The 144,179-nt window shown below is 42.8% G+C and overlaps 5 protein-coding genes across 13 annotated transcripts; 4 read left to right on the top strand and 1 right to left on the bottom strand.

Annotated features, from left to right (window-relative positions):
• Positions 1–6,429: 6,429 nt before the first annotated feature.
• tbxta (T-box transcription factor Ta) lies at positions 6,430–9,116 on the bottom strand. The gene is made up of 8 exons (XM_035183277.2): positions 8,932–9,116; positions 8,286–8,550; positions 7,799–7,933; positions 7,644–7,705; positions 7,480–7,541; positions 7,157–7,330; positions 6,936–7,059; positions 6,430–6,688 (listed from the first exon to the last, which is right to left on the bottom strand). Exons 1-8 carry the CDS (start codon positions 9,114–9,116, stop codon positions 6,430–6,432), a joined length of 1,266 nt encoding a protein of 421 aa, XP_035039168.1.
• Positions 9,117–37,842: 28,726 nt separating this feature from the next.
• Positions 37,843–106,920, top strand: arid1ab (AT rich interactive domain 1Ab (SWI-like)). 5 transcript variants are annotated; one of them, XM_035183126.2, is made up of 20 exons: positions 37,843–37,969; positions 72,541–72,762; positions 75,251–76,015; positions 77,595–77,711; positions 92,971–93,211; positions 94,024–94,113; positions 94,528–94,698; positions 95,455–95,755; positions 96,314–96,459; positions 96,593–96,690; positions 96,784–96,993; positions 97,102–97,306; positions 99,832–99,964; positions 100,381–100,556; positions 100,645–100,774; positions 100,899–101,018; positions 101,186–101,282; positions 101,506–102,325; positions 103,347–103,477; positions 103,570–106,920. In XM_035183126.2, the coding sequence occupies exons 2-20, from the start codon at positions 72,553–72,555 to the stop codon at positions 105,490–105,492; spliced, it is 6,084 nt and encodes a 2,027-aa protein (XP_035039017.2). In that variant the 5' UTR covers positions 37,843–37,969; positions 72,541–72,552; the 3' UTR covers positions 105,493–106,920. The 5 variants fall into 5 exon arrangements, with proteins under 5 accessions (XP_035039017.2, XP_035039013.2, XP_035039014.2 ...); XM_035183122.2 differs by lacking the exon at positions 37,843–37,969 and adding an exon at positions 51,573–52,877; XM_035183125.2 differs by lacking the exon at positions 37,843–37,969 and adding an exon at positions 51,575–51,854.
• A 2,849-nt stretch (positions 106,921–109,769) lies between these two features.
• On the top strand, positions 109,770–122,335 carry LOC118124917 (gastrula zinc finger protein XlCGF8.2DB). 5 transcript variants are annotated; one of them, XR_004698783.2, is made up of 5 exons: positions 109,774–110,351; positions 114,788–115,179; positions 118,866–119,028; positions 119,189–119,532; positions 121,025–122,335. XR_004698783.2 is itself a non-coding variant. In XM_035183129.2 (4 exons), the coding sequence occupies exons 1-4, from the start codon at positions 110,066–110,068 to the stop codon at positions 119,479–119,481; spliced, it is 1,134 nt and encodes a 377-aa protein (XP_035039020.1). In that variant the 5' UTR covers positions 109,774–110,065; the 3' UTR covers positions 119,482–119,780. The 5 variants fall into 5 exon arrangements, 3 of the variants coding, with proteins under 3 accessions (XP_035039019.1, XP_035039020.1, XP_035039021.1); XR_004698782.2 differs by lacking the exon at positions 121,025–122,335 and adding an exon at positions 119,668–119,780; XM_035183129.2 differs by lacking the exon at positions 121,025–122,335 and having other exon boundaries at positions 119,189–119,780.
• A 5,767-nt stretch (positions 122,336–128,102) lies between these two features.
• On the top strand, positions 128,103–138,538 carry tmem222b (transmembrane protein 222b). Its single transcript, XM_035183133.2, has 6 exons — positions 128,103–128,291; positions 130,019–130,103; positions 131,744–131,775; positions 131,871–131,967; positions 132,054–132,184; positions 135,324–138,538. Exons 1-6 carry the CDS (start codon positions 128,167–128,169, stop codon positions 135,409–135,411), a joined length of 558 nt encoding a protein of 185 aa, XP_035039024.1. The 5' UTR covers positions 128,103–128,166; the 3' UTR covers positions 135,412–138,538.
• A 146-nt stretch (positions 138,539–138,684) lies between these two features.
• Positions 138,685–143,847, top strand: tpbga (trophoblast glycoprotein a). The gene is made up of 2 exons (XM_035183131.2): positions 138,685–140,434; positions 140,725–143,847. The coding sequence occupies exons 1-2, from the start codon at positions 140,157–140,159 to the stop codon at positions 141,572–141,574; spliced, it is 1,128 nt and encodes a 375-aa protein (XP_035039022.2). The 5' UTR covers positions 138,685–140,156; the 3' UTR covers positions 141,575–143,847.
• Positions 143,848–144,179: the final 332 nt, after the last annotated feature.

Below are 144,179 nucleotides of genomic sequence, written 5' to 3'. Positions count from 1 at the left end.
CTAAATGCTTCTCTATTCACCAGACAGGGCTCATTTTGTCCGTGTGCTATGTGTTGCAGGGCAGAGAGCTTAGGTTCAATGCTAAAAAACTAAATCATTGAGCTGAAAAACACTAAAATGCTCAAGAGTTCTACAAACACTCTGTAACCCAATAGGTCCCTGCAACGCATTTGATTTAGGTTGGTTTTAGGCAGTTTTTTTTTCTTCTTGTTTTTAGTTTTGGCTTTGAGTCTGATTTGGGTTTTTATTTGATTTAAAATGTCTCTGTGGCCGTGTCAAATTTTATCGACTTGCAGTTTCTCCACGTGGCCCACTAGTTTAAAGTCTGCAGAAACTCCAGAGGAGCCAATGTGAGAATACAGCAGCGGGGGGGGTGGAGGACGTTTCTTACACGCAACAGATGCAAAAATGAAAATAACAAAAATAATGCAGACATATACGGAAGACACAGACGAATATGTGATGAGAGTTTGTGGTGATAGGAGCCGAATGCCAGTGTCGATGTGCTGCAAACAAAAACATGCGATATCTGCAGCGGAACTAAAACGTTACGTCCTTCCTCTGTCTGCTGCACCACCCCTCAGACAGAGTTTATGTCTGAAAATGGCTTATGTGTGTCATGTATTGCTCTTAATACACAATGATTAGTGAAGTAAAGCAATAGTGTTGCTGATGTATTGCATTAGGTGGCATGTTTACTGTCAGTTATCGATCACGTCTCACACACTTGGTAGCACCAGTGGCTTCTGTCGAGTCCAGCCTTAACAACGTGGGTACAGGCTTGGGTTTGGTCTCAGGGTTGAGGAACTCTTGTCTATATATGAGGCTAGAGCTGCCTCTAAGTCAGAGCAACTTACACTACTACTAATATTAATAGTCACATTCAGTTAAAGGAGATATCTACTACGCCATGAGGTTACCCCATATTTTCCCAACAACATACCAAAAGATGTGTTGGTATAAGAGTAGAAATGTTAGCTCGAGCAGGAGAGGTGAGACCAGAGGCCTGACGGGACTGCGGTTGTGTGGGGCGGCTGTGTGACTGTGCGGGGCTCGAGGGCACAGAGGAGGCAGAGTCTGCTCAGCTGAGAGCAATGTCTCACCAAGGTACCAGAATTTCTTCATTAACGAAGGCACACAGACATCAGAGAGAAGGGGTTGGGGTTTAGGGGCGGACGAGGGGGCGGTCTGCAAACACACCTCCCCGCCACAGCGCTGACTCGCTGTTCCAGACTTGACGACTTGTTTTTTGGCTGTAGCCCCTCATAAATCACCTGCAAGGCCTCGTGCAATGTGACTCACCATCATAATTGTGGCGTTTGCCGAGGTCATTTCATCCCGTCTCTCTTCTTCCATAAAGCCGCTCGGTGGCTTCTTCCTGGAAGTGGAGGAGGGATACGTGAGGGACACCAGGACTGGGAAAGGACAGGAGGTTGGCATCTTCTTCATATGACAGATTTAGACTTTCACGGTGCCTCATGTCTATATTTCGTTTCTTTCGGTCAGCAATTGATATTCTAAGTTAATAAACTGTACTTCTGCCACTTAAACACACATAAAACAATGGCTTCAACTAAAACTAATAACTTCCACCACAATCAGACAACACTGTCCCAGCTCAACATCTGCATCTGTTCTTTCGCCTCCTCCGTCCTCCACACCTGGGTGCTGGGCACACTCTGTAAAGCGTATTTGGAGCACACACTTCCAGGGGTGGAGAGGGGGCCGATGTGCAAAGTCAAACTGCAATTGCCAATTAGTGAAGGCCAACACAGGCTGCAGGCTGGGGTGTACAGAGCAGATCAGCCATCTTGGACGACAAAGGCTTCAGTCAGCTCGGGGGTCCTCAGATCAACACACACAAACACAAACACACACCTACACCATAACCGGGAGGGCAGAGATGACCCTGAGCCCAGCGGGGAACTGTTTACCGCTCCGGACTGAGCAAAGAGCATCAGCAAACATCCTCCTCCGCAAGCCTGGACAACTGCTCATAAACAAAATGAAGTCATCAAACTCCAGTCCTACGAACAACAGCTAAAGTGCCACAGAATGACAGTGGCTGTACTGTACTGAGACTGAAGACCTGGCTTCATATGATTCACATGAAGAGGCTGATATCAAAATAAAGTCACGTTTTGATAGTCTAGTGAAAATTAAGGATGAATGAATATCAAATATATCACATATGACAAATAAATAAGTAAAACATATTCAATCAGTTGGATTAGAAACTCAGTAATGTTGCATCTATCCATGTTGTTCAGATTATCTGAGGTTGGGTTGACGTAGTACTGTTTGTATACATATGTAAATGTACTATTAATAGCTTGGATTGTTTAATGGTTTAATTATTAGGATCTCCATTAACTGTAGCTAGTCTTCCTTTGGCCCACCTTAAAACATACATTAAACATTTAACAAATTTGAAACCGTACAATGGGACACCAAAAAATTTGACATCATACAATAATAGTACAACAAAAAGTATTACTAATGATAATAAAGACTGACAAAAACACAAAGGCAATCACATTAGAGATGAGTTTTTTCTTTTAGAGGTTGAAGGAGACTTTTGGAAACCAGGCAGAAAATCCTCTGTACAAACCAGATCGCTTCATACTGTATAAACTAGTTTGTGGACTAGTTAACTCCAGCTGATCAGCACTGACTTGACATGTCATATGTCCATAACAAGAAAACGCCATTTATTTCTTTTTTTGGGACACGAATTCTGTTATGTTTTTTTCTGTATATACCAGTTTGCATGAATAACAAAAGCCTTGCCTTTAATCTATCATTCACTGTTAGTCGTTTACCACAGAAAATGTCCGCGGCTAGCTGGTAAACACTGGAGCATTTAGCAGCTAATGAGCCAGATATATTTGTTATTTGTCAGAAACACACGATTTATAAAAGATGCAACTACTGTGACTCTGTATCTGCTGGAAAAGCTGTTCCAAACATTGCTGGAAAAAGCAACTTTTTGCCAACACATATGTCATAACAGTTGAATAAGTTGATAATATGTCAACACTGAACTTTCTGCTTGTTCTTCTGTCCCCAAGTGGCCAAAAACTATTCAAAAATCAACTTTACAAATCCCTAATATAGTTACTTATCAGACATATCAATAGTGATTTCCTTTCACTGTATTACATAATTACTAATTATTACTTCTTAATAATAACAGTTGTGGGAAGTAGGCAAGGACATTGACCTAAACCCTGTTGTACCATTTACAGATCCAGCAGTCACAAGGTTATCATTCATTCATTGAGTCGATTGACTGTGTTGAGCGTCCAGAAGGCAGCTGGTGGCTGGGTATAAATTCTGCAGCGGAAAGTATGTTTTTGTTTACAGCACATCAACACCGGCAACGGCATCAACCCCTATTGTCAACTCTCAAACCTTTTCTTCCCAAATTGACATCTTCATTTGCGTCACCACATTTTCATCCTGAGATATTTGTATTATTTTTATTTTCCAGTTTTGCAACTGTTATAACTGTCATAAACACACCACGTCATGAGAGCAGCTTGTGAGATCGTAGCATACTTTACTTTTACTTAATCTTTATCACTTTTTTGTTGAAAACAACTTCTCTGTGCTGCGGAAGGTTACACAATTTGAGCAGAGAGATTGAACCAAATCGGTAAAGTTTTTGAGCTGCAAAACCAAAACAATCAGCTAAAAGGGGCTAAATTACTCCAGAGAGCTGAGGGCAACTGAAACTTAGACGATATTTCTTTGCAGATTTGTGACTTCAATCTACCAATCCAACAATACCCACAGTAATTTGATCAACTATTATATACCATCTGAATATCATCCTCGTTTCTGTATCACAGCAGTTTATATGTCATTTCTGCACTTTGAACACAGACGCCCACTGTGTTTTATTCAAGCAGACAGAGATGAATTCCTCAATTTGGAGAAGCAGTAAAGTGGAGGGTTTGGGAGATGCCATCGTTTCATGAGGGGACCTTTGCTCTGCTTGGCCCCGCCAGCTGCAGTTCACATTGCTGCTTCATTACTATTTGCCTGTGGCCCCCTGACCCGGCAGCCTTCATTTGCACCTCGGTGAGGACCACTCCATCACTTTTCAGGGGGGTTTCAACCTCCGAGGGCCTGACACACACATCTCACCACTGACATCATGAGCGCACGGCCAAGCCACAGGTATGAGTTGGGGATAGAGCTGAATCCACCTCAAGGCTTTTATACTTTAGATATTATTTTTACTATTTATACCCTTTTTTTTAAATGCAGCTCGATTAGTCGAAGAAGTGACAAATACATGTATCTCCAACATAGTGCTTTAAACCTAATGAGAAGTTTGATGCATTTTGTGTATCATGGACTTTTACATCAATGTGTAACATAGTAAGTTTGGATAAACACTAGAGATTGTCCATGTACATCTTAACAAATCAGCAGTCTTCAATATAAAGCTGTGAATGCTGTGATTTGGCTCAGTTATGATAAACAAACTCATTTCCCATTTGAAACTAAAATCAGTAATTTTTTCTGAATAATCTAAAACTTTTTTTATCATTTGATTTTTTTTCTTTACAATGTCCTTTCGTTTTGTCTAATGTAGCCAAATCGGTTTGGCTTTATAATTATACATATTATGATATTGCTATAAATAATAAAACACAGAATTAATCATTGTCATAAACATTGTTATTGTTCTAATTATGTTATCGAAACTATAAGGTAAAACACAGTTTGTTTTAAAAGACCAATAAGGTTGTTAAACTGAGCTAAGTCTGAATTGTATCCACTAGAAACAGAGCCAATAATTCACAGCTGACTTTGGCAAATGCCAGTATTAATACACATGTTTTATTTAATATAGTATTCATTATATAGTATTATACCTATTCAGGTCCTTAGACTTTCCTCACATGCAGATCTGAATGTGTTAGCCGTATGTCGCACCATAATGCAGATTGTAACAAAAGGGTGCCAGTGATGGAAAAGTACCCCATGGATTTCTTAAACTGGACACTTCCCCGCCACCTTGTCATTTCAGTTACACGCCAAAGTCAACGCATTCACTTAGAGTAGCTGTGCGGACGCCGTTATTTAAAGAATCTCATATCGCAAGAGCCAAAAATTGGATGGTTGAGGTTTGGATGCACGAGGGAAAAGTGAGAACGACAACGAACCCGTGGGTCTCAACAGGGTCCTATTACATTTTTAACCTCATATCTGATATTTGTCTTATTAGTTAAACTACCTAACCCTTGTTTGACCTTTGACCTTATAGGTGATCGGACTTAACAATGTACCTAATGTGTTCTATGCTTGACTTTGTCGATGTTTGTGTCTCTCTGTCCTAAAAGCTTTGTTTCTACTGATTGTTGCACTTAAAGCTGAGAAACTATTGCTGGAGGTAAAATCACTGCACAAGATACCCAATCCCCACAGAACAGGACAAACCAAAACCAGTTTGAGAAAACAAACATATTTAATTTATTATTAAACAACATAAATAAAACTCACAGTGAGTTCAAATACAAATACATAGTTTATGTACATGTGTTCGTGCAGGGGGAGTCTTTTTGTCCGACAGAAACCCTGCAAGGATACAGAAGGCACGTGTGACTCTCAGTCCAATCTTGGAACATTTGTATTGCAGCAGGAGGAAGGCACAGTTAAAATGAATCGTAACTTAGGAATTAAAAGAGGGACGTGAGGGGCTGTGTTGGCCTGCAGCTATTTAGATTTTTGTTAAATAATGTCTTGTAAAAGAAAGAGGGGCATATTATATAAGATTCTTCTGCTGCTCCTTTTCATTCAAGATTTGAGATTTTGTGTTTGCACATAAATCGTTTTGCTCGATGAATGAATATGAATATATATACAAAACTTCCAACATTAACATGGAAAACACTGGACGTTAATTTATTCTATATACACACATATACACATTTATGTTAGCGGAACAATTTTATATGTTTAACATTTATAATCACAGAAATAGTGTCAGTGATATTTTTGATATTGGGGAGGTTGTGTGAAGGCGCAAGAGTAAAAAAAAGTGTAATGAACATGTTATAAATGTGGAATAAGCATGTTGGGAATTACTAAGCGCAAAGAAAGGGTTCTGACCATGCAGCTATTGTTGGGCTTATTATTTTACTTGAATATTGTCCCACGTGGAAGTAGATGATTGTCAAGTTCTGTCTTTGCACATCAACATAGACTCCAGCTTAACTTTGTATATATTTTAAATAGAGGCTCTGGAATGAATAATCTATGCTTTTCCACAAACAGGAGCCAAACATGTCCTTGTAGGTCTTATAACGTTTCCACGTCTTCTCCAGGACCCGGATTTATGTCTTTAGTCCTGCCCCTCAAGCCTCAGGCCTTCAGAGATGAGTGCCACGCCTTCAGAGTTGAATTCTGCGCAGCTCAGTAGCTCTGAGCTACTGGCGCCCAAGACGCGGTCAGCCTGGCAATGGAGCTCTCGAACTGGGCCTCCCCGACGCCGCCGTCACTCAGGCTGGGATCGTACATGGAAGAAGGCGAGGCGACGGGCAGCGCGGAGGTCAGGCCCGTGTAGGATGAGCCCCTCAGGAACTGGGAGGTCAGACCACCGGGTATGGAGCCTGAGGCCGAGCCTGAAGGGGTGAGGGTGGAGCCAGCCACCGACCATAAACTGGGGTACTGACTGTGGAGGAGAAGAAAGAGGGTTGGTGAAATAGAACATTTTGGTGGCATCACTACGTAATCACAACATGAACCAAGTAATGTTCTAAATATAACATCTGGATTGTAGTGGCCCATGAGGACTGACATCAAACCAGGTTGCAACCATCAATAATGCAGAAATAAAGCTATGAAATTTGATTTAAAGTTGAAGAGATTCCAGCTTAAAATCAAAAGTGTGCCCCTGTTTATAAAGTTGAGAGACTGACCTGGAATTGGATGTGGAGTTAGTGGTGTGGGACAGAGTTCCCATGCCTGTGGAGTTGGGGATCTGAAGAGCAGACCAGCTGTCGTGAGTCGGCAGAGAACCGGAGGTGTTGTCCATATAGTTGTCTGAAAAATAAAAAGAAGCACGAACCATATTACTCAAAACCCCTCCATTTTAACATTAAATATTTAATTTAGTGTTCACAAAATGAGCAGGTCTTACTTGTGCTGGAGGTGCGGTGGGGGTAGTGGCTGGGGTACGGGGCAGACCTGTGGCTCCTCAGGCTGGAGTAGCGCTCGCAGTACGAGCCGGAGGAGTGGGCTGCTGGGCTGCTGAACTGAGGGGGGCTGCTGCTGGGGCAGATGGGACTCTGGCCTGGGAGGAACCAACCTCCAACTGTGGAAAACAGACACAGCAAAGTCAGACAGTGCACTAACCCAATCCTCTAGAGCTCCAGCTGCCCTTCAGCAGCAGATACAGTGTTTAGATTTTCTGAATATTGTCCCTACTTTGGAACTAGATATGGAGAAATAAATGAAACTCACGCTGAGAATATCCAGACTGTTGACTGTCTGCGCTGTGATCGGGGATGTCTTTGTGGTCGCTCCTGCAAACAAACACATAAACATTAGATGCTGTAAACTTAGCCCTGACCAACTTGATAATAAACCTCATATTAAGGTTTTAAATTGATGTTTTAAGGCCGTACCTTTCTTTGGCGTCCAGGAAGGCCTTCGCAAATGGATTGTGCTTTATCTTCAGAGCAGTGATCTGTGGGCAGAATGGGACACCTTGTTAGCCTCTCAGTTCATATCTAAAACAAATCAGCACCAATTAGGTTTAAAGTGCGAGGAGGTGACCGACCTCTTCGTTCTGGTAAGCGGTGACGGCGATGAACTGCGTTTCGGGGAAAGACTGGCTGCTGATCATCTTCTGGACCCCGCCAACCTTCACAATGTGTATCCTTGGCTCATACTTGTGCAGAGAATTCAGCATGATCTATATGGAAACAGGAAATACCATTGAATATTAATATGTGTCACCAAACTTTTTATAATAAGTGAATTAGGTCAAGACATAAGTCCAGGGGTGTCAGATAAAAAAATAAATAATTCTCTTGTTAACCATCTTTCAAACCACTGAATGAATCTACAAATTCTAGAATAAAAGTGAAGGAATTTTAGAAACCTTTGTAAAATGTTTATCTCTCAGATTCATTCATTAAACTGGATAATAACTGATTTTCTTCTCAGCCAGCTTTTAAAGCTTATTTAGGCTGAAAGTGGCCCAACAGAAATAGATGTCATAAAAGCTTTTCACACGACCATGAATAATTCATGCATTTCCTCACCTGTCCGCCTCCATTGAGTTTGTTGGAGAGTTTGACTTTGCTGAAGGAGACTGGCGCTTTCATCCAGTGGGCGCCGAAGTTGGGGGAGTCCGGGTGGATGTAGACGCAGCTGGGGCTCTGGGGCTCGGGTTTACCACCGGGGACCCACTCCCCGTTCACGTACTTCCACCGGTTGTTGTCCGCGGCCACGAAATCCAGCAGCACCGAGTACATGGCGTTTGGGTCCAGGCCGCTGACGCTGGCCCTGAGCACCGGGAACATTCTCCTGGAAAATAAAATAAACGTACCATTTGAGTGGATTTACATTTGAGACCAAGATCATTTTTAATTATAGAATCCATTAGTTTAAAATTAGGAGTTTAGAAGCTTCAGTAAAAAGTCCAGTTACTATTTTCTAAATCCTCCCGAGGCCTCCCAGGCTTCAGGAGCAGCACTTTGACAGCGCATTTACGCGCGTGTGAGTGACTGTTTAATATAAAATTTAATTAATTCTTTATACAACTGAAAATCAGTCATATTTTACAGACTAACTGTTACAACTCATTATATTTCAGTTTTTTTTTTTTTAAACGTGCGTAAAATGCGCCCGTCCTGTGCGTATGGCACAGCAGCGGGGCCTCCTCACAAGGCGCATTGCTGAACGTACCTTCCAGTCTTGGTGACAATCATCTCGTTGGTCAACTCTTTGAACTTGGTCCACAGGTCTGCGTCGTCCAGCGTCAGTTTAATATCCCGCTCGGATGCGTCGCCCTTCTCGCTGCCCTTCTGGAACTCGTTCTCCACGGCGCTGAGGAGATGCTCCAGGCGCTGGTCGGGGTTGGAAGAAGTCATATTTCCAAGAAGAAGAGTTGAGACTAAGATCCAGGACGTTGAGTGCTCAGATACGCTGACTGACTCAGATAACGGCCGGTGACAGAGATGTGCAGGCCCGAGCGAATCACTGCTTCCTAATATCCGAGGCCTCATCCTTTAAGGGCCCCCAGGGACCTCATGGGGATGCGGGGCGTGGTTTGTGCGCGCAGGCACGCACCTCGCCTCTCTGACCGGGTTCAACGTCTCCAAACACCGCCCACACACACAGGCTGAACCTCTCTTTACAATGTCACATTTTTCATTTAAAAGCAACCTTTACCCTTTAAATTGAAATTAATTTCCCTCAATCCAGCACTGCTCGAACCATCTACTTTTTAAACACCTGTTAGAGATGATCTAAGAAATAAATAGTAAGTATAACAGTAAATTCTGCTCCTGTGAAGTTTGGGCATTTATGGTTTAATACCTAAAATGTGTTTGCAGTGTGTTGCATGTGATGGGCCCACACATTCAAAGCTGTGCGCTGAGACAAAAGAAGGGAAGCGAGGGAAGAGATCTGCGGCCTTTGAACTCAGCTGTATATTTGCAAATAGTGCTAATCTTTTGTTGTCTCTAATCCACATGGGAGAGGGCCTGTGTTTACCGAGTATGGGCCATTAGGGCAGACTCTGTGTTCCTGTTGTGCCAGAGTGTGGACAGCCCACAAGTGATGCCCACATTTGCATAATGGGCCTGCATGTCTCACTCCGAGGCTCTAATATTAAGTATTTCATGCTGCCGGAGGCCGAGTGCTCGGCACCGGAGGATTCTGCTGTTCAAATAAAACAATTTGCTAAACTCAGAGTCGCTGCTGAAGAAGAAAATCCACTCGTTGTAATATACTACATGTAGATTAGGATTTTATCAACAAAACACATGATTATTGTAGATGATATGATGCATGGTTGCAGATTAAAGTGGCTGAAAGTATAAAAAAAAAAGGGAAACAACCTGACCAAGACAGACCTAAATAATTAACATTCCTAATACTGATCCATGCATGTAGTTATATAACGTACAATAACGTGTGGCTTGTACTGCACTTTGTACTGTCCTGTGAGAACCAAGCATCATCAAAGTGTCAGCAGAGAAAACACAGCCATTTTATTTTCTCTGACCATAAATAAACATTTCACGTGTGAGGGTATTGAAAAGAAAATCAATATCACAACACTTTGAGATAAATACTTTCATTTCTTTGTTACCATAATTAACATTTTACATTTAGTTAGTGGTCGAGGTATAAGATCTGACACTTCTTTCACCTCTGCCATCTGTGGTTTCATATTTACTCTCTGAAACTTAGACCTAGAAGATTACACACACACTATAATGACATACTTGTGAACAGATTAACTTCTGCTCATTCATCTCCAGCCACCAGCCCCCAAGCCGTCACCTCGCTGCACTTGGGGTTTTATTTATTCAAGCGGCCTCCACTGATCCTGCCACAGGTTTTCGTGTTTTCAGATCCGAGGCCCCGTGTGTGTGTCTGTTTCCCGTCGCCTCTGATTCCACTGTCTGTGATGTACTTGGAATTGAGTGAGGGCTTTGGAGCGCGACTCCACTTTACTACACCACTTCCTCCAGTTCTACAGAGGCCATAAATGTAAAGGGGCTCTCTCACACCTTTCCATCCCGTGTCCATTCAGCACCCTCTTCCTTTTCCCCTGTGGTTTTGTGTGTGTGTGTGTGTATTCTTTTTTTTATTTTGGAGACGGAGAAAAGGAGACAGAGAGTGTTAAAAAAGAAAAATAAAGGTGACTGCATACTGGACATAACCCCCACAGACTTGGCCTGTATGCTCTGATTGCCACTGACACACTCACAGGAAGTTGTGTCATAACTCCAAATTAAGTTGCAGGTCTGTGATCGTGCCTGTTTGGGAAGTCAGGGGTGAGACGTCTGTAGCTGCAGCAACAAAACACTGTCAGGTGTTGCCACGGCGATGCGTATTAAAGCACAGAGCATGCCATCTTCATAGTTTGACTGACGGGCGAAGTCCAAGCCGAGGTAAAGGAGGAGCCTCTTCATCCCACACGGTGAGCGAACGTCTGCTCTGAAATATGAAGTTTGCTTGAAAAGCCACCAAAGGTTTCCCAAAGCTTTTCTCTTCATATACACGCACACACACGCTGCTGCTGCTGCTGCCTGGTGAGCTGAGGGTTAACTGATGCAGGCCTCGTCTCTGGCATCGGCACACACACACCTAGGTGAGAAATATTGCAGAGGTCTGGTGCTTCACAAAGGGACAGTTATAACGATGCATATTTTCCAGAGGACTTCGTGGGACTAAATGAGTAAACACAGGGGGCGGATGAGTCAGGCCCTGGGAAGAACAAAACAGACACACACGCACACACACGCACACTCACAAAGTGATTTTTACATGGTTTATGACATAAGTTGGTAAACGGACAAAACAGCACAGCGGGTCAAGCTCCAAGATTATTGATGTGGACGAAAATAAATGGGAAAGAAGCCTTGGAGGTGAAGTAAAGATTGATTCATGCGTCAGATATTCAAGGTGATGCTGCTCAGCGATGAATCACACGAACACAATGTCAAACATGGAACAGATGAAGGACATTGAAGTGGGCCCTCTGGGAAACTGTCTTGCTTATGATGTTTTCTGATATTTTTATTTATGATCTGGTTCCAATTCACTTTTTAGTTTAATTCTGATATTCAGACGTGTGTGTGTGTGTGTGTGTGTGTGTGTTTCATGTTATGTGAATCTTTAGCTCTTTAACGTGCAGCAGAACACAGCGAGGCTCACTCTTTACTAGATATTCTTCTTAATTTCTAATATTTAAAGTCTTTTAATTGCTCGTGTTATTGTTATATTATGTTTTGTGTAAAATCCTCTTTGATATCGAAAAGGGAAAATACATTTTGTTTTCTTTTCACGACTTGCCTAAAATGGTTAATTCTCCGATTGTTTACTTCAAGTGAGACGATGTTTGCTGAAAAGCTGATCCTGTGGCCACAAGTGGCAGCTGCAGAATTTCTCCTCCTTCCAACATTTTCGAGCTCGTCACTTTTAGAAGGCCTCGTCATCAGGCCACCTGACCGAGCACAAACAGAGCAGCTCCGATGCAGAAATAACAGTCACACAGCAGCAGCCACAGTCTCTGTACTTGGTGTTTTTACAGTCTGTGAATTCAGATCTTTATTGTGAGCAGAAGATTCTGTAAAAGCAGGACCCTGTCTGCTCTTCCTCCTCATCAACAGCTTGCTTTGATGAAGATTCCAAAAGTCCTCCGCTCAAAATGTTATTCAGGTACAATAAGAAATAAGATCAAACCTTATTGATCCCAGCACATGGAAGTTCACTTGTTACAGCAGCAGAGAGTCTGACTGGGGTAGACAAGAAACTAAAAAGCCAAGAGAATAAAATGAAATGATAAAGAAATACAAAATGCATAATATACACATGTCACTACAGATGAAAATATTGTTTGCTGAGAGACGTACTTCAGTAAAGTGCAGTGGCACAGGATGATGGCAAGAGGACGTATACTGTATTTGTGCTTTAGTTCAAATATATGTTATATGTTATGTGATGTATATTACTTATCTGTTATAGGTATTTAGGCAGGTATGGTATTCAATATGAATATTAGTATATGTGCTATGAGCTGTTTACATATGTGTGTGTGTGTTTGTGTGCATAGATAAATGGGTATAAATTCACAATATGATATGAATATACAATTGTATGTTTACAGTACAGTACATATATAGAGTGAATTTCACAATAAATCTGAAATAATATAATATAATGTAATATAATTGGTATTTTTTATACAGTTAATGTTTAAGAGGATACTAATGTGAACAGATTAACTTCTGACTATTTCATAAAAAATAGTGCATACCGGTGAATACATAAATACATTATACTACAGTACAGCACATCAATAAAAGTAGTCATGGTCAATGCTATTTATCTGTTATTATATGTAAAGCTCTGTTTTTTTTATTATGGTTACATTTCATCTTATATTTTGTTATAATTGATGCAATTATTTCATTATATTTTATATAATTATTATATATTGGCCACATTTTTATTAATAAATATCTGGGCTGTCAGATAAAACAATATCTAATATGTACCAAAGCACAAAGTAACATGGACTGGAAATACTACGACTGTGTGTATGTGATCACAGTGGTGTCATGTTGTGCCTTCGACCTTTGCCCAACACATTTGTCATAAAGAGAAATTTACCTTCACTTGTCACATTGTGTTTTAATGTCACTCTGGTACTTTTGAAACGTTGCATTGTGAGCATGTGAAGGCAGAAAGTAGAAGCAGCAAAGTGAAACAACCACTAGCCACCACTTCCTCTTCCATCCCGAAGAAGGCAGACCTGTAAAGACTGGAGAGACTCCCCCCTACAACACACACACACACACATGGCCCTTCCCTGATGTGGATTGAGCCCTGGGCTTCGTCTGTCACTTTTGCGTTTCCACTTCAAGTTCAGGAAATCCAAACTTTCCTCTTCTAATCACCCGTCCCTTTGAAAGGGATAAAAAGAATTAGTGGGGACAGTAATTGCCCCCCTCCTCGGCCCCCTCCTCGGCCCCCTCCTCGGCCCCCGCCGGGCCTCATCTAGGTGCCCTACAGTAGACCTTGGGACCTTTGGCATGCTAATGACAGGAGGCTCAGCTTTGACACCACAGAGACCCAGCCAGGTCTGGCAAAGAAATGCTGCTGAGAGACTTCATAAGGAGAAGAGTTTGATACGTCGGCATCAAGAGTTTATTAAAAAACCATCTGCAAACATAAGCAAACGGCTCAGACCGTGTAACTGTAAATCTGAAGCAAGGTGTCACGTTAATAAAGGAAACACGTTGAGGGTTGTTGTACCAACTTTCAAACATGTAGTTATAATTAAATTAAATTAAAACCACTTTCACTGGCCATTACTGTCACACGATTGCATTTCATGCTCATCACAACACCAGTCTCCTGTATGTCTATAACCTCTTTATGTCTTTATTTCCAAGAAATTAAAAGACATCTAGACATGATTTGAATTTATTTATTAAGTTTTAAGTTTCATCTCAGTACAAGTTGAACATTTTGCTCAAAGAATCTACAGTAAAGGCCCATTTTATACATATTGATAATTGTTAATACTGGGTCTAATGTTGGACAGTTCAGATACAGTTTAAGAGCCCAAATCTAATCCAATAAAGACAATCCAAGCTGTCACTGGGTTCTTATCACCCTTTTCCTCTTAAACAAGCAAAACAGATGCACTGAAAATATTTCAACCTGTTGTTTATCCACATGGGCCGATCTGAAAATTAACTTTTTCCTGAAAAATTTAAGTTTGAGACATTTGAGAAACTACTTAAAATAAATAGCTAATATTGTCGTTACACGGATGAAGTTTCTATTTACTTATTTTCAAAAAGAGGATTTGGAATTTAAGGCAAAAATACATGATCACTGAAAAGGTGATTACAGGTATTTTAACTAAAGTTGTCATAAATATAAAAGTAAAAAGGGAAATGCTCAAGTTCTGCTAAGTTTAATTGTGTTTCATGTTTTATTTTAATGTGTTACGTTCCTTTTGTGTCACATGCTGTATATTTGATTATTATTACATTATTATATGTACTTGCTTCGTCAGGATTTCATTGAGATTTATATAAAGCCGTTGACTGCAGTTCTTAGTGTCTTTCAACGGAAATAAACTCTGATCCTAAATTCACAGGACTTAAAAAGTTCAACAAATGTAGGAAAAGTTGAACATGAGAGGTCTGAGCTGCAGCAATGCTGTTGCAATTGTGCACAAATTACTTGTGTGTGTATGGGATAAATATCATGCCATATTCCAAAACAAACAAAAAGCCTGTGAAAGCTTTTGCATGATTGGAACTAAGTTTTGAAACCGTGCACATTGTTTTGATGGGGTGAAAAAAAAAAAAATTCTGCAAACATTATTTTGCATTTGAGTTTTCCTTCTTCAAAACGACAGCACTCCCTTTGCTGTCAGTTTGTTTTTCAGGGTTGAAGCCTTGTTAGTGGTGATCTGAAAACTGGAGCTAGTACGTTAGAAGAAAAGCATTGAAACTTGCGTTCTTAAAGGGCAAATCTTTATTTTGACACTTTTGCGGACGTACACCTGCAGCTCTGTTGCAGTCTGTTATTTCAGACCCTTTTTTTGGCAGTGTTGCAAAGAACAGTGTATTGCTGTATGCACAATATGATACTGTATTTTCATATTATTATTATTGTTATTATTTATCTTCATATATTTAAATCTGTGTCACCTAACAACTTGAGATTTGAACATACATGCTTTATTTCAGTCCGCTTACAGAATATATTTATGGGCATATATTGGGCCGAACAACTTAGCATATACATTTTTATTTATATAATAATACTGTATATAATATAATAACAATACTGTATTATCTACAGTAGAAAAACATTCTTATTGATGAATAGTTTTCCACACTTTCTTCTCTGCAGGTTGTTTTTGCCTGTTTCCTTGTTGTTTTTGCTTTTTATTTTCCACTGCGTTCGGTGTTGCCTGATGTAAATATGAGCAGCTGAGGTCAGCAGACACCAGTGTGTGAGAAAACACTGTTAAATCTCCTTCGCTGCAGCCTCCAGCTGTGTGCACATGCACCCACCCACCTACCCACACACACACACACACACATATTGACAGTAGACCCTGTGGAGTGAGATCACACTTGGGCCAATCTCCTTCTGACGTGGACAGGGATCGACTCTGGCTGTGCTGGGAAGCCGTGAAAGGCATTAGCAAATATTAGCAGATATTAATCACAGCTTTGGGTTGGATCCCCATGATCACTGGGCCCCGCTGTCTGCTCAGGAAGATTTTTTATAACCTCAGGACTGTCTCCCTCTCTCTCTCTAACCTTGGTCCTGGGTGAGTGAGGTTTTTCTTTTTCAGTGGGAGGCCTGAATGGGCAGGGGGGGGTGGGGGGTGGGGGTTAGGAGGTGGCTGGAGGGGGCAGATCAAAAGGAGTGAGCCCAGTTTCCACTGACAAACACCAAGTGTTAAAGACAGAGGATTAATGATAGGTGCAGCCAGCGACATTATTTACCCAGAGTCAGAGGACGTGTGACTTCAGAGCTCATCACCCTCTTCCTCTGCTGCCACTTCCTCTCTCTATAAATGCACAATTAAAATGAGATGTTCACACAACACGGTGTCGCCCTCTGATGCATGACCAATGAGCCGGCAGCATCTTACATGCTTATCACCTGATGCAGGACTAATAATAGCATCTTGAATACAGTAGCTGGGCCAAAGCATCCTGTATGTACCATGTGTTTTACATAGTAGGAAAGATTTAAAGAAGAAATGAGAGAGAATTAAGGGAGAGTATTAAAGAATTAAATTACAGTTTATGAGCCAACCTCATTTAGATGCTACTGTGAAAACCCCTGCTGAGGCTGAAGTTGGCAACGTTTCTGTCTTAAGCTGTGGTTAAGGCCCCTACAAGTGTCACAGGATAGATCTGTTGGATCACAAGAAGAATCAGGGACAGGAGAGAAGAAAAAAACTAATGTATACTTCACATCTTTAAAAGCAGCGGCCAAACACCGGCTAATGGGAGCTTTATTCCCTAGGGTCCTGTTAAATTCGACCTGTTTGACCCCATTATCACTGTTGCTTATTTACCAGTACAAAAACAAATTAAAAATATTTTTGTCTATTTTAAATAAAGAGAAAAAACATTATATTTGTACTTTTTATTTTATTGTGTGTGTTCTAAACCATCACAGATATTACTTGGTACGAGGTCATTACTGTTACTCCTCTTCATATCAATTCTAGAATGTTTTAAATCATTTACAGTTGTAGTTATGAAATAAAACATTTCATGTTGTGAGTGAGGGTATGTGCCTGCTTGGCACCATCAGAGTTATATGTTATTCATGGTAATAGTGAGTCCGATTTATCACAACATTATGAGACAATCTCATATCTCATATCATCTATATATATGTATTTCCACTTTGTTTTGAACTGTATATAATAAATTCATGCAAATCATCTATATGGAGCTCAATTTTATTGTTAAGGTTGTTAAGACATCTACAATAATTCAGTTAATTTCACTCACCATCTTTTTTCAGAGGCAGTGAATTAATATATTTTAAGGTTACTTAAAGTTTGCCAACTTAATATATGTTTAACTGTTTATGGTTAAGTTTGAAGAATGTCTATAATTAAACAGTTTGTTTTACAGGGGAGATGTTGCTGGTGATTTTTTTTATATTATCTAAATATAATCTTTCTGTTCTGTGAGCACCACATATGAAACTCCATTACCTGTTGTTGCATTTTTCAATCAATTTTCCTTGACAAGCTATTTTGGCTCCCTTTCAGAAATAATCTTCAAGCATACTAACACATATGAGAAAGCATAGCACATGACCATTCACCTGTGTAAACAGGAAGCTGATGGTCTATTTTCATTTGGTTGCTTAGTTGCAGAAAATACTTTGTACGAGGAGCCGCAAAGGTGAAACGTAAGAGCAGGGATTCGTTTCTTAGATTGAAAACAAGGTGGAACTGTTACCGACATTGGAAATGCTTGAGATTATTGCGATTATCCATGTTCATTAGAGCATGACGAATCGAGAAAAGATTTGTTCAGACTTAAGTGAATGTTGGTTTCTTCTTCGTCATCGTTTCCAAAAGTGTCTGTTTTGGCATGTCCACACTAAAAAGCAGCTGCAGCGTTTTAAAGTACAACAGTTTCCAAAAGTCTCATTTCAGGGGCTGAAAAACTCCAGAGATGTGAGGACATCAGGTATGACCGCAGCAGAAGGGATGAGTTTTAAAAGTACAACACATCAGTGTGGAGCAGATGAAACTAAAACTACCTGCACTGTGAGATACCACTAAATGGATTTATATACTGTATCTGTAGTTTGGTGATGTGACCGTTAGACCTGGGAGACCTGTCCACGTCCCACATGTACGATGCTGCTGTTATCAGCTGTTTCTGTATCAGTGGCATCGCTGCCCTGCTGCTTCCTTTCCTACGCGTCAGCCCTGGTTACCAGCAGTTGTACGGCATCACTCATTTCCTGCTCTCTACTGATAGTGTATGAGAGCCCTGGCAGGCAGCTTTACTTCCATGGGTGTGCAGGGGCCCCACAGTGGCAGCCAGCGTCTGCCTGCAGAGACTGGGGTGGGGGGGGGGCCCTGCTGCACCGTAAACTGGAGTTGGGGTGGGGGTTAAACAAAGGGGGCCGGGCTGCTTTTACTGTCTTCCCACGCCAGGCAGCAGCAGCAGCTGACTGGAAAGTGTTACCTGGAATATGGCGAGTGGCCCCTCCACCAGCAGACAGCCAATGTGAATGCAGGCGCAGTGAGCCAGGTGTACAATCAGCAAACAGAGGGGCCACATCAAAGACTCTCATTAAAAGACAATAGCTCCCCTCCTCCTCCTCCTCCTCCTCTCCTCCTCCTCCCTGGTCCCTGCCACCACAACACACAGCTCCTCTGCATCCCCCCTGAGACAAGTACACTGCCCCCTTGTGTCCACTCTAGCACTGAGAGGCTTTGGAGACACTACTCCCCTTTAGCCTGTGGATACAAATGTGAGGCCTGCACCTGCTCAGGTGTAAATGTGTGAAAGACCCTGAGTCAAGACTATCATGGGACCAGGTGATAGTCAGTCTTAACAGTTTAGGTTAAAAACAATCATATTCTATACTTTTTGACAAGAAGACTAATAACTGAACAACACAAAACTATTAAAAACAGGCCTATAATACAGCTGCACTTGGTTGGCACCCTTCATTTTTGTAGTCTATCTGATATAAACCAAGCTTGTGTCAGAAACTTCTCCCTAGAGCATCAAATCTGTATCAATCCACTGCTGAAAATAGTCCCCAATAAAAGTGCTTTTTCCCCTGTTTGAACATTTGTTAACTAGCGTGACACTCAGAAGAACCCATACCTCTGCCAAGTACCCTTACATTCAACCAGGCACCAAATTGCAAACAGTCATGAACAGTTCGAAACAAACAGACGGGTCAAAACATAACCTTCTTGGCAGAGGTCAAATTTACAGTGCCCCACTGCCTTAATTAATTTCTTCCAGACTTATCTTTTATAAAGCTGTACCAGTGATGAAGGTAATGGGTTTCAACCAATTTTCTAAAAACTTGAAATCGTCATCATTTTGCAACCAATGCTACTATTCATCAGGACTTTGATATCCCTCTGCCATTCAAGGCATTCATAATTTTCTGATCATCTTCACACATATCTGGAAATATCTTAGAGGGGATCAATATTGAGCCTGCATCAGTGATTATCAAAGTTGTGACTTTATAATTCAGTGCAGGATTGGAAAAGCAAATTAAACTGTAAAGTATATAGACTGTACAGTACAGTGACTGCAGATACCTCACATAAAAAAAAGTTGATGGGGATAATGCATGAACTTTACTGTACTCACTGAAAACACCACAACTGAACAATATAATGTTAATATCTACTTTATTGTTTTTTCCCTTCCTCATATCACATCACCGGGTGGCATCATATCTATCATAAACTTTTAACTGGCACATTTGAGTCATCAGTGAAACTTGCACAAACATCTCTGTGTCACTCTGAGGATGTGATCAGAACACGTCATCACTTTTCCGTGCAAACATTAGAAAACACACGCACATTTAAAGGTGCCCCCTACAGGCCTGCACTGTGCCATGAGATGTGAGCTGGCCTGGGAAAAGCCTATCTGGACTCCACAGACAGCAGCAGCCTCCAGCTTTGATGGGGAGGCCCCTTTGTAGTTTGCGTGGAGATGGCTTGTTAGTCAGTAAAAGTGAGGGCTAAATGGCTCCCTAACAGGAAGCAGTTTACACGGTGACGCTCAACCTGCCTGTGGCCCTCCATTGTCCCAGGCCCCATGTCCCACTTCATTACCATTTCCATAAGAAAGGAACAGTAATTGCCCCTTTTCTTCTGCTGCCCCTTCATCTTGGAGTGCCTCTTCATTCTTCACCCCCTTTCCCTCTCCATCTATCTGCCCTCTTTATCTGAGACATCCATGCAAACTGGCTGCTCTTGAATATTCCTTTACATTTCATATCATTTCTTAAGTATGACAGAAAGTAGAGTTTTTACGCAGATTATATCAGGGAGTAGAAACCAACAAACTGTTTTCTATTCTCGCTCTTGATCTTTAAAATGAAGCCCATTGGGGTATGAAACAATCAAAAGAAAATGTGGTAAATTAATAATTCTGTGTGTATAAGAAAAACGTACAGCATATAAAAATGTTAAAGTGTCACTCACAGTATCCAAGACGTACAAACCAAGAATCTGAGCAGTCTCTGTATCAGAGGTCCTGAGACTCCCCTGACCTTTGACCCGACCTCAGGGGGACGATATGTGTGCTAAGGTCATTGACTGATCAATACAGAGAAGAAGCTGCCTCACTGAAAAGTAACAACAAAAGGAAACATTGAGACTTTGAAATGCCCATGATGCCCCGGGAGCACAGTTTTCACAATAATGCATTGGATATAGCAAACATATTGATATTTGTTGTATATAATGATATCTTCTATTATATGCTGGCTATATTCAGGGTTAGGTCAGATAATTTTGAAATGTGGTCCGTTACATAGAATTATGTTCAAAGATTCAAAGATCTTTATTGTCATTGTACTCAAGTATCATACTTGTAGGACGCTTCTCTCTTAAGGCAAGATATATATATATATATATATATAGTAAGCCATTTTGCTATGCCTTACTCTGGGATACTTTTCTATATATATATATATATATATAGAAAAGTATCCCAGAGTAAGGCATAGCAAAATGGTGCAAGAATGTTTTTCTCTCAGTAACACTTCCTGAGGGTTGAGTGTTGTGGGTTGTGCGTGCATGTAGCCAGTCCTTGATGTGTGTTTGTCATGTGAACTCCACAGTCAGTCATTAGCTGTACACAGCTAAGTGTAGCTATGGCTAGAAATGCTAGTGCCGCTAATGTTGGTGTAAACTATCTGTATTTGTTCCCATCATAAAAAAAGATGCATTCAGATTATACCAGGATTATATTTGTTATAAACTGCATCAAATAATTTTCAACGGTTATTTATCTTCATAAATATCTGTATATCATGAGCTGCCAACAGAATACTATAATTCATCATGTACCCAAACAAACCAAAGACCTTAAACAAAATTTGTATCATATTGAATTTGAATTAATCTCTATTGAAAATATGAATTAGATTATAAAATCTCATGATTTTGGCCCATGTGTTTTCTCTTTTGAGACGGCCCCTAACTTCAGCTCCTCAGTAAAGCTTCAATATCTGAAAAGGAGGCAGAGATAACACCAGTGGAACATCAGTCAAACGTTGTTCCATACTGCACAGCTAATGTGGTGAAAAGTAATGAAAAGTTATTGAGGATGAGTGTCCCTGAATATGTGAAAATTTAACACCTACAGATTTACATCTGCAGCCTGCATCATGAAGGTGCTGCCTTGGTTACTGGCAGCTCCTTATTTTCATACAGACAAATCATCACCTGGATTCATCTGGTTCTGATGAAAAAATCCAGAATATGATGATTATGAGAAAATATTTATTTAATTTGAGTTCTAAACAGATATATGGATGTCTATTCTTAACCAGTTGGTGGTGAGCGGCGAATATCACTGCATAAATCACAACTTGTGCAAATCCAAGGTATTTATTCATACTCAGAAACACCATTATTCACTCCTAGAGAAGTAGAGTGTTCAACACGTCAGTAACAACTTCCAGTTTTACACACTACATGCTGGCAGCAACATACTGTACCCTAATCAGCAGTGGCATATACAACTACAGAACTGTCCTACGCTGCCAGGAGTGTGTCAGTCTCAAATAGTGACATATCCGGTTTTATTTGTCATGTGCAAGTCGAACAGCAACAACATACAGCTTGTGAAAAAGAGTCTACAAAAAACAAAACCTGTGGACTCTTTGAGCGACCACCTGAACCTCCAGTCACTGCTGAGGAGCCCGGCAGAGAAGCAGTGTTTCCTCCAGCACCTCCCGTGACCCCTTCTGCTCAACCTGCTTCAGGACTCAGTCCTGGATGGTGAGGATCCTTCGTGGGGTACCCAGCAGACACGTAACTCAACCCTACCTGCAGAGCTGGCTGACATGACCCTCAGCCAGGAGGACAACTGAGACTGAGGCTACGTCCATACTGCTGTTTGAAAACGCATCAACTCTGCTACAGACACGTCTTGCGTCCACACAACTTTAAAGTGTAAGAGCCACTGGAACTGAGAAGTTTTGAAACACTGTTGGCCCTGTTTTATTTTTTAAACTCTACAGCACCACTTTAGTCAATGTTTGAGATGTTTGGAAAAGATGACGTAGAACAGAACAGGACAGAATGGATCTCTTAGGACGCAGCCTTCGCTGATTTGCCGGGCTCCATCACACCATCCCCTTCCGGAAGAAAACAACCGGAACTTGCCTCGGCTTCCAGAACCCAACATGGATAATCACCTCCAAATCTTGCTGACCCTATGAATCAGAATCAGAATCAGAATCAGAATTCTTTTTATTGCCAAGTATATTTACATATACAGGAAATTGCCTTGGTGTGGTTGGTGCCTTTGGACATAACAACAAATCGGACATAAAACAACAATATATACAGAAAAAACAATAGGCACGTGCGGTGCTAAGGTGCAGTGATTGGTTCCGGATAGTGCCAACAATATATAAGTTATAAGTTATGTGCGGGGGGGGGCAGAGTCAGTGTGATGCAGGGGGCTTGTTTGTGAGCCCCACTGCCATGGGGAAAAAACTGTTCAGGTGGCGCGAGGTTTTGGTCTTGATGGCCCGGAACCTTTTTCCAGATGGGAGTCTCTGGAATAGGTGGTGGCCGGGATGGGAAGGATCAGCAATGATCTTGCCTGCTCTCTTCCTGGTCCTGGAGTGGAACAGGTGTAGGAGAGCCGGCAGGTCACAGCCGATGACCTTCTCAGCTGACCGAATGATCCGCTGCAGTCTGCCCTTGTCCTTGGCAGTGGAGGCAGCCAACAGCTGGTGTTTGCTAACAGCTGTTGTACTGTTAAATTCTGTATTTTGCAATAATACAACTGTTTACTTGAATTTTTCAGCACGCACATGCCCATTGGACGTGAGCGGCCTTGTGATATGCATTTTCAGGGTTAGTGGAGGAGCATTCAAACTGATTCCGAGCCAAAATTTTCATTTGTTGCATTGGTTTTCAACTTAGTGAGAATACCTTTCAAGTTCTCCCCTTTGGGTTTTTACATTTTTGATTTAACATTAGTAGGGATAAATAAGTAATTCAACAAGAACTCTCACACTGATGTTTTTTTTTTATTCACCCAAATGACTGTGATTCTTTATCAGTTTTATGCGAAGTGTCCAGTAAAACATGAAGAAATATACATTTTATTTGTGAAAACTGGATCATCGCAACTGGTTCAGCAAAGAAAAACAGAATGAAAATCAACAACAGACCTTTTAAGCATTTGTTAGGTGAATTGGTGGACAACATATTTTAAAAGTAATGATGAGAGTCAGGCCTTTTAAAACACATTCACATGGATGCGGAAGCGAATACACACACCTCCCAGGGAAATCAGAAACATATCAAAAGAGTCTGGAATCAACACTCGAGAAACAGCACCAGAGAGGATACACACGCTCTCACCTCTTCACACGCTGCCTGGCCTCTGCCTCACTTTGAACTTCCCAAGGTGACAAGAGCTAAATGCAGCCACAACAGAAGAAATCTATGCGGAGCGAACGATCAGCCGCCCCCGTGTGTCACTAATCCTATCAGGAGCAGCGTGGATACATGCAAACACCCAAAGTCAAACATGTTATTTCACGCGCACGCATGGTGGGACACCTGGTTCCCACTGACACCAACACAGCAGCAGGGATCATCTCTGAAAAGCTACTTTGTTGTAAAAAACTGGAGATGATACACTGGTTCCATTGAATTTGAACACTGTGTGTCATGTGTGGGTGCCGGTGGTTTTTAAAAGAACATAACTCCAGGCCGGAAGCATCTCTTCTGCATGGCTCCTCATGTTCCCATGGAGGGAGTGCAGGTAGTGCTGCTGTCAAGGGAAGGGGAGGGCTGCCAGGACCCCCTCTGTGATTTGAACTGTTTTAATCATGGCCCCCATGTGGACCTCGACAAAAGAGCCAGGTCGGAATCACCGTCTGCTCTTTTGTTGGAGGGGGAGCCATGGAGGCTGGGAGTGGGCTGCGGGCCCAGCCGCTGCTCCCATCACCACAGCAGGCCTCCTCTTTATTTGCTTTGGAGATTGTTGTATTCCAGGTGACAGTAAAGGTGGTGGATTCCCGGCATGATATATTGCACCGTAATCGTTCTTACCAGTCAGCCACCAATGACGGTCAGCAGGGCTGCCAATGGAGAAACACACACCTCACACACTCTACACCCTGTTTTCACCTATTTTTTGTTTTTATTATTGTATTGTCATGTACATTATTCAATTTCTGTCACAGGTTTTAGTATTTTCATTCTTCTATTTATTCTTTTATAACTGTTTTTATTCGTGTTTATGTAATTTCGATGTATTTTTACTTGTGTTTTTTTTTTTTGCAAAGCACTTTGTAACTGTGTTCTATTCAAATAAAGATATTATTATTAATAATATTACTATTGTCATTATTATTATTATTATTATTACTATTACTGTTTATATTATTATTATCATACCTGGTAAAGATTGTAATGGAGTTTACTGGAAGCTGGTGAAAGGAGAACTCAGGCAGCAGCTGATGTCTTATGCAGAAGATTTCAATGTAGTCTTGATGCATCAAGGAGACCAGAAGGTGCAACAATATACAAACGTCAACAGAGTAACATGAGAAATATTCACCCCGGACTCTGAAGATGTCTCCCACAGCATCCACATATATCTCCCTCTACCTGCATCCCCCATTCTAACAGCACATCCATGAAAGGCTGGAATTGCTGTCACTCTCTATGTTACATGTAGGTGTTCGCATCCTATTGGATAGTTAAGCATAAAGTGTTTATTCCTAAATCACATTGTGTCCTTACGTCTTGTCACTGGTGAAATACGCAAAAGAGTTAAAGTTGGTGAGAGTTGAAGTTGGTGCCTCTTTGTCTGGAGCATCCGAGTTAGATATGAAAGTCCCTCAACGTAGACACTACAATGAACTGTTGGTTGGCTCCTTTATCTATAACCTGACCTTGTGCTGCTTGGAGAGACAAGGGAGTATGTGTGGAACTAAACAGGCCCCACTCTCTTAATGGTGTACAGCAGTTATATACGCTATATACATAATATATAGTGGCATATACAGTAACGTGTGAGGAACATTCCTCAACAAAGACCGTTGTTCTATAACATAAAGACATGTTAATAAGAGATAAAATACAGCTATAACTTACAGTATAAAATATATTTACGTTGTTGCTTATTGGTTTGACCTGATATTAAGTTCAACATCACTGAACACGAAGTAATTGTATCAATTTATTGTAAATACGGTATACTTCAAATATCAATCAATCAATCAATCGTGTGTGTGTGTGTGTGTGTGTGTGTGTGTGTGTGTTGTGTGTGTGTGTGTGTGTGTGTGTTGTGATTTTCTTTGATAGTCTGAAACCATTAACTGTCACTGATTTCAGTCATTGATCAATGCAAAATATTTTATTTTCGGCCGATCAAGAGTGACAATTTGATATTTGCGATGTCCCGACTGGTAAACAAAAACAGCTATGAAGATTTTCCACTCTAAATATTATAATCTGACTGTTGAAAATGTAGTTTTGGATTTAGTATTTTATTTCCCACAACATAATTACAAAATCCATAAATGAAATATTACACATACATATGGCAGAAACCAATGATGGCTTGTATAAAACCACACCCAATTACAAAAGAATACAATACAAAACACCCCAAAACATTCAGGGAGAAAAGGCAGTTCCACAGAAGAATGAGTTGTTAACGTCTCTGTAAAACAGAAATTGTGGCCCATAAGAGGTTTTTTTCATCCTTAAGTAACTTCTGTGTCTTTGTCATACTTGTGTTGGTTTCTCACAGCATTTCACTGAAGATTTAAAGGAAGGACTGGAAGAAACAATGAAATGAATCTCATGCTTTCTGTATGATTGCAGCATTACATCAGTGGAAATATGTTTGATGTCATTTTGTGACGTCAAAGCACCCACACACACACACACATACACACGCACACTACACAAAGCCACAGAGGTGACGACTACTTTCAGCAGCCCAGGACAAATGATGCCATTCAGATGTAGAGGCAGATTCATATTGATCACCAGGCCTTTACAAATGTGAGCATGATAGCGTCCAAACTCTCTCTGTCACTGCTCTGCTGCTTTTAAGAGACACAGCTGCCGACACTCTTTCGAGGTTTGGTGACAATTTCATTGATCCTTGCAGTGATCGCTGGCTAAATGGCCCCCTGGTGTTTATTGCAGAGGAGGATGGAGAGGAGAGCATCTGTACAAATGAAGGGCTCGGAGAGAAAGAGGTTCTGCTCAGACACAGGCGTGTGCACAAAGACGGGGAAAATTTGTCAAAATCTAAAGGGAGTTTTGAGTAAGATGACGGCTTGTATGATGTTTTGGGGATTGCTGTTGGCTGTGGTCTGTAAATTGAACTTTTTGCTTTCCTTTGCAAAGTAGGCAACCCTTAAATAATGCATGGTCACCCTCTGGTGGCCACTGTAGATACCACTATGCCCAGTGTAATAGCAGCCAAGGTTTTGTCCATGAATCAGCCCTCCATATCACTGTGCATTATTTTGGAATCAATAATTTAATCTGCACTGAATATGAACCCCAAACAATGTACAATGTGTTTTTTTTTCTCTCTCTCCAACAGCGCGCACAAGATTGATGATGAATAAGCCGCAAATCATATAGAGAGGCGACAAAATGCACAGTTTCACTTTTCTGGGTCTGCTTTTGTTGCCATGAATATTACACCGGGAATCAAATTACACAGGCACAGGCTTTGTGAATGATTGATATAATGCAACAGCATGCAGTAAAAAATGACTACACAATGTTTTATTCATGAGGGGTTAGATAAACAATAAAATCTCAGCTGAAACGTGAACACCCACAGAACAATAGATTCACGAGAACAGCAAACGCATTAGATTGTTGTATAATCATACTTTCTTGGTGTTACCGCTGGAAAATGTATACGTTTTCCCAGAGTCTGGATATAATCTGCATTCAGATGTCAGCGGCGGCGGCGGCGGCCACAGGCCCAGCCTCCCCTCTCTGCTGTGAAGATTTTTGACTTCAGAAGGGAAACATTTCTTGAACACATCTCATCAGGCTTTATGGAATTTAGATAAGTGAGTTTGCATTCATGTTGGGCCTCGCTCCCTCTCCCCCTGCTCCCTTGAATTGGACGCTTTCATTTGCCCCAGTGTCTCTCACTCTCCCCCAAACCATGACAAACAGATGCATTAGCTCCCTAATTGCTGAGATTACCAATGAGATGCCTTATGAGTTACCAGGGCTGCCTCCTAGAAATGAGAGCCGTGGCCAATTTGCATGGGAGGTAATTGAATCGCCTGCAGTGAGGGAGAGAGGGGACGTGCCACGCATTACAGTCCAATTGGCTTCTCCGCGAGTGTGGCATGAAAAGCTATTTTTCAGCCACTGAATGCCAAGGGTTTTCGCTCTCATTCATGTAGAGTCCACTTCTCGCAGCCTTTCCCATCCACTCCAGCGTTTCTCCAGGCCCACTGATGGCTGCTGAATGGGGAAGGGGGGGGGTTGCACGTTCAGGGGCCCCCGTACTTATGGGGAAATGACCAATCACTGCTTCATCTGGAATCCTGAGAACCGACATGCAAGCGGAGGGAGGGTGAGGGTGAGGGAGGGTGAGGCGGTCTGTGGGAAATGTGGAATAGGATTAACTGTTGCTGTACAATTCTCTCAGGCCAGCTTGAGAAATGCATTGGGACAGTGGTGAGATGTGCATGTCCCATGTTATCTACATGTGCAAATTGAATGCACTGATGAGGTGAATAGACCCTACAGCAGAGACACACGCACACACGCACACACACACACACACACACACACACACACACACACACACACACACACACACACACACACACACACACACACACACACACACACACACGTATGCCCTTTTAATGTGAATATGATTCACTTTTCTAACAGAAATCCCCACATGCTGCCAGTATTGTGTGTTCTCAAGGTTATTTGTTGATATTTTTGATGCATTCAAATCATATTTTCACGTATTTGTTACTGCAGGAATTAATTTTTCTACTTATTTGCATATTGAGTATATTTTCTAGCCTTTTGTCTCCTTTAATCCACACATCATAATTCTGTTATGGATGCTTGTGTCATACTTTTCATTCACAGCACCCAATGGCCAAAACTATAACTGGACTGTGCTGGGGTTGTTTCAATTTTCTTCATTGAGATAAATCTACCAAGGCTTTAGATTACAGACTGCAAATATCATAACCACCTGTATATCAGGACATATATTTATAAACAAGAGGTTAGGTTGCTGAATGATAATTATTCAATCGTTTCTTTCGGATAAAATCACTTCAGGTCCCTCAATCTACAACAATATCCCATAATTAATTACAAAACAAGTTCTTGACAAAAAAATCAAAAACTTAAATCTCTCATTTACAAAGGTACTCAGACCCTTTAGCGGTCATCAGCTTTTATTTGAATGTATAGAACTTGATTAGAGTCCACCAGTGGTGAATGGATTTGATGGGTTTAGAAAAGGCACATGCACACCTGTGTAAATAAGGTCCCACAGTTCACCCTGCATATCAGGATAGAGACCAGCACGTGATGCCAAAAGAACTCTGTGTTGACCTCTGTGATAAAAATGGTGGCGATGTATCAAGGGCATAGAACCATTTCTAAAGCTTTGAGTGTCCCAAGGAGCACAGTGGCCTCAACATGAGACTGAAGAAGGTTGGAACCACCAGGACTCTTCCTCTCGCTGGCCAGTCTGACCAATGATCAAACTGGGCAAGAAGGAACTCAACCGTCTCATTTACTGAGCTTCAGAGCTTCTAACATCTCAGGAACTCTTCATCAGTCTGTAAGTAGAAGAACTTGACGAAATTCAAGATTATTATTGAACATTTTAATAGCACCAATCTCAAATAGTGAATTTGTATATAAGACTCACACAACTTTACAAAGAATAAATGAGACAGGTTCTTTCCTACAACCGGAAAACGTAGACTGTAAATAATAATGAACGTTGACTTTGTGTCCAGAAAGGGAAGAAGTATTCTCTCGAACGACCAGCAGAGGGCGACCCACTGGTTGCTAAATTTCTATAAAAGTCTATGAGAACATGAGCCTACTTCTCACTTGATTTACAGCATCAATAAATATTTTTATTCAGAGTTTATGGTCTAATTCTCTAGTTTCAAGTCTTATTCAATACAGTATGATGTTCATTTAGTAAATTATGGTCCTATTTAGAGTCAAATAGACGATAAAGCATGGTAAGCATCAGGATGTGGATACCGAGTGACTGACCGCTAATACCGTCCAATGGGTGCTGGTCGCAGGTATAGGTGGGTGTGCCGGACAAAAATGGTCCTGGACAAAATGTTAAACTTGAGGCTTCAAATGGCCATTCACAAACAAAATGGTGGGTTGCCATGTGGGCGCAAAGCATAACGGAAATGTTGAGTTTCAGACCAATGCAGTTGTCGTTTGCCCGTCCAGCACCAATGTTGTATAAATAGCTGGCTTTGAAAGGGAATGGGGGAGATTATGCTCTGATTGGTTTATCCCACTCATGAGTAATTAAGACACCAATTACGATTCTTTACAAGCCAATCCACTTTGAATGGTGGCCTCTTTTCCTCCATCACAGCAGCCAGAAGGATTTAGAAATGCACTTGAACTGCACACTTCAGAGCATGAGCTTTGATTGGGCCCGAAATATCTGCCAAGAAAAGTTGAGAATTCAAGCAAAATTAAGTGTGAAGAAAAAAGCAATTATTTACAATAACAATAAAATGCAATGCAACCCATCCAGCAGTTTAGGGATGAATTGCCAAGACCTTACAACATCCCGACACAACATTATAGGAACCTCAAAGATGCTCTTGAGCAGATCACTTTAGCCACGCTCCAACATCTGATGGAAACCTGAAACCAGTAGATTGGAGGCTGTTACAGCAGCTCATTAATACCCATGATTTAAAGTGTGTAATTATATTATTACTATTTATTATAACACCTATTATTATATATTATACTATATTATAGGGTGTATGTATCTATTTACTTATTTATCTTATTTTATTTTTATTCTATTATTATCATTTATTTATTTATTTTTGTTGTTTTGGTAACATACATAAAATACCGTCATATATTGATTACTACTACAGTACAAACACAACATACTTTTGTCTCTCTGCTCCACACTCCTCACTTCAGACCACAGCTTGTCCAAGCCAATTAAATATGGACATGTAGCATGGACTCATGCAGACATCCCTCACACACACACACACACATGCACGCACGCACGCACACACACACACACACACTATTTCCTCTCTTCTCCAGAAACTCTTTTTTCATCACTACATTATCATACACATCACTTTAACTGCATTATGTTATGTCCATGTCTTTTCATAATGTACATATATCTGTGTTTCTTGTCTATCTTGAATCTCACTTTCTGTTGTCACCATTTCAAAAAATAAAAATAATTTAATTTAAAAAAAATTCATTTAAAGTTTGTGATGGTCACATGTCTGCATACTTTGCCATATAATGTAAATTCATTTCAGAATCAGAAATACTTTATTGATCCCAGGGGGGAATTGTGTTTGTTACACTGTTCTCACTGTTTTCTTGCAGTTATGTTGCAGTGTGCCACTTTCCCCCAGAGATTATTAAGGTTCATTGTATCTTGTACAACAGCAGAGTCTCACAGCTTACATGGGGCTCATTTACTGCTCATGAATGTGTCTATAATAGTGAATGCAAAATGCAGAATGTGCAAAATGAAGCCTATCATCCTGACAGCTTCACAGCGATGCAAGTGATGTGACAGTAAAAACAATATTCATTTCCTGGAGTCTATGTATCATCGTGATGCCTGTCAGCTCGGATGGACAACAGATGAGGGTCTCTATCCTTTCTATTCACTGCATCTGCATCTCTTTTGTCATTAGACCACCGAAAAGGGAAACCTATTTATTTTTAGTCCTGGCCTCAAATGGGAATGAGGCCGATTACACTTCCAAGATTGACAATTTTATGCTGCCAAATTAAAAGAACCCTCTGAATTAGCGAGATAATTGCATGCAATCTCCCTTTAATGGGCCTGTCAGTGATTACCGGCTGCCTCGACCATCCCTATCAGTGGCAGGAGAGGAGGGTGTGCTGAAATGAAATGTCAATCATATTAGCATAAATGAGTAAATTAGTGCAAGTAGCTCATTGTCAGAGCGAATCAGTCCTGATGTGCCACCCTGCGACCCGTGGTGGGGACTGACACTGTAAGGGAAGGAGGGATGACGTAGAAGTGAACGGAGAGCCAGAGAGAGACGGGAGGGGGGGAGTAAGGGAGACAAAGAAATTACATGTGAGCACATGGTGCTGACAGCTTATGAGAAGTACAATTATTATCTTCAACCAGTGAAGCACGCTGTTGTGGCAAAGACCGGTTGACAATCATTTCTCTTCATTTGTTCTTGCGTTAGTTGAGTCAGTGTTGTCTGCTGCCAGCTGCAGACCAGGCTGCTGTGTTCATGGCCCAGATTCAGAGGAAGACATCTCTGAAGTGTAGTTCCCCAATATTTGCTATTGCTCTCTAATATTTACTGACACTCTCTTCTCCTCCAGACGTCCCTTTGCTTCACTCACATGAAATTCTCAATCACAATGACAAGGTATGCCTGAGAAAAAGAGAGACTTTCCACTCTGACTGAAAGTCACAGGGGTGAAACACTAGTGTATTTGTGAATTGCTTAAATTTGTTACTTGAATGTTGTTACTCTCGAATATTGTTCCCTGCATTTTGGCTGAAAGCTTATAACAATAATAATATTAATAATATTAATAATATTAATAATATTAATAATATTAATTGCATTGTCACTGTAAGGTTACATCTTCATAAAATGTAATTTTAACATAATACATACTAACTGAGCTAATTTAAATCGTTCTATATACAACCTGTGTCATGGTTTCAGTTGTTAATGAGCTTTTACACATATGTAACACAGCCTTGCCACTCTGCCTCACTAATTTGTCAGCATTGCCCGAAAAGCAATTCACCCACAGATAACCATTAATGATAAAACTGTTAATGAGACACTTTCAAAGTCTCAACAAAAAGGTCAATCATTCCTTAGTTTTAAATATTACGGTCTTATATTTGTGACTTTTACAAATGTTAGCCTCATGTAAAATATCTGGTCTGAGACTAACTGAATAAGCAAACCTAATTTACCTAATGCTCTCTTTTTCATTGGACTGATTATGGCTAACTCCAGTATGAAGCGCTAACAACTCCATGGGGCTGTAGAGTGCTGCAGGAATGAGTTTGTTTATTGTACAGACGTAGCGAAGAGGTCAGGGCAGCAAGTTGGAAGTGCCAGCTTGGTGGTAATGACGCTAAAGGCTTTTTACTTCACTTTACTTACTATAGCTTAAAAAATCCTTACAGTTATGTTTACCTGTGATGAATATCTTGCTGAACAAAACATGCAAGTAACATAAACCTTTGTTTGTCACAGAGCTGATGTTCTGCAATAATCCAAAAGCCAATGGAATAATATCTTCCTCGCAACCAAGTAAAGTCCAGTGTCTTTCAATCCCCACACTCTGAGTTTGTTGCAGCAGCTTTCTGTTATATATTTATAATCTCCATGCCCAAACTGAGATGACCCTGATTACATCATCAGAGTTTATTTTCATTGGATGGAGCCCCCATACCTTTTGTGTAAAACTGGTGACTCTTTTTTTTTTTTAAAGAAAAATAAACTTTAAATGAACTTAATAATCTAAAATGTTTAGTGGTTTCTGGTTTGGTCAATTGGAGTCTGTAGCCAATGAACTTCAAACCGATTGGTCTAAGTTCTTCATCACACACTATGCAGGTTGTTGTCTGGTCCGTTGAGTGGTAGAGAAAAAGGGGTCTGGCACATGCATCGTGCTTTTGACTCTGACAAAGACACTGTACTGGAACAGGTTGGTGCTGGGAGGCCCCAATGCTAGAAAAAGAGGATCTGTATCCATAGATCATTGTGAAATACATTTAGTAAAATGATATACCTTACCTATACCTTACATCGAAAATGTAAAGACAATTGGCCCAAAAAATATTTTACCCCATTAAGACTAAGTTTCGGGGCTAAAGCTCCAGGAGCCACCATTCAGTCTGGACTACCTCATGAGCACCCCAGACACAACCAGGATGTGGTGAGATTGGACATTCTCCCTGTATTAGAAATTCTCTGGTTTAGTTAACAAAATATCTCTAACTTATGTCATTCTTACTCCAAGTTTACCACAAACAAACACACACAACACACACACACACACACACACACACACACACACACACACACACAAATACAAACACGCACACACAAACACAAACACACAACACACACGCACACGCACACACACACACACACAAACACAAACACACACACACACACACACACACACACACACACACACACACACACACACACACACACACACACAGGCTCTGGGAACCGAGTGTAAATCAAGGCAAAATTCCTCCAGTTGGACAATTCATTTGTCCACAGGCTTGTTAGGCAGGAAGGAGGAGGAGAGGGAGCGCGTGTCAATAAATCATCTGACGCCCGGCTATATTTATGCCCACAGCAAAGAGTTTAACAAGGAGAAGCAGTCCTTGAAGCAATATCCTAAGTGGCACTTCATCCCTGTCTTCTCCTTCTTCTTCTTCCTCTTCTACTGCTTCTACACCCCCTCCCTCCCTCTGTCACCCCCCCCCCCTCATCCCTCAGGAGGCTTCTGATTGTGAAGTGGCAGAAGATGCTACAGACAGACAGGAAGAGAGAGAGAGAGAGAGAGAGAGAGAGAGAGAGAGAGAGAGAGAGAGAGAGAGAGAGAGAGAGAGAGACCCGAGACTCCCGCTGCTGCCGTCGTCTCTGGGCTAAAATTATCCCATGAGCCAGAGATTTTGAGAACTTCATTTCCTTGTTCATAATTAAACTCCTCAACCTTAATCTGACCCAGTCATTCTCCTGCTGGAGCCGAGCGGGGGCCTTCCTGCAGCGCTTATTGAGTCCCTCTTATTACAGGGATCAGAATCCATCCTCCACTTCAGCAGCCAAGTGTGGGTCACCCTATTCAATTATTTTTTGCCATTCATAGTGCGAGAGACGAGAGATGCTGGAGATCCTGCTGGCCGGTGCATTCACACGGTGGTGAGGGGAGAGCGCAGGGTTCAGGGAAGGTGACCGGGGTTTATTTTTCCGTGAGAGGTTCAGTTGTTGATAATGTCTCCACTGTGCATAATAACCTGCTCAGTGCACAACTACAGAGGAAGCCTATAAAACAAAGCACTGTGCATGCCTGATCCTGTATTATGCTTGTCAGACCACTAGGTGGCAGTCCTGAACCAGGCCTCCTCTGTTCTTCCTGCCTGTTTCCCACACTCTTCCACCCACTGCTGCTTTAATTACTGCCATGAAAGAGGGAGCTGTTTGTTCTGCTGGCTCCTCACAGACTATCATCATCGCTCAGGCTGAGACTGACAGTGTTGTTTTGCTGTCAAAGTGATTTCCAAATCAGGAATAGAAAAGAAAAAAAGGATTTTATTGCAAACAATCAATGCTGAAAATAGCAGCTGCCCCTTTTCCTGCTGACCCTCTTTGCCAATTATTGTCACAGTCAACCTGAATGAAGGAAAATAAGGAAATCAAACGTACCTCTGCAGGGTTTTTCCCAGATACCACAGCCCTTGATTAGCTCACAGTCTCCTCACCAAGAGAAGGACACAGGCCTGAGTCGATGTCATAAGGTGCCATTATCACCACGCGTGGGGCTGGCTGCCTCGGCTGCACCTTCTGACCTGGATGAGCGCGAGACAACATCTGAGAGGGAAAAAGGGAGCATGTAGGTTATCTGGCACTTTCGCCAGCTGTGACAGAGACATAGCCTGGAAGTGTGTCTGACACCATGGCAGTATTAGCAGATCCGTCAGTGTCAGTCCCACGCCCTCAACACTGGTGTAATATCATATCTAAAAGGAAAAGAAGGAAGAAGTGTGATCCATCCAAGTTAACCCCACAACTGTGTGGGAAGGAAAACAACAGCAGCCAGATGATCGGCTCTGTTTCCATTGTTGCTGCACCCTTTATGGTGCTGATTTAGTGTGAGCCCAGAAGTGTGTCTTGTGCTCAGCTACATGATTTGAGCCGGGGTGGAGAATGGGATACACGCTCCACACAAAAAGCCCCCGCACTCGGGTCGCAGTGGTGAGCCTCTGACCTCTCTCGCTCAATGGGCATTGTGTGGCCCCGTGGATCTGAGGGTAAAACAATCCCTATAGGTTTAACAGGCATGAAGGCAGGAAGGATAAAGCTGGGGGACACTGGAAGGAGAGGCTGTCTTCCACGCAGAAAGGGCTTTGCCCTCAGCGTGCCGCAGGTCAAGGCCAGTGGGGTAATCTGAAAGGGAGAAGGCCGCTGACAAGGAGACAAGGAGCTGGTGGAAGCCCACTCACCTGAATACTACAAACACATGAGCAGCTTTAAGCCCAGCCTCTATTCAGTCTTATTTCTTTGAATTTGTTGTCACCCGTCTCAGTTCTGTTTCTAAATAGTTGTGTGTGTATGAATAGCAAGGAATGGCCAGCATTCAGTGTGTCACAGCCCAGGCGAGGGGATTAGTATGCTATGACCTGCTTTACAGACAGCGGAAACAATAGCCTCTCCTTTGTTTTTTCATTCATCCTCTCTCAGCTTGACAACTGTCATCTTTTTGTGGTCCTACCTCTGTGGAAGCATGATGTGTGCAACAAACAAGTACAAGGAAAATGTGACAAAATAATGCTCTTGGTGTTTAATCATCCTTGTCCACTGTTCGCTTTCATGTAACCTATTTTTTGGGTTTCTGGTTTAAAAAAATCAATCTACAGCTGAATTCCAGGATTAGGCCTTGTGTCAAATTAATTCAGTTTTACTGGGCGATGGAACAGATGGCTGTTTCATCCAGGAGTCTGGGTAGTTTTGTTGCCTGGCAATCTCCAGCCAAACTAAATCAAAGATCATAAACTGTCACTTAGGGGGCAGTGGAATCTGGTTTTGCACGCAATCTGACCGCGAAAGCATCGGCCACCATACAACCACGCGTAGCCGCTCAGAAACCTGGTCGGGTATTAATCGGTGGTTAAGATGCAATGCCACCAAGGAGCTGCTCCCAGGAAGAATAAAAAAAAACACACAAGTAACCTGAAAACAAATGAAAGGTCAGCAAAACTAGCCATAAAACCCATGTCCTGGGAGTATTTCGGTGACATGATCAAGGTAAAATTTAGGACAACGGCAGAGCCACATTCGAGTGGCACAGATGTACTTCAAAGTCCCTACAGGAATATGACAGGAGTGTCTTTTTATTGGAGAGCCTTATTTTAGATAGCCTACAATTAGCCTCCTCCAAGGATTAGCTTGTAAAACTGATCAAACTAACCAGAAAATGATTTAACACAACAGTTTAGGCATTAATGTCAGTTGAAGGACATGTTGCCTTTGAAAAAATTAGAATTTAAAGTATATTCTGCTGAATATCCACCATATTACTTGACGTTGTATCTTTATAAGGCTGTGAAAACACTAAAATGCTGGCAGTTAGAGTTTATTTTAAATGTAAATCCTTTAGTATGTCATAGCCACTCATTTGTTGTGAGTTAGCACTAGATGTTGTGGACGATTAGCACTGGACGTTTTGATTTGGAGGCTGTTTTGTCAAGTAATGTGATATGTACCATTATTTTAATATCTGAATACTGTGTTCATTATACCCAGAAACCTTGGTGTGTGTGTGTGTGTGTGTGCTCTATAATGGAATATGAACTCCAGTGTGGGAGCTGTGGGCCTGCTTGTTTTATAGGGCTTTTCCTCTCACTCTCTCTCTCCTCTGCCCCCGTGTCTCTCTGCCTCTCTCGCCCATTGAGTCAAGGCGGGAGTTTACAGGAACAGCAGGCAGGCAGGGCCTTCTCACACCGCGGAGCAACACAGGAATGTATTGTATGCGTTAGAAAGACAGGACAGCCGGAGGCCAAATAGTGCGCCAAGTTCCCCAAACCCGGCCTGCGGACGTTGAAACGCGTTATATTTACTATCCCGCGACTGGACAATCAGAATGAATTATGGCGGAGTGTTTTACGTGACGTAAAGGGAGAGAACTTTATCGTTTGTGGCTGTAAAACAAGAATCACCAACACGCACACACAAGTGAGCCGCGGAGGGATCCTTAAGGTTGCCAGTGAGTGCCGCGGCGCTGAAAGCACACACAGTAAATTGAGGCTCCGGCTGCGTGGAAAACCCGGAGCGGAGTGTGATTTTAATCTGAAGTAAAAACGCGTTTAAAAGTGGGAAAACGAATGAGTAAAGTGTACCGGAGCTCCACGCGGCCTCAGGAACACCTCACACTTCAGTGAGACTGTCACGTGTTTGATATGTAAGTAGACTTTGACCATTTTTAGCCTTGGCATGCTAATGAAGAGGCTTGTGCATGGGAAGGAACTGTGTCTGTGCTGTGACCTCCATCCAGACTGGACAAGCTCAGGCTCAACTGTGAGAGCTTCAGACCCCAGCTACACTGGGAGAGGCGCTGGTTGTTGCTGGTGGTCAGTAAACTGGGACGTCCATGTGTCCAGAGTAAACTGAAGGTCAGTCAGTAGTCCCTAACCCGAGGAGGCTCCCCACTGTGTGACGCTCGGCACCATTGAAAAGAGAAGAGAAAAGTTAGCATGACGCTTCCCTCCAAAACTATGTTAGAATAGCAGACAGTTCTAACATACATGTATATCTACTCAATAATTCTAGTGTTAATAAGTTTACTCTAAATTCACGTCATGCATTCTTCTTATTTCCTCACCCAACTGCTTTGGTAAATACAGGCTTGTACATAATTTATTACCCGGAATAAATGCAAACACATTGGCTTGGTCATTGGACGATGATATACAGTTGTTCCTAATGACATAATACCTTATTGATTTTCAAATAACTGATTTTATGTTTTAATGTTGTTTTGTACTTTGCAGTCTCTCTACTTAACATGTGTACTGTGATGTTTCAATATTCGCCCTTGCCCTTCAGTTGAATTATGTTCGTTTTGCTCCATTATGCTGCTGCAGCAGTCTACTTTCATAAAAGTTTAACCTCATCAAGGATTTTATGGACAAACAGGAGTGCCAGTCATTAATTTTGGATGTCATAAACAAGTTTATGTGCATGCTGAGCTGCTAAGGCAGGCATACATAACAAAGCCAGAGCCAGTTTGGCTGAAGAGCACGCTGAAGGCCAGGTCCATGTGACCACAGACATGTTTAGATCTACAGTATCTAGACGGCAGCCCACATCCTGTGCAATCTCTCCCGTCTGTCTGCCCTGGAATACTGTCACTGATAATGATTCTTCCCTTGAACTTCAGGGAATTATTTGGAAAGGGTAGCAAAATCAACACACCGTCTGTCAATTATCCCCCCCGCTAATGTAGGTCCTTTGGCTCTTAAGCGTGTTCAGAGCATCAAAGGCCCATCAGAGATGTCGGCCTAAAGGGATGCAATGCACAGTCTAATCAAACATTTGGGTGGCTCTGTGTTCAGTATCATGTGCCACAGTTTTCAAAGAAATTACAGATTAAGAAAAACCGAGGGGAGAAATTCCCCCCCATTGGAGCGACGAGACTTCAAACCCATGCACATGTGCTCGCAACCTTTTTTGGGGTGGGTGGATCTGCATCAAGGTGAAATGCAATCAAGTACATTCTTGGGTCCACTTAAAAGAGCTCATCCTCTCATCCTTTCATGCAACACAGAAAACCATAATTTCGTTATCCCGTGGGAAGAACTGCGATACCAGAGCCAAAAATATGTATGGTCCTGTTTATATTTTCTCTGATTGTATTAATATTACAGGCTACTGATGGCCCAGCACTGGTTATCAAGTGTCAAACAGATACAACTTGTTACATGTCATTTGATAAAGGATGCAGAGGAAATGCTAGTGTTGTGCCTACGCTGTTGTTTTGATATGGACTCCGTCACTCAGTGCATTTGGTATTGCGACTGTTATGCTCTGCCTGGCCTGATAATACCCTTTCTCTACCAAGGCCCTTTCTTGACTGTCACGTCTGGTTGACACAAAGTGCTGCCACACAGATGGGGGTTCACCCTCCCTCCCTTGAAAACCCAGCTGTCCGCGGTTACATAATAGCAGAGCCTTGTTGGGCTCGCCGGACGGCTTTGTGCGCCTGTCACTGAATGTGATTGTGGGTAAGATTAAGTGGCGGGTGAGAAACCACTGTTAAGGGGTTCCTACCTGGTCTCCAGCAGAGACGACAGAACAAACAGAATCAGAGTTTTTTTTATGAGAGCTCTTAGATGTAGCTCGGCAAGAATCGTATCCCCCTTTCACACCACAGTTGTGTTGATGAACAGTCTCTCTTGCTTACATGCTTGATGTTTAATGTATTTCCTAAGTAAACACCTCCAAGGGAGAATGTTGGCTATATAGCCAATCCATGAACTGAGCATCCAGTGGTGGTGTATTTGGACAAATGGCACTAATCAAATGCTTACTTTCTTAAATTTATTTAAAGCTGTAATACAATTCCTCTGCACAGATTCACAAACCTAAGGCTGTGCTGAATTTCTGTAGCCCCCAGCTACAATCAATAACTGCTTATGAAATATCATGTAATGTAATAAATTCACCCAAAAGGGGGAAAAAAGGAAAATCTGAAACCACAGCCCAATGGCAATACAGCCAAGACAAGGGCATGCATGTGATTCCAGTAAAGATGATTTAATAACAACTGTGTTATTGAGCTTGAAACCATAAAAATCATAGGTGGTGCGTGGTGGGGCGGGGGGAGTGGTGTTGCCAATTTATTGTAGAGAGGCCTGATTTCCCCAGGGCTTGTGTTGTTAATTCAGTGCATTATAGCACTGTTTACCCAAAGATGGCCAGAGCAGCTTCAATAGGGGTACGGGCCTCCCTGAGAAGTCGCCCCCAGAAGGACGGTCCGCTTGGCCTTGGGCCAGTGACTCCTGCTGGACTGAATCCTTTCAAAAGCTGCTCCAAGTGCTCCATCTCTGTGTAACAGGTATCCTGTGGGCCTGCTGAATGAGATTCTGCTTCTTCCTCCTCTCCGTCTCCTTCTTCCTGCCAATCCAGACCAGCTTTTTCCTCTCTCCCCCTGCTTATAACAGAGAGCCAAGCCTTACATTAAATCTGTGTTTCTGCATAACTGGCCTTGTATGTTTCTCTCTCTCTCTCTCAGTCTGCTGGGCCCTCTTCTCTGTCTCTCTGCTTTCTCTTGCAGTGGAAATAGCGCAAGCCAAGACTCCCAGTGCAACGCTATCAGCGCTTTTTGCTCAACCTGAATTCTTCCAACACAACAGCAAATAAACAACACTGCAAAAAGGGAGGAGTAGGAAGAGAAGGGGGTGCTGTGTAGAGCACGGCAGTGCCATTTAAAACTGTGGCTATGGAAACCCCTCTGTCTTCCCCCTTAATATGTGTTTACATTGCCGGGTTTGACTGACAGATAAAGGCACACTGGGGGAAGAGCCTCCTTTAAAATGCATTGTTTTCAGAACCTCCTCCCTGCTTTTTTATTTTCTCCTAAAATAGGTCCCTCCTGGCAGGTCAAAATGAGGCAGAATAAATTACTTTTGCTGTTTTGCCCCTCTCTTCCTTCTGTGTTGAATTGACAGTTGCATATCAGAAATTGCTCTCCTTGGTACCTGGAATTTAGCATTGCTGTTGTCTCTGGATATGCTCCGAGAACCCTTTTTATTGTGACAGTCTCAGTGAGGATTGCATATGTGGCGCCTGCTGCTATCAAATGAAGGATATCAAAATCTCTTGGAGAGGCATTCAGCCAACTCTTCCAGTAAGAAGGAGCATTGTAAAGACACTGCCACTCTAAGTTCATGATTGAGGCGATATTGTGTGTTTAATTAAGTTTTTATATATATAACCATGGATGTTTTTGCACTTTGTTGTCACTTTTGCAACTGTGCTTAACCTCCTGAAGTTATCTGGAGGTCCTGTATGTGAGAACGCCAATGTCCGAATCGGCTGCTGCGGACATTCTCCAGTGAGAACACAGTAGGAGATTCTCGGGAGTATTCAAGATGTCAACATGTAAAGACAACCAGATTTGAGAGGTTTTGGTGATAAGGGCTAATGTTGATGTGCTGTAAACAAAAACATGTGATCCATACAGCCGAAATAAAACGTGGCCTCCTGCATGCTGCGTCACCCCTCGTCTAATCGATCTGGAGATTTTCTTCTTGTTGTAAACGCGTCACACCGGAGAATCTCCTACTGTGTTCTTCATATGTGAAAGGCAAACTCTGGACACACTCTGGACCACATTGTACTAAAATATTTTGGAGTAATGTCTGAAAACGGCTTATGACTAACACTGAAGTACAATATGTCCACAATATTTTGCACCGTTACTTTATGTTATTCATTGATCCTCATTTTTGCACTACTCATCTCACGCTGAGATTGAGAGCTTTTTGATGAATCACTTTCTGTTTGTAATGCTTCTGTAACCTAATGCTAAGTTGTGTTTGGGCCAGTTGTCTGGAGGAGACAAGCCATACTACAGAGACACATGCCAAACAAAACCCTTGGTTGGCACTATAATGTGGGCATCATGCCTTTGCCAGCCTTTACTCTGTAGGGCCTGTGCCAGCCTTTTATAAATGCCCTATTTGGCAAGAGCCGTGCCCAGCAGTGTCTCTTAAGGTTCTGGTTCAAATACCCTCTTCAAATGTGAACCTGATCCAAATCCTAAATGATCCAAATGATGCGTTCCAAATTGTAAGCTCTCATATCATATTCAGAGGAAACCTGGATTATGTCTTATCAACTCGACTGGCAACAGATGGGGGAAAACTGGAAAGTCATATGCGCAGCCTCATTTTACTTTATTGTCACACATTATAGTAGATTTTGTTCGTTAATCTCAGCATCCTCCTCCCTCACCATGCATGGAGAAAAAGGTGGCAGCTGCAACACATTAGCGTTCATGGTTTGTTTTCTCGGTATTCAGCTCGGGAGGTGTGTCACCCAGAATTACAGCAAAAGAGCAATTACAGCTGAATGTCCTCTCTTTCATCAGCATTTCAATGCAAAGTTTTGAGATCTGACCCCCAGCCAGTACCAGCCCTATTTTCAACCTTGCCCTGCAGTCTTCAGGCCGATTATCAGCCCCAAACAATAGTTGCTGCCCTCAAAGGCCTTGTAGCCCCCTGTCTAGCAGCCTCCCCATGGAGTAAAGATAAAGTTTTGTTGTCACAGTTGACTGGTGGGTGGTGTAGGATCCCTTTCAGCCCCACCCGCTGTCCTAGCAGGGATGCAAAAGGTCATTCCTGAAGTGTGCCGGAATCACTACAGAGGAGCACTCAGATCATTGTTAGGTGCCTTTCTTGGTGGCCCTGTCAGCCCATATAGCTTTCTTCCCATCAAACCCATCTTTATGGTGTCACCTTGCAAACATTACATTTTATATGCCAAAGTTTGTGCCCCATGTTTCCCTGACAGCCTCGGTTTGTGTTTATCCTCTTTCAAACAGAGCTGTGTTGCTTCCACGCCGACTCCACCACCTATCTCACATCAAACTGCTATGCTAATGTATTCCCTTCTTTTTTTGGTCCAATTTCACTTCATTGTTACCCTTTGTAGGTTAAGGCACTCGTGCTTGAAACAGCACAAACATCAGCCCCCATAATAGGGACGAGTTCAGGCACAACAAAAGGCGCGTCAGTAAACAATAGGCTAAAAGAGTGGGGCAAGAAAATGATTCGGCTGGTAACAGCTGAAATACATCCAATTTCAATATATGAGAAGATTGGTCTCTTGAGCATCTTGGGGGCCCAGGAAGTGAATTACATCAGCTGTCTTTCAATATAATGCCTTGTATCAATGTACTGATATTACACACAGAAAATAGTTTTTCCATAAAATGCTCCTTTGGTTTCAACATAGACTATTTTCTGTGCCGGATAAGTACAGCTGCTTACTATTCTTTCTTTTTTTTCCACATCCATTCATTCGCATCCAATTCATCTTCTCAGCCTGCCACAGTTCATATTGATATATGCTCAGGGGCTGCTCTGTAACAGGTAACTTAATCACTCCGTCTTCAACATGTCAATTTCATCCACCTCTCTGCCAGCCCACTGTGCTGTTCATCATGTCTGCATTACAGTTAGCTATTTCACGTCAAAACAAGCTCGGGTCCCCAGACTGCCGACATTGATTACAAACCTATGGCCTCCGAATCACTAATTCAAACATGCATATTTTCTTCAATTATAGTTTTAAATATTCATAGCCTAGTCTATCTCTCCGTTTTGAATGTGCTGTATGAACATTCTTTTTGTATAGTTGGGCTAAAGACTTCAAAGTTACATAAACAATCACTTTTTAACAATCCAAACAAAATATAAGCACCAAACTTTGAAGTAATCTGATCAATTTTAAAACTCAGTTTACGGAATATTACTTCAAAGCATTTTATGCTTTAATTGCTATGCTTTAATTCTAGCAACTCTTATTTCAAAACGTCTTTTTTATTGACAGAAGTATCTGTCTGTCATTTTAGATAAACAAGAAAGATCATGTCATGTGATTGGTTGTCAGCTCTTTCAGACCAAAGACACAGATAATAACATGACTGGTTCTGTCCTCAGACAAATTCACATTTGCAGAGGGGTCTGGAACCATCTGCAAAGGTGAGAAATGTTAGATTTCTAAGGCTACATCCAACTATGTTGTAGTTTCAAAATGCATCACCATTATGTTTACAATTGAAGTCCAAACTATACTCCAAAGTTTTTGAGAACTGAAAATAGAAACGTTTATTTTGTAGTTTTAGTTTTAAAACTATGGGGCTGCATTGTAGTATGGACGGGCAAAAATGTAGACGTTTGAAAACTATGTCACTGTCATCAGCATTCGCTCTGTGATTGTTTCTGATCAGTTGCAGCTCGATTACCAACGATGATGGCAAAAATGTTGTCAACACTTACAGTTCCACCTCATCATCGGTAGAAGCAAAGACATCTCGTCTCACTTTTCAACATTGTTGTTTCTCATTTGTAGTAGTCGGCTTATTGTTTACACCAGCACCAACATGCCCAGTTTACATGAATGGCATTGTGATTTCTCAGTTGTGTTTGTATCAACTGGGATTATTACTTATACAGAGATCATTTCAGTTTAAACGCTGTTTTAAAACCAGAACGTATTAGTATGGATGTAGCATAAGGGATGTTATCAGCAATATAGAACCGAGCTATGGCCAATTAGAACAACCTGTGAGATAGCAGAGTAACAGAGTAAGTATACAAACTAAAGAATACAACTGTTTGTTCTTCTTCTAGAGAAAATATGCAGTCTAGTTTGTTCCGTACTGTCTCTGTGGTGGATTCAACACTGGCGGCCATCTTGGTTGTTATTGAAAATGCTTCAGCAGTGCTCTCATTGGACTTTCTTAAGTAAGTCACTGAATCAGACTCTCCTAATTTTACATAAATGGTTGTGATTAGCCTAAACAGTGTCAGGTGCTAATGTGCTTTGCGAAACGTTCTAGTTTCCAGGCTAACTTTAGTCCACATCTGCATTCTGTATACAACATAGGAACACAGACACATTTGTTCCAGCAATGAGTCAGATCGAAGTCTGTGTAAAAGGGACAAGGTATGGCATGAGACTTGTTGTAAAATCACACACTGTGGCAACATTACTGTGGCTTTGGTGGTTCAGAGTGAACAAGCTAAGCCGGCGTAATGAGGGGTGTTCTTAACAGCAACAGAGTAGGATCTCTAAGGCTAAGGGATAGTTGTGAAAGAGTAACAGTACATTATTATTCAACAAAACAACATTGAAATAAAACCAACTAGAATTAAATACAAATATATTATGATGAACTCGTATTTGAAAAGTAAATATATAATAACAAAATAAGGGAATTTTACTGTTATGAACTGATGTTTCATATTAGTGTTTTGTGTTTATTTATTTAATTACTTCCAGTTTTTGTTAACATTTTGGTTCACCATAAAACAGCCTCCTACAAAGTGATTTTGGTCAAAACTGTGAAGCCTCAAGGTACGTCAGTGGCTGAGATGTAGGAATGGGATTTGATAATTGGTGGGTGATGCGTGTGTATGTCTATGTTTCTTCTGTTTCACACAGTCTCTGTAAAGATGGCAGGCAGCCTACCTCTGTCGTCAGCACAATACTAAACATGGACACTGTGTTTATTATTTTTCACCATAATGTTAAAATTGTATACATGGAAGAACATAATATACATACACCCCTCTGTATATATACCTACACCTATATCCATATACACGCCCACAGACATATACATATAGACATCCGCAAACTTGACACTTATTCAGATACAGACACACATATACATATATATATATATACTGTCTATACATATATATATATATATATATATATATATATATATATATATATATACACTACATACATACATGGACCAGTGAATGTGAGCTGGACACTAGGCTTTTTACATCAGACTTTACAGTTACGGGTTAGGGTTTATGCTCAGGTTTAGGGTTAGTGGGTTAGTGTGACTGGCCCCAAAGTTTTCTACAGGATTACGTTTAAAGATTTACAGCACTAAAATATAGATTTGTAGTTGTAAGCTGAACAGTACATTTACATTATTATCTTTCCCCCTCTTTATTCTGGCGCTGAATCGCTGAGAAGATGCTCTGTGTGATTTACAGGAATCGTGATGGTTTGTCAGTCACGGAGAAGCTCACACACTGGGCTCCATGAACCACAATGGAGCACTTCCCAGTACGCTTGCAATGGTGAGTTCCCCTACTACAGAGATGATTCCCCGTGCAGTTTCTTTTCATCCCTGCTGAAAAGACAGCGAGCACTTCTCTGTCCTTGCAGGGTGGACACCGTAATTTTGAGTGCTCTTAACCTTGCTTTGCTTTGTTGAGAGCGGGGGTCCTCCCTTCACTTCACTTGAACACACTGTGAGAAAATTGAGAGTGTTTAGAACTCAGCGCCAGTGCCGATGTGACTGTTTGGAGTCTATGAATTCCGAGATTTTCAATAAGGCCCCCCCACACCCCCTGGAAGAAAAAGGTAGACAAAAGTGCTCCAGTGTCACCTGAACATGTCCTATCTGCTGTGATTTTAAAGCCTGTCATGGGGCAAACGGTCCCATAGTCTATTTTCACCTCAGGAATACGGAGGATTTCACTGCTCAGGGAGAGAATAATACAAGGAGAGAGGAGAGACTGATTGAATGTCTGCTAAGCAGTTCAGGGTGAGCTGTGGCTTGTAAAAAAGTTTGATCCCATTTGATCAAATCAGGTAAGAACAACGGCTGAAAGATTAATCTGAAATATGACCTTATAAGGCAGCGGAATAATTCCACAAGTGCTTTTTAATATCTCTTCCTCTATCAAAGCTGTATGTTTGGATTAAACATATACTGAGGCCCTGACTGCAGCGAGAGACTGTGATTTAACAAAAAAAAAGCCAAGTTGAAACTGATTGCCCACATTTATTAAGGAATTCAGGGGTGAACCATGCAGGAGTCTAATTTGTTTTATTGCACGTTCCTTATTTACAAAGCTGTGGGTGTGTGTTTGTCAGGTGTTAAGTTTAAACGGCAGGTTCCACACATGCACACACGGCATCTGGGAACAAGCCGGATGGCCATTGCACTTCGCAAAGTGGCACTTCCTTCCTCTACACACTCCAGACTATGCGTTGAACTGCTGCCTGGCAACCATCTGGACAGGGCCCAACTGTTGTGACTGTGTGTGTGTGTGTGTGTGTGTGTGTGTGTGTGTGTGTGTGTGTGTGTGTGTGTGTGTGTGTGTGTGTGTGTTTGTGTTTGTGTGTTGTTTTATTGTGCATGTGTGGCCAGGGTAACCTCAGTGCTGGATTGCCACTGATGTTCAGTGTAAGTGTGCGTTAATGACGGACTCTTGACGGCCATATATTCTTACTGTGTGCATTATTGTCAGGTATGGGCTGTGTTTGGCTATTGAACACGTGGGGATGTACTGCGTGTGTGTGCGTGTGTGTGTGTGTGTGTGTGTGTGTGTGTGTGTGTGTGTGTGTGTGTGTGTCAATTCAGCTCCACTCTTGTTAGGAAATTCCACACCACATTATTGGGTAGTCTTGGTGATTGTATGGCTTCATTCCCAGCCTGGATCCCAAGGGATAAAAAAATTAAATAAAAACTCCTGAATGATCCGTCATCAGTTAACTTGCTCAACAAGAGTTGACACTTTTACTGTCCAAAGATGAGATTAATTGAAGAAAGCTTCTACATTAAAAATGCATATTTAAAAATATCAAAGGCTTACATAAATTAACAGAAATAGAATATTTTGGCTTCGTTAAGCCAATTAAATATTAATGCCCCCTAGCCTGTCCACTGGAATTTGTGTTGTGCATGTATAACTAGATATGATGATATGAATAAGGATTCCCAGCAAATCTGGGCAACTTTAAGAAAAGCGTAAATACGTTTTTTGCTGCTGCTTCTATTCTAACTTTATTTTTCCTCTTTCTAATCAAGCGCTGAAATCAGCTAAATCATAATTACAAAGGAAAGGGGTTTCTGGATGTAGTCCAAGCTGCTGCCTTGGTGATGGCCGGGGAAGCCACGGCACCGGGCCGAAGGTGATGCATCATGGTCATCCTTGCGGGGAGGCGGCGGTGGGGCACAAGTAAACACTCTTAAATCATCATCCTGCGACAGATGGGGGGTGTCACATGACCCCCTCTCTCTCCACCATCCCTTCTGCTTCTCCCTCAACACACACAATCAATGGTCAGATCGACGAGACAAATGTGACAGACTCCAGGCCACATTTGTTGCAACAACCTGTGAATAAGTTCAGATTTTCTTCTTTGTTTGATTGATTCCGAATTAGACAAAAGACAGACACAGGCCACGATACTCTGAGACCAAGTGTGAATCCTGTTCCTCATGAGCCAGACAGGATTATGACAGAGAATTACAGTGTGAAGTTTTCATGGTAACACTCGTTTGTCAAGTCATTCTTCCTCTGTGGGTGGTAACAGTTATAGAAACAGTGGCTGCATATGAACAGCGATGGCACTATCAACCATAAACTATGGTAGATGGCCTTTTTCTGATTCATCTCGACTCTGCAGAGTAAAAGACTCTTGCTTTCCACTTTATATCAATTTCAGTGATCGTCTTAATTCTGTCGTGGAGGCCCTCGTGCTTGGTGTTGAGCTTGTCTGAACAGGCATCATGGCATTTTAAAGAACGCCATATCATTGTTAAACAAGAGTCCCATAAATGAATGCATGACACTCTTGACTGCAAAGGGGGTCTTCAGCATCATGTTGTTGCCTTCCCACATGAGACTTAACATACCATATGATCCCAGCGCCTTTAAGTCAGTTTGCAGTCACCCAGACGGCCAAACAACAGATGAATCTCTCTCAAGGTGAGCGCTGAAAATACAGCACATTTTGAAGCCGCTTCTAAAATAAGACCACGACAACAAGAGCATAAAATGCACATTGTGGCGCTCTTTATAACAAAATATGAAAGAGGGAAAGAAGAGAGGCTGCACCCCCTTGATAATAAACAGCAAGTTTATGCTAAAAAGAAAAAAGAAGGCCCCTACCCCCACAGCCTCGTCTGTGCGCTTTCTGCTAACACACACAAACACACACACACACACACACACACACACACACACACATAGCCTATATAAGCAGACAGCAACTGAGCTGACCCCCCCACTCCTCCCTCCACCCTGCATACTCTCCTTTATTAAACATACAAAAGCTGCCTTTGCAGCTTCAAAAATGCATTTAGATATTTCTGTTTTGGCTTCCAAGTAAAACTTCAAGTACAAGAGGATCTCTCTTTTTTCTTCTTCTTCTTCCACACACAGAGTGAGCAGAAAGCCCCGCATTGTGGAGAGAGAAAGGGCTGAGCTGAGCAGTGCAGGCAGAGCTGCTGCTGCTGCTGCCTTCCCATCCCCCACATTCACATAGCAAAGTTCTGCTGCTTTTGCAAGCGGCGGTGCTGCCTTCACGTGCTCCACCCGAGGCTCGTGAACGCACAGTGTCGCAGCGTACAGGCGCTTTCCGGTTGAGAATAATTCAAGTTTGTGCCGTTGCAAAAGTGTGCATGCGTTTTCTCAACATGCTGAATATGTCAAAGCTACTTCGCAGAGTAAAAAAGCAAAATAAAGGTCAAGCATGTCTATTTGATGTTGCAAAAATGTCCATTTCACAGCTGAAAAGCACGCATTTTGATGTATTATAATATAAACCATATGCATATAATTTCCTCTCACTTGAAAAATAAATAGGGTGTTTGTTTATCAATACTGAATATTTAGATATTATATTAATATTACATTTTTCACATTTATTGATGGTCAGTTAATTATATCACAATACTCCCTCAGTGTGGTCTTGTGTCAAACAATATACTGTTTCACCAAACTCTATACCACCTTCTATGTCACTATTTCATCCAGCATCAATGTGTTTCTCTTCGTTTTTTAAATATATTTATGAGACCTTTTCCCACTCTCCAACCACACTCTTATATACATTGCATCTCAACTAAGATAAGACTTTTCTTTCCACGTGTACTTGTTTATTTCTTACATATGTGTGTCTTTCATGACTGACCCAAGGCGTGAAAGCAAAATTTCCGACAGCGTTTAAAAGCAGCATGAAAGCTGCTGCTGCTAGGAGAGCGCGAGGCAGAGAGCACGAAGAAAGGGGGTGGGGAGAGAGAGAGAGAGAGTGGTGGAGAGACATAGGGCGTCTGTTCCTATTAATTGTATAGGGCGACTTTATGCTGTGTGTGTGTGTGTGTGTGTGTGTGTGTTTGTGGGGGACTTCTAACATATAACATGTGATGTGTTGCATTTCACTGGCCTGTACACTGTCACTCCTCCACCACCACAGTTTCTCTATTTTTTTTTTTTTTATATCTTCACTTCCTGCTCTGTGACTGACTCAGTCCATCCCCCCATTTATGTTCATTTTCTATCATCTCTCTCTCTCTCTCTCTCTCTCTCTCTCTCTCTCTCACACACACACACACAGGTTGTAATTTCATGCTCTCCTCTACTTTCCTCTGCTGAGCTCACTCCTCTCATTTGCCTGTCGTGCACACATGGCAGCAGCATGGAGGCAGCCACTTCCACCCATTAGCTCACTCCTAACACAGGATGACACTGTAGCCTATTCTGCTCCACTCCTGTGACGAGCTAATAAGACGAAGTGCACAAATTAATGAGCACAGAGAAGAACACACACACACACACATTCTCACAGATGGACACGAGGCAATCTTTGCTTTCAGGATGGTTGAATAGGTATCGCTGACTTCAAGGCAGAGTAGTATGGTAAAGGCAAGGGGGCGTTTTTGAATTGTTTAATACCATAAAAGTGTAGACGCCATGTCTGTGGCATTTAGCCAAGCTAGACTGAAGATTGTGCATTAAAAGCCCATGGCAGTTTGAAACATTTCAACTGAAGTTAAATGTGTCAGACTCCCTTCGGTCATTGTTGCAGCGACGACTCCTTTTCTGGTCAAAGTATTATTAAACATTATACCATAGCAAACACTATTAATATGATATACAAGCATAAATTACATTAGGTGTTTCAACGTGAAATAAAGTAGCACATTTAGAGCACATTTAGTAAAACTGTGTTCATATATATATATATATATATATATCTTGAATAAAGTCAGACAGGCCTGTGCTGTGTGTCTTCATTAGCTTTATAATCAGTCAGAGGATGACCGGGACTTTAACGCTAACAAACGGGCCTTTTCGAAACCCACGACGTTTTTATGTGCAGGTTCGATTTAAAGCGCATCAGCGCCACAATAATGGCTCTTCTTTGGGGACACTGTTGTTATTAGGACCGTCCGCTCCGGATCCAGTTTTGTTTCCAGACCCGTGCCGGGTTTTCGTCCTCTCGCGACAGGTCGGTAAGATGGCTGTGTCTCGCGGAGCCTCGTGCTGGTTTGGTTGATTTCTAGCTCGCGCTCTCGTTCTGTAACAGAAGCCCCCCCCTCCCTCCAACACACACACACACATACACACACACACTCACTTGTGTCGGTGAAATTCATTTCCCTGGCTCTGTATTTATATATTTTTTCTTTCACAAACTTCCCCCCCATCTCTGTTTTAACTTTAACCGGAGTCGCAGTGGATTACCGGATACCGGTCCGGGCGGAGGGCAAAGGGGGGAATGAACCGGGACAACGGGTACGTTGTTATAAATATAATTGTATTTATATTCAATGGTTGTTCGGAGTTTGATTGTGAGTGAGTCGCCGTGCTGAGAGAGAGAGGCAGAGAAAGAGTGGAGGAGAGAGAGAGAGGGATATCATGGCCGCTCAGGTCGCCAGCGTCGCCACTCTCAACACCAGCCCGCCATCCGAACTCAAAAAGCCGGATCGGGACCCACAGGAGGAGTCGGTACCGGGAGAGAAGCAGCATGAAAATAAGGAGCCGGGACCTGACGGCGGATCTCCCGGTCAGAAGGAACTGCAGGACGGGACCGATGCTGGAAATGTTGGGGGAGGAGGGGATTCTGACATGAAGAACGGCAACGGGAATTTGCCCAGGGTAAATAATAATAGCAGTAATCAGAATGATACCGGCGGGCCCGAAGGGAATAACCATCCCGGGATGGGACACCACCACCCGGGCCCCTTTCCTCCACCTCCTTACGGTTACAACCAGCACTACAGCCGGGCCCCTTTTCATCAACATGGCGGACAACAAAGCCCTGGCATGGCAGCTGCATCGGGGCCGGGCATGATGGACCCTTACCCCCCTAATTCACACGAACACGGATACCCCAACCATTATAACAACTACAGCCCGTTCCAGAACAGGACTTCTTTTCAGGGCCAAGGATACGGGGCCATGAATTCCCCGCGTAACAACCAGCCTCCGGCGGCTGGGGGGCAGCCAGGCAAGCAACAGCCAGCAGGAGGAACCACAGCTATGGCTGCCTCGTACAATAATCAGAGGTATAACGTGGGAAACCAACAACCTACGTCTACGCCAACTTTAAATCAGCTTTTGACATCCCCGAGCTCCACCAGGAGCTACCCGAACTACCCCCAAGGAGACTATAACAATCAGGAAGGGGCCAACAAGGGACCAGGAGAACTGGGCAGCAGTCAGTATGGTGGTGTCCATCCGGGTTGGCAACCAAGGACCCACCACCAGCCTCCCATGAGCCCGGGAAACACTGGACAACCTCCCAGCAGGAACCAGGTAAACTGCACCGACACACTTTGACTGAGTTGGACTCACTCAGCGGCTCAGAAAACGCTCTGCAGAGTTGCACATTGCATCGGACCAGCCATTGTCTATGTAGCAAGAGCTATAAAATGGCTGCCTCTCTTCTTTCTCCCAACACCACCCCCTGCAACAGTGTTTAGACAGAGAAAGAAGCCTCACATTCTGCTAGAAACAACTTTCTGAGTCGTGGGTGTCGGTGTGTGTCCCCTGTCTGGTGCAGGGCAGGAGTTTGACTAAGTAGAGCAAGAGTTAGTCAGGAGAAAGTGTGTGTGTGTGTGTGTGTGTGCGTGCGTGCAGAGGGAGATAAAGGTGATATTTCCTCGCTGTTGCTTTCAGCTCTTATTTCTGCGTGAAACCGCCGCGAAACAGCGTCTGTTTTGGAGGAGATGTTCTCCCGGCAGCGCGATGAAAAGTTGCACCAGTGGCTGTCAAGACGATAAACAAGATGCAAATGACAAGCGATGCTCGTTAAATAACATTTGCATAATCATTTGGGGGAAAAGCCCCCGTGTGGGTTAGAAAGCGGCCGCGCGGTGACGCGGAGATGTGTCTCACAGTCCGGTGCGTGGCAACAAAGTGTTTACTTCGGATCAAAGTGTGATTGTGGCCGCGGTTGATTCCTCCTGACTGAGGGGTTCATTCATTTTGAGGGGCTCTGCTCGCCTCCGACCGCCTTTTCACTTTCCCTTCCCCATCCCCTGCGTCTTTTCCCCGCTGCGTGTGCCGCGCTGTAAACACGGCCCCGCAGGTTGCAGCTGGCAAAGTGCAGATTGCCTTTGCTTTGGGATTTGAATTATGGAGGTAAAATCCTGCTGTCAGAGCCAAGAGACAGTTGGTCTTAGGTTGACATGCGAGCCGAGATCTGATTGGCTCCCCGATCCCTCTGCTCTCGGCCATTTATAATTGCATCTAATGGAAGGCTGCAGAAAAACAGCCCCCCCTGCCCACTTCTGTGTTCCTCCACCGTGTCAAGACAACATAGTTTCATTGTGTTTCTGTGTTTTTATTCATTTTAATCACACTTGTGTGCGTTTTCTATTGCATTGATGTATTTTTAATTTTTTTCCTACGCATGGATGTCTGAATATTCCCCCTTCATCAACAGCAGGAACCACATTATTAAATTAGGAATATTATTTTATTCATTGGATATATCATTGTAAGAATTTTATAAACACATTTTATCCAGTTCCACTCACTGCAGTAATTTGCATGATACTCATGTAGACCCACCATTGCTATTATTTGTATGATTAAACCTTCCACTCACTGGTGCTGAGTCACATCTCTCATGTCATTTTTAGCTGTTGACCTCAGACATGCACCTGAAGTCCCCCCCGCTCTGTTAAGGTACACTGTGTGCACTGCTCATTCTAGTCGGCTGACTCTGGTACAGCAGATAGGGTAGGTGTGGTCATGTAGCCCCGTTGTACAGCCGTGTTTTCCACTGTTTCCAGATCAGGAGTTGAGGAGACTTGTGCGCCCGAACGTCTCGTGGCCACGTGAGAGAGTTGGACTGGGTGCAGTTGTGTCTGTGTCAGCCAAGTGTCACAGCTTTGTTTTCAGCAGGTTTACCTAAGTCTAATTTACTTCCACATGCAGAGTGTGTAACCATGTCAACAGGGCTAACCTACTTCTCTCTCCTCAGTGATAATGCATTTGTTGTGATTTTACTCCACAGATGTGTGTCATCAGCTCAAAGGTTAATTATGTTGCTCTACCTTTACCATAAATGACTAATTATATTTATACATTTTTTAATATTATGAATATGTGAAGAATCTCTGCAACGAGTACTCCAAACTAAAGGCTAGTTTATCCCGTGGTTGTGAATTAACCGTTGATATGCTGTAACTCACGTGCACCTCCCTACAATTTTAACTACACGTCATGGAGATACCGACGGCAACAACTGTGATTGGTCTGCTTTGTGTCATGTCCATATTCCATAGTGGCCAGACAAGCATGCAAAGCTCCCCTTGTTGAGTATGTTTAACTGTTGTTCAACACTTTTCATTTCCAACAACATGATTTTCTCAGTTTCTCTGGCCACAATTTGAAGTACATACACAGTGGCACCGAAACGCCACAGCCAACCAGCGTTTTGGTGGTGTAGTTGCAGAGCAACACATGAACCCACCACAGGGCAAAGCATAATCGTCATCAGGGGCATGTCATCAGTGACAGGAATGGTGGCGCAAGAGAAGTGAACCCGCATGCAAATCTGGAAGTGGCATTAAGATTGTCTGATTCAAAGATTATAGAATGGAGAGCTCTACAATCTTAAGTCTGAGTTCTGTGGTGTGCCCTCTACTGGAATCCTCCCGTAAGATGCTTAGTACCTAAGCAAGTACGTTAGCAATAACATTACAGATGCAGCTAGTTGTTGATGACGTTTCAAAGAAGCGACAGAGGCAAAAATGGAAAAACAAAAAGTGACACATGTAGAAGACACAGACGATGACGTCAAGAGAGTTTGTCGTGATAAGTGCTGACGATTGTGTTGGGGTGCTGTAAACAAACATACAAAATACATCACTTCCTGCCTCTGTCTGGTACACCTTGCTACTCCAACTTCACGCTGTGTTGTTTATGTGTGAAATGCAGACTCTGGGGAAACTCCGTAGTCAACTCTGGATTCTACCCGGAGGTCATGTCTGTAAAATGGCTATTAAGGGCAAACTGATCGTCTTGAGAAGTGCGACCACCACCTGTTGCTTTATACTTCAAAAAGCCGGCTTTACACATTGTGGCAGTTGCTGTATGACAACAGGTTAAATTGTGGACACTTAAAGCATCTTCTCTCATTTGTAGCTCTGTCTTAATATCAGCAAAGGGGTTTGGTTCTTCATATATTAGCCCACATGCTCAGACATTCTTAGACCTGATCTTAGCAACATTCAGCCTGATCTGTTATGGTTCATGAAAATAAAAAAGATGAGAGGTGTCATGCTCTTGAGTCCATCATTCTCTGGGATGCACCTCACTGCTGTTGCGAGGAAAGTTTGGATTTTTAAAAAAAATATATTTTTTTGTCTCGTTTAACTTTGTCCCATGTGCAGAGAAATGTACATGCCTGAGGCCAGCTTTACATTGTGGCAAACGAGGTGAACTGACGGAATCTCAGTGTGGATTGGGTGTTTTGGGTGTTAGGACAAAAACAAATTTTATTTTTGCTGTGACATGTTTTGTCTGACTTTGTTGCTGGGGAGTATTCCTGTTTACGTCACTAAATATTAGAAGTCATATAGTCCCATTTGACCTAAGTTTGTTACTGAGATGACCAAATGAGATTGATATGGCACATATTAGATGACACACTTAAATTATATATTTTTATCATATTTCTCTTTGGATCATCACTTATTCTGAGTAGAATTTAGTTTGGTATAGGTTGCATCAATTGCAGTAACACTCATCCCACTGACTTGGTTATGTCCGCTGTGTTGTGTTCAAAACAAAGACCAAAACGTAGCTTGTATTCAATGTGGAATAAGTGCATCATCTTTACCTTAACATCTGATTGTCTTAGATAATTATGCAAAGAACTGACCTGTGTTTCTTGAAGTTGTGTGTTTAATTATTATTGTGAATGACAGATTATGTTGATGCTGCCGTCTTGCCTTTTCATTACTAGATTTCCATCCATGCAGGTTTTTTTTCTTCCATACGAGTTAATGTGCTTTCAGGGTAGTTCTTAGCTAAAGAAGCCACTGAGGCTCATTGTGTGAGCGGAGCGAGAGTGTCTGGGAAGGTAATTGAACAGTTTGGTTGTTAAGCATACTTAAAGGTAGCAAAAACTGTATTTTTGCGGAAGGTAAAAGTGCTGTTTGAAAAGCTCATTAGTGTCAGTGAAATGGGAAGATTCAGAATCACTTAAAACTGGAGCTTTAACAGGAGTGTATCTTGGTGTCAGCGGTGCAGGTGCAGAGAGAACACATCAACGTAATTCATATAATCCCAGACGAGGTGTCTGGAGGACAGGAGGACTCACTCAGGGCTGTGTGAGAATAGTGTCCATTTTTTGGGGACACGAAGTGTTGTCAAACTGCAGCACGGACATGTCACTTAAGGCCGCCTTTGTGCACATAATGTTCAGTCAGAGAACCTGCATGTTTGATGTTTGATTGTCGGGCTGACAGCGGACCAAAGTTCAGGTGGAGAGTTTTTCACAGGCCGTGGAGCTGTTCGCTAGTCAGCTGTATTTTAGTTTATTAAATGTTAACTCTCCATTCATTAATGGCGGCATGATTGGCCTTTTAATTGGCAGCTACATCTCCCGTAATGATTGAATGGATGACTTTTATGGAGCCATTCACCTGCCTTGGGCCACCTGCTGAAGATGAATTAGTGTGTTAATTGAGTGGTGGGCGAGGGCTAATATTATGGGCTTTCATCACGCCTCGCACACAAACAAGTGCTCTGAAGTCGCGTGTAGCGGGGTTGTTGTGGATGGGATGACGCCAGGTGTTTCCCTCCCACTAAACACATGGGAGTGAGCCATCAGGGAAGCAACCCCTCCCACCCCCTGCCCCAGCTCTGCAAGGCTGACTTCTTAAATTGAGTTTGAATTAAATCATAATCAGAGACGCATTGCAAATATATCTTTGTCAAAGTCGCACAATTGGAAACGATAATGAAAAACGCCAAACTAAAGGTGTTAAATTAACTGCTGCTAATAGACAGAAACATAGCTCTGGTGGCGACTTACCGGGAGACCCCACACTACAACCACTTAATTTAGTCACTTCATTTTTCTTAACAAGAAATGAAGATGGAATATATTTAATATTTAACAGAGCAAATGTCTCACCTCACTTTGCACTGTTATTTAAAAGTAAAACTAATTGAGGCATTAGAGTGTCACTTGTTTGCTAAAATGCTGGAAATCTTATTTGAGATCATAGTGAAAGCTTAAAAGTACACTGCTAGTGGCACAGGGGGTGTCCTTCCTACTTCCATTTAAGTTTAAAAGTCATTGCTTTGTTTTTTTGACATGACATTTACATGCTCACATAGGGAAAAAAAGTTGATCTAGGGCTGCAGCTAATGATGATTTTCATTTTAGATAAATACATGAACTCTGCTTTTAATAATTTAAAATGTCAGAAAGTAGAAAAACAGTGATTGTCTTTGTGTGACGCTCAATCCAAGACAGTGAAATTCAGTTTACCAACACATACGTTGAAGAGAAAAAAATTGCCGGCCAGGATTCTGGGCACTTGCTGTTTTATGGCATTTGTTAAGAATCGTTTAATAAAGACAAGGGCAGATTGATTAGTGTTGAAAGTAATTGTTACAGCCCTAATTTGAAAGACAATTAACATTTTTTTGTATTTTAAAGGATACTGAAATACTTTTGTGTCACATAGTGCTTTATAAGAAAATAGGACAAGATATTGAATATCCCTTGGATGTGTAAAGGTCTTCTGCACAGTTTAGGTGACCAACTACCAGTAGATGTTACCAAGTGTTAGTGGCCACCATCGGATGTTAGGGACATAACTTCCCATAGCACCTTAGCATCATCAAGTGTTTTGGCCTTGTAATCAATGATACAGGCCGAACTTGAGGGCACGCTGAGGCTAAAGGTAAATCTGACTGGCTACTGGCTTGTATGGCAGCACTATGAAAGCCATGAAGGTGATGGAGCTTAGTGACTAAAGCTGTAAGCATAAGTCGATTACTCAAGTATTTGGTTGTAGAGCAAAAATATTACGTTATTATTTTCTTTCATTTGATCAAATTAAAGATGAATTGCTTTTCCAATCAAGAGTCAGTAGATAATGAAAACAAGCCTTTGCTGCTGCCCCAACTCACTGGTTTTCTATTTGAATTTATTGAATCACATCTTGTTTCAAAGTCAAAGATGGATAAGAGTTGCCGAACTAAATGGAGCTTTTTAACTTGGATAAACGGTTCTTTGACAGCTGACCCCTTACTACTCTGTGAATTGTTTTCTATCTAGTAAACACAACACACATTTGAAGTAACACACACACACAGAGCAACTTCCAGCTACTGTTTAGTCAGGGTCTGTGCCGCGGAGAAGAGGAAGACCGAGCATTCGAAAAGGAAGTTCACTCTGGGCTCTTTAGTCTGCACTGCTGAGTAATGATTCTCCACAGGCCACATGGACAGCATGCTGCCTCCCGGCAACTGTGTGTGTATGTGTGTGTGTGAGAGAGGCTGCATGGTGTGTGCCTATGAGGGAGAAACTGTGTCAGTGATACTCAGGGGAGGGGGGGGGTTGGTGTTTTGTGAATGATCTTCGTCTGCCCCTGACAGCTGTGTGTATTTGTGTATAAAGTGTGGCAGTTACTTGGTGATCGTTGAATGTGTGTGTGTGTCTGCTGCTGCCTCAGGAGTCTCTCTCTGACCTGCTCTTACTCCACGTGTCACCAGCCATCCATCTTCCTCTAGTAACATTGGCCTTTTTCATCCCACAGACAGCGGACGATATTCCAACTCAGTCCTTTTCAACAGTTTGATATTGTGTTTTTTTTTTTTTTTAATCCTCATTAGCATCGTCCTTAAAATCCCTCAATTATTCCTGGATATCGTCAATAGAAAGCACAACAAAGAAAAGTGACTGAAAGCTTCCAGGTTTATTGACTTCCACAAACAATAGCAAGTCTCCCTCCCAGTTTTTAATGATACTGTTGAAATCTTTAATTGAATGACCCAAACATCCCTGATGGTGAAATTATGTCTGAATAACCTTTAACCCTCCTCTATGTATAGAGTTGCACATTGAAAACATACTGGGAAAAACAAGTTTCTCAATGGACAAATGTCAAACTTGGACTATTGCACCAGCGCAGGCTGAAAATGTAAAGGTAATTCATTTCTTTTGACATTTACCTTCTAAAATGTTCCAGATTAGCATAGTAATATCCGTCTCTGAGCCTGTGCGAGACTACAGACTTAATTTACATGACGTATGATGTGTGCCTTTATGGAATAAAGTGGTTAACCTTTAAATGGGTGCAGTTGTTGATACGAGGAGGTAGAGAATGATGCTTCCTCCCAGATCTCATACAACACTCACCTTTGCTCGCATTGCAAAAAAAAGAATAGAAAAAAGCCAATGGTTAATATATAAAGCGGAAAAAATGGAACATGAGGAACAGTTGGTTTTCTCCTTTATGTCTTTTGTGGAACTCAATCATGACGTGTGTTATTGCGCATTCTGCCCCCCAGTCATACCCTCCATTGCTTTCTGATTTGCCTAATATGTTTTGCACTACTTCAGCCTCTTTTGAGGCAAATAAAACCAAAGCGGTGGAGATCACTCAGGGCAAAGCAGGATCTGGAAAAGGAGCCTGTGCAGGGGATTGAAATCAAACGGCAAACCAGTGATGGATCAATACTCAAATTCCTAATCCAGTGTAAGACTGTTCTGTATATTTATAAATTTATATGCACAAGACTTGTGAAGCAGTGCTGAATGAGTAGGCAACTTATAGAGCTGGGCGATATGGCCAAAACCTATATAAAAAAAAGACTGTTTAATTGAGAAACTGTTTTCCTCTCAGATGATTTATTAATAATTATCACGATAAATGTCACTTTTATTTATCTTTGGAGTTTACATATTTTTGCAGCTGAGTGACAGCAAAACATTTTACACATCTGAGGTACAAGAATTATGGTTTATACCTCCTATCTTTTGTTTACACAATGCATGAGCATTACATTAATATACGTTTCATCCAGCCCTGTTTCCCGCCCTATTAAGTGATCATTGAGTATTGGCTCTTACCGGTTTGATATTATTTCAAGTTTGACTGTTTTGATGAACGCAGAACGAATAGAGGGGAAGAGGGTTTGCATTATTTAATAACCTGCAAATAATTTCCACAGTTAATAGGGGGACAATTTCATCCATAACTATTGTGTCAGAAATCTTTTAAAAACAATTTCTGACAATTTCCTGCAGCCCAATGTGACATCTTAAAATGTCGTTATAAGATATTCACTTTACTGTCATACAAAATAAAGAAAAGGAGCAAATTCTCACACAGGAGAAGCTGAAACTCAATATCTTTTTGTTTTTGTGCTTAAAAAATGACGGTTAATCAATGATCACAACAGCGGTTGAATTTAAATTTAATGTGGTGGTCGGGGCTGGAGGTATCTTGTTTAACATTTTCAGTCATTTTATGGACCAGTCTGTGAAGTGGCAAAAACATTGGACAGATTAATCGGTAATGGATATAATCAGTTGCAAGAAAAGGGCTTATTTTTATCTGGCCTAAATAATGAATGTGCATTTTTCATAGAAATAGGCCAATGTTTACAGAGGTGTAGATGCCTGTACAGCAGTATGCCAGGCGTGCAGTTAGCAGACTGATACAGAGCCATTGTTGTGTTTTGATTTGATCAGCTCATGGTCCTAAAAAAACAGTCAGTGGTCAGCAGGCTATTTAAAGGCTATTTAGTGTCATTGTTTTGTGGCCTGTGTGGCAGGTGACAATGATTTATGCACCAAAGACACATTTGAACAGTATTTGATGCCTGGCTGATGCTCAGGTTGAACTGGTGTTGGGAGCTTGAAAGTGGGGTTATACGGCTTTAGCTTGAGCAGCAACATGTTCCTCTCAACCTGTGGCTACATCCTTACTATTACATTTTCGTTTAGAAACTGTTTTCAAACCAAAACAATCTGTCCACATGAGCATTTTGGCTCCATTTCAGTTTTAATCCCGTACCATACTAACACACCTGAAAACGCATGTCAGATGACCACTCACGTACACTGGGCATGCGTGTGCAGGTGTAAACAGGAAAGTATGCACTTCCTGAGTGTGCTGCTTGACACGGGAATTGTCGCAGATTGTGATCGTCTCCTCTCCAAACTTGCGCCCATCCAGACTAAGATGCTGCTGGAGTTTTCAAACTAAAACGCGGCGAGCAGCATCTCCAAAAGTTTTATGCGTATCTGTAGCAGAGTTGATGCATTTTCAAACGAAATCTTAAAGCGGAAGTAGGCCATGTCTGTGAGCTTGAATAAGTCCAAATGAAAAATCCCAACCGTCTTCACAGTCCAGTTCAGTCCTTTGAACAGATCCTGAATCATGTCAGAAAGGTCCCTTCACTAAAACCTGAAAGCTTTTTTATCCATGATGTCGTTTTAAATTAAAAGTGGACAGCTGTGCTGCAGTACACAAACCCTGTTTTCTGTTTAAATTACTAGTCTGTGTTTCAGATTAGGACCAGGCGTGTTTACCTCTGGTCGTGTGTGTGTGAGCCCTCTGTGCGACATCAGTGTCATGGTTGTGACTCTTAACCATGAGGCAGTCAGTGACCCAGCCAGGTCCTTAAGTGGCTTCCGCCTCATTCAGTAACTTGTGTATTTTTGGCATAGTAGCGAGTGACACACATCTCGTAATGGGTCGTCCAGGGTGCCAACGGTCAGCCCGAATGAGCGTCCTTCTCGGCAGCGTGACGTAACTGATCGCTGTTTTACCTCCAGTGCTGACGAAGGAGTTACAGCCCGCAGTCGCATCGAGTGGCTTATCTCTGAGTGGAACAGGAGAGCACAAACTGCTCTTCTCATCCCTGAGCGGCGCTGGTGAAGCGCTCATGACCCGAGAGGCCGTGTAACCACATTGTGGCCTTAAAATCAGCCACAGTGGCGTGCTTTATAGGATGTTGTTCTACCGTAACAATAAACATTGTTTGGTCTGTTAAGCATCACTGAGCAGCTATTTATTATATTTGATTCCATTTTAAAATGCTGAAGGAATTATTCGACATGTCACAGTAGAAAGGACTGAACTCTATCGCTTACATTTTTTAAATATTATGCCAAAATGATTCGTAATTTGAGAAAGACGTTTTTTTTACAAAACCTTATATTTCTGTAAAGAACAGTCTTGCATGTTAATGTTACTCAAACATAGAGACAAACAATAAGTTGAGAACTTGTTTCTCTTTGTACCACAAAAGCGTTTCCATACTTGTTTTGAAGTTTTTCCACCTTCACCACCTTCTTCACCAGCAGGATGGAAGGGAAACTTTTATATACTGGAAAAAAGAAAATTCAGATTTTCTTTCCTTAGAATAAGATCCAAATCTGGAGTCAGCTGAAGTCCCTTATCAAAATGCAGCAGAATCGTTGTTAATTAGAAAAGTGATTGCATGAAGGTTTGAATTTTAATACGGTTAATTGTGCAGCCCTATCTGCAGGTGCTGTATATCTCACATGGAGTTTACTATTATGCCACTTTTACATTATAAATATATGCACTCAATCTGCCAGGCCAGATTTTTCCCTTTCCTCAGCTCCCAGTCCGGACACCCCTCGTCTTGTCTAACTACCGGGAATCAGCCACTGTCACCTGAAAATATAACCTTGTCCTTGACAGGTTGACAGTGAGCAGCTAAGGAAAATGTTCACTCTCTTGTAACTCCAACCTCAACATGTCAGGAGTAAAAGTTTTGTATTGAAGGAGCAGTCCTGTTTTAGCAGTGTACTTCAGCAGAGGAGGTTGAGATATTCTGACCCTTGGCCTCTGGTGTGGGCCGAGCTCCAAAAACATTCACTCCCATTCTTCCTATAATTCAACTCATGACGTCTTTTCATCAAATCCACTCTTTTCTTTCAAATTTCACACCCCCTGTTTATATATTAGCCTTTTTTAATGTCCTCATTCAAGCTATTATTATAGTCTGTTTGGCCTGTCTGTAACGCAATATTTCAGGTGGACCTCAAGGGCATTTCTTCAAATTTGGATCAAACTTTCACGTGGACTTAAGGTTGACTCAAGGTTACTGTGAGCTCCCTTTTAAAATTGTTTGGCCATCTAATCGTGATAAAATCCACTCAATATCTTTTTATTAAATTTCTTCAAACACTTCACTACATTTATTGCAGGAGTCTGGACAAACATACATCTAAACTGCAACTTCACTCTTTAGCAGAGGCATACAACTGTGAGGCGATAATTCTGCTTAATAACTTTAAGAGATCATCAAGAACCTTGATGACACCATCAGTTTTTTTTTTTTTAACGTGACAAGTAAACTGACTCTTTTACACCAAAATTAGCGGGTATACGCAGACTTTTTAACTATAAGAAAATCCACTTAAAAGGCGATTGACTCATTTCCCATTGTCAGTTGAAGAGTTTTCCTTTGTGTGTATTCCCCGGCAAGTCATGTTCCACGTCACAAACATGCTGGAAACTGAGAAGCTCTCTCATCTTTCTGTCTTACCAGTGTTGCATCTTGCACAATGCGAAGAAAAAAAATAACTGTTGCATGTTGTTCCCAAGATGTAAAAAACAATAAGTACACAAAAGTTTATGGATATTTATGGCCCAGTGCCCGGAAATTCAATGTGCATCATAAAGTTGCATAGAAAGTGTTTTGTCTATGCTGCCGGCATAAAGTAGAAGAAATTAGTGCGGTCACCTGAGTGTCATGAATGGCATATTTCCATCACTGCCAATCAGAGCCGGAGCCAATAAACACCACAGAAAAGCTATGAAGGTATGTGACGTCTACTTTAAGCTTCTTGTCTGTGGGAATAAGATGTCCCCAAATGGAAGGGACCCTTAAAGCAGCAGTCTTTCCTGACTCCTTTCAAATCAGCCCTTATTCATGCAGGTACAAAGAAGTTATTTTGACTCCCATCGTTTTGTTGTTGTTGTTGTTGTTCTTAATCCACGTAAAAGGCTTTTGTCTCCTCATCTCCCAGTGATGCGAAAACTGATTTTGTCATACGAATGTGCAAGCCCCCTTCTTCCTCTCCTCCCTCAACATCTTTTGAATTCCTTGGAACAGCTGGGCGAACATCTGGGTGAGTAGGGTGCTGCTTCCTCTTTTCGGTGTGGATGATAGCACCAGCAGGCACTGGCTGCCGCTCCTCCACCCAGCCCAGCTCCTCCTCCCTGTTATCCAGAGTCATGCAGCGGTCAAGTCCAAGTTGGATCTTCTCAGGTTGCAAGGAGAAGGCAGTCTAATTGCTTAATTGAGAACATGGCCTTTTTTTCCCCCCTGAGCTTCTTGTTGACTCTAGATCTCAGGTATGGATCATTCCTCAGCTGTTTGCTCAAACCAGTCGGCTGTATTTAGCTTTCCCTAAAAGCTAATTTTAGCAACTAGTCTAGATTGTTTTAACGCTTTATGACTGGAAAAAGAGAACCATGCTGCTCTTGTTGCTAAGACTCTGCTGTGTGGTCATGACTTATGAAATTATTTCTAACAAGGTTACTCAGTCAAAATGTGCATAGTGATATCTCTTTTTAAAGGGTAACATTTCTATATTTAAAAGGTTAAGATAACTGGTCAATGCACATTCAGAGGATATTTTTTTTACACCCAGTTCTTTTAAGAGCTAGTGGATGTTGATAAAATGTTAATTTCTAGTGCAGCTGTGAGTCCCATGACCAAAACAATGCCCTTTTTAATACTTCTCTGTGAAAGACATACAGTGGAATCCAAATGTCTGATGGAAAGTTTTTGCACAAGAAAAAGAGACAAACTTACAAACAGCTATACAAGAACTTTAGAACTGTACAAGGACTGAGTAAGGATTCTTAGGATTTATGTTTCAAGCAGAAATACCTGATAGTTGTCATTCGAACACACGCACACATATTTGAATCTTTGACTTCTTTAATTTCAAGTTCCACGCTAAACTTGTTACAGGCTGTAGTCTTCTTTGGTTTGTCGTGCTTTCCCCAGCTAATGCAGTACTATCTGTATATTGTCATCCCAAAGAAGCTGTGAAGTCTAATACTCAGCCTTATATCCTTTGTTTTTGAGGACTATCTAACCTTACATTCGATTTAAAGTTGTCTACTTGTCTGGAGATGTTTTTCCAGCACGACTCCTCGCACAGTGGGGAAATGTCAGATGAGAAAGTGGATGAGGAACAATGTCCCTTGTCCTGGAGCAAAGTACTTAACCCTTTACTCCTGCAATGGTTACATTCGAAGCTCTAACAGTGAAAGACAGGTCACACTGACCCTCTCCCACTGTGAACGTGGATAACAGCATTAATGTAAGGTAAGCTGTTGCTCCAGCAAAGTGCACAGATTCTCTCGACTAGCTCTTTGAAACAAATCTCAGTGCTGAAATAGAGAAAGGGGCTCGATATCCTGTAACTTCTCTTTTTTCACATCATGTGATGCGTGTGACTCCACCAACCATATGAGGGTGGCCATAGCCGGCGTGTGTTGGTTGCTGTTGCTTTGCGTGTCGAAGGGCTTTAACGCAGAACAATGGTGTGTGTTCTGAGCCGAGGCCATGTGGCCCTGTGGTGGATTAAATTAGCAGCAGTTGTTTGTCGTCTGTCCCCCCCGGTCCATCTGCTCTGCTCGGCACCGTGGACTCAAGCTCCACTCTCAGGCACTGCTCCAGACCCCTCCCACCCCCCTCACCCAACCCCTTACAAATCCCTATTCCCATCCCCATGTCTCTCTCTCTTTCTCTCGCTCACTCACACACACACACACACACAGACACACGCACACACAGACAACTTTGAATAGTTGCAATATCCACCAGCAGCCCAGTCATGACACAATATACTCGGTGCAACCTCGTCTGCCAAGAGTGCTCTGGCTTTCCTCTATGCAGATTAGCCATGTGCTAATTGTGATTATTTATTTATTTTATTGTGGAAGAGGGGAAAAAAAGGGAGGGGGAGGAGTTTCCCTCAGAAGTGGATTTGATGAGTGATCTGGAAAAGGAGACAGGGGTGTGAGTCGAGTTGGTGTGAGAGTTTGTCCTTATATGTGGAAAGTTTGTGATCAACCTTTCTAAAACTGTGTTGAGTGTGCAGAGACACTTAAGGAAAATGTTGGTCTTTCCATAATAAGCTGATTTTAGCGAAAGGATTGTACTGACCTGGAACTGACTCTGATGAGAGTTGTTTTTTAAAATAGAGTTCCATGCTTGTGTTTATTGTACTAGCTTAAGTTTGAAAAATAATTAGTTCTCCTTCAAACATCTTATCTGTTGAAAGCTGAATCACAGTTTACATTGATGGACACTGAATCGTGTGTCCATACTCCCCTTGATTTATAATCTGCTTAATATTTCCTGCATGGACAAAATAAGAAGACAAAGACTGGCAAAAATACTGTTTTTAATATAATACTACATCACATAGCTATGAAAACGTACTATTGATATTATGGAACAATATTCACTCTTTCACCACTCACAGTTCTAGAAAACAGCGAGTGGGTTGCTGCAAAGCTTTTTTTCACCTGCCTTCAAGGGAATCCCCCTACACATATCTTTTGATATTTTTCTTAAATCGGGAATTTTGAGTAATAATATTGTGGAAATATTCAGCTTCTGATTTAGGGTTGGAAGCTATTGTAGAAAAGTTAACATTTGCTATTTTTGGAACATATAGAGAGAGAAAGTACACAAGTTTGTTAGTAGCTTACTTGAGCTGTTTCGAAGAAGGAGAGAAATAGGTGTAAATGTTTTTGTTTGTGTAAAATGTATTTATTTTCTGATTCTCATTTTCTCATTTCTTTTGTTATTGAAAATCCACTTGATGTAGCGTTTGCGTAACAGTGGAAACTGTGGCCTCAACTGACTAATGCAGAATCATGAGAAAATGTTAAAACATATTGTACATAGCAAACTAATTCAATTACTTCAATAATACAATTACAGTTACTTAAGCAGCAATTTTTTAAATATCAAAAGTTTTATGATATTAGCCACCATAAGCTACTGGTGATATCAGACAAAGAAAGGCTGTAACATTGAAGCCCCTGAGACTCCCCTGTCTGTTTGATTGTAAGAAAGATAACATTAAAGCTACTTGACAGATTACCACAAAACTTGGTGAATGGATGCGATATGGGTCAGGGAAGAACCCGTCTGGAGCAGATTCGGTTCACGGGGTGGAGCCAGGAATTTTTGTTTCACTTTCTTAAACATTGTGAGATAGATTTTCAACAATTTCTCAGGGAATAATTCCTGGATCTTGATGAAAAAACAGGCACGTTTATGGGACTGATGTCTGAGTGTGGAATTTGGTGCAGCTTGATTGAATTTAAGGTGCCTTGGCGGCAGTTTGTGTTTTGAGTACCATTCTAGTTGTCAACTTGTTTTGTTATTGCCTGCTAAACCGATCACTCGCTCTGAGAATTACTGTGATTTGTCATTTCAAGGCAGCTCAACCACCAGCAACTTAAAAACATAAGATCAGACAAAGTCCTTCATGATATTTATTTGACAGACTGGACTTTCTCCAAAATGAGTCATGAAAATTAAAGTTTGCCTGTTTTCATCTACCATTTATCAGTAAAACAGGTTAATTACAAAATGCACCATGTCGGGTCTCATTTATAGGCATTATACACCATATTCTATGAACTGTGAGATCATATATATTAGATTCATATTTATATATTGATGCTTAGGGAATGATGTATTATTTGTAGTATAGCATGTGTAAAATGAGTAGTTATAAGAATGTAATTAGACAACCATTGTTATAAGTTTTCAACCCTTAACTTTGACTTAATTTCCAATGGCTAATTTTAGCAGCACATGGCAGCTGCCACGTCATCGTGTCAGACCTCGATAGCAGTCATTTGTGTTTGAAAGCGCAAGGACTCCGACAAACTCTCGACTCAGTTTCAGAAAGTGAATGCTGTATCGTCTCCCCACATTGTCTGCCTAGCCCTTACCACCTCCAGCCACTGCCAGTTTCCTGTCATACATGACTTTCTCTCCTAAACCTTGAGGACTGAACAACCATACAGATTCTGATTTCCAAGCCAATGAATTAACAAGTTTCATGTGGGAAGATTACATGAGTCCTTATATTAAGTGTCTAGCATTCGCGTGCATATTTTTCCACATTGAAATACATTGTCCCCTTTTAAATAGAAGAGCAAAAACGGAATGGAATTAACACCATTCCTTCTATTGACATGATTTTCTCAGCCTTGTACTTCTAACATTTCATACAATACGACTTATAATCATGTTAGCTATGATTAAACTCTCAAATTCAAATGTTCAAGGTCTTTACTCAAGAGCAGCAGTGCTCCAGGTGCCCTTCCGAAAAGCCACTCAATCTATAACAAAGAGGCACAAGAACAGAGCCCTCTATGGCAGTCCCACACCTGTGAGAGGGTGTAGAGGTTGTTTAGTATGGTTGAAGTACACACACTAAAACCCAAAGAACTTGGCCAAAGCTCTCTGGGAGGACTTGTAATGGTGTGTCAGATGTGAACAACTTAAGCAATATGAGGAAAATGCTGGTAAACAGATCAATGGAGGCCCGAGTGAGCAGCAGGCAGGCCACAGCTATCCCCCAGTCTGCAGAGTGAAAAACAGCAACCTCCTGAGCACGTTTACCAGTATGGATCCCCTGGATTTATGATTGACTGTGCACCACATCCTTTAAAAACCATTGACATGACATGTTAGGCATGTTATTACTTAATAGTGAGCATGGTTTAAGCTGGTGTCCCACCCATTTGTTACGCATTTATTATTGTGAACTCACGCCACAGGTCAGCACAGCATGTAATGAAGCAGGTGTGACCATGCCTTTAAGGATACGTCTGGTATATTACAAGTACATACAAATTACTATGTTGTATTCTTGAATGAATAGTGAACAATTGACTTGAACTTAAATAAATTATCTAAATAGTTGGGTTGTAGAAATGGTAGTTTTCAGTTGATATAACTAATCAGTCAATTGTTTCTAAATTTTGCAGCTTGATATGTAGATAAGACTTTAGTGTTGATTAATTAGAATATTCCTTTAAGGATCTGATTACCCACCTAAAATAATTGTATTTCTTTGTTTTGGGTAGATAGTAGTAGAAGTAGTAGTATTAAATAGTAGTTTAAATGTCTCAATTCATTTTACCCCTTAACTCGTTTTATTTTTACTAATTTGTTTTTTTTTTAATGGATATCGGTGCAAACTATCAGATAATCAGCCAATATTTTGTAAATATTTGTATATAAAAGTGATCGGTAGTTCAAATAAATTAGTGATTGCTGTAAGGTACATATTGGTCTCCCACTTGTCGACACAGTGCACATGTGTCTTTGCTATCTCATCACCTGGTCAAATGACCATCTTTTGAGTGGTTGTTAAACGAGACATGAGAGCGAGGTGAGTGGCTGTTTTGGTAACGTCAGCACAGATCCTCTGTCCACGTGGCTCTGAGAGCTGGAAACCCTGATTGTCGTTGAGCTGTACTTTTCCAGCTCTCTCTTTCCCCCGCTGAGCCGGGCCCTGAGCTGTTGGGCTACTTAATGGAAAAGCGGGTACACACACAAGTCAGCCAGTGCAGACATATTCTCACCACCGGCGAAATATCGACTGAAATTGGTGAGGGAAAAGGTTGGGTTGTTTAATGGCTTGGCCATTGCAGAGAGATTTTGTCTGAATGAGAAATAGAGTTTACCTTTTTAGTGTTGCTATTTTGTAGTCTGTTAGCATGCGAGACATTTTTCATGAGGATTGGGGGACATTAGAGGGTGATTCAGGCCTCGGTGGCACACTTTATGGATGACACAGGAAGCTCAGTCTAACTGCTTAAGCAGCTCATTAGGAAAGAACTATAGCATATTTCTATCCAGTGAAAGAAGTGGCTCGGGCCTTGGTTGTGGGAATGTGGAGGGTGTGTTTTGTTGTTTGCCATAATTGGACAAATACACCTGTCTGAAATGGATTGAAAAGTAGCAATAAGGTGGCGTCTGCTCAAGTGTTTCCCACCAGTCGTATTTAGGCTAAGCAGTGTGGTGTGTGGACTCTCAGCCTGTCATGATGTCAAGTTTGGGGAGGTGGGGGGGGCATAGTGCCGTTCTTCGTAGACTGGGGTTAAAAGTGCATTAGAGGTCACAGGAGAGTGTCTACAGTGGCCTGCTACCTCTTCCCCCCATGGTGCGGTTGGTAATGACCCTTGGGAGCGTAGTAACACCCCCCCTTCTCCTCCTCCCTTCCCTCCTTTCTCACACACAAACACACACAGACATACACACACACACAACACACAAATACTCTCCTTAACCTGGAGGAGCTCAGGAGTGTGTGGCCTGGGGGAGGCTACAGGGAAAACCTGGAGTGGAATATGTTATCTTGCATAATGTTGGTTGACCGCCCTGACAACCTGTTGATCCAGCCCCCCCCCCCAACCTCCAACACCTACAGTCTTCCCCCAACGCACACATACACACACACACCAGCCTACTGCTGAGCGGCCCCCCACCCGACCTCCTCTTTCTCACTGCACCACTGTCATTCATAGAGTGCCAAAGCCTGCTGCTTTATTAAAGCCCAGGAAGAGCAAGGCCTGGCCCAGGTTCAAACAGCAGTGCAGCTGGGACCTGTTACATTTTCGGCAGACTGCCCTCTCCGTCTCGCTGGCTATAAATAGCACCGGTGGTTGTCTCCCTTAACCAAGGAAAAGAGGTTTTTGGGGGGGAGGAAAAAAACACACACACAGATTAATAACCGTGGGAAGCAATGAAAGCTTTGTGTCTGCTGCCTGAGGTCAGCAGGCCAGGAGGTGTTGCTACTTCAAAGCCCCCATTGAGGCTCATACTTGCAGACGCCGCCACGGTGGGTTTGATGCGAGCACACAGGGGCTGCAAGCTGTGTGATGAGTTGATGGCATTGGATCGTGCCAACCAGAGTGATCCCCATGTTTCTTCGAGCCCTTGTGTGAATTTTTTTTTACTCTGGAGGATGACATTGCACCCAATTTTTTTCAGTTGTATTAATTTTTCATTTCACTGGATGAGTGTTGTTTTGTTTTCGGGGTTTTCCATCAAACTCATCTCCTGTGCACACAGACACACCATCATAACGCACTTTATGGCCTTGGCTCCAGCTGTTGACTGGTGAGGCTACCTCCTTATGAACCCACCTTCTCTTCCTCCTCGGCTTTCTGTTTCCAACATTGGTTCTCCAGCCAGAGAAAGCTGTCTGGCCCAGTAAGATTGCCTGCACAGGCCATGTGGATCTCCCTGAGTCCAAGCAGGCCAAGGTCAGCCCCCACAACCACCACCACCACCCCGCCCTCCATCCTGACATGGCTCCAGCTGAGGGGTGGGCTCAGCTCCAGTCACCGCAGACACTTCCACTTCCTTAAGCTTGTTTTCGTAGAAACCCTCCCCGACGTCTCCACCGTAACAGTATCCACCCACTGGCACAATGATCTCTTGGGCAGGGAAACGCTCCTGGCGGATATAGTGGGCCTATTCATTCATTCATAGCCAATTTTTTCCCTTTTCTAGTAGGAAAGTAAATCCACTACTGTTTTTTTTCCCTCCCCCTCCTTCTTTTTGTTCTATATTTGCTTGATTATACTGTGACTGGTTTATGAGATGACGCTTGCGCGACACTCTGCAATGGAAGACTCATCACTTGGGGTTTTTGCCGAGTAATGTGTTTTCAAGAAAACCTCCAAACGACTCGGGCTATATTTGATCTGGACTTTTTGTCATCTTTTCTTGGATTCTGAACTATCAGTGGCATCATTACAGAGTCTGTTGATGTGTCTTGCTACAGAGTCTTATAGGAGTGAATGACAATTATCTTGGCTTTGGTGCCAGAATTGCCGGTCTATCCATCCACTGTTTTAACTCATCGATTCAATGTGCTCTCTGTGTTGTTCAGCCTCCAAGCCCAATGGACCAGGTAGGGAAGATGCGTGGCCAGCCATATGGAGGACCCAACCCCTACTCCCAGCAGCAGCAAGGGCCTCCCACAGGGCCTGGACCCCAACAGGGAGGCTCATACCCAGGCCAGGCCTATGGACCTCCTGGGCCTCAGAGATATCCAATGGGCATGCAGAGCCGAACACCCGGCACTATGGCTGGCATGCAGTACGGACAGCAGGTTGGTGATAATTGAGATCACTTTCTTATTTCAACCTTGTACGACCCCGTTTAATGTGATTGAGATGCTTCTTTGCATCTCTTTAATTGAAACTCCAGCCCACTGATTTATACTCTAATATCATTCTCCTGGATCATTGAGGGAAACTGCAGGTTCTTCACCACATTATTGAGGTGATCAGAAATTCTTGTTGATTTATCATTTGCAAAATCCCACTTTGAGTTTAGAACAGACGGTCAGGAAAACGGCAAATAGCTTTTGTTAATCTCCGTATCTTAAGTACAAACCATATTCAGATGATATATATTTATGAGGATAGATGTGTGTTGTCTATTTTGGTTGACCTCAAAGTGCAGCAGGTTAATATCTGGGACCGGAGCCAGGTTGGTCAGGGGTAAAAGATTGCATCAAGTTCAACAAGTCAAAGGCAAATTTAAGTGAGCAATCATAAACACGAGTATTGCAATGAACAAATATAATGTCACTATGTTGTGTAATGAGGAGGAAAACTCAGATATTAAATGGCTGCTTTGGTTAAGAGGGCAGCATATTTAAGAGCAGGGAAGTGGATTTGTCCAGTCCACTTTTGACAACTGTAACATGATGTGACAGTATGGCACTCCGTGTTCTCTGAATGGAAGCGCCAAACCTGGTCTGCTTCTGAATGAACTGAGGAAATGATAGGCAGGGGCTGTAATCACCAAAACCCTACGCTACATCTCTGTTGGTAGTAAGACAAATTAATATATCAAACAGTACATTATTCAAAGTGGAAGACGTCCTGCCTGATTAACTTTTGTGGTACGTGTGGTGCACAGCTTCGTTTAAAGTCAAGACCACAAGTTAATATGTTTACATTCCTGTAAGTTGAGGCACTAGAGTGTTTATTTGGTGAGTAACTGAGTGTTACAGGGATGTTGGAAATGGTAGCTTACAGTAGCTCAAGGAACTTTAGGGAACAAGCTCATTGGACATCACACACAAGGTTTGAGAAAGTTTGCAGGTGTTTAAACTGAGATTCTGTTTAATGGCAATTACTAATGATCAGAATCGTTTAGGATCTTATCACTCCAGTCTGAAAAGGAAGTTTAGCTTCAAGAAAAAAAGCTAAACTGGCTCTGTCAAATTGTTTTCTTGAAATTCTCTAGCACAACAGCTGACTGTGTTTCAGACAGGATCATAGACCACCAACAGAGTTAATGAAGATCCTACAAACCCAAAATTTAGCATCCGATTCCACCTGAAACCGCAAATGGAGTGAAAATAAAAGCCCTTCCAGGTTGAGCCTCATGTTGAGCGGTTCATCAATTTTTCACTGTCTGGTTTATTTTCATGCTTCCAAGCAAAAGTTGGGGAAATCTTCTGTGTCTGCCGGCACAGTGGGCAACATATTCTGACAGCGTTGTCCAATTGAAAACTGCAAACATCCAGTTTGCCACAGTTACCCACTCATAGCTAGGAATAAGCCCCTTCTTGAACTCTCTTAGCCAGGCAGTCCGTCTTAACAGAGAAATGCATGCAGGGAATCCCGTAGAGTGAAGCCTTTTCTTCCACATCCGCTGTCTGTGGTCTTGTGCCCATTGTGTGATGTGATTATCTCATACTGGCCTGCCTGGTGTCTGACCGTGAACTCGATAAGTGCCCTGCAGAGAAGAAAACGGCTTCCCTCCCTTTGTCGGACTGATACAATACGGCCACTTCATGTTGTTTTAAATGTGTGGCAATTCTTCACTCGTATTTTCTTTGAATTCTTGAGTAGCTGAGAACCCTCCCCAAACAACGTGGCTTTTTTTTTTTTCTCTCCTTCCTCTCCTTCCTCTTCTTCCTCTTTTATTACTATGTTTCCTCACAAGGTCAGCGCTTTCTCTTTCCATGCTTCTTGAGGGTAATGAAACGAAAACGCTGTATTGAAAAGCTTTCGGCGCGCAGGATCGGATAGAATATGAAAAGCCCCATATTGAAGTTCAAGGAGATGAAGTCAAAACTCAATTTCTATTTTCATGGCTGTAATTTAAAGCAATACACAGCTGAATACCAACACTTAGATGGCTTTTCTTATGCGGCTTGACTGATCAGTTTATATCAAGGAACATACTCCTCTCTCTTACAGACAGAGAGAACAGTTGTCATCTCCTTTTATTCTGAGTAAGATGAAGAGATGCTCTGATTACTCTGCTGAGAATGAAGGGTAAAAAAATCAAAGAGGTGACTTTGGATATTGGGTTATTTTTATAAATTTTTTCGTCTCTAGAAAGGATGCTGTCAGTGCACAGACTATTTTCAGGTAGTGATTGATATTCCACTGAGGGGCTGAGGATAGTAAACCTGTAGTAAAATCTGTGATCTACTTAAGAAAGCTATTTATGTTCACAGGCAATTCAGCTATGCTGGGTTATTATAGTTATACTCGAGCCTTGAGCGGTCTTCCCTTTTTTCCCAAGGAGAACTCTTATCGATCCTACCTGATCTTGTTGTTGTTCATTTTTAGATGTCAACCTATGGACAGCAGGGCCCCGCAGGCTATGGCCAACAGAGCCAGGGATACTATGGTCAGCACGGCCCCCCAACTCACCCTGGCCAGCAACAGCCTACTTATCCTGTTCAACCACAGGGAAGCTCGGGACCTACCTACCCTCAGCAGGGCCACCCTTCACAGTCTCCTGGCCAACATGGGCAGACAGGACCCCCTTACCAACAATCGCAAGGTCCCCACGGCCCTCCCCCAGGACAGCCTCCGTATAGCCAGCCCTCACAGTCTCAGCCGGGACAGCCACCTTACGTCCCTCCCCAGCAGCAGCAGTCGCAGCAGCCGCCTCAACAGCAGCAAGGTCCTGGTCCCCAAAGTCAGCAGGGCCCTCAGGGCCAGCCTGGCTACCCACAACCCCCAGGACCAGGGCAGCCACCACCGCAGCAAACCCCACAACAACAGCAACAGCAGCAACAACAAGGGCCCCCACAACAACAACAACAACAACAACAACCACAGCCACAGCCAGGAGGTCAGCCTCCTCAAGCCCAGCAACCTTCAGGTCATCAACAGGGTCAAGCATCACCTTACTCTCAGACACCGCCACAGCAGCAGCAGCAGCAACAGCAGCAGCAGCAGCAACAACAACAACAACAACAACAGCAGCAACAACAACAGCAACAGCAGCGAGAGCAGCAACAGCAGCGAGAGCAGCAACAGCAGCGAGAGCAGCGAGAGCAGCGAGAGCAACAGTCATCATATCAGAGGTTTCCACCTCCTCCACAGGTAACTACACCACACAGCTCTTTGAGCTCACTTTAGCTATAATGTGCTGTGTCAGCCACATCTGTGTTTCCATAACTGCTTGCAGCAGGAGATCGCTGAGCTGACCCATGCTCTTTACATTTGCTGTACTGTATCAGGGCCTTAATGAAGCCCTGGCCTGCCTTACAATATTAATGCAAACCAAAAACTGTCTTCTTGTCATACTTGATTTTAGTGTGAAAAACATGAATGAACAAAATGAAGTTTTCCATAACATAACACATCAAAAGACGTGTTGGATCTCTATAAGGATCTAAATGTGAAACAGCTATAGGAGGTTTAAGGCTGAATTTGTTGCTTAACCCCTCAAAGACCTAAAGCGCCCTCTAACAAAGCACTCTGAAACCAAATGATTGTTTGAAGGCAACCTACTAAAACCTTTATTCATTAGCCTCTGAAGCAGATAGAAACATTAAACCATTGAGCTTAAACCGTTTGCTTTTATTGTAAATCATTGCCTTTGCCCCACAAACTGGATACGGCAGTAAAAAAAAAGCCCATGTGTCAACATTTTGTTTCATTTTTTTAGTGCTTGCATTTCAAAAAGGTTATTAAAATTTGTGCAGGGGCAATGGTTGACAATAAAAAAATCATTGGTTTAAACTCTTGAAAGGTTTAATTTAATGTTTCTATCTGCCTCAGAGGCTGAGAAATGGAGGTTTTAGTGACCCTGTGACTGTGTGACAGCAGGCATCAGACAGGTCAATCTTTATCGCTGGCTTGCGGTGATACTGGCTCGCACTTTCTGAAATCCTCCTTCCCCCTCCTCCTCCTCTAACATGTGTCTCACCCTGAGCCTTGGCCAGCGGCTCAGAAGGCATGTGGAAGGCATGTTGTCATTGTTGTTTTCATCTGAGTGACTGCTGTACGCTGCTTCAGTGTTGTTCGCCTTGCATTGGCCATTACCCATTGTTTTAACTGCAATATTATAACTTTTTTAATATGGGCTTAGATTGCTGAAGAAACCTAGATGTATACTTTTTCCCTTCGTGCACTTTTCCTTTCTAAAGTGGATTTCATCAAATCCTGATGCATTTCATTAGTTTTGGCTCTAGAAACAATAACAACATATTGAAGGAATCTGGTTCTAGGAGAGAAGAACACAGATATATGGTCTTAAATATGTTGCATCCAGTATTAATGACTTCCTTAAAGTTTAATTATTTAGTTAATTAAAGAGGCTCCAGTCTTTCCATTGAATAGTAAATACAAAGAGTTTGAAAACAGAACACAACATCCAGTGAAACATTTCAGATCAAATCAAATTTCTGGTATAAAGAACATTAAGATGAAGCAGCAGGTGATGCAATGAGATGTAAAGTAAAACACAGCTTTTCCTGTGCCACTTCTCTCCTATGGTGACGCTGCTAGGCCGTCATTTCGCTCGTCATTTATCCAGCTCAGCTGAGATCTGTGATTTGTATGCGTGTGTCAGCAGTTGTATTTTCCTGCACATATCATAGAGCCAATAAGTAGTAACACGATACACGATGTGGAGACTGGAGATCACTGTATCATGTGTCTTTGTCTCTGTGATCAGGAACTCTCCCAGGATTCATTTAGCTCCCAGTCCAGTGCTCCTCCTTCCAACCAGCCCATGGCCTCCAGCAAGAGCAGTCAAGAGGACAGCATGCAGGGTCGGCCATCCAGTCTGCCGGTGAGCCCCATTGTCATCTTCATCTAAAAGTGACTCGTGCTTAGTGTAGCAGGGTTTCATCCACTGGACTTCACAGACACCAACCACCTCTTTAATTTTTATTAATATAAGTTATAGTTTTTACTCCGATGAGAAAAGTCAGTCCAGTATTTGATGATCTTTCTCTCAGCTATGGCCAGAAAATGCAGTCGGTTAAAGCAATGGACATCTTGTCATTAGAGCTGAATAAGGGATTTAACATGGAATTTGTAGACCCATGTTTTAGTCAAGATGTTGACAACCCGCACACGATCAATCTCATTCCTACCTTTTCTTGATGGATTTCTTTTTCTTGCGTGGATTCTAGTACAGACAGACAAACTGCTTATGGTTTCATACTAAGCTGTCAGTGTTAAGGCATCCTTAGTAATTAGTGACTGTGATGACACTGAGTGACACTGATGCCAGTCCTAATTCAACTCCAATGAAGGACCAGTAAATTCGGCGATAACGTCGGATAAGTTGGATTTAGAGCTCAGTTTATTTCTCGGAACTGTTGTCTTGTCACCAAGTGATTTGCTTTGTTCTATAATGCAGGAAACATCATTGTACAGCAGTAACAGTTATCCCATAGTCGTAGACACAGTCATAAACCAGCTTTGCATGAGGAAAATACATAGAAATGTGAGGGAAATATAGTTTTTTTTTGGGGCCACTGTGCACTTGGATTGTCGACCGACCACCTGGATTCAGCTGCAAAAATCTATTCAGAGCAATCTGATAGACATTTAATGCCTTCTCAGAGCTGTAACGACTGTGGGTATTACATGATTTACAAGAGTAGAATCAATATTTAGTACTTTGGACTTCAGACACGCGTGGATTCCCAGCTTTGTTTACTATTGTCTGTTGATGTGTCTGCTAAATTACTGACATGAGTCAGTAATTCAAAGCTGTACATACAATTTCAACTTGCTTCCTAACATTTTTCAATATAGCAATATCTGGATATGAATGACACAGTAATTACTAAAACTTGGATTGAAGTATAGTAATATAACAGAAAGAGTTACCGAGTGCATCCCCTCAATCTTTCTAATATAGATCACAAACCTTTCCTTTCTCTGCTGCCTCTGGCTTCCACACACACACAATACACAACAACAAGCTGATGTCAGGAGTGTGTACGTGTTCAAGCAGCGCAGGTTTCTCTTGACCTTGTTAAAAAAAATCTGAGATGTGTGTGTGTTGGGTGGGGGCATTTCTGCCAGGAAAAATATTGTTGAAAGTGAAGTAAATCTGGCGTCTGATAGCCCTCTGGCTAAGATAAAGGTGAGAGAACCCCTTTTCCCTCCCCTCCATCCTCCCTGTTAAAGAGGTGTCTCGCTGTAACACGTTGCAGTTTCCATGGCAGTGTTTATAGGTCAGACTGCAGAGCTAACCTCATTCTAGGCCTCAGGGAAGGAGAGTGAGAAATGAGATCATTAATGAGAGAGAATGAAAGTGAGAGAGTGGAGTCAGTGGCGAAGGGTGGGGGGGTGCAGGATTGAGGGAGTGCAAGCAAATAACTTCAAATAGTGTGAGTGATTGGTTGGAGAGGGAGATTCTGTGAGGGAGGGAGGGAGGGATGAGAGGCAGCGCTGTCTTTGCCAGTAGGGGATGCCCTCAGGATGTGTTTCCCTCCTCTTTTATTTATTTCTCTTATTTATTTATACAACTCTCTGCGGGCTCAGCCATTGGCCGAGCAGGCCAGGCCAGCGCTATTTTTATTTTTTGTATTTTTTTTCCTCCCATCCTTCTGACTTCTTGGGGATTCCCTATCTGTGCTGTGTGATTGGCTGAGAGAGTCATTAATCTGGCTAAGGTAGAGCTGAACAGATCTCCTTTCTCCTCCTCCTCCTCCCCCTGCACCTCTATGGAGAGCATATGACACTGTGTGCAGATTAGGCCACACTAACTGACAGTAATCACTGTGACAGCCGCAGACAAAACAGCTGACTCCTACAGGTGTGATGAGTAGATGTGCACCAGTGATACCTGTTCTACCTGGAAGTGGAGCTGCTTTGATATCCAATTACGCACAAGCTCTGCCACAGATAAAGAAAAGTGCAGGAAAAGGGAAACTCCTATTTGCAAAGTTCATAGAAATACATTAAGAAGAGTTTTCATGATTATGAAAGCTAATTACAGTCCTTCATTAGGCCTAACTCTGTTCTATATGTTCATGAACTCTGAATTATCAAAACCTTTTACTTGGTTTCCAGAGTTTAAAAAATCTTGAATCAAAAGATGACACAACCTATCTGGCTGCGTAATCAACAAACAATTTTTGAGACGTTAGACGCGTAGCATCACTAATAAGATGCCTTTCCATTTAATATACAAAGGGATTAAATGTTCTATGACAGATGTCCATCAATTTGATTCCAGAGATGCCATTTATGAGCTAAGTGTAGATCCAAATAACCAATACCAAGGGGAAGGGGGTGTAACGGAACTACCTGGTGATTCTGGTTGGCCAGCATGGATTTGCTTTTACTGAGTGAAAACGCCGACGTTTTACAGATCAATAAAACTGTCAAAAATAAATGGAGATGGTCTTGGCTCAGAGAAACGAGAGAACGGCAAACCTTTCAGTTTGTGGTGCAGAAAGATCAGGCAGCTATGTGTTTATGCATGTTTCACCACAGGAGAGTGAGAATGGAAGTAATGACAAAAAAGTGGCTGCATCAGAGAAGAGCAGCAATATATGTGTGGACAGTTTCAGCTAAATTCTGAAATCACATGTAACAACCTAAATTCGCAATTCGCAACAAATTCGCAACAAATTTAATATTCCACATTGACTCAGAGAGACACTGACATGACGAATGTCAGTGTCTCTCTGAGTCAATGTGGAATATTAAATTTGTTAAAGTGATAGTTCACCGAAAAGGGAAAATCCCCTCATTATCTAATCACCACTATGCCGATGGAGGAGTGGGTGAAGTGTTTGAGTCCACAAAACACTTCTGGAGTTTCAGTGGGAAAAAGGCGTTGCAGCGACCTCTTCTTCAGACGTAATAAAACAACAGAAAAAACATAACATGCCTCCATACTCCTCGTGTGGTGTCATCCAAGTGTCTGCAAGCCCCGACATTCATATTAGATGCGAAACAACGTCATTTACACCGTGTTTTAAGCCTACATGTCCTCTGATAGCCCCCCCGGAAGAGCGTTCACGTACCCTCGAGCAACTAGGAACACCGCACACACTCTCACCCAAGGGCTCGCGCGGTGTGCACGTTCGTGTGGCTACCTCCCCTAGCATCGCTACTTCCAGTAGACTTTTGGGCTTAAAACTTGGTGTAAATGATGCTTGGATGACACCACTCGAGCAGTATGGAGGCATGTTGTGGGTATTTTCTGTTGTTTTATTACGTCCGAAGAAGAGGTCACTTTGGCTGAAACACTGTTTACCCCTGAAACTCCTAAAGTGTTTTGTGGACTAAAACACTTAACCCACCACTCTATCGTCATAGTGGTGAGTAGATAATGAGTTAATTTTCATTTTTCGGTGAACTATCCCTCTAAGATGGAAGTATGTCTGTTCCATAATTGATCATCTATCAATATTGCCTTAAAAATGTTGCTAATATGGAAATACCCTTTCAACAAAATGAAACACTAATACATACATGAGGTTTAGTTTGTTTTGTCAAAGTGGGAGAATCATTTTGTTGTAAAAGTTGTCATGTAGTTCATAGCTTAATATATAATAAATTGATTCTAAAATAATTATCATATTGGTTGTGAAATTGGAGAATTGACACTGGCGTTAAAGTTTCAAATGATGTGTCGGAGCTCCACAACAAGCAAACACTTCTCTTACCTCTCCGGTGTCATATATTCTAGGTGATCAGTGTTCATACATGTTTGTGCATATCTACTTATGAGGGTAGTGTTGGGTAGTTTCTTAAATGAAATTGTATTATGTCGACCAAATAAGGATGATTTTCAAATTAAGACAAAAAAGTTTGTAGCATATTTACAGTTTTGATTAGATAGACAATAGTAGTATATTTTGTAAGGACCTGCAGTGATTTGTATACATGTATATATTTTAACATGTTTTAATCTGCCTAAAAACATGTTTGAAAACAGAACCAACAGCAGCTGAGCGGGAAAGCCACATTTAGCTACTTGAGTTGCAGAGCCAGCCAGACATCACCTCATCCAGAGTACATATGGATCTGTTTGAGCCAGGTGCTAAAAAACCCAGCGTCTGTTAGGCTGCCGTTGAGGTGGGAATAAAGGGAGTGCAGGAGGCTCAGCGCCTGCTGGAACGCACCGGTAGGAAGGCAACAGTCTGTTTGAGAAAAGGGTTGTGGATAAGTGTTGGAGGAGGGAGGGAGGGAGGGTGGAACAAACACACAGGCAGCGATGGTGGAACTAGCTGAGCAGGTCCAGCTTGTTTTTACCCTGGCTCCACGACACGCTTGCACAGTTAAACTGTTGAGCATTGAGTCAGTTCCCAGGAAATATGTTGTCTTCTTAAAAAGGTCTGGGCACTTAGCTGATGCTAATCTAGAAATAATCATAGTGAATGCTGCACGATTAGTAGAACAACTGGAAAGCACTGGTCTCGAAATATTCCTGTGACCTAATAACATTCAAGGAATTTCCAGGAAAGGAATGAAGAGCAAAGAGGAGGCAGAGAAAGGACTTTTTTGTACTGCTCTCTCTCTCTTAAATGCATCACATAATTGACTTAGTCTATAATGAATAGCCACTTTAAAAGGTCCACTCCACCATGTTCATACATTTGAACTTTAGACAACTTGTTATGAGGAGAACAGCAGAGCCTGTAAATTTAAACAATTATGCAACATCCTTTGGCGGAGCTTTAGAAAATTTGAAAAAAAGAGTGTCATAGTGATGTCATCAGGTTTATCTTTGTTTCAGCTTTGGAGGTCTTGGAGGTCTGAAAGAAGGAGGCATCATATTGGAGGTTGTGGAAGACCTTTTTATTCTAATCTGTCCCACACAATTCACGTAAAGTGCCTACAGATCATGTATATTATGATTTGGCACTGGACAAATAGAATTCAATTGAAAAGTACAGAATTCATGTAATTCTCCTTTCATATAAAACCTTAATTTAAAGATATTTTTTGCCCTCCATTTTTCAAAATAATCTCATTCCACACAACCTTTGTTTTACAAGATATCTTAGACCAGACAGAACACAAAAATGACTACAAACATTCAAACAAGCATGCCGGGCCAGTAGGAAGTGATCAAGTCTACATCAACGATCCGTCAAATACCAGAGAAGAACAATGTGGTCCAAGTGATGCAGTAAATGTAGCAGTGACACTTGTAAATAGACCTAGAAGGGCAAACCAAATATAGAGTAAACCGTATAAAGCCGCTGTTGTTGTTTCCGGCGCATGCACATTAGACAAAGAAACAGTGGACATATGCAAAATAAGCTGTGACGTCATCTACATTTTCCGAATGCTCTGTGTTACATGTGCTCTGAAACTGGATCTTTTAAAAATCTGCACTTTGGAAGGCGTTTGTAAAAATCTCTGTTTTATGACGTGTTGAAGAGAGGCCCAAACGCAGAGGCAATTTTTTTTAAAACCATAAGTCTTTAAGTCTCCTGTCCGGTATTTTTATTTTGGGAAAATAATTATGATAGCATTTTGGTGTGAAAGTAAGCCTTGGCCCAAAGGCCCTCCTTCGTCATCATGCCTCCAGAAGAAGTAGAGCAGCAGAGTCTTTGCTGTCACTGTCAGGCTTTCATGCTCCCTGGATGTGACACTTCCTCTTCATGTCAACCCATGGGAATAACCACTAGACCACCTCCACCCTCCTAACCTTCCTCCCACCTCTCTCTCTTTTCTTTTTTTTTTTTAAATCTCCTTGTCCTCCCCCAACTCTTTTGTACACCCATTCTCCACTGTGGGCCTAATCCCAGTCGGGACCGCCCCATCGGTTGTGGTGCTCCTCTTCTCTGATGTGTCTGAATGGCGTCCACACTTGAGAGGAAGGTCACATGTTGGTCACACACTCGCGCTTGAGTTTGTTTTTTTCTGTCCCCCATCCCTCCTGTTCCTCTCGCCTTCCTGAACAAGAGGCTTCATCTGGAGTGGCTTTATCTAAAAGGAAGAGCCAAGGATTTATGCTGTCTGCTTAATTTGTGTCACTGATTTATATTTCCCTATTAACTACGGCGTAATGGAGTAGATGTACTTTATTTAGCCCCACTTAAATTTCACTGCCTTTCACAGCAAGTAGAATATGTAATAGATAGGAGGCCATACAGTAAAGCACATGCAGTGTTGCCTTTCTATGAGTTGACTTCTGTTATTTAGATTTGTTATAAGGTTTGATTTGACCCTCATCAACTGGGGTGCCTACTTTGGTGCTCGTCTTCCCGCCTTGTAATTCATCACTACATCACTGACTGTCACGACCCCACCCTGGCAAGAATCCCACTCTAACCCGGTTCATTTGCCGTCTCAAAGACCACCCACTTTGCAACCCCCCCCCCCCGCCTTAATGACCTTTAATGTTATGTGCCAAGCCTCCCGGTCTGGAACTGAGAGATCTTCCAGTCTTGATCAACTCTGCGTGGCCCCCTTCTGCAGTCCCCGTTCCCTGCTCAGCCCAGCCCAGCTCTGCTCTCCTGCGGCAGCTAAGCTTGTTTTTGCGACATAGCTCTGGAGCAATCAGCCTGACAAGGCCGGCCCCCTTTTTTTTCCCTCTCCCTCTCCCTCCCAACCCAACCCCCTCTCTGCCTTTTTCAATATTAGGCTCTGTTATTTTTGCAGTATTTTTCTCTTTCCCTCTGTTTATATATATACTGTATATAAATATATATATTTAAAACTCTCTCTGCCTCTCCCATGTTCCTCTTTCTGTCTAAATTCTCATTTTCTCTTTCCCTTGCCTGCGCCCTCCTCCCCTCCTCCTCCTCCTTCCCTTCCTCGTTCTCTCTCTTCTCTCAGTAAATCAGCTTTCATAACGCTGTGCAGCGCAGCCTTGTTTTGCGAAGCTCTGACGCTTGACGGTATTCAGAGTCCGGGGCCAGTTTCCTGTTGCTATTCTGGGGCCCTTTGCTTCCTGTGCGGGCATGTCTTATTCAGATTCCAGGGTGCCTCTCACTCACGCTCACCCCCCCCTCCTTGCAGCTTGTCTGTTTCTCTCCCCTGCTCCCTCTCTGTCTCACCCCTTCCTTTCCTCTATGTGATTTTTAATTAATGTACTTGAGAAAATTCAATCTGCTGACAAAGTGTGTTGTTTTGCATTTGGTTCAGTGAATTGTTTCTCAGCCTGCTAAAACCCTGAGCCCTGTTTTGCTCTTGTGAGCCTGTGTGTGTGTGCGCGCACACACACACACACAAACGTACAGAGAGCACTCTCCCTCTCCCTTCGCTCACCGCTTGCTAACACACTCGCACACACACTCGCACACACACTCTCTCATGCCCCTCCCCTCTGCCTCCATTTCTGCTGGGCTGAGCTAGTTTTGCAGCACAAAGACTGTGGCTGACTGCAGCACTGTCTGTCCTCTGCTTTCTCTTGCTCTCGCTGGAACAAGCTGCCGAGCCTAGATGGATGAAACTGACCTCACAATGAAATTAACGCTCACTCCGTGAAATAACCTCCATATTATTTCCCCCCCACTCTCCTCTCTTCAATCAATTCACTGGTGGTATCGGTTGCTTTAGTAGCGCCCTCTAGAAACGCTATGTGTGTTTGACAGTAGGAGGGGAGGGGCGTTGGTGCTCTGGAAAGCAGGCCGGCGGACTGGCTGTAGAGGTCTGGAGCCTCCCCACCCAACCAGCACCCCCTCTCACCTCTCCTCCTCCTTGCCTCACTCCAAGGCCCCTCCAGCCCCCATGATCTGCCGTATCCCAGCACCCCTCACCTCGGGCTGGGCAGCTGCCTGCCTCACTTGGGCATCTGTGCGCTGCCCTGGGACTCCCTGCTACTATTGTGATCTCTACAAAAGGCCCCCAACGCACACACCATCTCCCCATTATTCACAGCAATCAGACTGCCCCCCTTCCCTCCTCCTCTTCACCACATCCCTGCATCTACTGTGTGTTAGCTACACACAGGCTGCTGCAGTGTTCTTGCGCACCCCCTTTTTTGTAACCCCCTCAGTGAAGCTCAATTAGGCAAATGTGGAGCGTTTTAAAATTAGAACTCCCCACTTATTGATCAAGATTCATGGTTGGCCTTTATTTTCTTTTTGACTATGAGCCTGTAACACACAGGAATGTTAAAGCAGAACCATATTGATCAGCGTCAAATGAATTGTATATTTTATGCCCTCAACTCTTTTTCAACATTTCCGCTGGTTCACTGTTTCATTTTTTTTACTTTTTAGTCCAGGCTGTTAACCATCCCACGTGGCTGCTTGTGATGAAGTAGCAGTGTAAAGGTAATCTCTGGGGAGCTGAAGCCAGCTCGTCTGAGGAGGTAGCAGACATTGTGTCTGTGGTGCTGATGGTCCAGGCAAGATAACTAATCCCAGCAGGGTGCTCCAAGACTCGGAGCACCGAGTCACCCCACTGATGTTGTCACCATCCACTGTAGTTGTTAGTCTTCATTTTGGAGAAATTAAATAACAGAACTCTTACGTGTTAATTTGACATTCAAACACAATCATTAGCCATGCTCAATATTTCATATCTATACCATGGTGTGGCTACATGGCTACAGGTTGCGTGGTGCATCTATAGGCTCTCCTAACTGTATAGAGAGTTTCTCATCAGACTGTGCTGTATGTGAAACCCTGTAATGGCTGCTGCTTCTGCTGTATGAGACAGGGGCCTGCCTTGCTTCTCCTTCTTTCTCCAATTCTTCCCTCATAGTGGGATGGGAGTGCCCCCTTATGGTTGAGCTCAGCCCTGCAAACCTTGAGCAGGGGCTAGAATCTGCTTCTCTGTTAGCCTGTGATGGACCCAGAAGCCCCTTGTAGCTGGGCACAGCCCCTGGATGTAGGTGGGACTCTCTGGCAGGTGGCTGAGGTGCCAGTGACACCCACCTGTCAATCGTCTTATTCAACATCTGGACATTTCCTGCCGTCTTATCATGGTAATGCAACATGGAGTCGATCGGGTGTTTTCTTAGACCAGAGGGCCTGAATTTCTATTTTGTTTGAGCGCCCCCAGTCTATCTGTCATCTGTCTGTGACAGATAGAAGCGCTAGGATCGTTGTGTGGAGATAATGAGCATCTGTGCTCAGTGAAGTCAAGTCAGCATGTTCACACACTGAGCTGGGAGAAACCCTCTTTAAAGCATGTGCAGAGACAATTTCACTTGATCCTATGTTTAAAAGGAAGAGAAGACTTCTCCCATGACCCTTTTGCGGGTATCAAAAGCCCATTTTGCCCTGACCAAATGGTAGATGCCCGGTGCTGGCGAGCTATCACTGACCAGGTCGTCAACATATAAACATAAACATCGGGGACTTAGGAAAGACAGCAAAGAAGTTCAAGGCTTTGTCATCTTGTATTTGTCCACTCTCCATGTTTATGTGCGTGTCTCCCAGGCTTCCTCCTCGCCAAAGGCCCGGAGGCTGAGTGTGTAATTAAAGCGGTGGCGGTGGTGGAGCAGGAGTGAGGGGGGTGGGGGGTGGGCACAGCTTTGGTACGTCTGCGTTTCCTGTAACAATGACGGGCTTCTTCTTTTGTAGTAGCTGACTGCACTGTGACCCTGCCAGGCACGCAGGGAGGCCACAGAGCGAGAGACGCAGAGAGAGAAAAAAGAGAGAGACAGACAGGGATGGCAGCAACAGGGGGGAGGGACTGTGTCGGCTCTAATGTGTCAACCACGTGGATCACAGTAACCATGGCAGCCCTTGAGATGCAGCCAGTTTTTCTCCCTCCCCTCCTCTATCTCCCTTTTCTTACTCTGTTCCTCATCCATCACCTCACCACAGAGGATGTGTGAGCATGCACGTCTGGAGTGAGTGAGCTTTTTTCTTTTTTTATCCCTCCCCCTGTATATTGTGTTAAACATCTGGAGGCCTGAGAAGAAGGAAGCCTGCCAACCAGGCAGCTGGTGAAACCCTGAGGTCTGAGAATGACAAGAGAAGACTGGGTCAGGGAGAGTGTGACTGAGGGATGAACTCTGCCCCCCCCCCTCTCCTGCCTTCCTCTCCCTCCTTACCGCCTCCACCACTGGATCTAGTTACACTACTGGCCAGGGTCACACATTCCAGATATGTTTCATTATCTCAGGGCCGCTACGCTACCTCTACCCTCCCACTTTCTGTTTCTCATAACCTACCAAAAAAAGAAAAAAAGAAATCGGCTGGCTTGGCAGACTAATGGCTCTGGTCGGGCTTGATTGATTCAGTGAAGTAATCTGCAAATGGAATACATTAGGACGGGGGAGAGCAGAGCAGAGCAGATGACTCAGAGACAGCACAGGCACACTCAGAAGAGTAGTGGAGAATATGGGAATTGTGGAAAGAGTAAAGACTCTCTGCCATTTTCCACATTCATGAACAATAATTGCATCTGAAGAAATTGGATTGAATTGTTTTAGTATATCTATATTAAGTGAAATTTCATCATATAAACCTGTCTTTTTACCTCTCTTCAAACCTCAAACATCGTGAAGACTGTTCTGCTGTTCTCAGCTCTATAGTTCCATGTCAGGCAGTGCTGGGAAAAACACAAAATGGCTGCCATATAGAGAAGCTTCCACAGCAAGAACTGCAGCTCTCTCCTCCTCTCCACAACACAGCTTTCTCCACCTCCTTCATGGAGCAAAAAAACAGCATTTTTCCTCTATTTTTCATACGCTCGTGTTATCAACGGTTATATTTGTCATAGATAATTCTGTTGTAACCCTCCAGCTCATCACATCCTCCCTCCACATACATACACACACACACATACACACTCCAAGTTAGCCTCTCCATCGTCCCTCAACTCCTCGCTAAGCCTGATCCGTGTCCTCTTCATCATTTGCCTACTAATAATGAGCAGTTTGAGTAGCAGAGCCTCGCCAGCATCAGTATCACAGACCAACCCCCGCTCCCCATCCCCCCCCACACCCTCCTCTCCTCTCGCTGTCCAGCTTGTGCAGTCAGCAGAACAGGCTGGTGCTGTGCAGTATTGAGCTGGGAAAAATCAATGGCTGCAGAGTGGGAGTAGGTAGGAGCTAGTGTGTGTGTGCATTTGTCTCACTATATTTACGTGGTCCGAAAACCATAATTCCACAATATTTGGTGGAGATCAAAACGCTGCACCTTGCAAGGTCAAACATATGTTTGAGGGTTAAGACTTGGTTTTAGTGTTTAGAATAAAAGATGATTTATGTCAGGGTTGGGGTTAAGCATTCATTTGTGATGGTTAAGGTCAGGGTAAGGGGCTAGGTAATGCATTATGTCAATGACAGGCCCCCGCAAAGATAGATGGAGAAGGATGTGTGTGTGTGCGTGTGTACAATGTCTCGGCCCATCCAGGCTGAGGGATGGGATCTGCCCGTTGTCAGATATCATCACAATGCTAAAGAGCTCGGCCTAATACACAACCTGAAGTAATTTCACCAAGTTTTTTTCATGAATTGCATTTTTATTATTAATAAAGATATTAACATATCACCAACACCATATCACATGTGCAACATTAACATTTAGCTTGCTAAAGAAGCTTTGTGTTTTACAATGAAAACTTCCCACAATGCAGATTTAAATAATATGCATATAATAACAACACAAACATAATTAACAAAATATATGCATTTAATAACAATACAACCATATGTGAGCCAAACCAATGTCAGGTGTTGATTTGATATATAGTGACGCAAATCAAATGCAGAGGAGCCGAAGAGAAGGTTGACAATACGTTACGTTATGTGCAGACGTTGACCCCAAATGTCTGATAGTCAGGACAAAATATCAGAGTTTGTTAAAAACATACAATTTGATGACAGTGGATGTTAGCAGTTGCTAGCTATGGCCAGGCTACTAGTAGCTCATGCTGTTTACAGTACCAACTAAATCACAGCAATCCAATACTGAAACAGTACAATTAACTGTTCATCACTTTGCTTTGTGTGAACATTTTATTATATTTTGAATGTTTCTTTGTAGCTTTGGCACTTTATCTTATGCATTAGGAGAAAAAACCCATTTGATTTAGTCTTGAAAAAACTCCTGACAGTGTCTGCATGTTAGATTTGTTGATTCTCTACTGATACCAAATCAATACTTGTTTTCAAACCTTAATAACGAATACGAACAACAATATCAGCAAAACCTTTTTTCCTCTTCAACAAACTTTTCAAATGGTAAAGAGTACCTTGACACCCACCCCCCTTTGTTTGAGGTAATTACATGAACAGTCACTTTATCAAACTGTCAAATGGTAGTGTTCACATTAATGGATGCTCTTTGTCTTTTTCCAGAGGAGTTCTGTCCTAAACACCAAAGAAAATCTCAAAAGATTTCTCATTGTCAATCTGACCCCCCACCATTCCCTGTCAGACATTTGGAAGGGGATGGGCTTTGCTAGCATTTTATTGTATCTGAATCCAGTTCCAAATCCCTCCACATCTTTTTGAAACAGTGTGTTTGTTGGGGAATGAACACGTCTGCTGGTTAAAAATGTATTGGATTTAATTGACATACAGTACTGAACCCACAGAGGGTGTGCCGAGCTTTTCTCTCATACTTTTGTCACTGTTGTGTGTCATTAACCCTGTCTTGACTCATTCTGTCCTTTGACTGTGCTATGGCTGCAGAACTAAATAGCAACACAAAGGAAATTATGTTATTTTTACCAAAACATGAAAACATTGAAATATCAACTGAATTAATCATTTTGTTTCTGGAGAAGGTGAAATGGTTGTTGCAGTGCTACGGGTAACAGAATGAGGTACAGCACCGGCTACAGGCTGAGGCCAAGTGCTCGTCTCCCCTAAGAAATGAAAAATGCCTCAAGTTCTGACTTTAATATGATGGATAGTGGATAAATATTTAAGTGATAGATGTAAACAGTGATTATTTACAGTCTGGTAGTCATATAGAATTCATAGAAACATTACCAGAGTTCACAGAATCATAGTTTTCCCAAGGAAGTTGTTTAGCCGAGGCAGTAAGACACCCAGATCCAGTCCCGTCCAGTCTGGTGATCAATTTAAATGATGGTCTTAACAACACTGTGTTTGCTTCAATAATGGAAGCTCTGATGCACCAACATAACTGGTCTGGTGTTTGGATTTGAAAATCAATTGAATATGTGCGTTCACTCGCCATGTCTAGGTGTAGAGAGTAGGATTTAGAACAGAAAGGGAGTCATCAAAGAATAAATAAAGAAGATTGATATTTTAGTGAGTTTCCATTGGACATGTTTACATGGACACTAATAATAATGAAAATAACTTGGTCCCTGTCTCATGACTGAAGTGTGTCAGACCTCCTGCTGAGATGTAACTCCTCGGGGCGTAACTCCAGAAACTGACCCCTGACCTTTTTTGTACTGTGGTCTGTGTCAGGAAAGGGTTGTCGAATTACTTTTTTCCCCCGTTCTTTTCTTTTGTGCTGGGACGCTGAAGCTTTGAGCATTGGCACGGCTGCTGAGATGGTCATCACGGCAGCCGGGCCAGGGCCCTCAGACCAAGCCCTCAGTCAGATGACCGGTCTTGTGATGTCTGAGCGGAGGTGGGGTGGTTGTGGTTGGGAGGAGAGAGGTCAGCTGACACCGCTTGCTGCTGGGAAAAGGTTCCCGCCATGGTTGTTTAAGCAAGGAATGCCACGCTGTTTGATCTCTGCTCTCCACCGCAGAGCATTAAGATCTCATCACTCCGTGGCGTTCACGCAGCACGGCTTTGCCTCGTTCTTACCTGTGTTTACATTTCTGAAAATAATTTGGTATCAGTCAATGAAACACTTCAGAGTGTAACTCCTTCACTAAGCTCTCAGGCTGTTTTGCACGGTTTTGTAGCTGCCACATCAACCGTATCGGTCAAAGGGCCCAGGTTTGTGCAATTTCCCAAAGTGAGGGGAGGAGGAAGAGATGTAGGGAGGGCAGAGGGAATGGGGTGGGTGGGGGGTGGGGTTGATTCTGAATCAGCGTTCTCCTCCTGTCACTCCCTCTGGGGTTCCTCCATCAGGTCATGTCCCAAAAATAGCAACGGGCGCCGTTTCAAGTGCAAAACCGCCGGCTTCGGGGCTGCAGCCAGCTTGTGAGTGTGAGATTTCTATGGGAATAGTTGGCCACCTTCCAATGAGTGTTTTTTTTTTTTTCCTCCTCCTCCCTCCCATTTTTTTTCCCTCCTCCGATGTGACTGGCAGATGAGCTTGCATTTCTGAGCAAGCACATGGGCTCCACGTGAGTGGCCAGTGTGTAAACATTCACCTTCCCACAAACATAATCATCGCCGTCTGCCTTCCTTCCTACCTTCCTGCCTGCCTGCCTGCCTTTGTGTCACAGCCAGCGAGGCTCAATGACAACACCACATGGCACCAGCGCCTGAACCCCCAGCACCAGTTATTTCAACTGCCTCCCAAGATGACTTGCTTCAAATACCTAACCCCCCCTCTTTTCTATTTGCAAGCCACACAAACAGAGTTCCCCTTGCCAAGATGGATCATTATGGCAGTGAAGTGGAGTATTTTTAGAAAGGTGAAAAAAGAAGTGATTTTTGCCCGAATGTGTGTTTGCACTATAACAGGGTGGTAGTCTGGTATGAGAGAATAACAGACACAAGGCAATGGTTGCTGCAACGAATTAGTGGCTGTTTGGATTTCAACTCACTTGACTTTGATTTGACTCTGAAATAAGACGCTCCCACCCTCCTCTCACAAGTATGAGCAGGAAAAAGCTGAATAATTTGTTTCTTAATTCTCCTTGAATATGATTTTCTCCAAATGCAAAGACTGCCTTCTCAAGCTTTTTACATTTTGGAGTCTGAGTCAAACTCTGCTTTATTTACATTCCCCCTCACACAGAGAGAGAGAGACAGATTTGCCTTTGATATGGTTTTTTCACTTAATTTACCACTTTGCTATTATAATTGCAGCTTACTCAAAGGGTTGAAGAGAATTATTTGCTTGATGGATGTTTTTTGTCTTTTACAAAAAACTCCCATCCTATTGTCAGTTTAAAGTACAAACTGTTGGAATGATGCATAAAATAAAACACACAAGCAAAGAAACACATAAGTCCCAAGCCATAAAAAATGACTAGTTAAAAGATGTCACCTTCGTTTCCCTTGTAGAAAATGTCGACATTAACCTGTGTTGCTCTTCTTGTTGCAGGATCTGTCGGGGTCCATCGACGACCTGCCCACTGGTACAGAGGGGGCCCTGAGCCCAGGGGTCAGCACTTCAGGGGTGTCCAGCAGTCAGGGCGAGCAGAGCAACCCCGCCCAGTCGCCTTTCTCTCCACACACTTCGCCCCACCTGCCAGGCATACGTGGGCCCTCTCCCTCGCCTGTGGGTTCCCCTGCCAGCGTCACCCCCTCTCGCACTGGTCCTCTGTCTCCAGCTGCTGTGCCAGGTAAGAACACAGTTTTATACCAAGTATCTGAGTTTTAAAATGTTACTGGAGGTTTTACTGTGGTCATGTAATGACATGTATTTGTACACCCAAACTACACTATGACATATCTATATGACATATATATCATGTCTGGACTTGCATCTAAACCAAATTTATTGTATTTAAAAAAAGTCACTAAAACTTTTCTGCTTCAGCGTAGTTTTCATGCATTTATTGAAGGCCTTAAATCTTTGAAAATGCAGTATAACCTACAAAAAAAGTTTTACTTAAGATTTATCTTAAGATAAGATTTACATAAGATCAGTTGAACCTTTATATCAGAGAAAGATTTGAGTATAAACAAAAACTCAGGGAAATGGGCCTGTAGGCGTACCCTCTATCATAGTATGTGCGTGCAGAATAAAAGAACAAAAACGCACTGACAATATGTACATGAAAATGAACCTAAGCAAGTTATAGTTTGCATTATGTGGCCAGGTGGAGAAAGTCCGCAGAAACTCTGGAGCCTCTCACTCTGACATTTGCGTTAACACATATACTTCCTCTGGAGAAACTGCGGTGGATCTCCAGTGTTCAGTGCATGACTTAATGCAGCCTAAGTTACTCCTAACATGACGCCAGATAACTCATGAGGACTGATTATGGATAGCGTCAAAACAGGCAGCTAATTTAGTTTGTTACCTTTTTATATTGGCTTTAATTTGTTGTAATTTTGATGAAAGGTATTTAGGGACAAGCAGAAACTATAGAAAACTGTGGCAGTGAGATTTCCAAAGTGTCTGAGTCCCTGTGCTGTTGCTGTCCCGCAGGTAATCAGATGCCTCCTCGGCCGCCCAGCGTCCAGTCGGACAGCATCTTGCACTCTTCCATGAACCAGTCAGCCATGGGCCAGGACAGGGGTGAGTGTGCAGACATGCTTCGAGAGGTTTAAGTATTCAAATCGCTACTGAAGGAAAACCCCTTTCAGAGAAACCCCTCATCTGCTGAGTGGCCAATAGCGTGAACGAATGTGTGCCCCATCCTCAGCAGCTTTTAGGTGTGATTGTTTGGATTTGCACTCATTCCTTCCTTCTGTAAATACTCCCGCTGGCTAAATCTTTAAATCAGAGTGAGTTTGTAATCTACTTGCCAGGTCAAATGAGGGTAACTGCAGACAGACGCACTGTACTGCTGTGTTTGGGAGAAACTAAAGAGCTAGGTTCTTCACACCGAAACATAATGTGTTATGTAGCAGAATGCCTAAGCAGATACAGAGTTTCTTTCCCCACATTTTCTTAAATTATGCATCTAATGATGTTCCCAATCCTCTCCAGTGTACATGCGTAACCCTCAGATGCCCCCATACGGGTCCCCTGGACAACCTGGCTCCGCCTTATCTCCACGTCAGTCTTCAGGAGGCCAGATGCATAGTGGGATGGGACCCTACCCCCAGAACAACTCCATGGGAAACTACGGGCCTCAGGGGGGACAGTACGGCCCACAAGGTGAGGCATGGGTGTTGCTGCTTTTAAAGGCTCTCACTGGGGCGGTGCCCATCCGGGATATGCCTCACCCGTAGCGGCCCGTGTTCGATTCCGACCCGCGGCCCTGTGCTGCATGTCTTCCCCCACTCTCTGTCTTCCCCACTTCACAGCTTGCTCTCTGTCTCCTCCCAAAAAATAAAGGCCAAAAAAAAGCCCCCAAAATAAAAACAATAAAATAAAAGGCTTTCACTGATAAATAAAATAGTAGTGCAGAGGGGGAGAGTACAGTGCTGAGTGATGCACACAACTCTGTGATTTTTTTTTTTCTCTTCCAAATCCTAAAAATATTATGAATGAGTTTTCAGTTGTCATCCTGTGACCATCAGTTTCATAGATAGCTCTGATTTTCAAAAAAAGCTTTGAAGTTTTCTCTCACTTCATATATTTATGAAACGATATCACTTCACTTTGAAGTCTCCGATGGTTTCTGTGGGCTTTGAAGAAGTTCTGCTATGAGTCATAGCAGTGAACAGCAAAGGCTAGATAAAGCCTGCTTCATCAGGCTGCTTGTCAGAACAGGCAGTGCAGAGGTAAATTTAGAGCTGGACTGCTGAAACTCTTTATATCGTTTGTTCCCAGAAATGAGTAAAGGTTCTATCACAGATTTCTCTGTTTTAGACTGAAATGCAATTCCGAAATAAAACAGGATGCCCTAAACATCATCAGAAATGGGCAGCAGGCTGATTTCTGAATTTCTTCCATTTCTGACCCTTCCAGGTTACCCTAGACAGCCCGGCTACACGGCGATGCCCAACGCCAACTACCCCAGTGGCCCTGGAATGGGTGGCTCCATGAACCCCATGCCTGGTCAGGCAAGCGGGACTCCTTATGGAAACATGCCGCCCGGTAGAATAGGCCCGGGCCAGATGGGTGCTCGGCCCTACGGTCCTGTAATGGCCTCTAACATGGCAGGCATGCCTCCTCAGGTGGCTTCCGGGATGTGTCCCCCACCAGGCATGAACAGGAAGGATGGCGGCCCCTCCATGCACCATGGGCCCACTAATTCCATACACAACAGGTAGGTGTTATAAAGCCACTGTCTGCATCAGACTCAATGAGTCATAAAGGAGCACTTGACTGTCGAGGGTCAGTACGACTTGTTGTAACAAGACTCTTGAGCCTGGAGAGTTTTTCTTTTCTTTTTTTCATCATTTCAGCTCAGTGTGTGCATGTGTGTCTTTGCTTGCATGTGCTGGTTGTATGATCATGAAAAGTAATTGGTTCTTCCCTCGTGCAGCCAGTCTCTTGTGTGTAAATGGCAGAGGACCAAAGCTACTATTAGAGAAAAAAGGGCGGTTTCTGACATTTTTTGAGATTACACCAGCTCAGTCTATAAAGAGACACTCATGTGGCAGTTGTTAGAATTATATGTATTTATATAGTAAATTAATGTTTCCTACTGAATAAGCTAAACTCAATTAGCACAGCACAGTAAGATTTGCAGCATCAAGCAAGACATGAAAATGGCGACAGACTCTAAATCTTTATTTCTTTGTGATAATGATAAAAAACTTTATCAGCTAGTTGTGTCTTGGTTCTCTCGATGCCCTTTCTTAAAAAGCCTTCTCACCTCTAGGCCTCCTGGCTACCCAAACATGTCCCAGGGCATGATGGGATCAGGCTCTCCATATGGCCCTGGCATGAACAGCATGCACGGTATGATGAACCAGGGAGGGCCAGGGCCTTACCCAATGGGAGCAAACGTGGCCAACAACACCCCTGGTGAGTAAAAGCTACACTTAAGCCTTGATTAGGTGGTTTTAGCACTACTGTGTGTGCTTTGTCCATAAAATAGTTTTATAGACTAGCTATCCCTTATTTTTATGCCCTCTTCTTATTACCTCTAAACACCCAGGAATGGCTCCCACTCCGGAGTTTGGCATGGATAAAATGATCCCTGCTCCGAAGATAAACAACAAAGTGGAAGGGACTCCCAAGCCTGAAACCAAAAAGGTAAAAGTTCGGAGTCCACGCGACAAAATTCTTGTGGCTCCTTTGATGGTTTTCCTCCCAACTCATCATTGCCTTCAATTGCCTGTGCTGTAGAAGTCAAGCTCGTCCACCATCACCAACGAAAAGATAACTCGTCTGTATGAGCTCGGCCCGGAGCCAGAGAGGAAGATGTGGGTGGACAGATTCCTGGCCTTCGCTGAGGAGAAGGCCATGGGCATGAACAACCTGCCCGCTGTGGGACGCAAGCCTCTCGACCTCTTCAGACTCTACGTGTCCGTCAAGGAGATTGGGGGCCTCACTCAGGTATGCCTGAATATTACAGATCAGAACACGCAGCTTTGTTCTTCTAAGGAAGCTGTTGTGTTTTTTGTGCAGCTCTCTAAGCCTCCCCCTTTCTCTGTCGCCCACCAGGTGAACAAGAACAAGAAGTGGAGGGAGCTGGCCACCAACCTGAACGTAGGCACGTCGAGCAGCGCAGCCAGCTCGCTCAAGAAACAGTACATCCAGTGTTTGTACGCCTTTGAGTGCAAGATTGAGCGAGGCGAGGACCCGCCCCCAGACATCTTCAACGCAGACACCAAAAAGAACCAGGCAAAGATCCAGCCTCCCAGCCCAGGTGAGCGCCGGCATCCTCCTGCATCTCATCACCATTTATTTCATCCTTTTAAATAAACTGCACTCATATTGAATCAATGAAAACTTATTTCATGTATCCCTCGGGTGCTGCATGGTTTCTGTGCAGTTCAAGACATTCTCCTTCTCATTTGTCTGTTGTCATCTGAGTATAAACTAGTGTGTTTTATAGTCTCCTATTAATTACAATATTAACAGCCAATCATAGACCATAGTTTGTCATCTTCTGTATGGGGTTTCCATAGTCCATAAGTCACTGCTGCTGCTGTGGTATATGTTGGAGGAGTGAATGGCATCAGTCACGGCAGCACACTACATCCTCCGGACAATTCCAAGATCACATCTCTTAGGGGAATGTTTTGGCATTTACACAGGACGTGGCAAAAGACTCCCCCACGTTAGTTTTTCGTGTGAACAGCGTCGCATCAGGCATGCCAATTCTTTCAATGAACTGAGGGTTGGGTAAAAGTGTACACTGGCAGTCAGTAATACCAGAGGTTTTCGGGGGCGTGGGGATGGGATTGTCTCAGGACCACGCTGTCGCCTGGAAGCTGTTTGTTTTTGGAAGGACTCCTGTTATAGCTGCCAGGAGCGACCGCACCGCGATCGACCACGTGCTACTCGAGTCTGGCCGAGAACCAGGCTGTCAGACACGGGGCACTGAGTCAGCGCCGGGGTGTTGTTACAGGAGACATCAGGGTGCTTGTCAGCCCTCCAGTTAGTACGAAGAAGGAGCTCGGGTGGTGGTGGTGGGGTGTGAGGGCGGGGGTGTTGGCGATAGAGATGCCCCGTCAGTGGGGTTGTGTCCTTGCTGCCTAGTGCCTGGCCCACGGCTACAGAGGCAAGCAAGAGTCCCTGGAGATTAGTGCAGAGCCAGAAATGATGAATGGGGGGGAGAGGCTTGAGTGTGTATGCGTGTGTGTGTGTATGTAAAAGTCACACAATTCTCTCTCTCTCTCACTCACGCTCTCTGACTCTCTATCTACCATGCTATTTTTTCCCCATCCTCACAAGATTCCCCCAACCACCTCCCCCTCCCCTCTTCATCTCTAGTAGAGGGAAATCCCTGCCCACAGGGAGGAGGGGGAGGAGGGGGGAGAGGAGGAGAAGGAGAAGGAGGGTGAGCCAGTTAATATGTGTGTGTGTGTGTGTGTGTGTGTGTGTGTGTGTGTGTGTGTGTGTGTGTGTGTGTGTGTGTGTGTGTGTGTGTGTGTGTGTGTGTGTGTGTGTGTGTGTGTGTGTGTGTGTGAGAGCCGCAGAGGCGAGAGGGCGATGTGAGAAAATGTGAATAAATGTGACCTGCCAGTGACCCCTGTGTTGTGCATGTGTGTGTGGCAGTGTAATGAATGGGAACCTGTGAGTCATCAGACTGGCGTGCTAATAGTGAGAACTCCTGAGCTGAAGTCAAGGATGAGCTCTACTATGCCTCTCTCTCTAGCTGCTTTCAGACATGCACTGGACTCCACAGTTGCTCCGTATTTTATCCGGATGATGCATGTGTGAACGCAAATGTCCGAGTGAGACACTTCGTAGTTTCTGTGGACTTTATCCGCCTGGCCTTGTATAATGTCCGTAGAAATCCAGGAGAAGTCGAGCATGGGATCCCCAGCTGGATTCCCCACGAGCGAGAGGAGGGGTTGATGACGGATAACACACAACAGACGCCAAAATGAGAACAAAAACAAATAAAAAGTGGTGTCATACACGTAGAAGACACCGGCGAACATGTCAAGAGAGTTTGTGGTGATGAGAGCTGACGACGGTGTTGAGGTGCTGTAATCATAATCACGTGATCTACGCAGCTAAGTTAACACATCACTTCCTGCCTCTGTCTGCTGCACCCGACTGCTTCACCTTTCGCCCGAATAATGCAGAGGATTTGATCCTGTTGTGAACGTGTCCGTGCAGAAAAACTCCCGCTGTGTTGTTCATGTGTGAAAGGCAAACTACTGGTAAACTCTGTAGCCGATTCTCTGGTTTCTAGCCGTAGGTCATGTCTGAAAACGGCTTATGACACACACACAAACACCCAATCACACACACTAACACACAACTTGGTGTCTCCTGTCCGGGCAGTAATCTGTCAGAGTTAGGATTTTAGATCATTGTTTTCCCGGTGACTCAGAGAGAACCCAGCGGTGGTTGTTGGGAGAGTGGGGGGGGGTGAAGGGGTGAAGGGTTTGGCGTGCTGCGTTGAGCTGGAGGATTCAACATTTTCGCTGGCTGTGCACTCAAAAGCCCGTCAGCTCGACACAAACCTTGTTCCTCTGTGCAGCACTCAGGAATTTTTTAATGGGATTTAGGATTGCCAAAAGCAGCGTGTGTTCCTGAAGCACCACGATGGCCACTGTTTAGCCTATCCACAACACTATCCCGCCTGACTATCAACTCTGGCCTTTATGCCTGGAGAGAGAGAGGCTGGTTGTTCTTTGAATTATTGAAATTTTACAAACTGGGGAACTTGATATTCGTGTCCGGGTATTCATCATGTCTATCTTTGCTTCGCAGCTGGTTCTGGATCCCTGCAAGGGCCCCAAACGCCTCAGTCCACCAGTAGTTCGATGGCCGAGGGGGGAGACCTGAAGCCCCCCACTCCGGCTTCCACTCCACACACACAAATGCCTCCAATGCCTGGCGTCAGGTACGATACAGCAGCCACAAAATCGTTTTTCTATGGTGTTGAGAAAATGACACAACAAATAAGCTTGTTACATTTATTATAAATAAAAACGTGTGGAATGAAAGTAGATATATTCATTGCACATGGTTCCCAGTGTTTTCAATCTAACGTACTGAAGGAAAAACTTTTGATTCTTTTTAATTCTTACGTCATTGTAAAAGTGCCTTAATGCAACACAATATTTATTAAAACCACGTTATTTCTCATTTTCTTGAACTTGTCATAGTTAACATCAAACCATCCCAAACTAGAAATTAACAAGAATTTCAAAAACAGTGTGTAGGAGTCTTGAAAATATTAGAAAATAAAAAATTACCAATATGAACCAAAGAATTCAACATCAACATTCTGCTCACAAGCTTCCTGCCCTCCTGTAGGAGTAGCGTGAATTTGCAAGACCCTTTTGCTGATGGTGGCGACCCAGCATTTTCCAGAAGAAACGCTCTGACTCCCAACTCTCAGGGTTACCAGCCTGCGATGGGCGGCCCAGAGATGATGGGGCGGATGGGTCCCTACGAGTCCACCAAGGACCCCTTTGGTGGCATGAGGAAAGGTGAGCTCCAGGCAAAACCAGCAGATGAGATGATACAGGACTTCTTTTGGTACAGAAACTGACATTCTGACATTTTTCTGTTTTTAAGCTGGAGAGCAGTTCATGTCGCCAGGACCCAACAGTGGGATGGCAGAGCAGTATAACAGAGGCCCACCAGGCCCCATGGGCAACATGCAGATGGGCCAGAGGCAACAGTACCCATACGGATATGACCGAAGGTAAGCACAATTTTATTCAATTTATTTGTCAAACGTACAGAAAAGTGGTTACCAAGTTCCTGTGTCCTTTTTTTTGTCTAGTTAAATCCAATGAACTGATAATTGTTGTTTGTTGCGTTCACAGACAGGAGCCAGGCATGGGCCCTGATGGCAGCATGGGACCAGGAGCTCCTCAGCCCAACATGATGCCTTCTGGAGCCGACACAGGGATGTACTCACCCAGCCGCCCTCCACCACAGCAACGGTCAGTACCATCTAATGTTTAGACTGGCCTGTGTTAGGAGGAAGATGGTTGTTTGAAGGGATGTTCCCGTGTAAACGTTTAAAATACAGCAGGATTATAAGCATGTGAATTTTATACTAAAGCTGTCTGAATAAAAATGGCATGAACTTTTTTGTTACTGTTCTCAGGCATGAGTCCTATCCCAATCAGTACCCTGGCCAAGGAGCTCCCCCTGGTGGCCCATACCCAAATCAACAGCCAGGAATGTATCCTCAGCAGCAACCGGTAAGAACGTTTTGTTCTGTGTTCACAAAAACTCTCATTTCAACTTGAATCCCTCTTTTTTAACATTTCACCAATTAAAGATATTTATAATTTATCTTTTATTATTGGTAGACATGACTACCTGTGGTTTCATTTTGTTAAACAGATGAAAGTATTATTGTTGTTTAAAAATGTTTTTCGTTGACATGATCCGTTGTTAATGCTGGATGTTTTCTGCTGACAGAACTACAAGCGTCCTGTCGATGGAGGGTATGGACCTCCTGCCAAGCGACATGAGGGTGAAATGTACAGTGTCCCCTACAGTGGTCAGCAGCAGCCAGGTCCACAGCCATCGGGGCCCCAGGGCCAACAGGACATGTATAACCAGTATAATGCGTATCCTGGAGGTGAACGAAGACCACCGGGCCCACAGGGCCAGTTCCCCTTTCCCTTTGGTCGGGACAGAGGACCGTCATCTGCAGGCCCCAACTCCCAGTCTCCAATGCCTCCCCAGATGATGGCGAGCCCCATGCCTTCAGGTCCCGATGGCCCCCAAGGACCAATGTGGCAGGGTCGCACTGAGATCGGCTACCAGAACTATCCCAACCGACAGGGACCTCCTGTACCCGGCCAGGGCCCCGGCTACCATGGCATGAACCGCTCAGAGGAGATGATGCCATCAGACCAACGCATGAACCACGAGGGCCAGTGGCCGGGTCACGTCAACCAGCGGCAGCCACCATTTGGCCCTGGTGGTTCTGGACCGCCCATGACCAGACCCCTGCCATCCACCTACCAGACTTCCCAGAACCACATTCCTCAGGTGTCAAGTCCAGCGCCCATGCCCCGGCCAATGGAAAGCAGGACGTCACCCAGCAAGTCCCCCTACATGCATCCGGGCATTAAGGTGCAGAAAGCCGGACCTCCAGTACCTGCCTCCCACATTGGCCAGGCCCCCGTGCAGCAACCCATGATCAGGCGAGACGTGGCCTTCCCTCCAGGCTCTATTGAGGCCTCACAACCTCACCTTAAACCCCGCAGGCGGCTCACCATAAAAGACATAGGTACACAACTTTTATTTCAAGCCTCACCCAGTACTTCCCAGATATGTACATGTATTAAACCACCTGGAATTAGTGACAAGAGCAAAATGTTACTCTACAATATGAACTATACACTTTCACAGAAGATGTAAAAGGTTGACTCAAAAACTGCCAATTGAGAACAGTTTAACAGAACAGCCAGAGTCTACAGGGCTGTGTTTGTTCCTAAAGCGCTGAATGAAAACGCACTCTAAATTCTGAGTATTTTTTTTAAATGACCACCTAAGATCTGAGGGATTTCTAAAGAGCTTACCAACGTTTATGAAAACATTTATTTCTCAGCCTCTGAAACAGATACAGATATGAAATATAAAAAGTGTTTAATAGCTTAAATGTTTGGCTTTTAATTTAAAATCATTGTCTTTTGCCTTAAGTTCATAAACATTTAAAAAAATAATATAAACCCGGCAGCTCTCCGAGATCCCCCTTTCTTCCTCCTCTTCCTCAAACATAGTGTCAATCTTATCGACAGAGTCTTGGTCAGTGGGTCAGCAGGAATATTGTCTATTTAAAATACATAAAACTGCTGTAATCTGCTTCCCCACCCCGCTTAGATCATCAGACATGTCTGAGCTGCTTCTTAAAAAAACTTTTTGCACCTAACTGTGCTAACAAACCAAACTACATCTCCCATAATGCATTTTTCTTTCCCATGAGTATTTTAGCCAATCATGATGCATTCATCAGTCACATGTCTTGAAAACGATGACATCATCTGTAGGGAGAGGCATGCAATTGTGTACCCGGTCTTAAAGATATATATATCGTATATATACTGGTATATTTGGCATATGTTGCGTCTGGTCCTAATGGGTTTTTGGTCACAGTATGAATTGCTACTAAAGGTATTTCAGAAGATCATCGTCCTTGAGGGGGGGAGCTTATTAAGAAGTTTTTATCAATTGTGTTTTTGGAATCAAACTTGGTACAGATCATTGAACCTGATCATAATCACATGCTTTCTGTTTGCGTCTTACCACAGGCACTCCTGAGGCTTGGAGAGTGATGATGTCACTAAAGTCAGGCTTACTAGCTGAAAGCACATGGGCCTTGGACACCATTAACATTCTGTTGTATGATGACAACAGCATTTCTACATTTAACTTGTGCTCGGTAAGTTGCATGTCACATCTGTTGCGCAAAAAAAGACTTGTCGCACTGAGTTCAGAAGCTTATTTTACTGACTGTCCTCTTTGGGTTCACAGCTTCCTGGATTCCTCGAGTTGGTGGTTGAGTACTTTAGACGCTGCCTCATCGAGATCTTCGGCATCTTAAAGGAGTACGAAGTAGGGGACCCCGGCCAGCGCACCCTCATAGACCCCAATGCTGCGGAGGACTCTGATGATGACATCCTCATGCCAGAGGGTGAGGACATGGACACGGATGAAGAAGACGAAGACGATGAGGAGGTAAAGGAATCAAAGGCCAACCCTGACACCTCCTCACCAATCCAGGTGAAACAGGAGGAGGACAGCTCCCAGAAAGACAAGTCTTCAGAGGACGAGGACGAGGAGAAGGAAAGGAAGCCTTCTATCAAGGAACCCAGTACCTCTACCTCAGGGTCCTCCGTGGACCCCAACCTCCACTCGGAAAAGCCCAAGCAGGCTAGCAAGTTTGATAAACTCCCCATCAAGGTCGTGCGGAAGAAGAATCCCTTCCTGCTGAACCACTCATCCAAGCTTGGGCAGCGGCAGAGCTTTGACAGCGGCTTGATACACTGGAGCATTGGTGGGGGGGACACTACCGAACACATCCAGACCCACTTCGAGAGTAGGATGGAACTCCTCAAGCAACGGAAACGCTTGCAAACGGCCGCTGAGAGCCGTAAGAAGGTCCAGCTTCTAGAGATGGCAACAGAAAATCCTGAGAAATCCAAATCCAATGAGGAGGATAAACCTCGGGCGCAGCCAACCCAGTCGTCTGAACCTCAGAAGTCTCTAGCAGAGAAGACCACTCCTCCACTTCCAATCAGCGCACCAGTCACTGCCACCATTGATGACGTACTATCTGCCCGTCCAGGGTCAGTCACAGAGGAAGTGGTTCGTGGAGGCGCAGAGGAGCAGAAGGAAAACGGCAAGTACTTGTTCAGCATCAACCCTGACTTCCAGAGCCGCCGCAACGTGAAGATCCTGGAGGACGAGCCTCACAGTAAAGATGAGACGCCACTCAGCACTCTGTCGGACTGGCAGGACTCGCTAGCTCGGCGCTGCATCTGCATCTCCAACATAGTGCGCAGTCTCTCCTTCGTCCCAGGTAATGATTTGGAGATGTCGAAACACCCAGGCCTCCTGCTGCTGCTTGGCCGCCTGGTGCTGCTCCACCACAGGCACCCAGAACGCAAACAAGCACCGGTCACCTACGAGAAGGAGGAGGAGGAAGATGAGGGCGTGAGCTGCGAGAGGGACGAGTGGTGGTGGGACTGCCTCGAGGTCTTAAGGGAGAACTGTTTGGTCACTCTTGCAAACATCTCAGGCCAGCTAGACCTTTCTATCTACCCAGAGAGTATATGCCTGCCACTGCTGGATGGCCTGCTCCATTGGGCTGTCTGCCCCTCAGCGGAGGCCCTGGACCCTTTCCCCACGCTGGGGCCCCATGGCTCACTTTCCCCCCAGAGACTGGTTCTTGAGACCCTCAGCAAGCTCAGCATCCAGGACAACAACGTTGACCTCATTCTCGCAACACCGCCGTTCAGTCGCATGGAGAAACTCTACGGCTCACTGGTGCGTCTAGTCGGTGAGCGCAAGGTGGCCGTCTGCCGGGAAATGGCGGTCGTCCTGTTGGCGAATCTCGCCCAGGGTGACAGCATGGCGGCTCGGGCTATTGCTGTGCAGAAAGCCAGCGTAGGTAACCTGCTGGGCTTCTTGGAGGACAGCCTAGCTGCCACACAGTACCAGCAGAGCCAGAGCTCCTTGCTACAAATGCAGGGCGGGCCCCAGTTTGAGCCCACGAGCGTTGACATGATGCGGCGGGCGGCCCGAGCCCTGCACGCTTTGGCGAAGGTAGAAGAAAACCACTCTGAGTTCACTTTGTACGAGTCGCGGCTACTGGACATCTCAGTGTCCCCACTTATGAACTCTCTGGTGTCCCAAGTGATCTGTGACGTACTATTTCTGATTGGCCAGTCATGACAGCCGTGGGGAGGTTTCAGCTCTGCCTCTTTCTGTTCCCCCCACCCTCCTTTTTTTGTGTGTATGCGTGTGCGTATGTCTGCTGAGAGAGAATGAAAAGAGCAAAACTGACTGTCTTTTTTTTTTATTTATGCAAAATCACCTCGGATTCCACTGTCTTTCTACCCCTGCTTCTCACTAAAGGAAGGAATATCATGAAGTAGCTGTGGATTTTAAACGTCTGAAATGGAAAGATACTGGCAAAGAAGATCAGATTGGGACCCAGGCATAGGACAGGAGTGCGCTGCCCTGCGGAAAGGACTTGTTTTTTTAATTAAAGAAAAATCTCCAGAAAAAAAAGAATAAACTGTAACCAAAGTTGCTGTCTCGTTTACAGTGAGTTTGGGGGATACGTGTGCTCGCTTCCTCCCTCTGGGGGTCGGCAGGGAGAGGAGGGCACAGACTAAACAATATTATGGTTCGTGTTTGGAGGCTACATAGACTCACGGACTGTGGTGTGGTATAATTGCTGTAACTTTGGATGCTATATACTCAGCCCCACAGGAACCACATTATTGGCTGTGAACAGACATCTGTCATGGGAGGCCTGTGCAGTAGATTGTAGGACTTTTTTCTGTACTGTACACCTTAAAAACTGTAAACATACTGTAATAATACTGTTTCACACTGAGATACGCTGGCTTGGCAGCAAACTGTAGTTTTTAAAAACAGTTTTAGTTAATGTCGAGAGAGAAAACGGCTTTCCCCCCAAAGTATGGTGAACCTACAACACCCCGACCTCTTCTCTTTGTCCCTTGATTGTATGACTTGACCCTTATATTAAAAAGTCACCTCTTAAGGACTGGTCCTCAACTCTAGATGCAGTCCGAGCTGCAGTGTATATATGATGTTGTACATTACACTTCTCTCTCTTTCTCAACTTCTGTTGCTCTTCACCATTTTTAATCTTTGACGATTTCCAGTCGCCCCCCCTCCCCCCTCCCCCTGCATCAAGTACGCCATGTGATTACTTGACGCCCGCCCTCTCCGTTCCTTTGGCGCCTCGCTCTGCTCGTATCGCGCTCCGGGTGTGGGGGCGGTGGGAGGGTGTTAAGCTGCTGTCCAACGCCACCCCCAACAAACACAACTTCAAGTTTCAGTTTGTCTCCAGTCTGGGTGTAGAGAATATAACAAGAATCATGTCTGCGGTTCCATCTGAGCTCCTTCATAAATGACAAACTAGACCTTGATGAAGAAACCATTTTAATTTTGTTTATTTTTTTTTCCAGTGATGCGGATTCTGCATATTTGTATTTCAGATGATGTAGCTAAAACTTGATGTAAATTCCTCTTTTTTTCCTTTTTTTGGCTTAATGAATATCATTTATTCAGTATGAAATCTTTATACTATATGTTCCACGTGTTAAGAATAAATGTACATTAAATCTTCGTAAGACGTTTGCTGTGGATTTATTTATTATTCCCCTCATACACGGCTGAGGCAGCAGCAAATAGGATGCTGAATTTTTCATTGGGCTCGCACATCACTCGCTCAGAGACAAATTGACACATATGAAGCAGTGTGCAGCGTGTTTTGCTGACAATTTTGATATTTGCCCACGCCTCAGACACGGCTCGGCGGAGTACGCTGCTTATCGAATGCACAGCCATGTTTTCCATCCCTGCAGTGATTGACATCTCACCCCGGTGTTCGGGCTGTCGTTGTCCCTGGATCATATGTGCTGATATTTACATGTGCTGTATATGTACATTAGTGGGGAAATTGATACATACAAATTAGCTTGAAGCTTTTATGTACTATAAGATTGTTTTCTTTATTCTTATTCCAGAATAAAGTTGATATTTTGCGAGGAAGCTGCACTTTAAAACCGGATCAAATCAGAAACATGCTGATGGAAAGACAGTTTTCATTTGGAAGGGGGAATTGAAATACTAGAGGAAACAAAAAAATCATTCAGTAAGAGTTCTGAATTTATTTCCATCAATGTCTTTAATAAAGAGACAAAGTATCATGCATAACGCAGCATGATGTGGTTTTACTTAGTTAAGCTTCACAGAATCAGGAAGTCTCACTAACATCGGTTAGCTGCTTTCACACATGTACTGAGCTCCTCATTCTCCGGAGGGGCTGTATGTGAGAACAAAAATGTCTCACTGAGAGCTTCAAGAGTTTCTCTGGCCAGCCCCCTAGTAAAAACTCAGGAGAAATGTCCTTATGAGCCGATGTGAGAACACAGCAGGGGGTCGTCTGGAGGATTCACCGTGAGCGAGTAGGTGTGTTGATGATGTTTCTAACATGCAACAGATGTAAAAATACCTCAGGATGAAAAAGTTGCCATACAGGTAGAAGACACTGACAAAGATGTCATGTGAGGTTTTTGGTGACAAGAGCAGACGCAGGTGTTGATATTGATGTAAATAAAAATGTGATCTCCATAACAGAATTAACACGTTACATCCTGCCTCTCCCTGCTGCACCTGAACACTCTGGAGAAATGTGTGTGTCTGAGCATAGAATCTGCTGCTGCATTGTTCATGTGGGAAAGTCTGGACCCAATTCTGCGGACATTCCCCAGAGTTCTTGTCTGAAAAGGGCTTTGATGAAATCATTGGGGTAATTACAAAACTGTCCACAGGATGAGTAACAAGCAGTCAAGTGACAACACTTTAAAGAAAATGTGCTAAGTCCAAAACAACTCACCCTAACCCCTAACCTGGACAGAGGACTAACCAAACACTGACTGTTACTCGTCTAAGTTCATACCTGTCAGTCCTGTTGTTTTGGTCCCTACAGTCGTGTTTTCATTCCCTGTACTATTGCGCTCTCTAGAGGTCAGTTGTAGGTATTAGCACAGAGAACAGGCCGTCTTTGAGGAAGAAGTTAGTCATTCAGACGACTCGCTTTAACATTTTCATTTATTTCTTAGAGAAAAATTCATGGATCTTGATATTTATGAGTTTGTGCAATTTGGTGCGGATCTCCGAAATAATATAAATATATTTAATTTAAATATGATTTTGTGGACATATGAGTGTCATCATAGTTGTTTTTTGAGAGTAGGTTACACATAGTAAAACAGTTTTTCTGTTTGTAAAACATAAAATGCTATGGAGGACTGAAAAAAAAAAAATTACAGTTTTCTGAAAATAAACTATTGTAATTAAAAACTATTCAGTCGAGATAGCAAAAACAAATAAAAAAGAAAATACACATAAGAAATCATCACGCAGTCATTATCTTTAGACAGTGTATTGGGCTCAACGAGGGAAAAACTATCAAAATCCTAATATTTCCCCCTAAAAACCTTTATTAATCCAAAAATGAACTAACAGTGATTGTACAGTAGGTGTGGATGTTTTACCATTTCCTTTTCTCATTCTTGTATCGATCAACATCTTTATGTACATAATATATTGTTGAAAGGCTGCACTCCGTTCTATTAGTAGCTGTAGCATAAGCAACAAAAGGAGAAGAGCATCTACAGACATAAACAGCCTGAGCTGATTCTCTTGACAGTGGTGGGGGGAGCTGGAGCCACTGCCCGCTGACATTGGGAGAGAGGTGGGGTTCAACCTGGACAGGTCGCGAGGTCATCACAGGGCCAGCAACCATTCACACTCACACCTACTTCATGGTCTTTGGGAGGAAGCCGTGGAAAACACTCGCAGACACAGGGAGATCTCCAGACAGATGGTGCTGGTCGGCTTTCAGGTTCAAACCTTCTTACTGCGAGCTGAGAGTGTAAACCGCTGCACCACCATTATTGAATATAAACTATTATTCTGCCCTGTATTGCTTGGTACTCTGTACAATTTGAATCTAAATATAAAAACAACAGTCGTAACAATAGACATAGGTCCTAATACTTTTACGTGTGAACTCAGACTGGACTCGTAATTTGACTCATTCTGTCTCCATGTTTCTTTCACTCTACAGGTCCACGCTGGCAGAAAAACACTCAAGCACACACACACACACACAAACACACGTTTGTACACCTTACCTTAACCCTAACCATCCAAACTAAATGCCTAACCCTAACCCTTCACCTAACCGAATTCTAACCCTAGAACCAAGTCTTAACCCCCAAACAGCTGTAAATGAGCGAGCGCATACACCCACACACCCACACCCACGAGGGAATTCATGTAATCTGGGACATAAAGTGGGACACCTCAGCTCCAGACTGTTTATTTCCTGTTCTAGCAAAATCTAGTCAACAGGACTTTTGCTAACATGGATGTCATGTGACTGAAATCACTTGACTTCTTGGGGGTAGAGTCACAGAAAGGGGCGGGGGAAGTGTCAATCAGAAGCTGCCCCTTGGAATTGCAGGACAAGGTCAGTGACATGAGATTCTGACCAGATTCATGTCAAACAGGTTTGATCGCTTAGCCACCGTTAGAAAGCAGCTAACGTTGACCTCCAGTCCAGCAGAGGTCGCTGCTCGCTCCGCGCCGTGCTTCGCTCGCCTCTACGCAAACTATCGTTGACGCGGAAGTCGGGGTCTGTATTTACCTCCAGCTGACTCTTTGTTTGCTCTGGGACTCGAACTGCGAACGGAACAGGACGATGTGCGCCGTGCAGCTGATGCGGGTGTCAGTACATGAGCGGATCAGCGCCGCGGCCGAGGACTTCCTGCTGCAGGTGGACAAAGGGCCGGAAGCGGCTCGTGTCCTGCTGCTGAGGCCGCTGCTCCTCGAGCGGCTGAAGGCGGCGGCGGAGGAGATCGTCGGCCTGTTCGAGGAAACCGTGGCGGAGTACGAGGACATCGTGCAGCGGTCGGAGCGGGAGATCTGCCGCCAGAGGAGGCTGCTCGATGCCGTGTTGAAGCCCGAAGTCAGGCTGCACCGAGCAGGTCAGTCCCTGCTCCCTGGAGCCGGAAAAACCCGAGCGGTGCCGAGCTGGAGATGGCTGCTCGTGTTTAAGAGATGGGCGTCACCAAACTTATTTAGTCTGGTGCACTACCGCTAGTTTTTATAACGTCCATCCTTTTAAAAGTGTGTCTGTTGCTTTCAAAACGATGGTATTTATAAAGATAATTACATATATTACACAAATCACATGACACAAAGCAGCCATTAGTTTCAACTCTTATTATATATAAAATTATAATAACATAGTGAATCATAGTAAAAATTGATAAAGTAGATGACATGACATATCATATATGAGGGGCCATTTAGGGGTTCAGTATCTTGCCCAAGGACACTTCGGCATTCACAGGGGAGGACTGAGGGATTGAACCACCAACCTTCTGGCTGGAGGACAACCACTCTACCCATCAGCCACAGCCGCCCCCCTAGATAAGATGGATAAAATACCAACAACATAAAACATGTTCATTTGCTGTTTCTTAATCATAATCTTGTTTCCACACATTCAACTGTTTGTCTTCCTGATGGCAAAACATCCAAACAGGAAGGTGTTAGCATTTTGTTTACTTAATTTGATTGTTTATGAAGATTTCCTAATATTTTTAAGCCGAAGTGAAACAAATTCTTTTTAATGAGTTAGAATCTGTAAAGAACGTTTAACACTTCCTTACAGCAATGTTTGGGCAAAAAAAGTTATATGTTCAAGGAAAGTAAATATGCTGGCATTTTTTTTGCTTTAAGACGATTTTGCATCTGACTAAAGCAGTTTTCAAACATGACCTCCGGATGATGTTTGGAGATTTGGGTCTGGAAGTTCTCTGGAGTTTGCCTTCCACACATGAACAATGCAGTAGGAGGTTCTCGGGTCAGACGTGTTCATAGCCACACACAAATCTCCAGTGTTCCGGTGGGGGGGTGCAAAAGCAGGATGTAACATATTCATAACGCTTCAGAGATCACATGTTTTTGTTCACAGCACATCAACTCCGGCGTCGGCTCTTCTCACCAAAAGCCTCTTTCGTGTGTGTCTTCTTCGTGTGTGGCGCCGCTTTTCATCCGGAGATATTTGTATTCTTTTTGATTAGTTTTTAAAATTTTGCATCTGTTGCGCTGAATCCTGCGGAGGATCTCCCGCAATTTTAGAAAGTGCGCAGACTATCACTCGGACATTTGTGTTCACGAACACAGCCCCTCCGGAGAATGTCTGGTAGGGCAGGGCGATTAATTGAATTTCAATTACGATTATGGCTTCCGACGATTATGAAAACCAAGTAATCGACAAGAAACGATCTCTGTTGTTCACATAGGCAGAGTTTCTGCTGTGTGTATGCAGCGGCGTTGCAATGGGAGGTTTCTGGTATAAGGACTGTATTTCAATAATAAAAGTCAGGCTATGTACTCAACTAAATACCAGAACACCACAAAATGTTTGCCACTGCTGCTTGGGGATCAGGGCAGACACAAATCATAATGTCCTTATCCTTGTACCGAGCTGTATTACCCTGCCGTGTGTCCTCACTTTACACAATAAAAATGAACATCAATGGTATTCAGACGTTATTAGGACCTGAACAGGGCAGAAGTTTATCTATGAACATAAGTATGAATTCAGCGGTTTGTTATAAGTTCTATGTGTGAGTAATTAGAAAAGGACAGAGGAGCAGTGTCATGCTGCTGAGCTCACTCCGACAGTGTAGATAATCTGTTAACATGTCTGCACCATTCCATTGCAGTGGCAGATCCTTGCGACACTGACAGAGCTGTTCTCGTCGAGGCAGTTGATGCAGTGACAGAGGGATCGCTAGGTGTTGCCTGTGTATCACAATAGCTCAGGGTTTGCATCTCACTGATAAGCCGCGTTTCCAGTGTGACAAAGGGCAAGGTTTTTTAACCTAATGTCCAAGAAGGTGCCGGCTGCAAGAGGGTAGTTGCACTCAGACGTGGTTGCTCTTCGAAGAAGAGAGATCGGAGGTATGACTTTAGATCTTTCATGATCCGACACCATCAGTTAAATAAACTACTAAAATGTCATTGTCAGTTTGTGTGGAACTCATCTAAAGCATAACCATCCCATCAACCTGTTAAAATATCCTTTGTACCAAATATTAAAATTTTACTCAAACCATTTTTGTTAACAGAGCCAGAGAGTCCCTTTTGTTTAATGTTTTGGTTGTGTGTGGTTTTTATGTTTAATTTATTTAGGATAGTTTCACATTTTTCCAATAACACACTGAATGTTCTCAAATTCAAAGTTTATTGCACTTTGGAAGATTGTACTTGCATTGTTATATTGTCATTTTATCATTGGTATAAAATGGTCTCAAAATGATGTAAATAATATAATTTATAGCAATAATTTCCGGGACAATATATCATCTAACAAAATGTGTTATTGTGACAGACCTCCTCACTCCTGGTTAACGTCCACTACATAACGAGTATGCCATGTACTTCTGTCTGAATGAAATAGCGTGGAACAGATCAATATATACCATCATGCATTGCGTGAGTAGAGGCAGAGGAGATAATAGGGAAATATGATGTGAAAACAAAACTGCGCTGCTCTATATGCAAATAAACACTACAGGGCTGAATCCTGCTCAGAATTTGTGGAAGAAGTTGTATTCAGTGCCACATTAAACTCGTGTATGAGCCTGTGTGTGTGTCACATGTTTCACCTGCACTGTCAGCAGCTGCAGGAGTGACGCTGTGCAGGATTTTATAACTGAACTATATGAGCAGGACACACTTTAACTTTCTCTGACTGAGGAAATCTGATGTTTTCACACCACAAAGAGTTGATGAAGAAAGGCATTAATAGAGAAAGGAGAAGCGTACCCCCGTTTGCAAAGATGAAATATGTTTAAAAAAAGAAAAAAGACAAAATGCAGCAACACTACTGAGCCAACACAATGGGACAAACACACAAACGTTTTTACACAAAGAAAGAAATAACTATGTATAGTGTTTGCCGAATTTACAAGAAGGCTCAACTAATAAAAAATTTGTTGGAGACAGCGGTCCACAAACTTGATACAATTTCTCTTCACTCAACAACTCTCAAAAGTGCACGATTTTAAAGGGAGTCTGGTGATATAGCAAAACACAAACCTCTGCCGTTTGCAAAAACAATGACGATACTGCGCATGTGCAACTCTCAGCAGAAATAAGAAGAGAAGTAAAATGCATCACTCGTTAGTGATTTCCACCATCAGCTCCGGGGGAAAAACTAAAATTTGCGATCAGATAACTAAAGTATTTACTGAAAAAAATGAAGAGTGAGCCATCTCAATTCCTTCTCACCTCATTTGAGAGTTACACTTCATGAGTGACAGCTGTTTGTTTTGCCTCATCTGATCAGAATTTATAGAGTCGGCCATAATATATGAATGTTTAAACATATATGTATAAATGGACATTCAGGTCCAATTAGAAATCCTTATTAAAGTTCAGAGAATAGGAAATAAAATACATAGATCAAATATAAGAATGAAAGTTACAGAGACAATGAATGAATTAAAAAGAAGATGTGACTTACTGAAAGGCAGCAACAAACATTTGATTTAAAAGGAGTGAGAGTTGTAGCAGACATGAAATCTATCAATCTATCTATTATATATAATTAAATATATCTATATTATGTACAAGGGACATTCACCATCTTGTCCTATATTCTAAAATCTTTAGTGTGTATTGTCCACTGACTGGAGGTAATGTGGCATGCTTTAATTAAACGACAACAATGACGTAATTACTGGTGCGAAACAACCGGAATCGTGCCAGAGATGTGTTTTGTTTTTTCGTTCTGTTGATTTGCTGCTTCCTTTGCAAACACTAAAGTATTTCTGCTTTTTGAATACGCTGTTAGATCACAGGGTCGCTCCAGTACAGGGGCATCCGGACCAGCTTTCAAATTAAAGGGTGAGAGTCTTTAGGTTTATAGAATTTGACTTTCATTAAAGTTTCATAGACCGATTCAGGTGGTGGTGGAGACAGGCTTTTTGTATTGACAGCAGTGGTATATATGATCCACAAAGTTTTCAACTGCTGCAAAAAAATTAAGAGCAAGGGGATGATCGGAGGTAGGCTCGGAACTGGAGTGTACAAAGTGACCAACTGAAGGAGAGGAGCGACACTGTCCTCACCTCCAAAGTCTAAACGTTCAATCGGGCGGTGTTGAGGAGTTGCGAGCACATAGGGCTGTGCGAGTTCACGCTTGTCTCGGCTCGTAGAACTGCAGTTGTGCAACTGGAGCAGAAATGCTCACTGGTATATCTTTCTGCTCACAGATACTGTTCTGTGCTCTTGCCAAGTAGAAATGTTCCCTTACCAGTGTGGTTTTGCAGTTGCAAATGTGTTTTTTTTCACGTGTGCAAATAACTTAATAAATGTCATCCCACTCTACTCTCCCCTGCAGACGTCCAGCAACTAAAGGTGAACGAGGAAGCGGTTCCTTCTGAGTATCAGGATTGGATCCCCAGTGTGGACCAGGAGGACTCAAAACCCCCCCACATCAAAGAGGAACAGAATGAGCTGTGGATCAGTCAGGAGGGAGAGCAGCTTCAAGAACTGGAGCAGACTGACATTATCAAGTTCACATTTACTCCTGACACTGTGAAAACTGAAGGAGATGAGGAGAAACCTCAGTCCTCACAGCTTTATCAGGGTCAGACTGAAGAGGACAGAAAGGACTGTGGAGGACCAGAACCAGCCAGGAACTCTGGTCCTGATGTACATTTACAACCATGTCCTGAGGACACGACCATAAACACTGATGTTGATGGGATAGAGACCAGGGAACCTAAGCCTGTAAGTGATATGAGATGTACAACTGACAAGAAACCATTGAACTGCTCAGAGTGTGGCAAAAGGTTTAGCCGTATGTACTATCTGAAGGCACATATGACAGCTCATACTGGAGAGGAACCTTTTAGTTGTTCTGAGTGTGATAAAAGATTCACCCTCAAGGAACATCTGAAGTCACACGTGAAAATTCATACAGGAGAGAAACCTTTTAGCTGCTCTGTGTGTGGGAAAAGATTTAGGATAAAGGGAGATATGCTAACACATGTTTCAGTTCATACAGGAGAGAAACCGTTTAGCTGCTCTGAGTGTGGTAAACGCTTCAGGCTGAAGCGTCAACTGCAAACACATGAGACCATTCATACAGGGGAGAAACCCTTTAGTTGCTCCGAGTGTGGTAAAAGATTTGGTCAAAAGGAATATCTGAGATCCCACATGAGGACTCATACGGGAGAGAAACCATTTACCTGCTCTGAGTGTGGTAAAAGTTATCACCATCAGGCCGGTCTGCAGGCACATTTGAGGAATCACACAGGAGAGAAACCCTTCAGTTGCTCTGAGTGTGGCAAAAGATTTAATCACAAGAGCTGCCTGCGGGTACACGAAAAGATTCATACACGACACCAACCATTCAGTTGCTCTGAGTGCGGTAAAAGATTTGATGACGAGAGTCGTCTGCAGATGCATGAAAGGATTCATTCACGAGATCAACCATTTACTTGCCTTGACTGTGGACAAAGATTTAGTTATAAGGCCAAACTAGAGGCACATTTCAGAGTTCATACCGGAGAGAAACCATTTAGTTGCTCTGAGTGTGGTCAAAGTTTTAGTCGAAAGGACAGTCTGCAGATACACGTCAGACTTCACACAGGAGAGAAACCGCTCAGTTGCAGCATTTGCGACGAAAGATTTAGCTGGATTTATCAGCTAAAAGCCCATCAGTGTATTGGTGAGTCCTCGCAGCTTCATCCGAGTCAGGCTGGGGAGGACAGAGGGGACTCTGGAGGACCTGAACCAGCCAAGGATTCAGGTCCTGATTGACATTACTGTTTTCACGACTGAAGACTCTTCTGAACCTGAGACTGAAGACAGCGAAGTTGGTTAGAAATAGACAATGGGACCTCAGTCCTGTCTGGACACAAACAATTACAAACTCCCTGTAAGTAGCATTTTTTGGTTTGTGAGGTAGGTACTGTAATAATTCATGTCTTCTTAAATTTAAGCTTCTTAAGTTGACAAACATATAGCATGATACCCACGTGTTAATTTTTTTTTCAGGACAATCTTAGGTTTGAACATACAGAGGCTCAACTTAGAGCTAGACCATTGTGTAAAGAGATAATTTGGCCCTAAAGTTGAAACAGTTAAATGCTTTTGTAGAAATTCTTCAAGTTCGTTGTGAAAATACATCTTCACACATGTTGATAAATTATTTAGTGCTTGAAATGGATTTACTGAAATCTTAGTTACTTAATAGCAGTGGAATATATGTATATATTGTGACATAACTGCCAAAATTAAATTTTTTAAAAACATTTTTTGAATAGAAGTGTTGTTTGTCACTCTGCTTGCTCCAATTGTTTGAGGGACTGAGTTCAATTGGGACTGAATAATGACTTCATACTATTATATCAAGCTTAATGGAATGTGTGCAAATGAAAAATTAGCCTTACAGAAACGTCCTTGTCCCAAACTAGCGACTTCAGTAGCTTTAAACTTCACTGTTCTCTTTGGCAGTTTTCCATGTCTGGTGTCCAGTGGGTTTTCAAGTGAGTGTTGATTGGTTGGTATCACAACAAACACAGAGGCAAAACCAATCCCCTATTTGTTCAAAGGTAGCAACAGATGACGTGTGTGCCACTTTTTCTTCACAGGCTCATAACTCACGTTTTGAGTGACATTACATGAGGCAGCAATCTTTTACGCCTCCTCGCCGGTGACAGCCAGTGGCCGGAGGCATTATGTTTTTGGGTTGTTCATACGACCTTACGTTCGTCCCATACTTGTAAACACAATATCTCGAGAATATCTTGATGGAATTTCCTCAAATTTTTGTACAAACTTTCATTGGACTCATGGACGATCTGAACAGATTTTGGTGGTCAAAGTTGAAGATCACTAACCTCACAAGTACATTTTTTTGCCTTTTGAACCCGATATCTCTGGAACGCCTCGAGGGAATTCTTTCACATTTGATGCAAACAATCACTTGGACTCTAAGATGACCTGATTAGATTTTGGTGGTGGAAGGTCACATGACCTCATGTTGTGAATGCAATATGTCAGGAATGCCCAAAGGGGTTTCATTACATCTGGCACAACCATTAACTTGGGCTCAAGGATGACTAATATCACTGTGTTTTTCACTTTTTGGAAGGTGAAGGTATTATATAACAGTATTCCTTTATTTTGGAAGGAGAAACCTGCCCCGTCTAGTAATATCTTTCTATCTCTAAGTCTTGTCGTATGTATGGCATGGCAGCGGTAAATGACGCCTGGAGTCACACCGGTGTGGTTTTGGGACGTGCTCCACTGGGGCTGGTTGTCCATGAATATAAGGTGGTTACTCGCACCCAGAACCAAACCCAGTGTGCAGATTGACACCTTATTTTCATGGACATGATGTATTAAGTGGTTGAAAAGGTTGCTTCCTTGTGTTGCACTTGTTTGTTTGTCTGCACCTGTAACAGGTCAGTCCGTCTGTGTCTCAGTCCGAAAATAATGAAATTATCCAAAGATCTGGCAGAGATTTTGACCCACAGTTGTTTACCACTGCTGTAGTTTTTCTGAGGACGTTGAATGTTGGCACACTGTCGCTTGTTTATTTTAAATTTTATTCAAATTGAGTAACAAATCCTTGTTGTTCAATAACACCAATCTCAGCACTGCACTTTTTCTGGGCAATTTATGATAGACATGCCAGGTGTGTAGTTTGGGAGATATGCGCTCCGCATACAGACAGACAGACACCAACATACATATATATATATATGAATATAAAATAGGGGAATTTCACAAGGAGAGGCAGATATATAGAATAATATAAATGGTATACATAATACAGATCGAAATTCAAGACATTTTCAAGAGGACACTAATGGAGAGGGACCTGGATGCAGCCATAATGGTGGATCTCCACATGAGTATGTGCAATTGGCGCCTCCGCAAGAGCATGTGCAATAGCCACCTCTATAGGTGCATGCGCAACAGGTACCTTAGCAGTTGCATTGTGCATGTGCGTGCTTTATAACATTTTAAGGAAGTTATATGAACTTTTTTGGCTTTGCCAAGGTTGTATTCAATGTTTATCAAACTTTAATATATCGAACAATCATCAGTGTGATATAGTCACAATTTGAAAATGCCAAGTGACTCCTACCAGTTAGCTAATGTTAGCATTTTAATGCCATAGCTGCAGGACAAGTAATGTAAGCACTTATATCTAGAGTTAAAATGTTTGAATCACGTTGGATTAGCTTGCTGGGCAGCAGGGGTTGACTCGGATGGTACACCTAGAGATTCAGAGCTTGCAGTGTAGAATGCAGTTGACTAACCTGATAAAACCACAACTAACCATAGTAGGACCTGGCTTAAATACTGCCAGGCAAACCAGCGTATGTATATGTTACTGGTTAACTTCAGTGTGAATCTAGAATGACCCATAATAATCCGAAAATGTAATTGTTTTCCAGATGCACCCGTCTATAATCAGGAGTGGACGACAGTTAGTGAGCACATCCCACCACGGTTTTGAACAGTTTGGTTGTCCTCTGTGCCCGAAATTCATCACCTCACGAGGCGACACGATACGGAGACACCTGAACGCCCACGTACATAATGCAGTGCATCTCCAAGGTGAGTAGATGAGAGGCATTTGCTGAAAAATGACATCCTTTCACATGAAAATGTAATGCTGAATGACATTTTTGTGTTTGCAAACACAAGTTAGGAAGTTGTTTTGTACGCTTTTGTGTTTTTGAGGTGTAAAGTCAGTAAGGTTCCTTTTTCTTTGCAGACATCATCATTTGCCGATGCAACATGTCGTGCAGAGGCACTGGTCATTACCACTGTCCAAACTGCGCTAAGACAATCATGCGCAGAGAAGATATGGTGTTACATGTGACTGGATGCAAGAGAACAAGTGATGTAACACCAACGCCAGGTGAAACAACCTCCTTGGTCTCACACCCATCACGGACACCTAGAGCTGATATCAGCCCACCTGCACTATCCCCATCATTGGTGTTCATTCCAAGCATTTGCTTCACAAGAGATGTCAGCACATGCTTCAGGATACACAAAACCTGATTCGGAGAGTTGAACCTTCTGGATTTTGTCACAGATGTCATGCCACCAGGGGTACGAATCATGGTGGCATTGCAAAAACCTCCCGATGAAACTGAATGAACATATTTTGCTGTTATACTGCAGTATATAGTCGTCATTGATATGTTTGATATTTCAAAAGATGGGATCATTGGTTCACTGTTTCAGGTTACCATTAAAATCCTGGAGGTACAAGGACACACCCGGTGCCAAGCGCAGGTCACCATGGCCAGAGGGAGACAGATTTAAATCTTATTCAAATAAATGAATATATAAAGTGAGTTGTTGTGATGTGTGTTAATGACGGTAAGGGGAAGGTGGGGCGGGGGTGCAGTGTTACAGTGATTAACCATTTAGAAGCTTTATGGCATTTGAGAAATTTATTCTTGTGGTGGATGCTCTTTACAGAATGAACCAGGGGAGCACATGGAAGATTGGCTGGATGGGGGAAATGTGGGAAAATCATTTAATTTCATCCTGATTGTAACATTTTGACATAGTCATGATGAAGAATGAATAGTGTAGGGACACATGCTTGTTATATGGGGTTCAGGTAAAGCAATGCTTAGATTTACAGATTTACAGTGTGCTTGCTCCTAAAGGAAATATGGAAGCTCATAGCCTCCAAAGAGGAGACATTGTTATACAGATCCTATGCTGATAAGCAACAACGTAATCGTCGGACCCAAAGGGTGTTGGGGGGCCCACCCCCGGTCCCACGTGGGCCCCCATGGATGAGCCAATGTTGGCCAGTCATAGATTGGCCAACATGCAGCACCTCGCGGCGCCCTACAGCAGAGATCTATCCCTGAGTTGAACAGACCAACTGACTGCACTCAGAGCCTGCTTTTGATTCCAAATAGCTAAACAATCAATTGTGAAGGATCTAGCCAAGATGCTCATCGTGGAGCACAGGTCAATGGCAGCCTCGTTGAGCGATGTTTGTGACTGTATCTCACCATAGCCGTAACTGTTGCCACTTCAGAGTGCTCTTCTTCAAGCTGCTGCCTGTGCGTGCATGCACGAGTACGTACTTTAATTGGAGGGGAGGGAAAAATATTTGCATCATGGTTATGTTACGCTGCTGCTGATGAGACAGATTAGCTTGCAACATCTACACATAGCCTTAGACTAGTTTTGCCTAACATACGTTTTACATTGTTTGTGTTTTTCTACTATTGACTGTGTTCCTTGCTGAAGTTGTTTGGGTTACACCTTTGGTCAGTTTTTTGTTTAAATTCCGGTGGTCAATGGGACCCATAATATAAAAGATGTCTCTTTATTTTAACATTACAGCTGGGTTAATTTTGGATTTGAGAACAGGATGCAATACAAAGAGCTACGGGTCACTGCCTCTCATCAGAAGCAGAGTCAACAAGTTCGGCATTGACCATTCACATTGTTTCTAAGCGATTTTCAATAGAAGGGGGTGTGAGGTGTTGTCCATGATGGATTTCAGCTTCATCCACTTCCACAGTGAGGTCCAGAGGGCAGTCCAGAACCGAGCTTTCTCTTTCCCTCTCAGTGCCTCCACACCCCCAGCAGACCATGGTGTACAACACTGCAGATGTCTCCACAGTGTCGTAAAAAGTCCTCAACAGTGTCCTGCCCACTTGGAAGGACCTCAGTCCCCTCAGCAGATGGAGACGACTCTGGCCCTTCTACTGCACGACGTCTGTGTTGGTGGACCAGTCCAGCACAGAGTGAGCTGACCTGCAGGATGAGCTTCAACTGGAAGAAACTGTCAATAAGGTGAAGGAAAATGTTCTTTAGAATTATTCACAGATATTAACCTGCCAATCACTACATAGTGAATTTCAAAAGACATAAACTTTACCTCATTGATTTATTGATATGGCTTGAAGTCTTGATACTTGTAAATCAGTCATTTTTACTGTATCAATTAACAGAAACTACAAATTCAATATCCCACATAAGTAGTTAGACAAAGAAGTATATGTGGAATATACCTTAAATATTGTGGGCCGTAGTATATTCCACAACATGAGATAACGCACGATCATCATTTACATCTGAACATGAATCACAATGAAATGAGGCAATTTACCCGTGAGTGACATTTTTCTATAGACAACATAAACAGCAGCAGATGAATTAAACTTCATCCTCACAAGAAGTAAACAGTAAACAAAATTGTATTTGGGTGGAATAAGCCTTTAAAACCATAGGGTCAAGAAATGTGGTCCTCACCCTCCAGTATTGCAGGAAGATAATATGGCCCAGCAGGGGGCAGTAGCGTATCAAAAATGTGTGCCGGATGTTTGACCTGTTACTTTTTTTAAATAAGCGAATAGACGGTAAATAACAGTAATCCAATGGTTTAAAACCAATCCAGTGGCAAACATCTCTACGTCTGAGGTTAAAGGGTTAAAGCCTTCCTTTTTGATAAAGCTTCTAGTTAGAGTTGGTTCAGGTTTGTCTTGGACCAGCTCTGTTATGCTGCTATAGGTCTAGAATGTCAGGGGACACAGGACACATGCAGCTTCTCCTTCCTCCTCCCCCTCTTCATCACACCTATATGTGGCATCAGTTCATGTTACTGACTTAACTTCTTCCCTGGCATCCGTGTGCCAGGAGATCCAGGATCTCGGCTGCAGCGACATCGCAGATTGTGATGGTGGATCATGGATTGTGGTGGCATCTGATGGTGGATTATGTTTACACCTAGATTGCGTAGATATACAATTTGCGTACTCACATTATTTGCAATACCTCTTTCATTACAGTTTCCATTGCTGCTCCCTTCATCTCTGTCAGACTTTTTCTTTGAGTTATGCACAATATCTATATCTGTCTGTCCTGGGAGAGGGATCCCTCACTTTTGACTCTCTGTGGTTTCTATGTTTTTTCCCCGTTAATAGGGTTTTCTGGTGTTATTTCCTTACTCTTGTTGATGGTTAAGGACAGAGGATGTCCCACCTTGTTAAGCCCTATGAGACTAATTGTGGTTTGTGAATATGGGCTGTACAAATAAGATTTGATTGACTGATAATAAAAACACATGAAGTAAAATGACTGCACACAGGTCTTGAAAGCTCCTTCTAATTTGTACAGTTATAATATAAAATATACCAGATAAAAAAAAGAAATTATCTTTCAAATAATTTGAGATTTATAAAATGAAACAAATTTCACATGATGGTTCAACTTCCCCCCGTAAAATTCATAGAAGATATTGGCAGAAAAGACATAACAGAAAAATCAAAGCATCAAAAATATGTTTTCTTTCATTATGAAGCTGTGGCAGCACAAGTTATATGGTGAGTGACAGTCTAGATAACTAAACACTGTGTTTACATGGGGAGATATGGCACTATCCTTGGCGCCCTTCTGGTTTTGTAGTTCATGAAAAGAACCACTCATTAAGGTAATTTACCACGTGGTAATTTTGGTCCCTTGACATGTGGTCTCAGGCGAGGCAGACGGGATGAATTAATTCAGTTTTTGCCGGCAAAAGACTGACTACATAGTACTTTCTTCACTCAAAGAAACGCATGTATGCTTCATCGTCCTTGTCCAGGTTTTGCAGTAACTCTGCCAGTGCTTTAGAGTCAGGGAAATCATTAACGTGAGTAAGGAGTCATTCTCTTGGTGGACACAAAACTACTTTGACTGTTGCTGCTACAAGGGGCCTGTTTACATTCTATATGAAGCAGTCTTTGTGGAGTGACCATCCTCACACATTACTCTATATGCCACTATATATTATGTATATTGTATATTACACTATATCTGCCTGTCTAAATTCCACAGTTACTCCCTTCTCTCTCCAAGCAGCACAAGGTCAGGTTATAGATAAAGGGCCAACCAACAGTTCATTGTAGTGTCTACGTTGAGGGACTTTCATATCTAACTCAGATGCTCCAGACAAAGAGGCACCAACTTCAACTCTCACCAAATTAAATCTTTTGCGTATTTCACCAGTGACAAGACGTAAAGGACACAACGTGATTTAGGAATGAACACTTTATGCTTAACTATCCAATAGGATGCGAACACCTACATGTAACATAGAGAGTGACAGCAATTCTACCCTTTCATGGATGTGCTGTTAGAATGGGTGACGCAAGTAGAGGGAGATATGTGGATGCTGTGGGAGACATCTTCAGACTTGGGGTGACAATTGCTCATGTTACTTGTCAGTTAGCGTTTGTATATTGTTTTACCTTCTGGTCTCCTTGATGCATCAAGTCCACATTAAAACATTCTGCATAAGACATCAGCTGCTGCCTGAGTTCTCCTTTCACCAGCTTCCAGAAAACTTCCATAACAAGAGGTCGAACTTACAACTAGCAAGGGTTGGGTACTAGTCTTTGACGGTGGAAAATGACCCCATCTGCTTTGTTGTACCTGGATCTGTCGTTGGTCGGTGTGCAGCTATCAATGTTGAAGTGGCTTGTGCAGATTTTGAAATCAAGCTTTGCACCAAGAGGCCAGAACCACAACAGGACTTTGGGTTTTTAAGCCAGCTCCGTAGTCTCATACATTTCTTCATTGAGGGATGTGAACAGCGATAGACACACAAAAGCTGGTGGCTCCACATATAGATACGAATGGAAAAGGAAGGAATGTAACTCAGCACATACAGCAAAAATTTTAATTCACTCATTATCTACTCACCACTATGGAGATAGTGGGTGAAGTGTTTGAGTCCACAAAGCACTTTAGGAGTCTTAGGGGTAAACAGTGTTGCAGCTAAGATGATCTCTTCTTCAGACGTAATTATATCAGGAAAAAAAACATAACGCGCCTCCATACGACTCGTGTGGTGTCATCCAAGTGTCCGCAAGCCTCAACCATCAAATTTGATTCGAAATGAGGTCATTTACACCAAGTTTTAAGCCTAAATGTCCACTACCGGAAGTAGTGATGCTAGCGGATGTAACCACACGATGGTGTGCTCAAGTGTCAGTGAACGCACCTCAGAGGACACTATCAGTGGACATTTAGGCTAAAAACATGGTATAAATGATGTATGTATTTAGTTGCAGTTGGTGGCCATCTTGTTTACCCCTTGTTAGTTATTTGGTTTGGCCCAACCCTATATACTGTATGTGGCCTCATGTCTCATTGTGTTAGTTAACACTGTCTCCAGCTGTTACGTTAAGTATAGTTACCTTTTGTTGACTTCTTTTATAGGCCTATTTTTTATGTTTTATATTTCTTTGGGTAAACAAAAACCCAGGTTTTTCATTTGCAACTCACACCAATATCACCACTTTAACTGTCCATTTCGTTTAAAGTTCTCTCTCTCACCAGGTCACATTGTTTAATGCCATCCTGTGTTGTACTGCTGTAAAGGTCCATAGAGCAAATTTGGGGAACACAAAGTCCAAATCTTCAATTCAAGTGCGAGTGTGAACTTTATTTCATAGGTCTGTTGTTATTATTAAGATTTAATTATAACACAGGTGCTTCAATGGGACTTTTATGCAGCTGGTTGCAAAAAAGCCCGGATCTGTTTTCTTGGCAGCGCAGAGAGAGTTCTCCGGTGAAGGGAGGTGCAGGGCTGCAGCTATCGAACGAGGCAGCGGTGGTGGAGACGGAAACAAAGATGAACCCAAGGGATCTGCCGGGGCCCTGTGTACTCCGTACTGAGTCCCATTAGATGTGACAGGTGATATATTGTGCGAAGGGCAAAAACAAACTAGTCAGCGAAAGCAGGTAGACGTTGATAAACGAAGGCACACTGGGCTCATCATCTGGGAGCCGAGGGAATTCTTCCCGCAAAATGCCACCTCAATATCTGGCCGAGCCGTCCAGCCCAATTAGGCCAGAGGAAGTGCTGCTTTAGGGACTGTAACTCTCTGACAGGGCTTCCTTTTCAGTCAGAGGTTTGAAAAGTAAAATGTCACACGTCTGCTAGTTTCCAGTCCAGCTCCCTGGGCTGTGATTACCCAGCGACAAAATGAAATAAGCGTCTCATTCTACACTTTTACAGACACATTTGAAAATGTAAATTTATCAGAGAGGTTGTGCAAAAGACTGAGGAAGTTAAAACTTTGTGTTTATTGTTTTCATGGTTAAAAAAGAGAAAAATGTACCCATCAATGCAGTCATTTCAAAGCGACATAGCAATCTCCTATACACCAACATGTCAGCTAAACAGCTCCCGAGGGATGAAATGCTTTTCATTAAAGGCGAATGAAACCTTGTGAAATGTCACTTATCTACGACACACACACACACACACACACACACACATGCGCACCCGCACTATACAATTCCCATAATGATTCACTCCATTGATTCAGTGTAATTTGTTGGATTGTGATATTGATTTCCTGTTCTGTTCCATGCAATACACTAAGTTTCACATTTCCGTCACAGAGGACAAGAGGGAGGTCATCACAAACTAACCTGCAGTTAATGTTGTGCAAGGCTCAATCAGACAAAGTGAGGAAACTGTCCTCAAGGGTCAGTGTGGAAATTAAATTTACGATCATTTATCAAAGTGACTTTGCACCACTACAGAAGAACGTAAATTGAAATGTTAAGTGCTAAGACAATGGCAGGTCCTGATACTTGGGTCCCCTACTTTAGAGAAGCCCCTGTGTGAGTAGGGTGCCTATTCCATTCCGTCCTCTGTACCCTTTATGTTTTTGAGAGTTGCTAGAACCAGTCCCAGCTGACTTCAGCCGAGAGGCGGGGTGCACCATGTACAGGTTTCCAGTGTTCCAGAGATTCGAAGCGGGAACCTTCTTGCTGCCAGGCAACAGTGACAAACACTGGAACACCGTGCAACCCTGTTGTGCATAATCCTAATCACCAACTCGCTGCTCATCACAAAAGAGGAGCAGTGCATAGTTTTGGGAGTTTGGGCAAAACAAAAATGACAATGTATTTACATATATATATATATATATATACACAATGCTCTCAAACTGTCTTTATCTATAAATAGAAAATATCATATTCATTTTGCTTGAACAGTGTGCACAAAACATCCACCTGCCAATTTTCCAAATGGTAAATATTTATATGGCACTTTTATAATACTTTACAGTACAGTTTTATCATTCACCCGTTCACACACACCATCGTGCAGTGCATCTATTTACAGCACTTAATCTATCACACATCTTGCACACACTGCAGGCACAGGGGTCAGGAGCACCTGGGGGTTCAGTACTCAGCAGGCGAAATGAGGGAGACTGAGATCAAACCACCGACCTTCTGGTAAGTGGACAACTCGCTCTACCTCATGTACCACAGCTGCCCCAAATTGCGTCCCCAATTTTTTATCTCTAATGACCAGCATGTTTAAAAATGAAACACCGCCCCTCTGTGGAAACAGTGGAGAGTTACTGTGTATGGTAATGGAATGTGGAGCTCCTGCTAATGACCAGTCTTGAGGTGGAAGTAGAGTCACCTTACAGTGTCATAGAAACAATATAAGGTTTAAAGCAAATAAACAGATTCCAAATGAACAAACTGATCTTAATTGTGTGGTGTGGCTGACGACTAATGAAATGAACCTGTGTGTAGCCAACTAATAAGGTGAGAGAGTGTGAATTTGGAACATATGATTGATTTTAGCCTTGTGATTATTTGTTTGGAATTATTTTAACAGTCTTAGCAAGTAAAAGGTGAAATAATATGAAGACGTCAGAAAACGTAGGGTGTTGACTTGTGACTCGTGACCAGGGCTGAATATGACCACTATTTTCAATACCAATTAATTATTTTCTTGATCAGTCAAGGTGAAAAGCAATTAACTGATCAATGAAAACCAATGGATATCTGATCTACAAAAAGCCGTAAATCCTGACATTGAACAAACTGGAATCAATGAATGTTTCCTGTGGTTTCTTTTTTCTTTTTTTTTATCAAAGATTCATTTTATGGTGATCAACAATTAATCTAGTAAATTTTTCATATTAATGGCATTGTCTCACTCTAGTAAAATATGAGTAAAGTATTGCTGTAAACATATCAATTGGTTATTGATGTTATCATTAGTTCATATTTGTTGTCAGTCAGAGCAAAACCCAGCTCGAATTTTACAGATTAGTTAAATTAGCCAAGTGCAGTTATACATTCACATTGGACAACCTCAATTTGTTTTGGTACATATTACCATAACTGCTATGGTTGATGTTGCTGTTTTATTTATGGGAAGAAACACTAAAAAGCCCAATTTAAAAATGAAGATGAAAATTATAAAGTTAGAATGCAACTTTGCACCAAATCTTTATTCATTCAAAAATATTTTTAATTCAATATTTTCTTCATGTGTTATTAAGGACATGTTTCCATGTTGAGCTCACAGAAACCCCGGAAGCTGCTGTTGCTGCCAAGCAACACTACAGTGGCAAGTTACAGAGAATAGAAAGAACGTTTTCCGTTGTGCCTTTCAAAGTAAAATATCTATTATTAACAACACATCTTTCATTGCTATTCATACACAATTTGCTCGCGTATTTTCTGTTGTGGTTTTCCCTATAAAATATATAGTATTATATTATGGTAACAATGTTTATATTCCGCGCTTTTTTTTAAGTTAATGACGAAAAAAAAAGGAAAGAATAAATGTACATGACTTATGTTGAAGCTGACACCGCACGTGTTCCGGCCTCGCTCCGTGCGGTCGGCTGACTTCACGCGGCTGGAAGTGGGACAGCTGAAGTTCATTCCTCTCAGCTGATGATGGCGGATGTTGATGTCGACAAAGAAACCATGAAGAATTACCACACAGCGTCCGAGAGAATCAACCCCGACACCGGCCGCTTCCCGTACTGCGTCGTGTGGACGCCCATCCCCGTGTTATCGTGAGTGAACCTCCGCTGAGCCGCCGGACCGAAGCCCCGGGACATGGCACCAAGTGACAGCTCCACTAGCTTAGCTTAGCTAGCTACGTACTGTCCCCTCTCCTGTTGCTCAGCGCCTCGGACACATGTGTCGAACACTGAGTAAAGACACATCGATGACTCCAATTAGCAACACACGTTTATCTCGTGGAAAACAATTACAAAGCCAGCTAACACTAACGCAATAACGATAGACAACCAAACAACAAGTGGAGGGTGAAGCTTATGACACTGAGACAACTTATTACAGTGTTATAAAGTTACTGTGTTCCTACCACTGTACAGATAAGACAGTGTTTAGTCACAAGTACAGGTGTGTGAAACTATTTAAGCACAAGTGAAAATGTAAGGGCCTAAACCATATTGTTGTTTTTGCGTGTACATATCAAAACTGTGTGTGTGTGTGTGTGAGAGTGAGAGTGAGTGAGTGAGTGAGAGCTGTTTCCCGCATAAACATTACATTACATTACATTTAGCTGATGCTTTTATCCAAAGCGACTTACACTAAGTGCATTCAACCATGAGGGTACAAACCCAGAACAACAAGAATCAAGAAAGTACAATTTTCTTCAAGAATGCCAAACTACAAAGTGCTATAAGTAAGTGCCGTTTAAGGACTGAAGACCAAAGTCTGGTCCTAAAGGGGTCAAACCTAACCTCTGAGGTCCTGGTGCAGGTTTAGGGGTGAGATGTAAATTGTGGTTAGGGAAAGGTAAATGGTCTGTATCTGTATAACGCTTCTTTAGTCGTGATGACCACCCGCAGCACTTTACAGTTTATTGCTATTAACACACACATTCACACAGTGCATCTATATATGGGAAACGCTTTTTCTGTGAGGTCAGTGATAGTCATGAATCGGTTGTAGTTGCGGTTAAAGGGATAGTTCACTGAAAAATTCAAATTCATAAATGATCTACTCCCCACTATGCTGCTGGAGGGGTTGGGGGAGTGTTTGAGTCCACAAAACACTTTTGTTGTGACTTCTTCTTCAAACGTATTAAAACAACAAAAAAACACAGTGTAACTGACGCCGTTTGGAGTCGATGTGAATGTCGGGGCTTGTGGACACTTGGATGACACCACACAAGCAGTATGGAGGAATGTTGTGTTTTTCCTGTTGTTTTATTACTTCTGAAGAAGGATTCACTTTGGCTGCACCACTGTTCAGCCCTGAGACTGCGTGTCAACTCAGTGCCTCTGATTTCCATTATCTATTATCATCTATCAGTACAGTGTTAGTATTCGTACAGCCAGTTGTGCTAAATATAAAGAAATCATTTATTTGTCCCTGTCCCATGACCTGATCAAACAGAGGCCCTGTAAACGAATGTGTCTGTTAGGCTGCAACACATAAGCATCTAAAAAACTGCTCTACTGTTTGAATTTATAAACCATGTGAGAAGATGTTTTAAGCTTTTTATGAGTGATTATTTTGCATGCTATTATTTTCTAAGTTCAATGCAAAATTTGACATCAGTGATTGAATTTCGCTGAGCAATAATGCGGCTGTTGTTTTTGCAGACCAAGGTCGATTTGTTACATAGGAGTTGGGTCACCTGTTAATGTATCCAAGCTTCAAGTCAGCAAATATATATGAATTTTTTTCCCCTTTTTTGAGACATCATATTTTAAACGTGTGTGTGTCAAAACATGTTATATTTAAAATACTTTTTTCTCTCTCTCAGATGGTTGTTTCCATTTATTGGTCACATGGGAATCTGCACTTCCACTGGAGTCATTCGAGACTTTGCCGGACCTTACTTTGTCTCAGTGAGTAATGACTATGATCCTGTGTTGTTTACAGTGTCTGATGCTGAGGAAATGATGTTGCCTCTATAGCTGCTTTCAGACGTGCACTGAACTCTGAAAATCTTCCTGAGTTTCTCCGGAGGACGTGTACGTGTGAACGCAAATGTCCGAGTGAGAACCTCCAGAATTTCTGTGGACTTTATCCACCAGGCCCCCTAGTATCAAGTCCACAAAAAGTCCGGAGGAGTCGATGTGGGAACATCGCAGAGCGAATGTGGGATTTTTATGACGCTTCTAACACGAGAAAGACACAAAATGGAAACAAAAACAAAAAGTAAACAAATATCTCAGTATTAAAAGTACACTGGCTGTATTCTGGCACAGTGGGTGTGAAGTAAGACAGTGAGTATGAGCTTGAAGTGTTGACCTTTAGTTTTAAGTGGTCCACTGAAATGTGTTTTCAGTATCACCTACGGGCGACTTGAAATCGGACTGTTTGGAAAACTGTATAAAAAATTGGACTGTTTTGATAAGGCCTTTCCAGTCTTAGTGATCCATTAAAGCAGTTTACTGTCGGCACAGCTGTCAAGGGCAATCTGAGGTTCAGTATCTTGCCCAAGGACACTACAGAATGCAGACTGGAGGACCCGGGGATTGAACCACTGACTTTCTGTTTAGTGGATGCCCCTTTCTAACCACTGAGTCAAAGCCATAGAGGTTGGCAGTTTACTGTAAGTCACTTACAATCGCTTCCAGTGGTTTTCCAGTAGTGTTGTAATTTGATCCAGACTGTCCAGTTTGAGTAATAGATCAATGAGACTGAAAGCTTCACAGATGCCAAAACACTGCACAACTGTCGGGAAGAATTGTGACTAACTGTATCTAATTATTATGGCGGTGATCATTTTGTCTTTTGTTATGATAATCAATAGATAATCGTTATAAATATAACATCAACGATACAAGTTAATCCATGTGGAAGGATGGCCTGCATGCACGCTGGATGATGATGTTCTGTGTGTTGGTAAATCATAAACAAGATTAAACCTAATTTACAATGCTCACGAGATTAAATTTAAAGTACGATGGGGCTACGTTTTTTAACTAAACACAACTTTGTTGAATATCTGATTTGAAGAGGGTGGGTGTGGTGATTCCTAAAATGCGCACTAAAGAACCCAGGAACACTTTGAGATGTGCTTTAGATTCTACCAGTTTCTTACATTCCTCCCCCTTTCAAAATGATAAAATAATCTGTTGTCAAGCCCCATTTGGAGTCACTTCGGATATAAATAAAAACTGTTTATTACGTGGACTCATTTGCCCATTTCACACAAACAAAGTTGATGGTGAATTAAGATAAACAGGATGTGAGGCACATTTCCTAAATTACTAAAACCAACCGTTTATGTTGATTGCCACCAGCCAATAAACTGAACTGAGATACTCCAGTGTCTAAAGAGTCCAAAAACATGTTAGTGCACATGTGACTGTTTATCACCGGGCTGATTTGTTTTACTGTCAAATGATTAGCTTTGCAACTGTGGAAATATTGCAAACAAAACAAAAAAGTGACATGAACCAAGTCAAAAACAAGTATCATTTGAACCAACGGCAGAAATACAGTACAGAATAACTACAGTATGTTCTTTTTTTCGCAGGAAGACAACATGGCTTTTGGAAGACCAACAAAGTAAGTAAATAAAAATCATTGGGATGTTGTGATTGCACCGTCACCAAGGTTTTTTCAGCCAGTACAGCACGGTTTATTTTTCTCTCTGAATGTAGATACTGGATGCTTGACGTAAGCAAAGTCTACGCTAGTGGCTCCAACGCCTGGGACACGGCAGTGCATGATGCGTCGGAGGAGTATAAGCACAGAATGGTAATAAGGACTTTGGATTTATCCCTTATTTCCAAATATTAATAATAATAGACCACTTAACCTTTGTTCTCTTATTTTCTCTGAAGCACAACCTCTGCTGTGACAACTGTCACTCGCATGTTGCCATGGCTCTAAATCTGATGCGGTATGAAAACAGTACCTCGTGGAACATGGTCAAACTCTGTCTCCTCGCTCTGATCTACGGAAAGCACGTCAGGTGAGATGGGGTGACACAAGGAAAACTACATTAATAATCCATAAGTAATATAAAAAGTAAAATAATAAGTTTGGGTGAATCAAGAGCTGCTTTCAGACATGCACTGAATTCCCGAAAAATCTCTGGATTTTCTCCAGTGTCTCCTGTCAGCCCCCTAGTAAAAGCTCTGGATAATGTCTGAGTGAGCACATGTGAGAAAACAGCAAACAACAGGAGATTTTCTGGAGGATTCACTGTGAGCAAGTTGATGACATTTCTAACACGTGATGGATGCAAAACTGTAAAAAAAAGTTGCTGGGAACGGGTCTGAGCAGAGAATCTCCTGCTTTGTTCGATATGTGAAAGCCAAACTCCAAGTTTTCTGCAGTTCGTGTCTGAAAACTACTAAGTAGGAGATTTAGATATAAACTAGCTTTAAGTGTGTTTGAGGACTTCCTCATCAGTAGTGAGTGAACATTGAGTAACTTGTGGTCCAGTTTCTGGAGAACGCAGCATGACAATCATAGCAAACATAAAATAAACAAGTTTTTTTTGGCGAGACTATAAAATGTTCTGGCCAGATCAGTCACGTGACCTCAGTCCAGCTCAGACGCTGTTTCACATGCAAGCTCGGCGCAAAGATTGCTAGAATACAGACCTGACAGAGCAGCACCTTGAACTATCCAAAATCTGTTGTTGATGCCTGGCTGTTGTAGACTTTTATTTTGCCTATGCAGAACAAACAGAGATCTTGTTTTCATTTGTCATGATTGTAATCTTCAGGCCAAAAATATCTGATGATTAACAACCGATTTAGTAGCAGCTCTATCATGTCCTCAGTGCCACCATAAGAAATAGGGCTTATGCTTGTGAATGTGGTTTCTCGGTGGGATCCCAGGGGCTCGGGCTAGATTTCACTGGTCGGTCATGAGCATGTTGTGTATCAGGACGCGACAGAGAGAGAGAGAGACAGGGAGAGGGAGACAAAGAAAGCCCTGATTGTGCCTTCTACGGTTGCACAAGTGGACTACACATCCCATTAACTCAGTTATGATTGTACAAGGTAAATGAGCAGCATGTGTCCACAGTAAAATCAAAAGCAGCGTGAAATGGTGCTATAGAGAGCAGTTATGACAATAACACACAAAAGTCTTAAGCCATTAAGCCATTAATTTACTTCACCTCTAGTATCACAGCTCCATCCAACTGAACCGTTGTCATCAAGCTCAGGGTTATTGATGACTTGTATCAGGGTGGTGGGGGAGGAGATGTTTTGGAGATATAGATACAGATGTGAATATCCACAAGACACACTGAGGACTCATTGGAGACCAGTTGTTTGTGACCACAGGTACAACATTAACACTGATCACAGCATGATGATTTTTTTTTAAAATGAGGAAATCTTCATTGTATTTCATCTTCATTGATGTGCTACGTGCACTGATTCACTCAGAGCCTCCTGGCTCCGATCTATCTCTCTCTCCTTCCCACACCAACACAAAGACACACACTCACCCCCCCCAAAAAAACACTTTGACAATGGACACATCTGTTCAGCCAAACAGTTTAGTTTTTGCGAACAGAAATGACGTGCATGCTCATTTGCATACAGCACGAGAAAGGGAGATCTGATCATAAGTGGTCATGGGAGACACATGTGGGGAAGTATTTTAGAGCAGGCAAACTGACGAGTGTCTTTTTTAAGACAATGGGCCTGATTTATAACCGTTGCGTATGCATCTTTCAGACCCCATTTTGAGCGTACATCACTTCTCACACAAACGTTGAGATCTATAAATTCAAACTTGTCGGGAGGATGTGCGCACTTTTTTACGCAACCTTAAACCCATACGTACAAACATTTTGGAGACGGGAAAGTGTCAATAGTGACATGAGGAGGTGAATTGAAGCAGATTATTGATCCACTTCATCTTTCACATTAAAAACAACTGCGTTATTTGTGTTCGCGGACATAATTGTTCCATAAGAACCTTCAATTGAAAATGATATAAACCAACTTAAAGCAAATGATGGTAAAATGGCATAGAATAACTTTTACAGAACCAAGTGATTAATAGTTTATAATAATATCTTTTATAACCGTGCGCCTGAATGACGAGTACGACTTTTTATGTTGTGTGTGTAAAATGGCTGCAGTTAACGTGGAGGCAGAAGTCCAAATAATGTCCCAGAGTGGAGGTTAGGATCCCACTTATGTGTGAAGTAATCGGTCGGATTGCTGTAAATACAGTATAATTACTGCAGTGACACTCGTGCCTAATGCTTCGTGATACACTGGCACAGGAGAAAATTTGTTTTTAGTGATTGTGAAGATTTCCTGGCCCATGATGATGACTGACTGATATAGATTCTATAGATCTGGGATCTTGGATCTTTATGTTGAACTGAGTCCAGTATTACACAGACCGACCCGACAGAATTGAACCAATGCCCGTACAAACACAAGTACTCACTACTCTGGATTAATTAGCCGACAAGTATGTGTGTGATATGATTAACACTGTATAATATTTACCTCTATGTGACGCCTCCTTTCATAATTACAAAAAATATTATTATTGTTACATTTTATAGATTGAGGATATGGCAGCTCTGTCTGAATTGAACAATCCTGCAGTTTTGAATGATTAAAATACATTCAGGTGATACAACAAGTCCCCTCACATTTTTGCCTCCATCTTTAAATCTGACCACCTTCTTATTTCAGGCACTGTCCTCTCTGTCCTATTCACTCTCACTCACTGCAACACGTTTCCACTCTGTGCATTTTCTTTTATTAATGACATCAATGTTGTTGCCACCAAGCAATCATCTGTCTTTCTTCACCTCCAACTCACTAACAAACTCCTCTGTGTCTCTGTCAGAAAGTTGCGCTTCTTCTCAATCGCTTGATGCCACGATTCACCATTAAAAGTGATTGGTCAGCAGTGGGCGTGTAGAGGGTGGAGTTTGAGGCAGAGTCACATATGCATGTTTCCAGGTGCACTGTGATTTATAAAGGGAACACTGTTTTATAAATGAGGCCCCTGATCTACACAGTCATATTTTAGCCTTTGTTCTGTATCTACTGTACCTCTGTGCTCATTCTTGTGTTTCCTCACCTTCGCTCTTCTCCGTGTTTCCGCTTCTGATGCAGCTGTGCAGGCTTCCTGAAGACCTGGTTGCCTTTCCTGATGCTGATGGGCATCATCCTGACAGTGGCCCTGGCCATCAACCTCCGGTGACCTGGGAGGCAGGTTACGTACACAGTGGAACCTCCTGCAGGTTGTACGTGGGGGGATGACCTTTTTAACAACAAGGATGGGCGAGGGGCATTACACAGTGTCGAGTGAACATGACAGAGGACATAAAGACTACTCACCTCTCAAGAGAATGCCTAACAGTGTCCCAACATGCGTACGCATGCTTGGTCTGTGGAAAGCCTGTTGCATTTCTCCAGTGGTGATGCAGAAATAGCCTAGTGACGGAAATCCATTAATATTCAGTTATTTTGAGAGAAGTGACTGAATACCCCCTCCCACCACCACAACCACCAGGACCATACAAACACACTTAATGGATTATGATTGCTGGATTTTGATTATTGAAAGCCTGAGTACAGGTTAAAGCCATCACCACCTGCAAAGTGTAGAAAATGTCTCGCTGCATTTATAGCTGAACCGAGGTGCGTACATTGTTGAATCCTCTGAAGGAATCACATCTATGCCTTGCTTTCAGATGTTGATGATCTTGCTTTGTGAGGAATAACTCAGTGCTTCCAGAATGCCATTTTTATACCCGGGAGTACAAATGTTAAAACAGTTACATGCCTTTTAAAGGGAATTTATTGCATTTCATTCCTGGTCTCGCATAGCTCTTCTACAGTTCTACAGCAACTAACATGTGCCAGAGCGGTTTGTACATTTTCTTACTTGTATTCAGACTAAGGCTACATCCATACTACTACGTTTTTGTTTGAAAATGCATAAACTCCCCTGCTGATACGCCTGGCGTCCACAGTACTCCAAAGCTGCTGGGGGCCCGTTTTAGTTTGATAACTGCGGGGCTGCGTTTTAGTCTGGACGGGCAGAAACGCTCGTGTGGCCAGATATCATGTTAGTTTGAAAATGCCATTTCCAAACAAAATGTTGCAGTATGGATGGAGTCTAACTCCATAAGATATTAGAAAGTTTGCATCTTCTAAAAAGAAATATTTTTTATATGTGCATTACATGTATCACCTCATACACCTAGATTGACTATGTGACAAAGCAGTGCCTAAAAACGACCTTCCTCACACATCCCATATTTTCAGCTGTTTTCAAAAAGAAAACGTTAAGTCCACATCATGGTTGACGCACAAATTCCGTTGCCATGGATTTCTTGAGTAGATTCAAATCCCTCATTGTTTGCAATCAAACAGAAAAAAAGTGTTGAGCCCTCTCTTTGTCCTCGGTGCTGCCAGAAGCAGCAGGTAGCCAGGATCCTCAGGTTTTTCACACTCACCGACCCCTGCTGAATATCCCCACTTTCTCCCGGCGACTGACCAGCGTCGCTCCTGCTGTTTTCCACCTCTGCAGATCAGATTCGGAGGTCATTGTGAAATGTCAGCACTGTTTTCACGAAGCTTTGATAATGTACCTGCCAACATCCTGCCGTAATCCAGCACAGAGAGTGTGAGCCTTTAATTAAAGTCAGTTTTATTTCTGTGGTAATGGGGCTAATACGAGGTAGGGCTAACACAGTGCCAGCTTTCTAAACTGTGCTCTCCTCAGAGAGAAAGCAGATATTCTTTGGACTTTTTGTGTGTATTTCAGCCATGTTGCCTGTAAATATTTGAACACATATTATACTGTACACCAGGTGCTCTTTGTGTACTTTGCAAACTTGATCACGTACTCTAAGGATTTATCCTTTGAATAATTTAGTGTCATCTTTGTTTTCTTTACTCTAATTCTGCATTTCATCTCTGCATATTTGTGTGAGTGTGTTTGTGTGTGTGCTTTAGTCATGCACCCGACAGGAGAGAGCATGTGATTGCATGCCAGCATGTGTGTATTGCATGCATGCAAGAAATAGGGAGGGTTTGAGGAAGAATGAAGTTTATGTTTGACTCATACTATGGCTTCTTGATTAATTATCAGCTGCATTTCATTGCAGCCATCGATTGATTTCTTTGATATGCATCACACATATCTTTCTCTTTATCAGTTTCAAGTTAAGATATGATAGCTGGTAAACCCATAGAAGGAATATATAATAAATTAGACTATAACAGGCCTGCGTATGTTAATGCTAATTTGATGCTATAGCCCGCAACGTGTGTATCTCCAGATTCTGGAATACCTCAGAACTTTTTGTTCTCTCGGAGCATTAAAACAAGGGAACAAAGACAGAAACAGATAATCTGGCATCATTTTGGAAAGTGGATATTGTCTTTTTAAAAACCCTTTTGTGAATATTTTAAACCCCCTTTCTGGGACAACTCATGTTTGTCTTTTCCCTTTTTAAAGCTATGTCACCAAGAAGTAAATAGCTTATATTGTAAACACCACTTTATGCCCTAAAATCTCAAATATATAATATAGTATATAATATTCTGGACATTAGATACAAGGAAGCAGACCAATGGCCTTGCATGCAGGTGGCTGTTACTCACAGTAATCTGGAAATATGTTCCATCTCTGTCCAAACTCAGTGATGGTGTGGGTGGAAAATACCTGTAGAAACAAAGAGAAAAGTGAAAATCCCTTTCATTCTCTGTAATGGAGCTAAATGTCATAAAATAGAGGGGGGAGAGCAAAAATATGTCTTTGAATATGTCGCTTGTTCTTTGGTGAAACAGCTTATTCATTGCATTGGGCGCCATGAAAGGTAATGAATGAATAGCCCTTTGAAGTCAGCTGACGAAACTCACAACATTGTCATTTTACTGCGTCTCATATTTAAATGTCTATGTATAATTTAGGAAGAGAGATAAGAAACTTGTTCAAATAAAATGGCACACCAGTCCTTTGTTGGAGCATTTGGACTAAGAAGGCCACATTCATGGGGGATCATTTTAGATGTGGCCGGCTTTTGGTGCCTTGTTGTATCCAAGAGCCAGGTCCAGGAATGTGGAGACATGTGGTCCCAGTGATTCAGACCGTTGACAAAAGACAGTTGGGATGCTATTATTAGTGCCACTATCCATATATACCAGTCTGCAATTTCCAAACCTCGTTTTGTTTCTATAATCCCCCAAAATGTCTTCTATGCTGCAGATCATTTAGCCCACTGGGGATTGTAAGACTCAACTGCAAGTGATTGTGTGAACTTCGAATGTGTTTAAGACTTACAGCTATAATACCAATAAAGATGTCTATTATTGTAGATCTTTTGGGGAGTTTATGCTATTTTCTAATTGGATTTCCATGATTAAATCGTTACAACTGTGTTTCACCAAGGCTGTCAGCAGGAGAGATGATGTTAAGAGTTTCTCTGAGCCATGAAAGGCTAAATCCTTCTCCTCAGCAAGTTTCTATAAATACACTCAGAAGTGATTCGTGGGACAATCATCATAATCGGTCAGAATACACATTAAGGAAGGAAACACGTCACAGCTTTGATACCCTGCTACCAAAGTGCCGTAAAGTCACACAGAGGCCATTATGCTGCTATCAAAGAAAGGGGGGGGGATCAAAAGCTTCTTTAGTCTAGCCCCCATGAAGCAGCCCTCCCCCCACTTTTACCATACCACCTGGGTAGGTGGGAATGACCAGAGACGTCAGAATCACCAAACACTAAAGTGAAACTAAAAGGCAGTCATCACATTTGATCACAATACACACAGAAACCTCTACCAATCAAACTGTGAATAATAAAATAATGAAAGAAAACCTGGCCTATAAACTCTTCTTACATATAAACCGAGGTGAGGGACTATATGTATATGGCCTGGATACAACAAATATTAAATTAATGAGGAGAGTGGAAGCTGAAGCAGTGGTGGAGGAAGTACTCAAACATTTGCTGAAGTAAAAAAAACATATTGGAAAAAATGTACTCAAGTAAAAGTACCACGTTAACGTTTATACTTGAGTTAAAGGAAGTACTTGCTTTTAAATGTACTCAAAGTATTAAAAGTAAAATATACTCTGATAATGAAACAGTGTGCTACACCTTTAACTGTGTCTACTGTATGTTTAGTTTAATACCCAAATTATACAGACTAGATAGACAGATAGTACAAAGAGGCAGACAGGTGGCACATAGCTATAATAAAAAAGTAAAAGTTTGAGAGTCAAAGTATATATAATATACACAAAATATGAAGTAGGCTATGCAGTTCTGAGTTATTGCACAAAAGGAGAATGATGCTACTGAAAACAGTTGCATTGCCATAAATGCGATGTTAAAAAGTAGTGGAGTAGAAGGTACATATATGTCCTGATATCAATTTTGTGGAATAAAAGTGAAAAGTAAAATAAACAACTTGAGTAATGTACATATGCACGTACTTGAGTGCAGTAACGCAGTAAATGTACTTAGTTACATCTTCTGGCTGAGCTTCTCTCTCCTCACGCATCCCTGATGGATGGGGGGGTTGGGGGTGTGGGGGGGATGTACAGGCGGGAGAGAAGCCCCTCCCCCGGATCATCGCGCTGGAGTGGATGGTCCTTTTTTAACTTCATTGTTGGAGAAGTAGAGCGACGCCCCGCTTTGCCACGGCACAAGGATCAAGCAACACCCCCCCCCACCCCTCTGATCGGCACGACCCCTTCCTCTGTTCTCATGGAAATCACAGCCCGCCGCCTCCCGGCCACACTTTGTGCACGGATGCGAAGTTGAAGCGCACATTCCCGGCCGGGACAACGCACGATGAAGATGAGGCTGATGAAGTCTAGGAGGAGCTGATCGTCTCATTTCTACTTGATCCTCCCGCCGCTGTGTGCTAGTTGAGTTACTGCTTCTCCCGCAGCACACGCACACTGGAAGTGCACTTACCAACATGCTGGATCCGGACCGGTGCGCCTCCTCCTTCTTCTTCTTCTTCTTCTCCTCCGCTGCTCTCCTCTGCTCCGTCCACGCGTCGTGTCCTCCACGCTGCGAGTGCTCGGAGGCGGCTCACACCGTGAAGTGCGTCTCCAAGGACCTGCGGAGTGTCCCGGCGGGGATCCCCGGCTACACGCGGAATCTGTTCGTCACCGGGAATCAGATCAGTCGCATTGGTCCAGAGTCGTTCAAAGGACTGGAGAACGTGACCAACTTGTCTCTGAGCAACAACAGGTAAGACTGTCCTGCGCTGTCCTCTGCTGCTAAGGCAAAGCAAACAGGACATGGGGGAACCAGTGCAAATGGTAGCTTTTAGGATAACGTCTTCAGTCATTGGTTTGTCCTCATTATTCCTTAAATGTAGCTGTCAGACCTATTTCTTGATTTTGGTCATATGACACTTTTTTAAAAAAGTGTATTAAAATGACATCCATGATCAGTGGTGTTCCTAAGTAGTATTTTAAGTAGTAGAAGTCTTGGTCTGCAAAGTGTAAACAATGTCTCTTGGATGTCCTCGAACGCAGAATATCTGAGGTGGAGTCCAACACGTTTGCCGGACTCCGCAGCCTTCGCTCTCTGGACCTGAGCAACAACCAGCTGGCGATCATTCACCCCGAGGCCTTCACCGTCCTGAACCAGTCTCTGCAGGAGCTGAACCTGAGCCGAGCCCTCTACAACCACTCGACAGTGATGGACCTGGCCACGTCTTTCCGCTGGAGCTCCCTGGGGACCCTTCAGGGACTGGACCTGTCCCACAATAGCCTCATCTATTTGCCCTCGCGCATCTTCTCGCACCTGAGCAGCCTCCGACGGCTCCAGCTGTCCAACAACTCCCTGGTGGCCATCCACAACTCCACCCTCGCAGGTCTGGAGCGCCTGGAGGAGCTGGACCTCACGCTTAACGCCCTCAAGACGTTTCCGGAGGAGGGCCTGCGAGAGCTGGACTCCCTGCCCAGAGTGGCTCTCCTGCTGGAAGAAAACCCCTTCACGTGCACATGTGGAATTGAACCTTTCGCTTTGTGGCTCAACAGATCCCAGGGGCGGATTAGAAACGCTGATAGTCTTGTGTGCTCCTTCCCAACCAGCATGAGAAACACATCCATGCTTGCTGTGGGCACCATGACTCTTGGATGCCACCAGAGAGACGCAGGGGCCGACCTTGCTTTGCAGACCTCTTATGTGTTCTTGGGTTTAGTCCTGGGCTTCATTGGCCTCATCTTCCTATTTGTACTTTATCTCAACCGCAAGGGCATCAAGAAGCGGATCAACGACTTGCGAGATGCTTGCAGGGAGGTGTGGGAAGGCTACCACTACCGCCTTGAGATCGATTCTGACCCCCGGATATCACAGATCTCCACGGGCGCTGACGTGTGAGAGGACAATCACCCCTGGTGTATTTTCATATGACTCTTTTTTTAATGCATTTATCGGTTAGGGAGATGTAAAAATTGTACAGTTTTGTCTGTAAATATATAAATATAATAGTGTGAATAATCTATAAACCTTGTTGTTTAAAGCATGCACTGCCCATATATCCTCAATGCACATTGAATGTTCTCCCTTTGTACAGATGATCGTTTCTTTGCTCAATAGACAAAGATGTTACGGATAGAGTTCTTTGACATTTCTCATATCTTGTCTGCTCGTCAAGGTCACACGAAGCAGTAAGTGCCTAAAAGTCAGCTTGGTGTTGTCGCAGTGATCTGATCTGAACTCAACAAACTTTGATTCTGTCTTCTGATCTATTTGGCTTGTGAAAACAAAGCAACAAAACGCTGCAATAAATCCTGACACTACCAAAACAAACCTCTGGGAGTTTAAAGCACAATCACTCATTCATCTTTGAACCGTTTCAAGCCCTTTGGTCCCTTCGTCCTTTAGCCCCCAGGGTGCCAGAGAGGAATTAAGCCCCCAAAAGCTTGACTAAAGCTCTCCTTAAAACCACCACTCTGCTTTTCTTTGGCAGTAGGATTGAGAAATTGGGGGGGGGGGACTATTCGGCACAGACCAGCGGAAATCTCCTAGCCCCCTCATTTTTTTTCTTCCTGAAACGTTGCTTTGTTTCAACTCCTTGAGTTTTATTGTCAAAATGATGAGAACCAGTCCAGGGCCGAAGCTGCTGAAAGCAATCTCCCTCCCTCCTTAAAGACAACAGCCGCTCTGGAGGCTCTTTGAAGGAAAAGTCTGGCTCTCCACATTTTTCTGTTTAGGGGATTTTTTTTTTCTCGCAGTGATAAGATACAGATGATTCTGAAACACCAGCTACATTGTTTCATCCAGCAGTTTGCTCTGACCGGTAAAGTAGGGCTCCTTATGAAGAGAAACAAGAATATGTTCTTTATCTTCTGGTTAGTTTCTACCTTGTATGCCTTTACTGTTTCCTAAGATCAATTCCTTCACATAACTTCCACCCCGACATGTCAAAAAACGCATTTCATAGTCAAATCTAAGCCTTTGATCTTGCATGCATGTTTCAAATATAACCTGAATGGCATGACATACAAAACACGACTGATCTCTGCCCTCAGATGTCATACGTGTTGTCACCTTTTGCTATGGCTACATGACAAAAGCTGTCCTCTATTGATGCTACAAAGTGAGACAAATGCAGGCAGAGGGAGGGGATGGCAAGCTGCCATTCCTCTAAGTGTTTATTGCCCAAATTGTTAGCTATCAAGGCGTTTGGAATGAGGGAAAGGAGCCCTGGGGAGAACTTGAGCAGCCTCCCATTGTTCGAAAAAGACAAAGTAGCATCTTCATCCTATCAAGATGTCCTGCAAGCTCCTCTCGTAGCGATCCAGAAATGTTTGCAGCGTGGAGCCGTTTTACTGCATGTGGAAAGACAAAGTTAAACTTTATGAAGTCTGTATAGTCATTTAGTGCCAATGTAATCTTGTGTGTCCCGAAATGAATGTAATCATATTGTTGGGACTAAACTCACGGTATCATTCCTCCGAGCCGCGGAACCACATTAAGCCGGGCATTTACTCGCTGAGGAGAAAACAATTGGGGCTCCGTGCTCTGACACAAAGGGCAGCTCGGATGGCGAGACGCCTCAAATAAGCTTTGTTTTCCCGTTGCCTTGTGATACTCATTCTCTTTCGGGTTTTCACAGAGGGCCATTATGCCGCCGCATAATAGGATTCTCTCATGATGACAAAGTTGAGCGCTCTGATCCAGCAATTGTTAAAGTGTCATCATTCTTAATATTTGCCTGTGGGAGAAAAACCCAAGGAGAAGTTTTCACTTTGCTATTACACAACGTGTCACAACCAGGGCATTAAGTCGGCCACGGGTTATTGGTGTCAGTTGGCGGAGCAGACAGAAGAAAGATTACTCCCTGCATGTCATTACTTCCGTTTTCTCTCATTAAAGTGTGGATTAGGAGCTGTGCCTTTTTTTTTTTGTGACTTTTTATGAGCCTGTCTGCTTGAAAAATATATGGTCTGTTTGCTATAGGCTGTGCAATACTGTCTCAGCAGGGATGCAATGAAAAGAGAGGAACCCTACTAATACAGCCAGACATTCTCCATTACTAACTGTGCACAAGAGAGGCTTGTTAAAAACAATAAAAATGCTCCAATTACTATGTCCTTTCAAACTGTATGTTGCACATACCTGATTAAAAGATCACGTCTTTATTTCAATGTTGCTCACTTGGTCTTGTATTCCCACAAGCTATTTGTTCTGCCACTGAGGTTTCTTTTGAGGAAGCCATTTTATAAACTAACAGCTTTATGTTGCCGTTATTCCGTGCACCATGTGGCTTTTGCTAAACATGCACTTTGAGTGTTTCTTTTCAGTTTTAGTATGTTCCTCTGGAGTATGTTGCTCTTTATTTTATGCGCCTCCTGTCTCTGGGAACATCTTGGCGCCATTACATGGATTTAATGGCCATGATAGGGAATATGCCTTTAAAGTGAACACCACATCTGTGAGGAATTGAACATGTTAAAAAGAGACCACAACAGTCAGCAGC

The sequence above is a fragment of the Hippoglossus stenolepis genome, chromosome 17, assembly GCF_022539355.2.
Source record: "Hippoglossus stenolepis isolate QCI-W04-F060 chromosome 17, HSTE1.2, whole genome shotgun sequence".
NCBI classification, from domain to species: Eukaryota; Metazoa; Chordata; class Actinopteri; order Pleuronectiformes; family Pleuronectidae; genus Hippoglossus; species Hippoglossus stenolepis.
The sequence above is the reverse complement of the archived record's forward strand: the minus strand, read 5'-3'. Positions and strand labels throughout refer to the sequence as shown.

Bases quoted from the DNA above. Each gene is read 5' to 3' on its own strand.
- tbxta (XM_035183277.2), bottom strand. From the start codon at position 9,116: ATGACTTCTTCCAACCCCGACCAGCGCCTGGAGCATCTCCTCAGCGCC. The intron at 7,934-8,285 runs GTGAGGAAATGC...GTTTCCATATAG, and splicing joins AACTCAATGGAGGCGGACAG to ATCATGCTGAATTCTCTGCA. The intron at 7,331-7,479 runs GTGAGTTTCATT...TGTTTTCCACAG, and splicing joins ACAGTCTGGATATTCTCAGC to TTGGAGGTTGGTTCCTCCCA.
- arid1ab (XM_035183122.2), top strand. From the start codon at position 51,978: ATGGCCGCTCAGGTCGCCAGCGTCGCCACTCTCAACACCAGCCCGCCA. The intron at 72,763-75,250 runs GTTGGTGATAAT...GTTCATTTTTAG, and splicing joins GCATGCAGTACGGACAGCAG to ATGTCAACCTATGGACAGCA. The intron at 101,283-101,505 runs GTAAGAACGTTT...TTCTGCTGACAG, and splicing joins TGTATCCTCAGCAGCAACCG to AACTACAAGCGTCCTGTCGA.
- LOC118124917 (XM_035183128.2), top strand. From the start codon at position 110,066: ATGTGCGCCGTGCAGCTGATGCGGGTGTCAGTACATGAGCGGATCAGC. The intron at 110,352-114,787 runs GTCAGTCCCTGC...TCTCCCCTGCAG, and splicing joins AGTCAGGCTGCACCGAGCAG to ACGTCCAGCAACTAAAGGTG.
- tmem222b (XM_035183133.2), top strand. From the start codon at position 128,167: ATGATGGCGGATGTTGATGTCGACAAAGAAACCATGAAGAATTACCAC. The intron at 131,776-131,870 runs GTAAGTAAATAA...CTCTGAATGTAG, and splicing joins GCTTTTGGAAGACCAACAAA to ATACTGGATGCTTGACGTAA. The intron at 132,185-135,323 runs GTGAGATGGGGT...CTTCTGATGCAG, and splicing joins ATCTACGGAAAGCACGTCAG to CTGTGCAGGCTTCCTGAAGA.
- tpbga (XM_035183131.2), top strand. From the start codon at position 140,157: ATGCTGGATCCGGACCGGTGCGCCTCCTCCTTCTTCTTCTTCTTCTTC. The intron at 140,435-140,724 runs GTAAGACTGTCC...CCTCGAACGCAG, and splicing joins TTGTCTCTGAGCAACAACAG to AATATCTGAGGTGGAGTCCA.